The sequence below is a fragment of the Telopea speciosissima genome, chromosome 11 (assembly GCF_018873765.1).
Source record: "Telopea speciosissima isolate NSW1024214 ecotype Mountain lineage chromosome 11, Tspe_v1, whole genome shotgun sequence".
Taxonomy (NCBI): domain Eukaryota; kingdom Viridiplantae; phylum Streptophyta; class Magnoliopsida; order Proteales; family Proteaceae; genus Telopea; species Telopea speciosissima.
The window spans coordinates 48327525-48471703 of record NC_057926.1 but is presented as its reverse complement, the minus strand read 5'-3'; the positions used below and the strand labels follow the sequence as shown (position 1 = coordinate 48471703).

The 144179-nt window shown below is 38.3% G+C and overlaps 4 protein-coding genes and 2 pseudogenes across 4 annotated transcripts; all 6 read right to left on the bottom strand.

The window, feature by feature from the left end:
• Positions 1-90748: 90748 nt before the first annotated feature.
• On the bottom strand, positions 90749-93927 carry LOC122645642 (annotated as a pseudogene).
• Positions 93928-107613: 13686 nt separating this feature from the next.
• On the bottom strand, positions 107614-107988 carry LOC122645263. Its single transcript, XM_043838588.1, has one exon. The coding sequence runs from the start codon at positions 107986-107988 to the stop codon at positions 107614-107616; it is 375 nt and encodes a 124-aa protein (XP_043694523.1).
• Positions 107989-109241: 1253 nt separating this feature from the next.
• Positions 109242-112537, bottom strand: LOC122645262 (annotated as a pseudogene).
• Positions 112538-126043: 13506 nt separating this feature from the next.
• Positions 126044-126418, bottom strand: LOC122645261. The gene has a single exon (XM_043838586.1). It carries the CDS (start codon positions 126416-126418, stop codon positions 126044-126046), a length of 375 nt encoding a protein of 124 aa, XP_043694521.1.
• Positions 126419-127671: 1253 nt separating this feature from the next.
• LOC122645648 (beta-glucosidase BoGH3B-like) lies at positions 127672-130402 on the bottom strand. Its single transcript, XM_043838968.1, is given in 8 exon segments — positions 127672-127847; positions 127850-127876; positions 127879-128410; positions 128507-128794; positions 128901-129147; positions 129514-129659; positions 129996-130086; positions 130235-130402. Coding segments are annotated over 8 exon segments (1659 nt in total). The 5' UTR covers positions 130387-130402.
• A 12032-nt stretch (positions 130403-142434) lies between these two features.
• Positions 142435-143554, bottom strand: LOC122645260 (probable LRR receptor-like serine/threonine-protein kinase At3g47570). The gene is made up of 2 exons (XM_043838585.1): positions 143213-143554; positions 142435-143111 (listed from the first exon to the last, which is right to left on the bottom strand). The coding sequence occupies exons 1-2, from the start codon at positions 143552-143554 to the stop codon at positions 142503-142505; spliced, it is 951 nt and encodes a 316-aa protein (XP_043694520.1). The 3' UTR covers positions 142435-142502.
• Positions 143555-144179: the final 625 nt, after the last annotated feature.

The following is a 144179-nucleotide window of genomic DNA, read 5'->3' as shown; positions in this document are numbered from 1 at the left end:
ATTTTTGGTTTTCTAAGTTTTAGTTTACTTTTATGAGTTTAATTCCATGGCTATAATGCTTTTGATTCAAGCTTTAATTTTATGTCTTCAATTTGGTTGAAATAATTTAATTTTAGTTTAGTTTTTAAGTTTTCTAGTCTAAGCTTCTAAATTCTAGGGAGAAGATTTAGAAGACTTGAAAAAGGAAACCATGCAAGGATTATTCAAGTGTTCAAGCTTCTTCAAATACATTCATGCAAAGCTTAATTAATTCATGCACTTTTAACTTTGGTAGAAGGGAATTTGGTAGCACCATTTCAAGTGTGAGAAGCAAACAATTTCAATCTAGTCCAAGCCCCTTCCGGGTTTACATCTCTAATCTCTTAGTCTCATTCTCCCTCTCTAATCTCTTTCTTTTGTTTTTTTTATGTGGTTGTGGTATGTGGCTGTAATTTATTCCTCCAAATCTGCGTTAGTTTTGCTAGATTAGATACTTATGTGTTAGGACGCCAATTTAATTCCTTAGATGCATAATTTCATTAGATGCTTGTGAGTTAGGATGCGTTAATTTAATTACCATTAGTTTAATCCGCCACTTTAATTAATTTGGTTCACTTTGCATTACTTTAAAGTGAGTAAAATAGAGTGGCGTATATCTCCTTGAGTTCGACCCGTAGCTATGATTGATCCGTATGCTTGCGGTTGTTATTTCTTAAAAATAAGTTTTTGGCGCTATTGCCGGGGAGATTATTGTCCACTTTATTTTTTTGATTTTTAAGTAATTCGGAGTGCTTAGTTTCTTTTCTTCTAAAAAAAAAAAAAAACCAGTTTTTGAAAACCTTATCTTGTTTCTCTTTTGTTTCAAAGACTGTGCGCCCAATCTAACCCAGTCTCTTTTGGTGTCCCTCATAGGATTAAGTTACCTATGACACTGCATCTTGACTTGGTTGGGTGGATTGGCATGTGACTTATCTTTGGAGGTGACCAACTTTGATAACAGGAAAGCGACATAGTGAGTGCTAGGAAACAAAAATGTATAGTAGTCCTCCACTCTACATCAGAATCCACTTGGAATTGCCCGTAGGTGGCTATTGAAGACTATATGGGTTCCCTTGCTATCAACCTATATGGCAACCTTACAGCTTTGGAACCACTGTTTCGATTCTTGAGGGACAGATGCACTATTTACCTTGGACTCCCTCTTGTTTTTGGTGTTTTTTTTTAGTTTTTCATTTTTCTTTAATTTTTCAGAAGGAGACCTCATATCTGTTTAGGTGGCTACAGTGTAGACCCATGATTCAAGCAACCATCTTATTAGAATACCACCTTCTCCACCACCTTTGACCCCACCTTTAATCATGGGTGACCAATAACCCAAGACTCTTAAGGATAGGTTTTACCCTACTAGGGCTGCACAGCCTTCTTGCATCAGTCTGCCAATTGCTACAGGGAACAACTATGAACTCAAGACCCACTTCATTAGTATGTTACCCCACTTCCATGGGATGGCTAATGAGGATGCCTATCTTTTCCTTAGGGAGTTTGAGGAGGTCTGTGTTCTAATTAAGGTTTAAAATTTAACTGATGATGTAGTAAGGCTTCGGTTTATAACCTTTGCCCTGAAGAACCAGGCAAAGAAGTGGCTCGATGGACAACTAACTAATTCTATTACTACATGGGATGAGTTCACCATTGTCTTCTTGAGGAAATTCTTTCCTCTTCATAAGACTAATAAACTCAAGAGTGACATCCTCTAGTTCAGGTAGAAACCACATGAGTCCTTCTCTAGATTCATAGAGAGATTCAAGGACCTCCTATTAGAATGCCCTCACTATAGTATTGACTTATGGCAACTTTGCCAAATTATTTATGAGGGCATAGACTTTCAGACCAAGCAACTTTTAGAATCTATGTGTCCTACAGGCCTTACCTCTTTTACTGATGAGAATGAGGGCTGGACATTCTTGACCAACTTGGCTGATAAGACTAGAGAGTGGGAATCTACCCAAGAGACTGAAAGAACCACTAAGGATTACATCATTGATGGTGTACCAGCCAAGGAGCCAAACTGGATAGCCTCATCAAAAGGTTAGAGTCCATTATCCCTAGAGAGCCTATGCCAGCTAACCAGGTCAACCATGGGTCAATATGCGGTTGGTGTCATATCCCTGGACATCTTTTGGAGGAGTGCCCCAACACCTTTGTGGATAATTCCAACAGTGCGAATGTAAGTGCTTTCTACCAAAATGATCCATATAGCAACACTTACAATCCAGGATGAAAAAATCATCCCAATTTCTCCTAGAATCAAGGGAACCAAGCAGACCCATCCAACTTCCACAATCAAGGCCAGCTTGGTCTCCAAAGGCCCAACTTTGCACCACAAAGCCAAGGTGTGTCTCCTCACCCCTTCCCTCCTCATCCTCATTTAGGACCTCCTATGAACACTGCTATGCCACCTCTCCTTGCACCTTATCAGCAACCCCCAGGGTTTACCAATACAGGAGAGGCAACAAGAATAATTGAGTTAGAGAAACACATAGCCCTTCTCACGACAAGCCACAATAATATGGAGAAATAGCTCACCCAGCTTGTCACCATCATGCATGAGAAGGAAAAAAGAAAGTTACCTAGCCAACCTGAGCCAAATCCTAAACATTAGGCTCTAAATCAGCAAGGTACCCAAGCTCCTCCACTCAATATTGTATAAGGCCAGCAGCATCAAGGGCCCTCCAGTAAGATCAATACAATATATACTTTACGGAGTGGCCATGAGTATCAACAGGTTAGTACCCCTCAGTCTTTACCATCTCATACTCCTGTTGATTCTCCTCCTTTTGATGAAGCCGTTGAAGTGCCTACTATTCCAAGTTCGTCTGATGAACCTGAAGTAATTCCAGATGATTTGGTTGAGGAAACCAAAGATGATTCTATTGAGAAAGAGAAAAAGACCACCCCTAAAAGAGTTTATACCCCACCTGCCCCTTTCCCAAATAGGTTGATTAGCAAGAAGTCTCCTTCTATGGAGAAAATACTAGATGTTTTTAAGCAGGTTCAGGTGAATATTCCTTTACTGCATGCTATAGCCCAAGTCCCCGCTTATGCTAAAGTCTTCAAAGACTTGTGCACCCAAATGCGGACCCCCAATGTGTCCAAAATGGCATTCTTGGCTGCTAATATTAGTTCTCTCATTGTACAGCTAATAGCAGCCAAGCATAAGGACCCTGGAAGCCCTACCAGCTCTTGCGTTATAGGCAACACCACCATTGATCATGCCTTATTGGACCTTGGTGCAAGTGTGAACATGTTACCCTTTCATGTCTACCAATAACTGGGATTGGGAGAATTGAAACCCACTAGAATTACTCTTCAACTTGCAGACAGGTCAGTAAAAGTTTCTAAGGGGATGGTTGATGATGTCCTGCTAAAGGTTAGGGAATTTATCTTCCCTGTAGATTTTATTGTGTTAAACACCCAACCTACTACCAATTTTAAGGACCAAATCCCAATTATATTGAGTAGACCTTTCCTTACTACCATTAATGCTTTAATCAATTATAGGAATGGTTTCATGAAATTATCTTTTGGCAATACCTCTATGAATTTTAATGTGTTTAGGTTGGGCAGGCAGCCTGATATGGATGAAGAGGTACATGTGCTTCAGGAATTCTAGATGATGAGACTTTCTTTTTTTATTTTGATTCAGGATTTTAGGACTATACGGAGGAATTGGAAGGTGTTGATGATACCACCTTATCTGAGGTCTGAAACAACCAACCACCATTGGATCCCCTTGGACCCCTATCCACCTTCATTCCTAAACCCTCCATATTTGATTCCCCCATGATTGACCCATATGTTGATTGGTCCAAACCTCCTAGGTTTGATGATTTTATTGAGGAGGACAATGTTAGTCATGATGCTCTTCAAGCATATTATCGTGATCCTTATTTGAAAAACCAAGTTATGCAAGGGGAGGATAGTTTTATTGCTAGGACTGATTTGAGTAAACCTCCCATTTTTTATGATTATCTTGATGAGGTTACTGATATTCATGATCCTTTTGATGCTTATTGCCATCCATTCTTGGTTGGTGTTTGCGATAATGACATGCATTCTGCATTGACCATAGGAGGGAATGGGAGGATTTATCTACATGGATTATTGTTCACTGTCTTCATTTTTCACTGTCCCATGAGGATAGATTTTCCTGTTAGGTATTTATCATTTGTGCTTAACTTTCATATTATTTCTCGCTTTTCTAAAATTCATGGTCGAGTATTTTCTGGTTTTGAAGCTCTTTCTACATTTACCAGCCATGGATTGAGGTTTTTGTTGCTGCCCCTAGTATTTTTTGTAGAGTTTATGACTCTTTATGATCCTCTTTGTTGATTATATCTGGTAAGCCCCCTCATCTCATCCCGTGTCCTTATTCTTTCTTTTCTGCCTGCATTGAGGACATTGCATGAATTAAGTGTGGGGGGCTGTTGGACTGAATGGTGAAGTTTGTGAATTTTGATTGTGGCAGTAGTTTGGTTTTGTGCATAAATCTCTTTGATTTCGAAGCAAGAGAAAGAGGGAATTAGGTGCCCTAGCATGCAAAATAATAAGAAATCCCTTTTCAAGGACGGTAATTGGTTTGTATTCGGTGAGAGGGACTGAATTGGAAAATATGAGTACTATTTCATTTGATGGCTAGATTCCTCTATGTGTTTTATGGACCCTTTGATCTTTTGGCTAGTAGTTGAGACCAATTTGTTTGTGGCAAGGCAAGGCATGAAAGTGAATGAAAAAAAAGAAAAAGAAAAAGAAAAGAAAAGCAAGGAAAGTGGAATTCCTTGGGACTAGACAGGGCACTGTTGCCTCAGGAAGCAGGGTGACTTGTTCGAAATTCCTTGGAAGGAAACTCAAAAAATACTCTTGCATCAATATCTCAAAGTCTTTATAGATATATGAAAAAAGTGAAGCTACCAAGTATTTGGGTGTCTGGTGTATGCTCCACCATGTCATTTAGAGAACAGTAGTGGAGTAGAAATAGAGTTTACTGTTGTGAAAGAAAAGCTTTTGCCTTAATGCTTGAAGAGAAAGTATGAAAAAAAAATGCTCAAAGCCTAAGGCTTTGGTTCCATCGATGCTATGAGTGGTTTACTTGAAGGTGAGTAGTGTTCAGAAAATATGAGGAGATCCATTAATCTTGATGCATGCTTGTTACTTGAATTGATGTGGGGTGATAAAATTCAAGTGTGGGGGAATCTTTGGCTCCTTGATCTTTAGTTGAACAGTTTTAGAGATTGTGTGCACTACCCTACTTATGCCATGATTAAAATTTGCAGCATTCCTTTTGATTCATTGAATTTTGGGTGTACATTCACTGCAAACACCCACAAGACACAACTCGTTCACTAGGGGTAACCTAGGGGTTTAAAAGCTTATTGTACCCAACCGTGATTCCTACGAAAGTGAGTTAGGATTTTTGCATTTTAGGTTGGTTTTTGTTTTTGCTTTGCTCGAGGCCTAGCAAAGTCTAAGTGTCAGGGAATCTGATGAGTACATTAATGTGTGAAATCTTAGGATCATAAGCATGCATTTTACTCACATTTTACGAAGCTACTCGGGTATTTTTTTGTGTTTTTCAGGTTTTAGGTCTTTTTGGTCATTTTATGCTATCGAGAGCTGAATCTCCAAATTCACACGAAATGCTGCCCAATGTTTTTGCATGGCTGTGTTCAGAGCTAAAATTTAGGCTAGATGAACATAACGGAATTCAGGTACGCATTCGTTTAGGCCATCACACGAGCAATTATCATTTTCGGGCCGTAAAAGAATAATGGGCCAGAAATAAGCTGAAATGCAAGCCCGGGCCAGTCTGCATTTTTGGAGAGTTATATTTGGCATCAAGGAAGACAATTATGATCAAGGGTTGAGATCCTCTCAAGCATTTACCCTCTTTTTGCATTTGTTCACTATTGAAGGAGAGAGAAAAGCCAGATGGGACCTACGCCTGTTCACATGTGACCAAGGGTAGGATGGGAATAATTCTCACTGAAGCAACCAAGGACAAAAGTGGAATTTCATATTCAAATTAGAAGTTTAGTGGGCTGCAAGCAAGGATAGGCCAAGATGGGATTTGCGCAAGAAAGAAAGGAGAAAGAGTAGGAGAGATAGGGAAAAAAATAAAAAAAAAGAAATTCCATCCCACTCACGTTTCTCTCCACTTCTCTCCTATTTTTTTTCTCTCTCTTCCATCTCAATTCCAACTCACGGCCTCTCTCTCCCTCTTTCCTAATCTATCTCTCACAATTCCATCCCACTCGCGGCTCTCACCACCTCTCTCCTATTTTTTTCTCTCTCTTCCATCTCAATTCCCACTCTCTCATCTCACACACACCCATCTCTCTCACGTTTCTCTCTTCTTTCCTATTCCCTCCACTAAATTCTTTCCTTTTCTCTTATGCCACCTCACCTTCCCACCTCTAATCCCTAACTAACTCCCATATCCCTAACTCCCTTCTACGTGCCTAACCTCTCCCATATCTTTATTTTTTTTATTTATTTATTCTTTTCTATTTTATCTCTCCCTCATTTTCTTCCCTCTCTCCTAAAATCTCTCCCCCTCTTTAATTCTACTTCCCTCCACCGAATATCCCCCTTCTCTAATTAGATTTTCCCATTCTCTCTATCTGTTTTCTCTTATCTTTTATCTTTTTTTTTTTTTTATTTATTTCTCCCACCTAACCACCCTCCACGGTTTTAGAAGGAGAAGAGCTCCCAAAACCGTGGGCGCTCTCCTCTCCTCTTCTCCTGCTTCTCCTATATATACCCCTAGGGTTGGGGCTTGTAACTGGTGCAATTTATTAATGAAATTTCTTTTTTTCTCCTTCTAATTTTTGGTTTTTTAAGTTTTACTTTGCTTTTATGAGTTTAATTCCATGGCTATAATGCTTTTGATTCAAACTTTAATTTTATGTCTTCAATTTTGTTGTAATAATTTAATTCTAGTTTAGTTTTTAAGCTTTCTAGTCTAGGCTTCTAAATTCTAGTGAGAAGATTTAGAAGACTTGGAAGAGGAAGCCATGCAAAGATTATTCAAGTGTTCAAGCTTCTTCAGATACATTCATGCAAGGCTTAATTAATTCATGCACTTTCAACTTTGGTAGAAGGGAATTTGGTAGCTCCATTTCAAGTGTGAGAAGCAAGCAATTTCAATCCAGTTCAAGCCCCTTCGGATTTTACATCTCTAATCTCTTAGTCTCATTCTCCCTCTCTAAGCTCTTTCTTTTATTTTTTTTATGTGGTTGTGGTATGTGACTGCAATTTATTCTTCCAAATTCGCTTTAGTTTTGCTAGGTTAGATGTTTATGAGTTAGGATGCCAATTCAATTCCTTAGATGCGTAATTTCGTTAGATGCTTGTGAGTTAGGATGTGTTAATTTAATTACCATTAGTTTAATCCACCACTTTAATTAATTTGGTTCACTTTGCATTACTTTAAAATGAGTAAAATAGAGTGGCATACATCTCCTTGAGTTTGACCCGTAGCTACGATTGATCCGTACATTTGCGATTATTATTTCTTGCAAACATAGTCCAAATTATTAGCATATTGCTGGTAAGATTTACATCTCATCTGCGAAATACGAAAGAATTTTTTTTTAGAAGCCAACAGCTCTAAACGCTATCACACAAAGGCTACAATTCAGATAGACATGTATACCTCTTCATCAAATCAAAAGCATCAACTTATTGCATACTGGTCTGCCCTTAGATCCCCCAAACATTCAATGTCACCCAGGAAAATTGGGGCTAACATTTAGGTTTTTATATGATTAGTATGGACGTTTGAGACTTAGTATAGTTTCAGCCATGCTATGCCTCATACATTTTATACGGGACATTTGATGTCACAAGTGGTTAGGGCACTAAAAGTCAAAGTAATTCCAAAATAAGTGATGTAGTTCAAATTATTAGCATCTCACCGGTAAGATATATATTTCACCGGTAATATGGACATATCACCGGTGAGATACGAAAGATATTTCTTTTAGAAGGAAACATCTTCGAACGCTATCACACAAATGCTTCAATTCTGGTAGACACAAATTACTTCTTCATCAAATCAAAAGCATCAACTTATTGCACACTGGTCAGCCCCTGCAGCCCCCAAATAGCCAACGACACATAGGAAAATTGGGGCCAGCACTTAGGTTTTATATTATTAATATTGAGGTTTAAGACTTTGTATTTTTTTTGGCCATGGCATGCCTCGTACATTTTATATGTGATATTTAATGTCATAAGTCCATAGGGCATTAAAAATCAAAGTAAATTCCAAATTAATTGATGTAGTTCAAATTATTAGGATCTCACCGGTAAGATGTACATCTCACCGACGAGATACGGAAGAATTATTTTTTTAGGAAGAAAACACCTCCGAATATTGTCACACAAAGGCTTCAATTTAGTAAAATATGAACTCCTTTTCATCAAATAAAAAGCATCAACTTATTTCACACTGGTCAGCCTTTGGAGCCCCCAAACATCCAATGTCACCCGGAAAAATTAGGGCCAGCATTTAGGTTTTTACATGATTAGTATGGAGGTTTGAGACTTGGTATTTTTTGGCCATGGTATGCCTTGTATATTTTATATGGGACATTTGATGTCATAAGTCGGTAGGGCATTAAAAGTCAAAGTAAATTTCAAATTACTGGATGTAGTTCAAATTATTAGCATCTCGCCGGTAAGATGTACATATCACCAGTAATATACGAAAGATATTTTTTTTAGAAGGAAACATCTTCGAACACTATCACACAAAAGCTTCAATTCTGGTAGACACGAATACCTCTTCATCAGATCAAAAGCATCAACTTATTGCAAACTGGTCTGTCCTTGGAGCCCCCAAACAGCCAACGACACATAGGAAAATTGGGGCCAGCACTTAGATTTTTATATTATTAATATTGAGGTTTGAGACTCTGTATTCTTTTAGCCGTGGCATGCCTCATACAATTTATATGTGACATTTAGTGTCATAAGTCAGTAGGGCTTTAAAAGTCAAAGTAAATTCTAAATTAATTGATGTAGTTTAAAATATTAGCATCTCGCCGGTAAGATGTACATCTCACCGGCGAGATACGAAAGAAAATTTTTTTTAGGAAGGAAACACCTCCGGACACTGTCACACAAACGCTTCAATTCAGGAAAACATGAATACCTCTTCATCAAATAAAAAACATCAACATTTTCTATGTTATATTTAATGTCATAAGTCGGTAGGGCATTCATTAAAAGTCAACATAAATTTCAAATTAAGTGATGTAGTTCAAATGATTAGCATCTCGCTGGTAAGATGTACAACTCACCGACGAGTTACGAAAGATATTTTTTTTAGAAAGAAACACCTCTGAACACTGTCACATTAGGAATTTTTATTCTCCATTATTTTTATTTTCATTCTCATTCTCTATCTCTCTAAATTCAATCATGCTTTTAGGATTTTATTTTTTTTTATTCACTGTTATTATCATGTATTATGTTAGGATTTTAATTTAATTCCTTTTATTTTAATTTCAGATTTGGTAGCGCCATTTCAAGTGTGAGAAGCAAACAATTTCAATCCGGTTCAAGCCCCTTCGGGTTTTACATCTTTAATCTCTAAATCTCATTCTCCCTCTCTAATCTCTTTCTTTTGTTTTTTTTTTTATGTGGTTGTGGTGTGTGGCTGCAATTTATTCCTTCCAAACCACATTAGTTTTGATAGGTTAGATGCTTATGTTTTGGAAGCCAATTCAATTCCTTAGATGTGTAATTTTGTTAGATGCTTGTGAGTTAGGATGCATTAATTTAATTATCATTAGTTTAATCCACCACTTTAATTAATTTGGTTTACTTTGCATTGGTTTTAAGTGAGTAAAATAGAGTGGCGTACATCTCCTTGAATTCGACCCATAGCTACGATTGATCTGTACGCTTGCGGTTATTATTTATTGCAAACAGCAAGCCATCTCAACTTTAGGTAAAGACCATTCTTTAGTATCTTCAAGCACTTAGAATAGTTCTTCATCTAAACCCCCTTGCTGAATCACAAGGGAAATTATCAATTTTCAATCTTTACTGATGAATCCCATGTTGGATTCATTTCTTATTCATGTAGATGCCAAACCCTATGAAATACTTGATTTTCTAACTCTTTATTTTACATATGCTAAACCAGTTTCTGAAATAAAAATCTGGGTATAGTTTTCCCTATTGATTTCCATAGCCAATTAATTTAGAAACTTAAGAAATTGAGACAAATATTCCAATTATGTTCAAATTCTAAAACCCTACCCTATGTCAGCCGGTTACCAACCCCATCGATGCCTTGATAACTGAATGAAGGAAATTGATTTCCTAATTCAACCATGGAAGGCTGCTATGATGCTGTGGGAATCAATAAATTACAGCCATTACTGTACTCAACCTTACAACCCTGCTTTCCATTGTAATTGAATTGTAAGATGGGTCCACATCATGGAAATAGACGTATGAACAATATCCCCCGACCAATTTGATGAAAAATCAACATAACCCCATCAAAACCATGTTTATCTGCGATTCTGGGCTGCTGTTGCATCTCTGGTCGATGTCCTAGTCGACTGGGTCATCAACCAGAGAATGTTGTCTCAGTTTTATACCTACTGCTATCCTAGGTTGATGTCCCAGTTGACTGGACCATCAACCAGAGAATGCTATTTAAGTTTTTGTAGCCACTACCATCTCAGGTTGATGTCCCGTTTGACTGCTGCATCAACCTGAGTTACTGTTTCACTCCTAAATGCTTGCTAGACCTTACCTCACCTTACCACAAGGTAACCCTAGGAACCCACACAAGTCTTGACGCTTTCTAACATTGTGTGTGGTTAAACATTCATAGGACCTTACCTTTTGCTCGTCAAATCGTACCGGCAATCGACCCGAAGCATAACCCGACATCACCATCGCAATTATAACAAAGTACATGGGGGTAGGCTTTGATTCTTTTAAGAATGTTTATTTTATTCTTACATATATTTGTCAGGAATCATTTGCATATTTAAATTCCTGTTTTATTTATGATATTTATTGATTTCATTGTTTATGACTTATAGTTGGGAATGATATGATGTGGAATGGTTGGCAATACGAATTCTTTTGATAGATTAGATGCCGTAGTCGGCTTAGAAACGAGAGGTATGGTGTGCCGTGGTATGGGATGTGGGAGCACTATACACCTCGTACTATACCATTTAGACTGCATATGGTTAGGAATGTTATTCCTTGATGCTACAACCCTTACCAGCAGGGGTTCATGTGTTGGGTGATCATAGCTCCCTGTCACTGGGGAGTGTGATGTATGCTGGGATGGGATCCTGGCTATGATTGTCGGGGTCTACCCATGGGAAGGTATATAATACCAATGATCGATGTGGGTTCCAAGCAACAGTTGAGGTTACGTCTCGAAGAGGTTAAGAAGGAACCGAGAATGTTTCCCGAGTTGTTGGCGTAGCATAAACTTAGTGACTTAGGCATTTATTTATTAGGCAAAAATTAAGATTAAAATTGAACCCATGCATCTAGGATTCATGCTTGTGTGTGTGTGCTCTATCCTTTACTTGCTGGGCTTAGTGGAGCTCACCCCTATGGAATTTTCTCTTTTTAGTTGATCCTATAGGTGAATGCGTTTATGACAGAAAGAATTACTTGGAGGACAAGGATTGATGACGTGGTGTGGTTTTTATGTTTTCTTTTGCTAAACACCATCCATTTTGGTGGAAGAGTTTCCACTGTTTGTATTTTAGAATAGTTGTGTGTTGGCCAATGGTCGTGAACTTGGGAACGTCGAGCTATTGGAACTTCCAATGTATATAATATGTATAAAACTTATAGTACTTTACTTTCCCCGCACTCTGATCAATGTAACACGTGTTATTTTGAAATTGTGTTGTGCTTGTGATGTGTATTTACTGCATCTGGATCCTGGAGGTCTTCAAATATTTTGGGGTGTTCGGGTCAGCCATCGAATCCTCCCAGGGGGTGGGTTCGGGGTGTGACAAGATGGTATCGGAGCGTGATGCTCTATTTACACTCACAAGCGATGGAATAATAGAAATGGGATCTAGAGCCAAGGAATTAAAATTCCAAATAAAATAAATAAAATATGAGCAGAGGAACACCAATGGAGTTTAGCCAAAAACAAAAGCTGATAATATATATTATAACTTCTAAGAGCATAAACTTCTACATAGTTTTTCCTCCTGAAGACAAACAAGAACAGAAAATACAACTGATAATGGAAAGAAAGTAAAACATGAAAACATAAAAGAAATCCTTAGAAAACCCTACGCCTAAGGCTGCTCCTGCGGATCCTGTGATGGTGGTGGACATGAGTCAAACCCGAAGTGGGTATCCCAGTAGTCAAATCTCTGCTCAGAAGCGCCCACCCTGCCGCTCAAAGAAGATATATCTCCTCGAATGCTCGAAAAGCCTTGATCCATCCGAGTAGAGATGCCAATAAGCCCCATACCCAAGTTGTCAAGGCGGGCGATCACGTCCTCCAAACCATAAGCTCCAGCTGAAGGTAATGACCCCTATGACGATGAAGCCCCAGGGTGACCTCTAGTAGTACCACCATAACCAAGCTCTTCCTCATCCTTGCTCCCAGGCAGATCATACATCTACATCCTCTTCAAGGAAGCCCTATTGATTGGCTCAGTACCTTCTCCACCTGCTATCTCCCCAGTAAAGTCAACCCCAAAGTATTGGAAAACTCGAGATAAAAGTCTTCCATAGGGTAAGTTACCATCCTTTGGATTCCTCGCATGATATAGCATAGTCTTCAAAATAAGGTATGGAAGACAAATCCGTGGACCCTCTCTACCTGCCAAGTATAAGCAATAGGTCACATAGGGTCTCGCTATGGCAACCCCACTCCTATTTCCACCCTTAGGAGAGATGTTATATTGGACTATTTGGCTTAAGATTCTAGCGGAGGGCTTGAATTCCACCTCTGATTTTGGAGTTGTAGTAGTTCCTCCTGTAAGGGCCTTGAAAACCTTCTCACGTGTTGCCGAGGGTATAATGTCTGAGGAATCGAACCTGGGCTTGCAATAAAAATTGGTACCATACAAGACAATCCCCAAAATGACAGACAGCTGATGCGTTGATAAACTAATGTCAACCCCCTTTACTCGGCTCTTCAACTGGAAACCTAAACTCTCATCATCACTACAAACTGTTAGGTTACAGTAGAAGTACCTAACTAGGGTTGGATAACATGGCAGGTCCAGAGATAACATGGGCGCCCAACCCAAGGCATTAAACCTCTCATATACCCTGAACTTCTTTAGATCATCTATATTAACATCTTTCCCATTTTCTATCTTCTTGTGTTGGTAAGTTCCCCATTTCTGTGAGTTGGGGTAGCTTGAGAACCAAACATCATCAAACACCCCTTCCTCATCCTCCATTTCATTCTCCTCCTCTGATATGTCAGGGAGAACCTCATCCCAGTCCTCATCTGTTGCTGATGGAGATACCTCTGGGCGTATACGCTTGCTGGCGGTAGTTTTAACTCGAGAACTTCTAGTAATTCTTGAAGACATGGCTAAAAAAAAAAAGATACAAACACATATGTTCATTGAAAAAAAAAAACTGTATACAAAAGTAATAAATCATAAGTTAGCAACACATAAACATGTATAAATGATTATGGAAGAAAATATATACATATATGATAAATAGACACCATCGTAGAGAGGGGTTAGGAATCTTTACAATAAGCAAAATGAATAAAAATAAAAAAAAGACAGATTTGAAAGAGTATATATTCTGAAATTGAAAGTGCATACATATACATTAGTGTTAAAAAAAAATTTAAATAAACAAACAAATGGGTGTAGGAAAGATGGGGATTTTAGCAATAACATACATGATAACAAAATGAAAAGAGAAAAAAAAGAAGAAGAAGAAAACAGAAATATCTGCAAGAATAAAAGAGGCAAAACCTATGAACATGAGATGGGTTTGGGTTTTACATTAAGCAAATACGGGTTGGGACATGGTTGTATAGCTACTAAATGAGCAAAATCGCACAACACAGTGAGCAGAAAAAAAAAACAGCAGCAAAAATTGCACAAAATAGTGAAAAAAAAAAAACCAGCAGGAAAACAGAGAGAAAAAAAAAAAACCAGCAAGGAGGTTAGGGCTGTTGGTACAAAGAAGGCCCATAAAGTCATGGCAAAATGGGTAGAACTACAAGGAAAAGTCATAAGAAGAAGAAGCACATGAAGATTATACAAGCAAAGAGATCTATGGCATTTGCAAGAAAAAAAAAAAAAAAAAACAAGGAAACCCTAGTTTGGATGAAAATGTAGATTTTTGTTAAGAGAACTTACCTATTTGAGGTGTGAGATGCAACAAACTTGAAGTAAAACCTTTGAATAGAGTGAGAAATGGTCAAGCACGATCTCCGGTCAATCCTAGAGCCACCACTCCTCCCAAATCTGAAGTTAGAATGGGGAAAATGAGTCGCGGCTGGGGTTTAAAGCCTGCTCGCAATTCTCTGGTCGATGTCCCAGTCGATTGCTGAATCGACCAGAGATCAGCAGAATTGTGATAAAATGAAAATAAAGGGTTTTGGTTGTTTTGGGTCGCAGTTTAACACCCCACACATTGTTTTTGACTCATCAAACTCTGAAATAACGATAACGACACTAATTGTTTGGATACGTTCCTTAAAGTACGGGGACCTTTCTTGTTAAGCATGCATTAACGGATCGAGAACCATATAATTTAAACTCTTAGTTTGAACCCACTTTAGGTGACTAAGTTCCGAACAAAGAATTAACGTCATAAGAGGGATTGCAAAAGAATTACACCTTAAGATCAATCAATAGCATTATGTCCATAGCAACGTTGTAAGCTGAATAACAAACTCGGAAAGGTAATTAACAAATTATAGATATTTACAGACCGAATTACAACACAATTGAAGGACTTCAGCATAGCTGAAAAAGGGAAAATAAAATACCTCCAGACTCAAACAATCCGTATCGAAACCTTATTCCATCCTTGGTCAGACCAAATCCAGTTTTTAGGTAAAGACACACGAGTAAACATCCTTGCTTAACCCTACCTCATAATCCTCCTATCTAAACATTTCAACTGTAAAATTCAGATCTTAAAGCACACTTTTGTGACGCATGTATCCCTGATTGATTTCATTCTAATATTTAGAGAGTACAAATATTATCCCAATATATGAAATATATCAAATCTTCTTATTACATCCAAATAAGAATACATTTTCAAATTTTCTTTTCAGTAAGCGATCATGGTTCAAACTTGATCAGACAGAAATGTTCCTCGTGAGGAATGTCCTCCTATCATTCATCCACTTCGACATCTCGATGAACCCATTGCTCAGAACATAGAAATTTCTGCCTCCTCTACAAGAATACCTAAGGTTCCTCCTACACCATTACCCGAGGCCCCTCTAGCTCATGTACCTGTACCTTTCCCTGCTCTGACAGCTAGTGAGGTTGTTGCCATCGTAGCAAAAAACATGCAGTCCATACAACAGGAACAATGAGCCTTCATGCAAACTATGAGTGCCCAATTTTAAAAGGTAATGCAAGATAAGAAAATAATCGGGACACCTAATCCTACCATGCTTATAACCCCCATAGCTCCATCAGCGCGTATAGCTCAAGATGCTATCGCAATCATAGAAGATATAATGAGAGATTTTCAACAACAACAGGGATTGTTCATGAGCAATACAATTACTGTGATGCGACAATTGCAGCAGCAGTTCATGATTCGCATGAATGCACAAATTCAAGCTGTACAACAGGCGCAGGCCATACTAGGGATTTTTCCTGTATATGACACACCACCTGTGCTCGAGCAGCCACAACAGGATAGTAGGCCAGAAATGGGTCAAACTTTTCAGCCCCCTCGACCAACTATAATTCAAGAAAGTTCTAAGCCCATTAGGTCTATATATGATCCACGACTCTAGGGTCCGATCCGATGTTATGAATGCAATCAAATCGGACACATGTCCAGAAACTGCCCTGCCTCAAGCCAAGCTACAGTAACTACTCTGTCCCCTTAACCGACTACAAGTCAGGTTTCTTCTCAGCCTCTCTGTGCTACACCTATCCATTCGCCTGCTAGACCTAGCCACTGCTATACATGCAAACTACCGGGACACATGTCTAGAGATTGTCCCCGATGTAGGTTTGGTGCACCACGGTGAGTTCCACCTACTGCTCGACCTTACTAGCCCTAAAACAATGAAGTCCAAGAGCAAGACTGTGCCTTGACCACGGAAGGAACTGAGATAAATCCGGTTGTGATAACAGGTACTTTATCCATATCATTCTCACCTGATCGAGTATTAATTAATTCTGGTACATCACACTTTTCGTTTCCACTATTTTGTGATAAGATGAATGTGCCCTAGAAGAACTTGGGACACAAATTTGTGGTTAGCACTCCTGCTAGGTATGTTGTGACTCTAAACGAAATGTATAAGTCTTAACAGTTAGAAAATCTTCGATTCGTATCTAGATTCTAGAGGGTCGGTGAGAGACCAAGACACGTAATTAAGTCTCAATAAGGTTATATAATCACGAATCAGATAAATAGAGCTTTTCAAGCTGAATTCAAGTAAGTTTATAGTGTACCAAGTAGTGGGTGGTAAATAACAAATCTAGAAATTAAATAACGGGTGTCAAGTATAGCCAAGAATAGTCGAGAACGGAAACAGACCAAAATCGAAGGACTTTTGATGAAACCTTCCTCAACAATAGGTATGAGTAGAGTAATGGGTCACCGAACGTACCCTCCGTTATTGGGAGTGAACAGTAGGGATTCCATCAATATTTCAATTCATTCTAAAGTTGAGTTAGGTATTGGAGAACCATAAATAAAGGCCTTCATAAGAAAAGCTGTGTAAACAAGGCAGCATAGACTTTTACTATATAGTCCAAAGCTGTAAGAAACATAGATTAGTGGGTGAAATACATGAGGATAGGTTGATCAGTTGATTTCTTGAACTATATGTTTGGGAATAATTTTTCTGTTTTAGGGCCCTGTATTAAGCAGAGCTTTAGCCTTAGGTCAACCAAAATAGGGTGTGATTTAGATCACTTTTCGAGGGGCGTATACTCCGAGAATTGAACCTTGGTGGTTCAATCAAAATAAAAAGAGTCATGCCAATACACGATAAACGATACTATAATGTAATCACATCGAATCAAGGAAAGTTTGGGTGATGAAAAGTTGAAAGGAGGTCAAGATATGCCCATCTATACGGATCCCCAGACACGTCAAATTTCGAGGAAGAGATTTTTGTAAGGTGGGGAGAATGTTACGGCTTGGCATATTTTTTACCCGAACCCTAACCCGAATCCAAATGTAGATCTGGAACCCGAAGTCGTGACACCGTGTTCATTATGGAGTAATGATTTGATGTTAGAATGGGTAGAAGATAAAGAAGGAATCCCGGTGGTAACCCGCCGCTTGTTGGCAAAACGATGGATACCTCCCCCATGCGGTTGTGGGATCCACAAACAGATGTACAACTCGTGGTAAGTGATCCTAACCGCATATTAGACACTTTTAGTGTTATAAATATGTCTGGGTGGGTTTGCCTGTGAAATGCATCGACATTTGGGTGTTCCGACACGAAGGTAGCAATGACAGCAAACACAGGCCGATGCACTGGTCGATTGCTTCATCAACCAAAGATTTTTGTCACCACAGTTTTGGCTCCTAGAGGTGCGGGACCTAGTATGTTGAGTCGGGGATCTAGCCGCCGCGCCCCGAATAGTTGGTTGGGATGTTTCCCACACAATTTTTTTTGGACCCATGGGGCCCACTAATTTGAAATAGTGTTAAGTGTCAGCTTATTACATAAATAAATAAAAACCTATCACTAAGAAACGAAATTTGTAATTAGTGCTAAGGATAGTTATTTGAGATTTAAAGATTAAATAATCAAAACCAATCTAAACTCAAAACCGACTCATGTTCAAAATCTATCTAAACCCAAAAACCGACTCATGGTTAGGATTAATTAAAAAAAAAAAAAACTGAAAACTTAGCTAAGATACTATCCTATTCTATTCTAATCGACTAGAAAGCAAAGAGAAGAGAAAAGAAGGAGAAGAAGGAGAAGAGGGAATAGGATCGATTAAAAGACAGCCACTGCAAGTCATCTCTGCTTTAGGTAAAGACCATTCTTTAGTATCTTCAAGCACTTAGAATAGTTCTTCATCTAAACCCCCTTGCTGAATCACAAGGGAAATTATCAATTTTCCATCTTTACTTATAAATCCCATGTTGGATTCATCTCTTATTCATGTAGATGCCAAACCCTATGAAATACTTGATTTTCTAACTCTTTCTTTTACATATGCTAAACCAGTTTCTGAAATTAAAATCTGGGTATAGTTTTCCCTATTGATTTCCATAGCCAATTAATTTAGAAACTTCCGAAATTGAGACAAATATTCCAATTATGTTCAAATTCTAAAACCCTACCCTATGTCAGCCGGTTACCAACCCCATCGATGCCTTGATAATTGAATGAAGGCAATTGATTTCCTAATTCAACCATAGAAGGCTGCTATGATGCTGTGGCAATCAATAAATTACAGCCATGACTGTACCCAAAGCTGTCCATTGTAATTGAATTGTAAGATGGGTTCACATCATGGAAATAGATGTATGAACAATATCCCCCGACCAATTTGATGGAAAACCGGCCAAAACCCCATCAAAACCATGTTTATCTGCGATAATGGCCAGCTATTGCATCTCTTGTCGATGTCCTGGTCGACTGGGTCATCAACCAGAAAATGCTGTCTCAATTTTATACCTGTTGCTATCTCAGAGAATGTTGTTTAAGTTTTTGTCGCCACTGCCATCTCAGGTTGATGTCCCGGTTGACTACTGCATCAACCTGAGTTGCTGTTTCACTCTTAAATGCATCCCAGACCTTACCTGAGCTTACCACAAGGTAACCCTAGGACCCCACACAAATTTTGACGCTTTCTAACACTTTGTCTGATGAAACATTCATAAGACCTTACCTTTTGCTCGTCAAATCGTACCGGCAACCGACACGAAGCATAACCCGACATCACCATCGCAATTATAACAAAGTAAGTGGGGGTAGGCTTTGATTCTTTTAAGAGTGTTTATTTCATTTTTAGATATTTTGGCAAGAAATCATTTGCGCATTTAAATTCCTGTTTTAATTCTGATATTTATTGATTTCATTGTTTATGACTTATAGTTGTGAATGATATGATGTAGAATGGTTGGCAATATGAATTCTTGTGATAGATTGGATGCCGTAGTCGGCTTGGAAACGAGAAGTATGGTGTGCCGTAGTATGAGATGCGGGAGCACTGTACACCTCGTACTATGCCATTTAGACTGATATGGTTTGGAATGTCATACCTTGATGCTACAACCCTTACCAGTTGGGGTTCATGTGTTGGGTGATCATAGCTCCCTGTCACTGAGGAGTGTGATGTACGCCGGGATGGGGTCCTGGCTATAATTATCAGGGTCTACCCATGGAAAAGTATATAATACCAACGACCAATGTGGGCTCCATGCAACAATTGAGGTTACGTCTCGGGGAGGTTAAGAAGGAACCAAGAACGTTTCCTGTGTTGATGGCGTAGCACAAACTTAGTGACGTAGGCATTTGTTTGTTAGATGGAAATTAAGATTAAAATTGAACCCATGCATCTAGGATTCATGCTTGTGTGTGTGTGGTCTATCCTTTACTTGCTGGGCTCAGTGGAGCTCACCCCTGTGGAATTTCCTCTTTTTAGTTGATCCTGTAGGTGAATGTGTTTATGGCAGAAAGAATTACTTGGAGAACAAGGATTGATGACATGGTGTGGTTTTTATGTTTTCTTTTGCTAAACACCATCTATTTTGATGGAAGAGTTTCCACTGTTTGTATTTTAGAATAGTTGTGTGTTGGCCAATGGTCGTGAACTTGGGAACGTTGAGCTGTTGGAACTTCCAATGTATATAATATGTATAAAACTTATAGTACTTTACTTTCCTTGCACTCTGATCAATATAACACGTGTTATTTTGAAATTATGTTGTGCTTGTGATATGTATTTACTGCATTTGGATCCTGGAGGTCTTCGAATATTTTGGGTGTTCAGGTCAGCCATCGAATCCTCCCAGGGGGTGGGTTCGGGGTGTGACAAGATGGTATCAGAGCGTGATGCTCTATTTACACTCACAAGCGATGGAATAATAGAAATGGGGTCTAGAGCCAAGGAATTAAAAGTCCAAATAAAATAAATAAAACAAGAGCAGAGGAACACCAATGGAGTTTAGCCAGAAACAAAAGCTGATAATATATATTATAACTTCTAAGAGCATAAACTTCTACATAGTTTTTTCTCATGAAGACAAACAAGAACAAAAAATACAACTGATAACGGAAAGAAAGTAAAACATGAAAACATAAAAGAAATCCTTAGAAAAGCCTAAGCCTAAGGCTACTCCTGCGGATCCTATGATGATGGTGGACGTGAGTAAAACCCAAAGTGGGTATCCCAGTAGTCAAATCTCTGCTCCAGAGCGCCCACCCTGCCGCTCAAAGAAGATATATCTCCTCGAATGCTCGAAAAGCCTTGATCCATCCGAGTAGAGATGCCAGTAAGCCCCGTACCCAAGCTGTCAAGGCGGGCGTTCACGTCCTCTAATCCATAAGCTCCAGCAGAAGGTAATGGGCCCTATGATGATGAAGCCCCAGGGTGACCTCTAGTAGTACCACCATAACCAAGCTCTTCCTCATCCTTGCTCCCAGGTAGATCATACATCTTCATCCTCTTCAAGGAAGCCCTATTGATTGGCTCAGTACCTTCTCCACCGGCTATCTCCCCAGTAAAGTCAACCCCAAAGTATTGGAAAACTCGAGATAAAAGTCTTCCATAGGGTAAGTTACCATCCTTTGGATTCCTCACATGATACAGCATAGTCATCAAAATAAGGTATGGAAGACAAATCTGTGGACCCTCTCTACCTGCCAAGTATAAGCAATAGGTCACATAGGCTCTCGCTATGGCAACCCCACTCCTGTTTCCACCCTTAGGAGAGATGTTATACTGGACTATTCGGCTTAAGATTCTAGCGGAGGGCTTGAATTCCACCTCTAATTTTGGAGTTGTAGTAGTTCCTCCTGTAAGAGCCTTGAAAACCTTCTCATGTGTTGCCAAGGGTATAATGTCTGAGGAATCAAACCTGGGCTTGCAATAAAATATGGTACCATACAAGACAATCCCCAAAATGACAGACAGCTGATGCACTGATAAACTAATGTCAACCCCCTTTACTCGACTCTTCAACTGGAAACCTAAACTCTCATCATCACTACAAACTATCAGGTTACAGTAGAAGTGCCTAACTAGGGTTGGGTAACGTGGCAAGTCCAGAGATAACATGGGCGCCCAACCCAAGGCATTATACCTCTCATATACCCTGAACTTCTTCAGATCATCTATATTAACATCTTTCCCATTTTCTATCTTCTTGTGTTGGTAAGCTCCCCATTTCTGTGAGTTGGGGTAGCTTGAGAACCAAACATCGTCAAACACCCCTTCCTCATCCTCCATTTCATTCTCCTCCTCTGATATGTCAGGGAGAACCTCATCCCAGTCCTCATCTGTAGCTGATGGAGATACCTCTTGGCGTGTACGCTTGCTAGCGGTAGTTTTAACTCGAGAACTTCTAGTAATTCTTGAAGACATGGCTAAAAAAAAAATATACAAACACATATGTTCATTGAAAAAAAAAAACTGTGTACAAAAGTAATAAATCATAAGTTAGCAACACATAAATATGTATAAATGATTATGGAAGAAAATATATACATATATGATAAACAGACACCATCGTAGAGAGGGGTTAGGAATCTTTACAATAAGCAAAATGAAAAAAAAAAAAAAAAAAACAGATTTGAAAGAGTATATATTCTGAAATAGAAAGTGCATACATATACATTAGTGTAAAAAAAAAAATTAAATAAACAAACAAATGGGTGTAGGAAAGATGGGGATTTAAGCAATAACATACATGATAACAAAATGAAAAGAGAAAAAAAGAAGAAGAAGAAGAAAACAGAAATTTCTGCAAGAATAAAAGAGGCAAAACCTATGTACATGAGATGGGTTTGGGTTATACATTAAGCAAATACAGGTTGGGACATGGTTGTATAGCTACTAAATGAGCAAAATCGCACAACACAGTGAGCAGAAAAAAAAACAGCAGCAAAAATTGCACAAGATAGTCAAAAAAAAAACAGCAGGAAAACAGAGAAAAAAAAAACCAGCAAGGAGGTTAGGGCTGTTGGAACAAAGAAGGCCCATAAAGTCATGGCAAAATGGGTAGAACTACAAGGAAAGGTCATAAGAAGAAGAAGCACATGAAGATTATACAAGCAAAGACATCTATGGCATTTGCAAGAATAAAAAAAAAAACCAAGGAAACCCTAGTTTGGATGAAAATGTAGATTTTTTTTTAAAGAACTTACCTATTTAAGGTGTGAGATGCAACAAACTTGAAGAAAAACCTTTGAATAGAGTGAGAAATGGTCAAGCACGATCTCCGGTCAATCCTAGAGCCACCACTCCTCCCAAATCTGAAGTTAGAATGGGGAAAATGAGTCTCGGCTGGGGTTTAAAGCCTGCTTGCGATTCTCTGGTCGATGTCCTAGTCGATTGCTGCATCGACCAGAGATGGGCAAAATTGTGATAAAATGAAAATAAAGGGTTTTGGGTGTTTTGGGTCGCATTTTAACACCCCACACATTGTTTTTGACTCATCAAACTCCGAAATAATGACACTAATTGTTTGGATATGTTCCTTAAAGTACGGGGATCTTTCTTGTTAACCATGCATTAACGGATTGAGAACCATATAATTTAAACTCATAGTTTGAACCCACTGTAGGTGACTAAATTCCGAAAGAAGAATTAACGTCATAAGAGAGATTGTAAAAGAATTACACCTTAAGATCAATCAATACCATTATGTCCATAGCAACGTTGTAAGATGAATAATAAACTCGGAAAGATAATTAACAAACTATAGATATTTACGGACCTAATTGCAACACAATTGAAGGACTTCAGCGTTGCTGAAAATGGGGAAATAAAATACCTCCAGACTCAAACAACCCATACCGAAACCTTACTCCATCCTTGGTCAGACCAAATCCAGTGTTTAGGTAAAGACACACGAGTAAACATCCCTGCTTAACCCTGCCTCATAATCCTCCTATCTAAACATTTTGACTATAAAATTCAGATCTTAAAGCACACTTTTGTGATGCATGTATCCCTGATTGATTTCATTCTAATATTTAGAGAGTTCAAATATTATCCCAATATATGAAATATATCAAATCTTCTTATTACATCCAAATAAGAATACATTTCCAAATTTTCTTTTCAGTAAGCGATCATGGTTCAAACTCGATCCCACAGAAATGTTCCTCGTGAAGCATGTCTTCCTATCATTCATACACTTCGACATCTCGATCAACCCATTGCTCAGAACATAGAAATTTCTACCTCCTCTACAAGAATACCAAAGGTTCGTCCTACACCATTACCTGAGGCCCCTCCAGGTCATGTACCTGTACCTTTCCCTGCTCTGACAGCTAGTGAGGTCGCTACCATCGTAGCAAATAACATGCAGTCCATACAACAGGAACAATGAGCCTTCAAGCAAACTATGAGTGCCCAATTTCAAAAGGTAATGCGAGATAAGAAAATAATTGGGACACCTAATCCTACCATGCTTATAACCCCCACAGCTCCATCAGCGCGTATAGCTCAAGATGCTATCGCAATCATAGAAGATATAATGAAAGATTTCCAACAACAACAGGGATTGTTCATGAGCAATACAATTGCTGTGATGCAACAACTATAGTAGCAGTTCATGATTAGCATGAATGCACAATTCAAGCGGTGCAACAGGCGCAGGCCGTACTATGGATTTTTCCTGTATATGACACACCACCTGTGCTCGAGTAGCCACAACAAGATAGTAGGCCAGAGATGGGTCAAACTTTTCAGCCCCCTCGACTAACTATAATTCAAGAAAGTTCTCAGCCCATTAGGTCAACATATGATCCATGACCCTATGGTCCGATCCGATGTTATGAATGCAATCAAATAGGACACATGTCCAGAAACTGCCCTGCCTCAAGCCAAGCTACAGCAACTACTCTGTCCCCCCAACCGGCTACAAGTCAGGTTTCTTCTCAGCCTATCCATCCTACACCTATCCATTCGTTTGCTAGACCTAGCCACTACTATACGTGCAAACTACTGGGACACATGTCTTGAGATTATCCTCGAAGCAGGTTTGGTGCACCACGGCGAGTTCCACCTACTGCTCGACCTTAGTAGCCCCAAAACAACAAAGTTCAAAAGCAAGATTGTGCCTTGACCATGGAAGGAACTGAGATAAATTTGATTGTGATAACAGGTACTTTATCTATATCATTCTCACCTGATCGAGTATTAATTAATTCTGGTACATCACACTTTTTGTTTCCACTATTTTGCGATAAGATGAATGTGCCCTAGAAGAACTTGGGATACAAATTTGTGGTTAGCACACCTGCTGGGTATGTTGTGATCTAAATGAAGTGTATGAATCTTAACAGTTAGAAAATTTTCGATTCGTATCTAGATTCTAGAGGGTCGGTGAGAGACCAAGACACGTAATTAAGTCTCGATAAGGTTATATAATCGCGAATCAGATAAATAGAACATTTCAGGCTGAATTCAAGTAAGTTTAAAGTGTACCAAGTAGTGGGTGGTAAATAACAAAATCTAGAAATTAAATAATGGGTGTCAAGTATAGCCAAGAACAACCGAGAACGGAAAGAGATCAAAACCGAAGGACTTTTGATGAAACCTTCATCAACAATAGGTATGAGTAGAGTAATGGGTCACCGAACGTATCCTCCGTTATTGGGAGTGAACAGTAGGGATTCCATCAATATTTCAATTCATTCTAAAGTTGAGTTAGGTATTGGAGAACCATAAAAAAAGGCCTTCATAAGAAAAGCTGTGTAAACAAGGCAGTATAGACTTTTACTATATAGTCCAAAGCCATAAAAAACATAGATTAGTGGGTGAAATACGCGAAGATAGGTTGATCAGTTGATTTCTTGAACTATGTGTTTGGGAATAATTTTTCCCTTTTAGGCCCCTGTATTAAGCAGAGCTTTAGCCTTAGGTCAATCAAAACAGGGTGTGATTTAGATCACTTGTCGAGGGGGGTATACTCTGAGAATTGAACCTTGGTGGTTCAATCAGAACAAAAAGACTCATGCCAATACGCGATAAAAGATACTATAATGTAATCACATCGAATCAAGGAAAGTTTGGGTGACGAAAAGTTGAAAGGAGGTCAGGATATGCCCATCTATATGGATCCCCAGACATGTCAAATTTTGAGGAAGAAATTTTTGTAAGGTGGGGAGAATATTACTTCTTGGCATATTTTTTACCTGAATCCAAATGTAGATCCGGAACCCGAAGTCGTGGCACCATGTATGTTATGGAGTATTGATTTGATGTTCGAACGGGTAGAAGATAAAGAAGGAATCCTGGTGGTAACTCGCCGCTTGTCGACAAAATGACGGATACCTCTCCCGTGCGGTTGTGGGATCCACAAACGGATGTACAACTTATGGTAAGTGATCCTAACCGTATATTAGACAATTTTAGTATTATAAATATGTCTGGGTGGGTTCGCCTGCGAAATGCATCGACATTTGGGTGTTCCGACACGAAGGTAGCAATGACTGCAAACACAGGCCGATGCACTGGTCGATTGCTGCATCAACCAAAAATTTCTGTCACCACGGTTTTGGCTCCTAGAGGTGCGGGACCCAGTATGTTGAGTCAGGGATCTTGCCGCCGCACCCCGAATAGTTGGTTGGGATGTTTCCCACATTTTTTTTTTGGACCCATGGGGCCCACTAATTTGAAATAGTGTTAAGTGTCGGCTTATTACATAAATAAATAAAAACCTATCACTAACAAAAAAAATTTGTAATTAGTGCCAAGGATAGTTATTTGAGATTTAAAGATTAAATAATCAAAACCTATCTAAACTCCAAACCGACTCATGTTCAAAATCTATCTAAACCCAAAAACCGAATCATGGTTAGGATTAATTAAAAAAAAAAAAAAAACTTAAAACTTATCTAAGATACTCTCCTATTCTATTCTAATCGATTGGAAAGCAAAGCGAAGAGAAAAGGAGAAGAAGGAGAAGAGGGAATAGGATCGATTAAAAGACAGCCACTGCAAGCCATCTTTGCTTTAGGTAAAGACCATTCTTTAGTATCTTCAAGCACTTAGAATAGTTCTTCATCTAAACCCCCTTGCTGAATCACAAGGGAAATTATCAATTTTCAATCTTTACTAATGAATGCCATGTTGGATTCATTTCTTATTCATGTAGATGTCAAACCCTATAAAATACTTGATTTTCTAACTCTTTCTTTTACATATGCTAAACCAGTTTCTGAAATTAAAATCTGGGTATAGTTTTTCCTATTGAATTCCATAGCCAATTAATTTAGAAACTTCAGAAATTGAGACAAATATTCCAATTATGTTCAAATTCTAAAACCCTACCCTATGTCAGCCAGTTACCAACCCCATCGATGCCTTGATAATTGAATGAAGGCAATTGATTTCCTAATTCAACCATGGAAGGCTGCTATGATGCTGTGGTAATCAATAAATTACAGCCATGACTGTACCCAACCTTAAAACCCTGCTTTCCCTTGTAATTAAATCATAAGATGGATCCACATAATGGAAATAGACGTATGAACAATATCCCCCGACCAATTTGATGGAAAACCCGCCAAAACCCCATCAAAATCGTGTTTATCTGCGATTCTGGGCTGCTGTTGCATCTTTGGTCGATGTCCTGGTCGACTGGGTCATCAACTAGAGAATGTTGTCTCAGTTTTACACCTACTGCTATCTGAGGTTGATGTCCCAGTTGACTGGACCATCAACTAGAGAATGTTGTTTAAGTTTTTGTAGCCACTGCCATCTCAGGTTGATGTTCCGGTTGACTACTGCATCAACCTGAGTTGCTATTTCACTCTTAAATGCATCCTAGACCTTACCTGACCTTACCACAAGGAAACCCTAGGACCCCACACAAATTTTGTTGCTTTCTAACACTTTGTGTGATTAAACATTCGTAGGACCTTACCTTTTGCTCATCAAATCGTACCGGCAACCGACACGAAGCATAACCCAACATCACCATCGTAATTATAACAAAGTAAGTGGGGGTAGACTTTGATTCTTTTAAGAGTGTTTATTTCATTCTTAGATATATTTGCGAGGAATCATTTGCTCATTTAAATTCCTATTTTATTTATGATATTTATTGATTTCATTGTTTATGACTTATTGTTGTGAATAATATGATGTGGAATGGTTGACAATATGAATTCTTGTGATAGATTAGATATCGTAGTCAACTTGAAAACGAGAGGTATGGTGTGCCGTAGTATGGTATGCAGGAGCACTGTATACCTCATACTATTGGAATGTCATTCCTTAATGCTACAACCCTTACTAGCAGGGGTTCATGTGTTGGGTGATCATAGCTCCCTGTCGCTGAGGAGTGTGATGTACGCCAGGATGGGGTCCTGGCTATGATTATTGAGGTCTACCCATGGGAAGGTATATAATACCAATGACCGATGTGGGCTCCATGCAACAGTTGAGGTTACGGGTTACGTCTCAGGGAGGTTAAGAAGAAACCGAGAACGTTTCCCGAGTTGTTAGCGTAACACAAACTTAGTGACTTAGGCATTTGTTTGTTAAGTGGAAATTAAGATTAAAATTGAGCCCATGCATCTAAGATTCATGCTTGTGTGTTTATGGTCTATCCTTTACTTGTTGGGCTCAATGGAGCTCACCCTTGTGGAATTTCCTCTTTTTAGATGATCCTGCAGGTGAATGCGTTTATGGCAGAAAGAATTACTTGGAGAACAAGGATTGACGAGGTGGTGTGGTCTTTATGTTTTCTTTTGCTAAACACCATCCATTTTGGTGGAAGAGTTTCCACTGTTTGTATTTTAGAATAGTTGTGTGTTGGCCAATGGTCGTGAACTTGGGAACCTCGAGCTGTTGGAACTTCCAATGTTAATAATCTATATAAAACTTATAGTACTTTACTTTCCCTATACTCTTATCAATGTAACACGTGTTATTTTAAAATTATGTTGTACTTGTGACGTGTATTTACTGCATCTGGATCCTGGAGGTCTTCGAATACTTTGGGTGTTCGGGTCAGCCATCGAATCCTCCCAGGGGATGGGTTCGGGGTGTGACATATTAGGCTACTATGGTCACTTAATCACAAGAATTAAGTACAATACTATAGGGAATTAAGTAGCATGAGTAGAAAAATAAATAGGTCAGCTCGAGGTTGCACAAGGTGTCTCGGTACCTACGGGGTTTAGAATCCACTTGGTAGCCTATTAGACCCTATTCCTGGTTAAACTAGGTTATGGGTATGGTAGGGTCTACACTCTCTAAAACCCTAAAATCCACACATTACAACATACCTATATACCTATGTTGAAGTTTGCACAGCATCACTCAATCACGGTTCGTACATACATGAATATAGGCACATAATATTTAATATTAAAGGTACACACTATTATTATTTATACACCTATGTATATATGTATATATTCATTTAAATAAAAGGGAGAAAAATTTTAATCCCCATATATCTTACTTTGATGGTTTACCTTTAGGTAATAACCTAGTATTGCCTTGTTTAGCCAATAAAGAGTATTAATATTTAATTATTTATATTATTATATAATATATTTCTTTTATTCAAATATTTGTTTAATTGATGTTTTTATGTTCATTATGCTGTTTTTGAGTGAAAATTACAAGTCCATAAACATTTGTGTTAAAACAGCAGAAAAATCATTCTCTGGGACACTTACTATCGCATCGACTCCCGATAGACTCAACCTCCGCCGAGCGACATACCTCCTCAGGAGTTGCCTTCCAGCTCGAGTTCCTTATGTTTAGCCTGACTTGTCTTGATGTAGTTCTAACTTTCCTTCTTTCTTTTTTTAGCATGGTTTATGTAGTAGTTTTTTTTTTTGTTAGTTGATGTACTTGGAAGTAGCACTTCTGGATGAACTCATGTAGTGGCTTTGACCACAGTTAACTTTTTGTTAATGTAAATATGTTTTCTATCTTTTATTTACATTTATCACCCTGTGGCTTTTAATTATTACATGTTTTATTATTTGTAATTTATTATTCCTATTCTACTGTCTGTGAATGTAGAAAGAGTTTCACGCTCTGATACCAAGCTCTATCACACCCCAAACCACCCCTTGGGAGGATTAGGTAGGTGACCCGAATTGCATAATGGCAATCCATCAAATCTCACGGATCTAGAAGCAGTTAATCCATTCATAGACACACATCCTTAGTAATACAACTTGTAACTCAGAGTGCTGCAGAGAACTATATTTACATTGAAAGAAAAGGGAAAGCGTAGCAGTACAAGAAATGATGTTATATACATTAATAGGTTGAATCATTCCCTCTCTCACACCCACAAACAAAACAGTAAAAGCTAATATATACATCAACTGAAACAAAAGAAAAGTATACACAGGGCGAGGTAACTTGAGCCCCAAAAAGAAAGAAAGAAGAAACTACAAGTAGAGACGGGGATAAACTCCTGTCAAAGACAAAAAGGAGTCCCCAAAACAAAAAGCATTAGCTGCACCCTTCACGGGTCATCATCAGTAACCATTGAAATACTCGCATCAATGGTACGACCTCCGTCAGGGTCCATACCAATATCATCATAACCACCATGGCTCTCCTCTGGGTAATAAGCCTCACCGCCACAATGACATCTACCTGCAGAATCATCTAATTGAAAAACATATATAATAGAGTGTGAGCCTCACTAAGCCCGTTAATGAAACATATCATCATGCATGAATATACAACCATAATCATATGATCCTACATGATATGCAGGTCAAATTATTTATTAGCCACCTATCAACACAACTAAGGCAGGTCTGTGCTACTACAATCCCCAATACATGTATCCCTGGTGCGGGCTTTTAACCCCTTCCCGCGATACACCCATTGAGTTGTTGGAGAGGACTAGTGAGCTCCCGAATTCATTCACCAAGGTTAGCTCGACCAGCCCTCTGTGATTAACCTGTGAGGCAACCATCCATTTTTCTCTTTTCTTTTCTTTTCTGGCTTATAGCCCAACATATAACCCATAATCACCATTCCTGTGAAAACATATTTCTTTTCTTTTCTTTTTCATATATATATGGTCACTCCCACAGGCATCCAATACCTTAACCCTTGTTGGCAAGGGTGCATAGTACAGGTGATGAAACTCTAACCCCATGTCTATATGACATTGTATGAGTCAGGCGGTGTCAACCGTATCCCATTCTATGGGCTACCACAAGCCTCATTTCTAAGCCGGCTACGGCATCTAGTCTAACATTCACAATCAACATAGAATATTTAACCACAATTTCCAGCAGTCAACACAGTGTGTATTAAATTTTAAAGATTTATGAATTAAATATGTATCACAATATTAATATTATAAAATTGAATTCATCATGTCATTTATGTTACATCTACATATGCGATGACATTCCACTCACCTTGGTCAGGTCCTACAGGTTCAGTTGCTGTTTCGATTTCGACCGGTGTCTGGCAGTGCACCTTGAGCGCGGGATCAAATCCTAGAATATTAAATCAAAAATATGTTATTTATTATTCAAAACTGTTATTGGAGGTCCTAGTGTTGATCTAGGCTCACTGGTCTGACTCGGTGCTCAGTCTGGTATCACTTGGAATTCTCTGGGTCTTGTACTGGGCTTTGGGTCTATGTCCCGGTGCATCATCCGGAGATGTGGATCAGGGTCAAATCTGGTATTTTATCAGTGTGACATGTAGTACATGGTTCCAATAGTCTCACAATTCATTCCCTATGTCAGCAGTGTAGCTGAACCAACACTGGCAGGGTTGCCAGGTCCTATGGGGCCCACTTTGGTACCCAAGATGTAAATATTTATGGACAGATGTGAGGAGGGGTATTTTGGTCATTTACCACCTTCTTACACTGTTCATAGCCCACTGGTGGAGGTCCCCAGAGGCAGGACAGCAATCAGCCCCTTTTCTATTCTCTGGGTGATTCACTGGGTGATGTGTGCATCACCCAGAGCCTGTTTGCAACATGAACAGGCTCAAAAACCTGCATTTTTCACCATGGACAGTGCCTAGGTCGACCCATCTTGCATGTAAGGTTGTTGTGGACCCCATGAGGAGTAGTTTACAGTGGTTCACATGGATCATGACCTGGGCCCACCATTTGGCAACCAGGAGCTATCTAGACAGCACAGAGAATAGCAGCCCAGCTGTGTTCCAGCTTATGGCCATGGTTTGGGCTGCATGCAAGGGTGATTCTACAAAAATTAGGGTGGTTTAAGGTTGCTGCAGCACATGGCTAGGCCGAGAGCAGCCTGTGTGCATAGATCCAAGCCCAGACTGCCTGTTCTTGGTGCAACAAGGCAGTGCAGTCTGGCACAGGGACAGATTTCAGTCCCAAGTAAATAACAGCAGTAAAAACTCCATGAAAAAGCTCAGATCTTCCATGCAATTGGTTTGCATGTCATATCTGGAGCAGTACATGGCAGCCCCAAGGTGTTCTAGGCTGTCCATGACCAAAAACACCTCCAAAATGCAGAGGTAAGCTTTCCTCTTCTTCTCCTTCTTCCTCTCCTTCCTTTCTTCTTCTTTTCCTTCTCTTTTTCTCTCTTTTCTCTCTTCTCTCCCTCCCCACGATTTGAACTGTAGTAAGAGTTCTATTTCAGGCTGAGACCCCTCTGTTTATAGACCAGCTATAATTAGGGTCTATTTGGCAGCCTAGGCCCACTCCAAAAATGCATTTTTGTAACTAATTCTAGGCCATTCTGGCTACTCCGATGGGGTCCACAGGGGTCCAAGGATAATTTATGGTGCCCAAGATTCCCATCTACCTCTGGAGGGTATCCATGGCCAGTATGGGTGGTCCCCACATCTCTGATGTTTAAAATATTACTTTTTACCACTTTGGGCTGTTCACTGGGTGATGTGTGCATCGCCTAGTGCATCACTTAGTGCATCACCCAGAGAATACAACAAAGCTGTAACTCACTGTGCTTGCACAAGGGCCTGGCCCAGGGCTTAGGCCTTGCACCAACACCTCACACAGGGTCCAATACACATCTTTCTAGTTGTGGACCCCACATTTATGAGGAGGAGAGAGATTACCTGGAGTTTATGCAGTACATTATACTGTATGTAGTACAACTGCATGGGTCTACAATCCATCTTCTGACAGGTATGTAGGAGGATATCCTCGGGGGTTCTCCATTAAATTCAATTACTGAAGTGATACTCCACAGTGTACTCGGATGGTTGACCGGAGGTTCCTGTCCTTCAGTTCAAATATCCAGCCAGTTAGGGGTAGGTTTGACAAGAGTTATTCATGTTTACCTGAATTGAAGCCTTTGTGTGACAGTGTTTGGAGGTGTTTCTTTCTTAAAAAAAAAAAAATTCTTTCGTATCTCATCAGTGAGATGTACATCTTACAGGCGAGATACTAATAATATGAATTACATCAATTATTTTAGAATTCACTTTGAATTTTAATGCCCTAACAACTTGTAACATTAAATGTCTCGTATAAAATGTATGAGGTAAACCATGGCCAAAAAAATACCAAGTCTAAAATGTCCATACTAATCATGTAGAAACCTAAATGTTGGCCCCAATTTTCCTAGGTGACATTGAATGTTTGGGGGCTCCAGGGGTAGACCAGTGTGCAATAAGTTGATGCTTTTGATTTGATGAAGAGTTATTCATGTTTACCTGAATTGAAGTCTTTGTGTGACAGTATTCGGAGGTGTTTCCTTTTTAAAAAAAATTTCTTTCGTATCTCATCAGTGAGATGTACATCTTACCGGCGAGATGCTAATAATATGAACTACATCAATTATTTTGGAATTTACTTTGAATTTTAATGCCCTAACAACTTGTGACATCAAATGTCCCGTATAAAATGTATGAGGCATACCATGGCTGAAAAAATACCAAGTCTCAAACATCCATACTATCATGTAAAAATCTAAATGTTGGCCCCAATTTTCCTGGGTGATATTGAATGTTTGGGGGCTCCAGGGGCAGACCAGTGTGCAATAAGTTGATGCTTTTGATTTTATGAAGAGGTATTCATGTCTACCTGAATTGAAGCCTTTGTGTGACAGTGTTTAGAGCTGTTTGGCTTCTAAAAACAGTTTTTTCGTATTTCGTCAGTCTTACCGGTAAGATGCTAATAATTTGGTTTGGAATTTACTTTGACTTTTAATGCCCTAACGTACTATGATATTAAATGTAGCATATAAAATGTACGAGGCATTTATACCATGGTCGAAAAAATACCATGTCTCAAACCTTCGTACTAATCATATTAAAACCTCCGTACGAGGCATTTATACCATGGTCGAAGATGTATTCGTGTCTACCTAAATTGAAGCCTTTGTATCATAGCGTTCGGTGGTGTTTCATTTCAAAAAATATTTCTTTTGTATCTCGCCAGTGAGATGTACATCTTACCGATGAGATACTAATAATTTGAACTATATTAATTAATTTGGAATTTACTTTGACTTTTAATGCCCTATCGACTTATGGCATTAAATGCTGGCCCAAATTTTCCTGGATGGCATTAGATATTAGGAGGCTCCATGGGCTGACCAAAGTGTAATAAGTTGATGCTTTTGATTTAACAAAGAGGTATTCATGTTTACCTGAATTGAAGCCTTTCGTATCTTGCCGGTGAGATGTAAACCTTATCGACAAGATGCTAATAATTTTGACTACATCACTTAATTTGGAATTTACTTAGACTTTTAATGCCCTACTGACATGTGACATTAAATGTAACATATAAGATGTACGAGGCATATATACCATGGCCGAAAAAATACTAAGTCTCAAACCTCCATACTAATCTTATGAAAACCTAAATGTGGGTCCTAATTTTCTGAGGTGGCATTGGATATTTGGGGGCTCAGGGGCTGACCAGTATGCAATAAGCTGAAGCCTTGGATATGATGAAGAGGTATTCTTGCCTACCGGAATTGAAGCCTCTATGTGACAGTGTTCAAATGTATTTTCTTCTAAAAAAAAAGATCTTCCGTAACTCACCGGTGAGTTGTACATCTTACTGGCGAGGTGCTAATAATTTGAACTACATCACTTAATTTGAAATTTACTTTGACTTTAATGCCCTACGGACTTATGACATCAAATGTCCCATATAAAATACACGAGGCATACCATGGCCAAAAAAATACCTAGTCTCAAACCTTTGTACTAACCATATAAATACCTAAATGCTGGCCCCAATTTTCCTGGGTGCCATTGGATGTTTGGACGCTCCAAGGGCAGACCACTATGCAATAAGTTGATGCTATTTATTTGATGAAGAGGTACTCACGTTTACCTGAATTGAAGCCTTTGTGTGACAGTGTTCGGAGGTATATACTTTCTAAAAAAACTTTCTTTCGTATGTCGCCGGTGAGATGTACATCTTACCGACGAGATGCTAATAATTTGAACTACATCATTTAATTTTGAATTCACTTTGATTTTTAATGCCCTACCGACTTATGACATTAAATGTCACATATAAAATGTATGAGGCATACCACGGCCAAAAAATATAAATTCTCGAACCTCAATATTAATAATATAAAAACCTAATTGCTAGCCCCAATTTTCTTATGTGTCGTTGGCTGTTTGGGGCTCTAGGGACTGATCAGTGTGCAATAAGTTGATGCTTTTGATTTGATGAAGTGGTATTTGTGTCTATCAAAATTGAAGTCTTTGTGTGACAGTGTTCGGAGATGTTTCCATCTAAACAAAATATCTTTCGTATCTCGCTAGTGATATGTACATCATACCGGTGAGATGCTAATAATTTGAACTACATCACTTATTTTGGAATTTACTTTAACTTTTAATGCTCTTACCAATTGTGACGTCAAATGTCCCGTATAAAATGTATGAGGCATACCATGGCCAAAAATATACCAAGTCTCAAATGTCCATACGAATCGTATAAAAACCTAAATGTTAGCCCCAATTTTCCTCGGTGACATTGGATTTTTGGGTGCTCTAGGGGCAGACCAGTATGCAATGAGTTGATGCTTTTGATTTGATGAAGAGGTATTCATCATGTTTACCTGAATTGAAGCCTTTGTGTGATAGTATTCAGAGTTGTTTGGCTTTTAAAAAAAATTTCTTTCGTATTTCGTTGGTGAGATGTACATCTTATCGGCAGGATGTTAATAATTTGGACATAACTTAATTTGGAATTTACTTTGACTTTTAATGCCCTAACGTGTTGTGACATTAAATGTAGCATATAAAATATACGAGGCATTTATACCATGGCCGAAAAATACCAAGTCTTAAACCTCCATACTAATCATATAAAAACCTAAATGCTGGCCCCAATTTTCCTGGATTGCATTGGATGTTCGGGGGCTCCAGGGGCTGACCAGTGTGCAATAAGTTGACATTTAATTCCCTACCAACTTTTGACATTTAATGTCCCATGTAAAATGTACAAGACATACCATGGCCAAAAAAATACCAAGGTTCAAACTTCTGTAATAATCATATAAAAACCTAAATGGTGGACCCAATTTTCTTGTGTAGCATTGTATGTTTGGAGCCTTCAGAGGCTGACCAGTGTGCAATAAGTTGATGCTTTTTGATTTGATGAAGAGGTATTCATGTCATCCTGAATTGAAGGTTTTGTGTGAAGGCTTTCGGAGGTGTTTTCTTCTAAAAAAAATTTCTTTCGAATCTCGCCAGTGAGATGTATATTTTACCGAAGAGATGCTAATTTGAACTACGCCACTTAATTACTAATTTACTTTAACTTTTAATGCCCAACCGCTTAATGACGTTAAATGTCCCATAGAAAATGTACGAGGCATACCATGGCCTAAAAAATACCACAAGTCTTAAACCTCCATACTAATCATATAAAAATCTAAATGTTGGCCCCAATTTTCCTGGGTGACATTGGATGTTTGGGGGCTTCAGGGGCTGACCAGTATGCATTAAGTTGATGCATTTGATTTGATGAAGAGGTATTCATGTCTACCTGAATTAAAGCCTTTGTGTGATAGTGTTCAAAAGTGTTTCCTTCTAAAAAAATATCTTTCGTATCTCGTCGGTGAGTTGTACATCTTACCAGTGAGATGCTAATAATTTGAATTACATCACTTAATTTGGAATTTAATTTACTTTAAATGCCCTACCGACTTATGACATCAAATGTCGTATATAAAATATACAAGTCATACCATGGCCGAAAAATACCAAGTCTTAAACGTCCGTACTAATCATATAAAAACCTAAATATTGACCCTAATTTTCCTGGGTGACATTGAATGTTTGGAGGTTCTAAGGGCTGACTAGTATGCAATAAGCTGATGTTTTTTATTTGATGAAGAGATATTTGTGTCTACCTGAATTGAAGCCTTTGTGTGATAGTGTTCAATGATGTTTCTTTCTAAAAAAAAAAATCTTTCGTATCTCGTCGGCGAGTTGTACATCATACTGGCAAGATGCTAATAATTTGAACTACATCACTTAATTTTGAATTTACTTTGACTTTTAATGCCATACCGACTTATTACATCAAGTGTTTAGTATAAAATACATGAGGCATACCATGGCAAAAAAAAAAACAAGTCTCAAACCTCCATGCAAATCATATAAAAACCTAAATGTGTAAAACCTTTGGAGGTGTTTTCTTCAAAAAAATAATTTTTTTCGTATATTACCGGTGAGATGTACATCTTATCGGCGAGATGCTAATAATTTGAACTACATCAATTAATTTGGAATTTACTTTGACTTTTAATGCCCTACCGACTTATGACATTAAATGTCATATATAAAATATACGAGGCATACCATGGCCAAAAAAATACAAAGTCTCAAACCTTTGTCCTAATTATATAAAAATCTAAGTACTGACCCCAATTTTCCTAGGTGGCAATGGGTGTTTGGGGGCTCTAGGGCTGACCAGTGTACAATAAGTTAATGCTTTTAATTTGATGAAGAGGTATTCATGTCTACCTGAATTGAATCTTTGTGTGATAGTGTTGGAATTTGCTTTGACTTTTAATTCCCTAACAACTTGTGACATCAAATGTCACCTATAAAATGTATGAGGCATACCATGGCCAAAAAAATATCTAGTCTCAACCGTCCGTACAACGTATATAAAAACCTAAATGTTGGTCCCAATTTTCCTGGGTAACATTGGATGGTTGGCGGCTCCAACGGCTGACCAGTGTGCAATAAATTGATGCTTTTGATTTCACGAGAGGTATTCATGTCTACCTGAATTAAAGCTTTTTTGTGATAGTGTTTAGAGGTGTTCCGCTTTTAAAAAAAAATTTCTTTCATATCTCGCCGGTGAGATGTACATCTTACCGGCAAGATGCTAATAATTTGGAATTTATTTTGACTTTTAATGCCCTACCGTCTTGTGACATTAATTGTAGCATATAAAATGTATGAGACATATATACCATGGCCGAAAAAATAGCAATTCTCAAACCTCCGTACTATTCATATAAAAACCTAAAAGAAAAATATCATCCCCCTCCCCTCTAAGTTTCCTTAATATCAAACTAATCCCCAAGTTTTGAAAAATGATAATGCCCTCCCTTACTTTTTAAAGATTCTATCAACCGTACCCCTACCGTTAAAAAATGCCATTAAGTGATGACATGGGCATATCCAATTTTTCTAAAACCCCAAATTACCCCTCTTTCATATCTGACCCATATCTTTCTCTCTCTCACTGAAGTCCAACTGTGCAGCATCTACGACAATGGATATCTTCTCCGTCTCATCCACACACCACTACTGTCACTCCTCACCCCTCTCCTCTGGTATCCTTGCCAGAAAATCACAACAATTCTCCTCTTCCCTCACCTTTTCACTTCAATCCTCTCCAGAACCTAACCAATCGACTGTGAAATCCGTCACCCCAAAACCCTCAAAGCATTCCCAAGCAAGCCCAACCCACCTGGCCCTAAAAGCCTCTCCACAAACCCACTAGGGAATCTCGTAACTCCCTCCTCCACAACTCCCAAGAACCCAGAAAATCTCGCTATCAAGCTCTAGCTCTCCAACAAAATCTCTCCTCCTCTAGCGAAAGAAGAAACTGAAGATACACTGGAAGTGAAAGACAAAGAAGATGAAAAATCGAATGTTCCTAACAACGCCAATTCTGTCTGAGAAAGCACTTGAGTGGAAATATGGATGGAAGGAAGGAAAGAACCAGAGTATGATCAGGATAAAGAAGCAACTGATAAAAAATGGGAAGACTCTTTCAATGGGTTTTGGTTTTATTGAAGTTGATTCTGTAGAAATGGCTACAAATGTGTGCAGGGATTTGCAGGGAACTGTTATGGAACGGACATGCTCTTATTTTTCAACTTTGTCATGCCAAGAAGGATGGGCAAGTGGTGAAAAAGTAGAGAAGGATAGGAGTTCAACAAAATTAATTGAGAGAACTGTTGCTTTTGAGGCTACAAAGAAAGAACTAAGGCAACTAGATAGTCTATTTGGCCAAGTAGTCATAAGTTCTAACCTGTTCTTAGACCATTTAATGGATGATAAATAGATAATTTAACATGTTTACCCCTTTTTTGTTCGTTACCTTCTGGGAATGAGGTAAGCAATAACTTGAAGGTCTTAATTAGAAAGTTATTCATTGATGCAAAACTTAGTTTGAGATCATGTGTTCAATGGAGTGGAGTTTCACGAGAGGACTTTGACTGTGAAATTAGATCAGAGACTCCATTAACGAGCTCATCTTCAGATTGCTCAACTGAGTTACACGAGAGAAAGAGAGGCAGAGAGAGAGAGAGAGAGGGGTAGACTAGTAAGGATAGTTCAGGGAGGAGGTGGTGTTGGCGCCGGCAGCTTTGAACCCACAAGGCTCTCTCGGTTCTGGTCAGCTCCTGTGGCTTGGTTCAACAGTGTTGCTTATTCTGACGGGAGGGCGGCAGTGGTTATGGACATCTTGAGGGCGTGCATGGTGGATACAGCCAGGGTGGTGGCAGTGATGGTGGTTAGAGCCGTGGTGGTGACCGTGGCTATTGAAAGAACATAGAAGAAGAGGAAAGAAGAAGAAAGAAGAAAGAATTGAGGTTAGAGACGAGGGTGATATTGTCTTTTCATATCCTATTTTACAAGAGTTAGTCACTTAGGGTACGGTTGATAGAATCTTTAAAAAATAGGGGAGGGTATTATCATTTTTCAAAACTTGGGGATTAGTTTGATATTAAGGAAACTTAGAGGGCAGGGGGATAATATTTCCCCAAACCTAAATGTTGACCCCAATTTTACTGGGTGGCATTGGTTATTTGGGGGCTCCAAGGGCTGACCAGTGTGCAATAAGGTGATGCTTTTGATTTGATGAAGAGGTATTCATGTTTGCCTAAATTGAAGCTTTTATGTGACAGGGTTCGGAGATACTTGCCAACTAAAAAAAAAATTTTGAATCTCGCCAGTGAGATTTACATCTTACCGGGGATATGCTAATAATTTGAACTACATCACTTAATTTTGAATTTACTTTAACTTTTAATGCCTTACTGACTTATGATATTTAATGTCCTATATAAAATGTACGAGGCATACCATGGCCGAAAAAATACCAAGGTTCAAACTTCTATACTAATCATATAAAAACCTAAATGTTTGACCCAATTTTTCTAGATGGCATTGTATTTTTGGGGCCTTTAGAGGCTGACCAGTGTGCAATAAGTTGATGCTTTTGATTTGATGAAGAGGTATTCATGTCTACCTGCATTGAAGCTTTTGTGTAACAGTGTTCGGAGGAGTTTTCTTCTAAAAAAATTTCTTTCGTATATCACCGGTGAGATGTACATTTTACCATATAGATGCTAATAATTTGAACAACATCACTTAATTAGGAATTTACTTTGAATTTTAATGCCCTACCGACTTATGACATCAAATGTCCCATAGAAAATATACAAGACATACCATGGCCTATAAAATACCAAGTCTTAAACGTTCGTACTAATCATATAAAAACCTAAATATTGGCCCCAATTTTCTTACGTGAAATTGGATGTATGGGGGCTACAGGGGTTGACTCATCTACGATAAGCTAATACTTTTGATTTGATAAAGTCTTTGTGTGACAGTGTTCAAAAATGTTTCCTTCTAAAAAAATATCTTTCCTTCTAAAAAAATATCTTTTGTATCTCGTCGGTGAGTTGTACATCTTACCAACGAGATGTTAATAATTTGAATTACATCACTTAATTTGGAATTTATTTTGACTTTTAATGCCCTATCGACTTATGACATTAAATGTCACATATAAAATGTATGAGGCATACCATGGTCGAAAAAAATATAAAGTCTCAAACTTAGTACTAATCATATAAAAACCTAAGTACTGGCCCCAATTGTCCAAGGTGGCATTGGATGTTTGGGGGCTCCAGGGGCTTACCAGTGTGTAATAAGTTGATGCTTTTTATTTGATTAATAGGTATTCATGTCTATGTGAATTAAAGGTTTTGTGTGACAGTGTTTGTAGATGTTTCTTTCTAAAAAAAATTTCCTTTGTATCTCGTCTGTGAGATGTACATCTTACCGTCGTTATGCTAATAATTTGTACAACATCTCTTAATTTGAAATTTATTTTAACTTTCAATGTCCTAACGACATGTGACATGAAATGTCCATATAGAATGTATGAGGCATACCATGGTCAAAAAAATTCCAAGTCTCAAATGTCTGTACTATTCATACAAAAACTTAACTGTTGGACCCAATTTTCCTGGGTGACTTTATTGGATCATTAGGAGCTCAAGGGGCTAACCAGTGTGCAATAAATTGATGCTTTTGATTTGATGAAGTGGTATTCATGTTTACCTGAATTGAATCCTTTTTGCAATAGTGTTTAGAGGTGTTTGGCTTTTAAAAAAAAAAAAATCTTTCGTATCTCGCCGGTGAAATGTACATCTTACCGGCAAGATGCTAATAATTTGGATTACATCACTTAATTTAGAATTTAGTTTGACTTTTAATGCCCTATCGTCTTGTGACATTAAATGTAGCATATAAAATGTATGAGACATATATACCATGTGAAAAAAATCCAATTCTCAAACCTCCATACTATTCATATAAAAACCTAAATGTTGGCCTTGATTTTCCTGGGTGGCATTGGATGTTTGGGTGCTCCAGTGGCTGATCAGTTTGTAATAAGTTGATGCTTTTGATTTGATGAAGAGAAATTCATGTCTGCCTGAATTGAACCTTTTATGTGACAGGGTTTAGAGATGCTTGCCAACTAAAAAAAAAAAAATTTGTATCTCGCCGATGAGATGTACATCTTACTGGCGATATGTTAATAATTTGAACTACATCACTTAATTTTGAATTTACTTTGATTTTTAATGCTTATGGACTTTTGATATTTAATGACTCATATAAAATGCACAAGGCATACCATCGCCAAAAAAATACCAAGGTTTCAAACTTATATACTAATCATATAAAAACCTAAATGTTTGACCCAATTTTCCTAGGTGGCAATGTATGTTTGGGGCCTTCAGAAGTTGACTAGTGTGCAATAAGTTGATGTTTTTTATTTGATGAAGAGGTATTCAAGTCTAGCTGAATTGAAGCTTTTGTGCGATAGTGTTCGGAGGTGTTCCCTATTAAAAATTTCATTCGTATCTCGCCAGTGAGATGAACATTTTATCCGAGAGATGCTAATAATTTGAACTGCATCACTTAATTAGAAATTTACTTTGAATTTTAATGCTAAACCGGCTTATGACATCAAATGTCCCAATGAAAATGTACGAGACATACCATGGCCTAAAAAAGTACTAAGTCTTAAACCTCCGTACTAATCATATAAAAACCTAAATGTTGGCCCCAATTTTCCTGCATGACATTGGATGTCTGGGGGGTCCAGGGGTTGACCAATATACAATAAGCTGATGCTTTCGATTTGATGAAGAGGTATTCATGTCTACCTAAATTGAAGCCTTTGTGTGACAGTGTTTAGAGTTGTTTCCTTCTAAAAAAAATATATATCTTTTGTATCTCGCCGATAAATTGAACATCTTACCAGAGAGATGCTAATAATTTGACCTACATCACTTAATTTGAATTTAGTTTGACATTTAATGCCCTACCAACTTATGACATCAAATGTCCCATATAAAATATATGAGGCATACCATGGCCGAATACCAAGTCTTAAACCTCCGTACTAATCATATAAAAACCATTTTGGCCCCAATTTTCCTGGGTGACAGTGTTCGAAAGTGTTTTCTTTTAAAAAAATATCTTTAGTATCTCGCCGGTGAGATGTACATCTTATCAGCGATATGTTAATATTTTGAATTATCACTTAATTTGGAATTTACTCTGACTTTTAATGCCCTACCGACTTGTGACATCAAATGTTCTATATAAAATGTATTAGGCAGGCATACCATGGTCGAAAAAATATCAAGTCACCCTCTGTACTAATCAGATAAAAACCTAAATGCTACCTAAATTGAAGCCTTTCTATGACTGTGTTCACAGCTGTTTGGCTTTTAAAAAAATTCCTTTCGTATCTCGCCGGTGAGATGTACATCTTACTGGCGAGATGCTAATAATTTGGGCTACATCACATAATTTAAAATTTACTTTGACTTTTAATGCCCTACCGAATTGTGATATTAAATGTAGCATATGAAATGTATGAGGCATATATACCATGGTCGAAAAAATACTAATTCTCTAACCTCCGTATTAAACATATAAAAACCTGAATGGTGGCCCCAATTTTCCTGGGTGGCATTAGTTGTTTGGGGGCTAATGGAGCTAACCAATATGCACTTATCTGATGCTTTTGATTAGATAAAGAGGTATTCATGTCTACCTAAATTGAAGCCTTTGTGCCAAAGTGTTTAGAGGTGGTTTCTTCTAAAAAAAAAATCTTTCGTATCTCACTGGTGAGTTGTACATCTTACCGACGATATGCTAACAATTTGATCTACATCACTTAATTTGAAATTTACTTTGACTTTTAATGCCTTACCGACTTATGACATCAAATGTCCCATATAAAATATAAGAGGCGTACCATTGCCAAAAAAATTCCAAGTCTCAAACTTTCGTACTAATCATATAAATTCCTAAATAGTGGCCCCAATTTTTTTCGGTGGCATTAGATTTTTGGGGGCTCTAGGGGCCAACCAGTGTGCAATTAGTTGATGTTTTTTATTTGATGAAGAAGTATTCATGTCTACCTGAAATGAAGTCTTTGTGTAACAGTGATCAGAGATGTTTCCTTCCAAAAAAAATTTCTTTTGTATCTTGCCGGTGAGATGTACATCTTACCGACGAAATGCTAATAATTTGAACTACATCAATCAATTTGGAATTTACCTTGACTTTTAATGTCCTTCCGACCTATGACATTAAATGTCACATATAAAATGTATGAAGCATACCATGGCCGAAAAAATACAAAGTCTCAAACCTCCGTACTAATCATATAAAAACCCAAGTGCTGGTCCTAATTTTCTTAGGTGAAAATAGATGTTTGGGGGCTCTAGGGGCTAACCAGTGTGCAATAAGTTGATGCTTTTGATTTGATGAAGAGATATTCATGTGTACCTAAATTGAATCTTTTGTGTGATAGTGTTCGGAGATGTTTCCTTCTAAAAAAAAATTCTTTCGTATTTCACCGGTGAGATGTACGTCTTACCGGCGAGATTAATTTGAACTACATCACTTAATTTGGAATTTACTTCGACTTTTAATGCTCTAACGACTTGTGATATCAAATGTCCCGTATAAAATGTATGAGGCATACCATGGTCGAAAAAATACTAAAGTCTCAAGCGTCCGTACTAATCATATAAAAACCTAAATGTTGGCCCCAATTTTCCTGGGTGACATTGAATGGCTGGGGGGCTCCAGGGGCTGACCATTGTGCATTATGTTGATGCTTTTTATTTGATGAAAATCTATTCTTATCTACCTGAATTGAAGCCTTTTGTGATAAGGTTTAAAGGTGTTTGACTTCTGAAAAAAATTTCTTTTGCATCCCATCGGTCATATATACATCTTACCGGCAAGATGCTAATAATTTGGACAACATCACTTAATGTAGAATTTATTTTAACTTTTAATGCCCTACCGTCTTGTGACACTAAATGTAGCATACGAAATGTAGGAGGTATATATACCATGGCTGAAAAAAAGACTAGTTCTTAAACCTCCGTACTAATCATATAAAACCTAAATGTTGGCCCCACTTTTCCTGGATAGTATTGGATGTTTGGGGGCTTTAGTGGTTGACCAGTGCGCCATAAGTTGAAGCTTTGGATTTGATGAAAATGTATTCATGCTTGCCTGAATTGAAACTTTTATGTGGAAGGGTTTGAAGATACTTGCCAACTAAAAAATATAACTTTCATATCTCGCCGGTGAGATTTACATCATACTGGTGATATGCAAATAATTTGAACTATATCACTTAGTTTTGAATTTACTTTGACTTCTAATGTCCTTCTGACTCATGACATTTAATGTCTCATGTAAAATATATGAGGCATACCATGGCCGAAAAAATACCAAGGTTCAAACTTTTGTATTAATCGTATAAAAACCTAAATGTTGGACCCAATTTTCCTAGGTGGCAATGTATGTTTACGGCTTTCAGAGGCTGACCAGTGTGCAATAAGTTAGTTCTTTTGATTTGATGAAATGATATTCATGTCTACCTGAATTGAAGCTTTTGTGTGACAGTGTTCGGGGGTGTTTCCTTCTAAAAAAAAATTCTTTCGAATCTCGCCGGTGAGATGTTAATAATTTGAACTATATTGTTTAACTTTGATTTAATTTGACTTTTAATGCCCTACCGACTTTTGACATCAAATGTTCCATATAAAATGTACGAGGCATACCTTGGCCGAAATAATATCAATTCTCAAACCTCCATACTAATCATATAAAAACCTAAAGCTGACCCCAATTTTCCTGGGTGACATTGGATGTTTGGGTGCTCCAAGGGCTGATCAGTGTGCAATGAGTTGATGCTTTTGATTTCATGAAGAGATATTCATGTCTACATAAATTGAAGTCTTTATGTGACAGTGTTCAGAGGTGTTTGACTTCTAAACAAAATTTCTTTCGTATCACGCCGGTGAGATGTACATATTACCGACAAGATGCAAATAATTTGGACAACATCACTTAATTTGGAATTTACTTTGATTTTTAATGCTCTACCGACTTGTGACATTAAATGTTGCATATAAAATGTACGAGGCATATATACCATGGTTGGAAAAATACCAAATCTCAAACCTCCATACTAATCATATAAAAACTTAAATGTTGACCCCAAATTTCCTAGGTGGCATTAGATGTTTGGGGGCACTAGGGGCTGACCAATGTGCAATAATTTGATGCTTTTGATTTTATAAAGAGATATTCATGTTAGTCATATTTAAAGCTTTTGTGTGACAGTGTTCGAAGATGCTTGCCAACTAAAAAACTTTTTCTTTCGTTTCACGCCGGTGCAATTTACATCTTACCGGTGATAGGCTAATAATTTAAACTACATCACTTAATTTGGAATTTGCTTTGACTTTTAATTTTCTATCGACTTATAACATTTAATTTCTCATATAAATTGTATGAGGCATACCATGGCCGAAATAATACCAAGTCTCAAACTTCTATACTAATCATATAAAAATCAAAATGTTGGACCCAATTTTCTTCGGTGGCATTGGATGTTTGGGGCCTACCGACTTATAATGTCAAATGTTCCATACAAAATATATGAGACAAACCATAGCCAAAAATATACTAAGTCTCAAACCTCCGTACTAATCATATAAAAACCTAAATGTTGGCCCCAATTTTCTCGGGTAGCATTGGATGTTTGGGGGCTCTAAGGGCTAACCAGTGTGCAATAAGTTGATGCTTTTTATTTGATGAAGAGGCATTCATGTCTACCTGAATTGAAGCTTTTGTGTGATAGTGTTCGGAGGTGTTTCCTTCTAAAAAAAATACTTTTCGTATCTCACAGGTGAAATGTACATCTTACCGACGAGATGCTAGTAATTTGAACTACATCGCTTAATTTTGAACTACTTTGACTTTTAATGCCCTACCTACTTCTGACATCAAATATTCCATATAAAATGTACAAGGCATACCATGGCCAAAATAATACCAAGTCTCAAACCTCCATACTAACCATATAAACACCTAAAAGCAGGCCCCAATTTTTCTGTTGTGACATTGAATGTTTGGGTGCTGCAAGGGCTGACCAGTGTGCAATAAGTTGATGGTTTTGATTTGATGAAGAGGTATTCATGTCTACCTGAATTGAAGCCTTTGTGTGACAGTGTTCAGATGGTGTTTGACTTCTAAAAAAAAATTCTTTCATATCTCGCCGGTGAGATATACATCTTTCCGGCAAGATGCTAATAATTTTGACTACATCACTTAGTGTGGAACTTACTTTGACTTTTAATGCCCTATCGACTTGTGATAATAAATGTAACATATAAAATGTACGAGGCATATTTACCATGGCCGAAAAAATACTAAGTCTCAAATTTTCGTACTAATCATATAAAAACTTAAATGTTGGCCCCAATTTTCTTGGGTGGCATTAGATGTTTGGGGGCTCCAACGGTTGACCAGTATGCAATAAACTGATACTTTTGATTATTAGCATCTCGCTGGTGAGATATAAAACTAACCGGCGAGAAACACCTCTAAACACTGCCACACAAAGGCTTCATTCAAGTAGAAAAAAATATCTTTTCATGAAATAAAAAGCATCAGTTTATTGCATACTGGTCAGCCGCCGGAGACCCCAAACATCCAATGTCACCTAAAAAAATTGGGGCCAATATTTACGTTTTATATGATTAGTACGGAGGTTTAAGACTTTGTATTTTTTAGGCCATGGTATACCTCCTACATTTTATGTGGGACATTTGATGTCATAAGTCAGTAGGGCATTAAAAGTCAAAGTAAATTCAAAATTAAGTGATGTAGTTCAAATTATTAACATATCGTCGGTAAGATGTACAACTTCTCGGTGAAATACGAAAGATATATTTTTTAGAAGGAAACACCTTGAACACTATCACATAAAAGCTTCAATTCAGGTAGACATGAATACCTCTTCATCAAATTAAAGGTATCAGTTTATTGTATACTGATCAGCCCTTAGAGCCTCCAAACAACCAATGTTATCAAAAAAAATTGGGCCAACATTTTGGTTTTTATATGATCAGTACAGAGGTTTAAAGACTTGGTATTTTTTCGGCCATGGTGTGCCTCATACATTTTATATGGACATTTTATATCATAAGTTGGTAGGGCATTAAAACTCAAAGTAAATTCCAAATTAAGTGATGTAGTTCAAATTATTAGCTTCTCGCCGATAAGATGTAAAACTCACCGGCGAGATACGAAGGATATTTTTTTAGAAGGAAATATCTCTGAACACTGTCACACAAAGATTTCAATTCAGGTAGACATGAATATCTTTTCATCAAATCAAAAGCATCAGCTTGTTGCATACTGGTCAGCCCTTGGAGCCCCCAAACATCCAATGTCACATAAAAAAATTGGGGCAAACATTTAGGTTTTTATATGATTAGTACGGAGGTTTAAGACTTTGTATTTTTTAGGCCATGGTATGCCTTGTACATTTTCTATGGGACAGTTGATGTCATAAGCCGGTACGGCAATAAAAGTCAAAGTAAATTCCTAAAATTCAAATTATTAGCATCTCGCCTGTAAGATGTACATCTCACTGGCGAAATACAAAAGGATTTTTTTTTTTGGAAGAAAACGCCTTCGAACACTATCACACAAAGGCTTCATTTTAGGTAGTTATGAATACCTCTTTATCAAAATAAAAAGCATCAACTTATTGTACACAGGTCAACCCCTGGAGCCCCCAAACAATGCCACCCGGGAAAATTGGGGCAAGCATTTAGGTTTCTATATGATTAATACAGAGGTTTGGGACTTGGTATATTTTCGGCCATGGTATGCCTCGTATATTTTATATGGGACATTTGATATCGTATGTCAGTTGGACACTAAAAGTCAAAGCAAATTCAAAATTAAGTGATGTAGTTCAAATTATTTGTGTCTCACCGGTAAGATGTACAACTCACCAGTGAGATACGAAATTTTTGTAGAAGAAAACACATCTGAACACTGTCACACAAATGCTTTAATTAATCTACAAATGAATACCTCTTCATTAAATAAAAAGCATCAACTTATTACGCACAGGTCAGCCCCTAGAGCCCCCAAACATCCAATGCCACCCAGGAAAATTGGGGCCAGCATTTAAGTTTTCATATGTTTTGTACGAAGGTTTGAGAATTAATATATTTTTGTCTATGGTATGTCTCGTTTATTTTATATGGGTCATTTGATGTTATAAGTCGGTAGGGCATTAAAGTCAAAGTAAATTTCAAATTAAGTAGTGTAGTCCAAATTATTAGCATCTGGCCGGTAAGATGTACATCTTACCGTCGAGTTACAAAAGAAATATTTTTTAGAAGCCAAACACCTCTAAACACTAACACACAAAAGTTTCAATTCAGATAGATAGAAATACTTCTTCATCAAATGAAAAGCATCAATTTATTGCACACTGGTCAGCGGTTGAAACCCCCAAACATCCAATGCCACCCAGGAAAATTGGGGCCAACATTTTGGTTTTTATATGATTAGTACGGAGGTTTAAGACTTGATATTTTTTTCGGCCATGGTATCTATGTCTCATACATTTTATCTGTTACATATATTGTCACGAGTTGGTATGGCATTAAAAATTAAAGTAAATTCCAAATTAAGTGATGCAGTTTAAATTATTAGCATCTCGCTGGAAAGACATACAACTCACCGGCACGATACGAAAGATATATTTTTTAGAAGGAAACATCTCTAAACACTGTCACACAAAGGCTTCAATTCTGGTAGACATTAATACCTCTTTATCAAATCAAAAGTATCAGTTTATTGCTTACTGGTCAGCCCCTGGAACCCCCAAACATCCAACGCCACCCAGGACAATTGAGGCCAACATTTAGGTTTTTATATCAATAGTACGAAAGTTTGAGACTTGGTATTTTCGACCATGGAATATATGTCTCGTACATTTTATATGTTACATTTAATGTCAAAAGTTGGTAGGGCATTAAAAGTCAAAATAAATTCCAAATTAATTGATATAGTTCAAATTAATAGCATCTCATCTGTAAGATGAACATCTCACCAGCAAGTTATGATAGAAATTTTTTTTTTTTAAGAAACACCTCCGAACACTGTCACACAAAGGCTTCATTTCAGCTAGACATGAATACCACCTCATTAAATAACAACATCTAATTTTTGCACACTGGTTAGCCCCTTGTGCCCCCAAACATCCAATGACACCTGAGAAAATTGGGGCCAGCAATTAGGTTTTATATGATTAGTATTGAGGTTCGAGACCTGGTAATTTTTTGGTCATGGTATGCCTTATATATTTTATATGGGACATTTGATATCATAAGTCGGTAGGGCATTAAAAGTCAAAGTAAATTCTAAATTAAGTGATGTAGTACAAATTATTAGCATCTTGCCGGTAAGATGTACATCTCACCGGCTAGATACAAAAAATTATTATTTTTAGAAGCCAAACACCTCTAAACACTATCACAAAAAGGTTTCAATTCAAGTAAACATGAATACCTCTTCATCAAATCAAAAGCATCAACTTATTGGGCCAATATTTAAGTTTTTATATGATTAGTACAGACTTTTGAGACTTGGTATTTTTTCGGCCATGGTATGCCTCATACATTTTATACGGGACATTTGATGTACCAAGTCATTAGGGCATTAAAAGTCAAAGTAAATTCCAAATTCAGTGATGTAGTTCAACTTATTAGCATCTCGCCGGTAAGATATAAAACTCATCGGCGAGAAACACCTCTGAACACTGCCACACAAAGGCTTCATTTAAGTAGACAAAAATATCTTTGCATGAAATAAAAAGCATCAATTTATTGCATACTGGTCAGCCCCTGGAGACCCCAAACATCCAATGTCACCTAGAAAAATTGGAGCCAACATTTAGGTTTTATATATTTAGTAAGGAGGTTTAAGACTTTGTATTTTTTAGGCCATGGTATGCCTCCTACATTTTATGTGGGACATGTAATGTCATAAGTCAGCAGGGCATTACAAGTCAAAGTAAATACCAAATTAAGTGATGTAGTTCAAATTATTTGCATCTCGCCGGTAAGATGTACAACTCCTCGGTGAGATACGAAAGATATATTTTTTAAAAGGAAACACCTTTAAACACTATCACATAAAGGCTTCAATTCAGGTAGACATGAATACCTCTTCATCAAATCAAAGGCATCAGTTTATTGTATATTGATCAGCCCTTAGAGCGTCCAAACAACCAATGTCACCAAAAAAATTGGGGCCAACATTTAGGTTTTTATATGATCAGTACGGAGGTTTAAAGACTTGGTATTTTTTTGGCCATGGTGTGCCTCATATATTTTATATGGACATTTTATATCATAAGTTGGTAGGGCATTGAAACTCAAAGTAAATTCCAAATTAAGTGATGTAGTTCAAATTATTAGCTTCTCGCCGGTAATATGTAAAACCCACCGGCGAGATACGAAAGATATTTTTTTAAAAGGAAAAATCTCTTAACACTGTCACACAAAGGCTTCAATTTAGGTACACATGAATATCTTTTCATCAAATCAAAAGCATCAGCTTATTGCATACTGGTCAGCCCCTAGAGCCCCCAAACATCCAATGGCAAATAGAAAAATTAGGGCCAACATTTAGGTTTTTCTATGAATAGTATGGAGGTTTAAGACTTTGTATTCTTTAGGCCATGGTATGCTTCGTACATTTTCTATGGGACATTTGATGTCATAAGTCAGTAGGACAATAAAAGTCAAAGTAAATTCCTAAAGTTCAAATTATTAGCATCTCGCCGGTAAGATGTACATCTCACCAACGAAATACAAAAGAAATTTTTTTTTTTGGAAGGAAATGCCTTCGAACACTATCACTCAAAGGCTTCATTTTAGGTAGTTATAAATACATCTTTATCAAAATATAAAGTATCAACTTATTGTACACTGGTCAACCCCTGGAGCCCCTAAATAATACCACCCAGGAAAATTGGGGCAACCATTTAGGTTTTTATATGATTAATACGAAGGTTTGGGACTTCGTATATTTTTTTCCATGGTATGCCTCGTATACTTTATATGGGACATTCGATGTCGTATGTCAGTACGATAATAAAAGTCAAATCAAATTCAAAATTAAGTGATGTAGTTCAAATTATTTGCATTTCACCGGTAAGATGTACAACTCACCAGTGAGATACAAAATTTTTTCAGAAGGAAACACTTCTGAACACTGTCACACAAAGGCTTTAATTCATGTAGACATGAATACCTCTTCATTAAATAAAAAACATCAATTTATTACGCACAGATCAACCCCTAGAGCCCCCAAACATCCAATGCCACCCAGAAAAATTAGGGCCAGCATTTAGATTTTCATATGTTTGGTACGAAGGTTTGAGAATTAATATATTTTTTTCTATGGTATGTCTCGTTTATTTTATATGGGTCATTTGATGTTATAAGTCGGTAGGGCATTAAAAGTCAAAGTAAATTCCAAATTAAGTAGTGTAGTCCAAATTATTAGCATCTCGCCGGTAAGATGTACATCTTACCGGCGAGATATAATAGAAATTTTTTTTGAAGCCAAACACCTCTAAACACTAAAACACAAAAGTTTCAATTCAGATAGATATAAATACCTCTTCATCAAATGAAAAGCATTAATTTATTGCATACTGGTCAGCCCTTAAAATCCCCAAACATCCAATGCCACCTAGGAAAATTGGGGCCAATATTTTAGTTTTTATATGATTAGTACGGGGGTTTGAGACTTGGTATTTTTTTCGGCCATGGTATATATGTCTCATACATTTTATATGTTACATATATTGTCACGAGTTGGTAGGGCATTAAAAATTAAAGTAAATTCCAAATTAAGTGTTGGAGTTCAAATTATTAGCATCTCGCCGGAAAGATATACAACTCACCGGCACGATACAAAAGATATATTTTTTAGAAGGAAACATCTCTGAACACTATCACACAAAGGCTTCAATTCTGGTAGACATTAATACTTCTTTATCAAATCAAAAGTATCAGTTTATTGCTTACTGGTCAGCCCCTGGACCCCCCCAAACATCCAATGCCACCCAAGACAATTGAGGCCAACATTTAGGTTTTTACATCATTAGTACGAAAGTTTGAGACTTGGTATTTTTGGCCATGGAATATATGTCTCGTACATTTTATATGTTACATTTAATGTCAAAAGTTGGTAGGGCAATAAAAGTCAAAATAAATTCTAAATTAATTGATATAGTTCAAATTAAAAGCATCTTGCCGGTAAGATGAACATCTCACCAGCAAGTTATGATAGAAATTTTTTTTTTTTGAAGAAACACCTCCGAATACTGTCACACAAAGGCTTCAATTCAGTTAGACATGAATACCACTTCATTAAATAAAAAACATCTAATTTGTGCACACTGGTCAGCCCCTTGTGCCCCCAAACATCCAATGACACCCGAGAAAATTGGGGCCAGCAACTAGGTTTTATATGATTAGTACTGAGGTTCGAGAGCTGGAAATTTTTTAGCCATGGTATGCCTTATATATTTTATATGAGACATTTGATATCATAAGTCGATAGGACATTAAAAGTCAACGTAAATTCTAAATTAAGTGATGTAGTCCAAATTATTAGCATCTTGCCGGTAAGATGTACATCTCACCGGCGAGATACGAAAAATTATTATTTTTAGAAGCCAAACACCACTAAACACTATCACAAAAAGGTTTTAATTCAGGCAAACATGAATACCTCTTTAACAAATCAAAAGCATCAACTTATTGAACACTAATCAGCCCCTGGAGCTCTCAATCATCCAATCTCACCCAGAAAAATTAGGGCCAATATTTAAGTTTTTATATGATTAGTACAGACGTTTGAGGCTTGGTATTTTTTTGGCCATGGTATGCCTCATACATTTTATACGGGACATTTGATGTACCAAGTCATTAGGACATTAAAAGTCAAAGTAAATTCCAAATTCAATGATGTAGTTCAAATTATTAGCATCTCGCCGGTAAGATGTACATCTTACCGACGAGATACAGAAGAAATTTTTTTTTAGAAGCCAAACACCTCTAAACACTAACACACAAAAGTTTCAATTCAGGTAGATATAAATACCTCTTCATCAAAAGAAAAGCATCAATTTATTGCACACTGGTCAGCCCTTGAAACCCCCAAACATCCAATGCCACCCAGGAAAATTAGGGCCAGCATTTTGATTTTTATATGATTAGTAGGGAGGTTTGAGACTTGGTATTTTTTTCGGCCATGATATATATGTTTCATATATTTTATATGTTACATATATTGTCACGAGTTGGTAGGGCATTAAAAATTAAAATAAATTCCAAATTAAGTGATGTAGTTCAAATTATTAGCATCTCGTCGGAAAGATATACAACTTACCAGCATGATACGAAAGATTTTTTTTTTAGAAGGAAACATCTCTGAACACTGTCACACAAAGGCTTCAATTTTGATAGACATTAATACCTCTTTATCAAATCAAAAGTATCAGTTTATTGCATACTGGTCAGCCCCTGGAGCCCCCACACATCCAATGCCACCCAGGATAATTGGGGCCAACATTTAGGTTTTTATATCATTAGTATGAAAGTTTGAGACTTGGTATTTTCGGCCATGGAATATATGTCTCGTACATTTTATATGTTACATTTAATGTCAAAAGTTGGTAGGGCATTAAAAGTCAAAATAAATTCCAAATTAATTGATATAGTTCAAATTCATATCGCCGGTAAGATGAACATCTCCCCAGCAAGTTATGATAGAAATTTTTTTTTTGAAGAAACACCTCCGAACACTGTCACATAAAGGCTTCATTTCAGCAAGACATGAATACTACTTCATCAAATAAAAAACATCTAATTTTTGCACACTGGTCAACCCCTCTTGCCCCCAAACATCCAATGACACCCGAGAAAATTGGGGCCAGCAATTAGGTTTTATATGATTAGTACTGAGGTTCAAGACCTGGTAATTTTTTGACCATGGTATGCCTCATATATTTTATATGGGACATTTGATATCATAAGTCGGTAGGGCATTAAAAGTCGATGTAGTCCAATTATTAGCATCTTGCCGGTAAGATGTACATCTAACCGGCGAAATACGAAAATTTTTTATTTTTAGAAGCCAAACACCACTAAACACTATCACAAAATGGTTTCAATTCAGGTAAACATTAATACCTCTTCATCAAATCAAAAGCATCAACTTATTGAACACTGATCAGCCCCTAGAGTTCTCAATCATCCAATGTCACCCAGAAAAATTGGGGCCAATATTTAAGTTTTTATATGATTAGTACAGATGTTTGAGACTTGGTATTTTTTTGGCCATGGTATGCCTCATACATTTTATACGATACATTCGATGTACCAAGTCATTAGGGCATTAAAAGTCAAAGTAAATTTCAAATTAGGTGATGTAGTACAAATTATTAGAATCTCTGCGGTAAGATGTATGACTCACCAGCGATATACGAAAGATATTTTTTTAAAAGAAAACACATCTGAATACTGTCACACAAAGGCTTCAATTAAGGTAGACATGAACATCTTTTCATAAAATCAAAAGCATCAGCTTATTCCATACTAGTTAGCCCTTGGAGCCTCCAAACATCCAACATCACTTAGAAAAATTAGGGCCAACATTTAGGTTTTATATGATTAATACAGAGATTTAAGACTTTGTATTTTTTAGGACATGGTATGGCTCGTACATTTTCTATGGGACATTTGATTTCATAAGTTGGTAGGGCAATAAAAGTCAAAGTAAATTAATTAAGTGATGTAGTTCAAATTATTAGCATCTCGCCGGTAAGATGTACACCTCACCAGCGAAATACGAAAGAAATTTTTTCTGGAAGGAAACACCTCCGAACACTGTCACATAAAGGCTTCATTTCAGTTAGTTATGAATACTTCTTCATCAAATAAAAAGCATCAACTTATAGTACACTGGTCAGCCCTTAAAGCCCCCCAACAATACCACCCGGGAAAATTGGGGCAAGCATTTAGGTTTTTATATGATTAGTTTGGAGGTTTGGGACTTGGTATTTTTTCTGCCATGGTATGCCTCGTATATTTTATATGGGACATTTGATGTCATATGTCAATAGGGCACTAAAAGTCAAAACAAATTCAAAATTAAGTGATGTAGTTCAAATTATTAGCATCTCACCGGTAAGTTGTACAACTCACCAGTGAAATACAAAATCTTTTTAGAAGGAAACACCTTTGAACACTGTCACACAAAGGCTTTTTTTTTTTTTTTGTAAACTCACACAAAGGCTTCCATTCATGTAGACATGAATACCTCTTCATCAAATAAAAACGCATCAATTTATTACACACTGGTCAGCCCCTAGAGCTCCAAACATCCAATACCACCCAGGAAAATTGGGGTCAGCATTTAGATTTTCATATATTTAGTACGGAGGTTTGAGAAGTAGTATATTTTTGGCTATGGTTTGTCTCATTTATTTTATATGGGATATTTCATGTTATAAGTTGTTAGAGCATTAAAAGCTAAAATAAATTCCAAATTGAGTACTATAGTCCAAATTATTAGTATCTTGCCAGTAACATCTTACCGGTGAGATACAAAAGAATTTTTTTTTAAAAGCCAAACACCTCTAAATACTATCACACAAAGGTTTCAATTCAAGTAGATATAAATACCTCTTAATCAAATCAAAAGCATCAACTTATTGCACACTAGTCAGCCCTTGAAACCCCAAAACATCCAATGCAACCCAAAAAAATTGGGTCCAACATTTTGGTTTTTATATGATTAGTACGAAGGTTTGAGACTTAGTATTTTTTCAGCCATGGTATATATGTCTCATACATTTTATATGTTATATATATTGTCTCAAGTAGGTAGGACATTAAAAGTCAAAGTAAATTCTAAATTAAGTGATGTAGTTCAAATTATTAGTATCTCGGTGGAAAGATATACAACTCACCGGCACGATACGAAAGATATTTTTTGTTAGAAGGAAACATCTCTAAACACTGTCACAAAAAGGCTTCAATTTTGGTAGACATGAATACCTCTTCATAAAATCAAAAGTATCAGCTTATTGCATAATTGTTAGCCCCTGGAGCCCCCAAACATCCAATGCCACCCAGGACAATTGGGGCCAACATTTAGGTTTTTTATATGATTAATACGAAAGTTTGAGACTTGGTATTTTTTGACCATGGTTTATATGTCTCGTACATTTTATATGTTATATTTAATGTTAAAAGTTGGTAGGATATTAATGTGTCAAAATAAATTCCAAATTAATTGATATAGTTCAAATTATTAGCATTTCGCTGGTAAGTTGAACATCTCACCAGTAAGATACGAAAGAAATTAGTTTTTTTTTAAGAAACATCTCCCAACATTGTCACACAAAAGCTTCAATTCAGGTAGACATGAATACCACTTCATTAAATAAAAACCATCAAAATTTTGTACATTGTCAGCCCCTTGTGCCCTCAAACATCCAATGCCACCCGAGAAAATTGGGGTCAGCAATTAGGTTTTATATGATTAATACAGAGATTTGAGACTTGGTAATTTTTTGGCCATGGTATGCCTCATATATTTTATATGGAACATTTGATATCATAAGTCAATAGGACATTAAAAGTCAAAATAAATTCTAAATTAAGTGATGTAGTCCAAATTATCAGCATCTTGCCGGTAAGATGTACATCTCACCGGCGAGATACGAAAGAAATTTTTTTTAGAAGCCAAACACCACTAAATACTATCACAAAAAGGTTTCAATTCAGGTAAACATGAACTCCTCTTCATCAAATCAAAAGCATCCACTTATTGCATACTGATCAGCCCCTGGAGCTCTCAATCTTCCAATGTCACCCAAGAAAATTGGGATCAACATTTAGGTTTTTATATGATTAGTACGGACGTTTGAGAGTTGGTATTTTTTTGGCCATGGTATTCCTCATACATTTTATATAGGACATTTGATGTCTCATGTCATTAGGGCATTAAAAGTGAAAGTAAATTCCAAATTAAGTGATGTAGTTCAAATTAGTAGCATCTCTCCAGTATGATGTACATCTCACCGGTGAGATACAAAAGAAATTTTTTTTTAGAAGGAAATATCTCTGAACATTGTCACACAAAAGCTCAAATTCAGGTAGACATGAATACCTCTTAATCAAATCAAAAGCATCAACTTATTGTACACTGGTCAGCCCCTAGAGTCCCCAAACATACAATGCTAACTAGGAAAATTAGGGTCAGGACATAGGTTTTTATATGATTAGTATGGAGGTTTCAGACTTTGTATTTTTTCGGTCATAGTATGCCTCGTACATTTTATATGTGACATTTAATGTCATAAGTTGGTAGGACATTAAAAGTATAAGTAAATTCCAAATTAATTGATGTAGTTCAAATTATTAGCATCTCGTCGGTAAGATGTACAACTCACCAGTAAAATACGAAAGATATTTTTTGTAAAAGGAACACCTCTAAACACTGTCACACAAAGGCTTCAATTCAGGTAGACATGAATAACTCTTCATCAAATAAAAATAATCAGCTTATTGCATACTAGTCACCCCTTGGAGCCGCCAAACATCTAATGCCACCCAGGAAAATTGGGATCAACATTTTGGTTTTTATATGATTAGTACGTAGGTTTGAGACTTTGTATTTTTTCGGCCATGCTATATATGCTTCGTATATTTGATATGTTACTTTTAATTTCACTAGTCTGTAGGGCATTAAAAGTCAAAGTAAATTCCAAATTAAGTGATGTAGCCCAAATTATTAGCATCTCGCCGGTGAGATGTACATCTCACTGTACATCTCACAGGCGAGATACAAAAGAAATTTTTTTTAGTAGCCAAACTCTGAACACAGTCACGGAAAGACTTCAATTCAGGTAGACAAGAATACCACTCAATCAAATCAAACGCATCAACTTATTGCACACTGGTCAGCCCTTGAAACCCCCAAACAACCAATGTCACCATGGAAAATTGGGGCCAGCATTTAGGATTTTATAAGATTAGTATGGAGGTTAGTGAGTTGGTATTTTTTCGGCCATTGTATGCCTCGTACGTTTTAAATATGACATTTGATGTCACAAGTTGGTAAGGCATTAAAAGTCATAGTAAATTCCAAATGAAGTGATGTAGTTCAAATTATTAGCATCTCGTCGGTAAGATGTACATCTCACCTGCGAGATAAAAAAGATATTTTTTTTAGAAGAAAACACTTCCGAACACTGTTACCCAATAAAATTGAGCCCAATATTTAGGTTTTTATATGATTAGTACGGAGGTTTAATACTTGGTATTTTTTCGGTCATGGTATGCGACATACATTTTATATGGGACATTCGATGTCATAAGGTATGGCATTAAAAGTCAAAGTAAATTCCAAATTAAGTGATGTAATTCAAATTAGTAGCATCTCACCGATAAGATGTGTAACTCACTGGCAAGATACGAAAGATATTTCTTTTAGAAGAAAACACCTCTGAACACTGTCGCACAAAGTCTTCAATTCGGGTAGACATGAATATTTCTTTATCAAATCAAAAGCATCAGCTTATCGCATACTTGTAATCCCCTGGAGCCCCCAAACATCTAATGTCACTCAGGAAAATTGGAGTCAACATTTAGGTTTTTTTATGATTAGTAAGGAGGTTTAATGTCATGGTATGCCTCGTACATTTTCTATGGGACATTTGATGTCATAAGTCGGTAGCGCATTAAAAGTCAAAGTAAATTCCTAATTCAGTGATGTGGTTCAAATTATTAGCATCTCTCTGGTAAAATGTGCATTTCAACGACGAGATACGAAAGAAATTTTTTTAGAAGGAAACCCCTCTGAACACTGTCACACAAAACCTTCAATTCAGGTAGACATGAATATCTTTTCATAAAATCAAAAGCATCAGCTTATTGCATACTGGTCAGCCCCTGGAGCCCCCAAACTTTCAATGTCACCTAGAAAAATTGGGCCCAACATTTAAGTTTTTATATGATTAGTACGGAGGTTTAAGACTTTGTATTTTTTTAGGCCATGGTATGGGTCGTACATTTTCTATGGGACATTTGATGTCATAAGTTGGTAGGGCAATAAAAGTCAAAGTAAATTCCTAATTAAGCGATGTAGTTCAAATTATTAGCATCTCGCCGGCAAGATGTACATCTCAATGGCGAAATACGAAAGAAATTTTTTTTTGGAAGAAAACACCTCCGAACACTGTCACACAAAGTCTTCATTTCAGGTAGTTATAAATACCTCTTGATCAAATAAAAAGCATGAACTTATTACACATTGGTCAGCCCCTGGAGCCACCATACAATGCCACCCGGGAAAATTGGGACAAGCATTTAGGTTTTTACATGATTAGTACGGAGGCTAGGGACTTGGTATTTTTTCGGCCATGGTAAGCCCCTTATATTTTATAAGGGACATTTGGTATCATATGTCAGTAGGGCAGCAACTTCAAAATTAAGTGATGTAGTTTAAATTATTAGTATCTCACCGGTATAATGTACAACTCACCAGTGAAAAGACAAAATTTTTTAAGAAGGAAACACCTCTGAACACGGTCACACAAAGGCTTCAATTCATGTAGACATGAATACCTCTTCATCAAATGAAAAGCATCAACTTATTACACACTGGTCAGCCCCTAGAGCCCCCAAATATCCAATGTCACCCAAGAAAATTGGGGCCAGCATTTAGGTTTTCATATGTTTAGTACAAAGGTTTGAGAATTACTATATTTTTGGCAATGGCATGTCTCATTTATTTTATGTGGGACATTTGATGTTATGAGTCGGTAGGGCATTAAAAGTCAAAGTAAATTCTAATTAAGTAATGCAGTTCAAATTATCAGCATCTCGCCGGTAAGACGTACAACTCACTGGTGAGATACAAAAGATATTTTTTTTAAAAGGAAACACTTCTGAACACTGTCACACTAAAGCTGCAAATCAAGTAAACATTAATACCTCTTCATCAAATTAAAAGCATCAACTTATTGCATATTGGTCAGCCCCTTAGAACCCCAAACATTCAATGCCACTCATGAAATTTGGGGCCAATATTTAGGTTTTTATATGATTAGTATGAAGGTTTGAGACTTGGTATTTTTCGGCCATGGTATATACGCCTCCTACATTTTATATTTATATTTTATGTCACAAGTCGGTAGGGCATTAAAAGTCAAAGTAAATTCCAAATTAAGTGATGTAGTCCAAATTTTTAGGATCTTACCGATAAGATGTACATCTCATCGGCGAGATACGAAAGAATTTTTTTTAGAAGCCAAACACCTCAAAACACTATCATACAAAGGCTTCAACTCAGCTAGATATAAGTACCTCTTCATCAAATCAAAAGCATCAACTTATTGCACTTTAGTCAACCTTTGGAGCCCCCAAACATCCAATGCTACCAAGGAAAATTGGGGCCAGCATGTAGGTACCTCACCAGCAAGACACAAAAGAAATTTGTTTTAGAAGCCCAACACCTTTGAACACTGTCACACAAAAGATTCTATTTAGGTTGACATGACTACCTATTCATCAAATCAAAACCATCAACTTATTGCACATTGGTCAGCCCCTGGAGTCCCCAAACAACCAATACTACCCAAGAAAATTGGGGCCAATATTTAAGTTTTATATGATTAGTACGGAGGTTTGAGACTTGGTATTTTTTTGGCCATGGTATATCTGCCTTGTACATTTTATACGCTACATTTATTGTCACAAGTAGATAAGGCATTAAAAGTCAAAGTAAATTTCAAATTAAGTGATGTAGTCCAACTTATTTGCATCTTGCCAGTAAGATGTACAACTCACCGACGAGAAATGAAAGGAGGTTTTTTAAGATGGAAACACCTCCGAACACTATCACACAAAAGCTTCAATTTAGGTAGAGATGAATACCTCTTCATCAAATAAAAAGCATCAACTTATTGCTCCTTGGTTAGCCCCTGAAGGCCCTAAACATCTAATGTTACCTAGGAAAATTGGGTCCAACATTTAGGTTTTTATTTGTTTAGTACAGAAGTTTGAGACTTGGTATTTTTTTGTCCATAATATGCCTCATACATTTTATATGGGACATTAAATGTCATAAGTCGGTAAGGCATTAAAAACCAAAGTAAATTCAAAATTAAGTGATGTAGTTCAAATTATTAGCATCTCGCCAGTAAGTTGTACATCTCACAGACGAGAGATGAAAGAAAATTTTTTTTTTCAAAGGAACTCCTCCGAACACTGTCACACAAAGGCTTCAATTCAAGTAAACATGAACATGATGAAGCATATGGTTGTGAAACCACCCGATTGTACCCAACCGCTGCATAAGGAAGACTAACTACTAAATAAAGCATGGATTACAACTGCAACAAGGTCCACTATTGGCCAAACCAACCCGTTGAGAAACCAACGCAGCTCGCCCTACTTCAATGATGGCTTTGAGCATGGATAAGCATTCTATGTGAGGGTCATTTTATGTTTTTTTCACGTTGAATCGTAGCGTTGGAGGGGCTTTTTTTTTTGCCCTGGTTTACATTAAAGCTAACTATCACTGAGGTGGCCGGCTCTGATCTCCAAATAGTTGTCTAGTAAGACTGACCATTCATCCGATATGAGAACGGAACATCGTGCTTGTTGGTCATCAAAAAGTGGTGAGTCAAACCAATTCACTCCATGCATTTGTTTTATCTACCCCCGGGGCCAAGGGAAAGCGCTAAAGGAGAACCAAACAAAGAGGGGGATAACGGGTTAACTAGTTGGTGGTGTACTCGTTACCTTGCCTTGGTGGTTCATCAAATTAAAAGCATCAACTTATTGCACACTGGTCAGCCTCTGGAGCCCCCAAACATCCAATGCCACCAAGAAAAATTGGGGCCAGCATTTAGGCTTTTATATGATTAGAAAGTAGGTTTTTCGGCCATGGTATATATGCCTCATACATTTTACATGGGTGATTTGATGACACAAGTAGGTAGGGCATTAAAAGTCAAAGTAAATTCCAAATTAAGTGATGTAGTTCAAATTATTAGTATCTTGCCGGTGGTGATGTACATCTCACCGACAAAAGATATTTTTTTTAGAAGGAAACACCTCCGAACACTGTCACGTAAAAGCTTCAATTCAGGTAGGAATGAATACCCCTTCATCAAATCAAAAGGATCAACTTATTACACACTGGTCAGCCCCTTGTGCCCCCAAACATCCAATGCCACCTAGGAAAATTTGGGTCAACACTTCGATTTTTATATAATTAGTACGAAGGTTTGATACTTTGTATTTTTTTGGCCATGTTATGCCTCATATATTTTATATGGCATATTTAATGTCACAAGTCAGTAAGGCATTGAAAGTCAAAGTAAATTAAAAATTAAGAAATGAAGTTCAAATTGTTAGAATCTCGCCGGTAAGATGTAAATCTCACCAGTGAGATACGAAAGAAACTTTTTTTAAATGTTAAGCACCTCCGAACACTATCACACAAAAGCTTCAATTTAGGTAGACATGAATACCTTTTCATCAAATCAAAAGCATCAACTTATTGCATACTGGTCAGCCCCTGGAGCCCCTAAACATCCAATGGGACCCGGAAAGGCCAGCAATTAGGTTTTTATATGATTAGTACGGAGGTTTGAGACTTGGAATTTTTTGGCCTTGGTATGCGTCGTATATTTCATATGGGACATTTGATGTCATAAGTCGGTAGGACATTAAAAGTGAAAGTAGATTCCAAATTAAGGGATGTTATTCAAATTATTAGCATCTCGCCGGTAAGATGTACAACTCACCGGCAAGATACGAAAGAAACTTTTTATAGAAGTCAAACGCCTCTGAACATTGTCACACAAAGGCTTCAATTCAGGTATAGAGGAATATATTTTCATCAAATCAAAAACATCAACTAATTGAACACTGGTCAGCCCTAGGAGTCCCTCAAACATCCAATGTTACCCAAGAAAATTGGGGCCAACATTTAGGTTTTTATATGATTAGTACGGAGATTTAAAACTTGGTATTTTTTGGACATGGCATGCCTTGTACATTTTATATGGGACATATGATGTCACAAGTTGGTAGGGCATTAAAAGTCAAGGTAAATTCAAAATTAAGTGATGCAGATCAAATTATTAACATCTCGCCGGTAAAATGTATATCTCACCGGCGAGATACGAAAGATATTTTTTTAGAAGGAAACACCTCCGAACACAGTCACACAAAAGCTTCAATTTAGGTAGCCGTGGATACCATTTCATCAAATCAAAAGCATCAACTTATTGCAAACTGGTCAACCCCTGGACCCTCAAACATCCAATGCCTCCTAGGAAAATTGTAGCACTTAGGTTTTTATATGATTAGTACGGAGGTTTGAGACTTTGTATTTTTTAGACCATGGTATGCCTTATACATTTTATATGGGACATTTAATGTCATAAGTCGGTAGGGTATTAAAAGTCACAGTAAATTCCAAATTAAGTGATGTAGTTAAAATTATTAGCATCTCGTCGATAAGAGAGTAGGTTAGAGCTGGTAGAGTTTCAACCATAGTGATTTAAACCTATAGAGTGGGTCCCAGTCTAACACTTGGGATCTTTTGTATGGCCAAAGAAATTTCTAAGTGGGCCTCAAATGGATGAATGAAGACCTTAAGACAGAAAGATAGAGAGTATATCAAATCTAGATCTCAAGATCATTCAAAGGCTTCAATTCAGGTAGACATGAATACCTCTACATGAAATCAAAAGCATCAACTAATTGCACACTGATCAGCATTTGGAGCCCCGAAATGTCGAATGCCACCCAAGAAAATTTGGGGCCAGCATTTAGGTATCTCACCGTTGAGATACAAAAGAAATTTTTTTTTGAAGCCCAACACATCTGAAAACTGTCACACAAAATCTTCAATTCAGGTAGACATCAATACTTCTTCGTCCAATCAAAAGCATCAACTTATTGCACACTAGTCAGCCCCTGGAGCCGCCAAACAACCAATATTAAACAGAAAAATTGAGGCCAACATTTAGGTTTTTATATGATTAGTACAGAGTTTTGAGACTTGATATTTTTTTGGCCATGGTATGCCTCATACATTTTATATGGGACATTTAATGTCAAAAGTCGATAGGGCATTAAAAGTTAATGTAAATTCCAAATTAAGTGTTGTAGTTCAAATTATTAGAATCTCGCTGGTAAAATGTATATCTCACCGACTAGATACGAAAGAAATTTTTTTTTTAAGACAAACACCTCCGCACACTGTCACACAAAGGCTTCAAATCAGGTAGACATGAATACCTCTTCATCAAATCAGAAGCATTGACTTACTGCACACTGTCACCCAAGGAGCCCCCAAACAACCAATGCCACCCAAAAAAATTAGGACCAGCATTTAGATTTTTATATGATTAGTACGGTGGTTTAGGACTTAGTATTTTTTTGACCATAGTATATATGCCTCGTACATTATATATGGCACATTTGATGTCACAAGTCGGTAGAGCATTAAAAGTCAATGTAAATACCAAATTAAGTGATGTAGTTCAAATTATTAGCATCTAACCAGTAAGATGTACATCTCACTGGTGAAAGATATTTTTTTAAGAAGGAAACACCTCCGAACACTGTCACACAAAAGCTTCAATTCAGGTTGACAAGAATACCACTTCATCAAATCAAAAGCATCAGCTTATTGCACACTGCTCAGCCCCTAGAGCCCTCAAACATCCAATGCCACCTAGGAAAATTTGGGCCAACACATAGGTTTTTATATGATTAGTATGGAGTTTTGAGACTTTGTATTTTTTTGGCCATTATATGCCTCGTACATTTTATATGGTACATTTAATTTCATTAGTCAGTAAGGTATTAAAAATCAATGTAAATTCAAAATTAAGACATGTAGTTTAAATTATTAAAATCTCACCAGTAAGATGTAAATCTCATTGGCAAGCACCACCAAACACTATCACACAAAAGCTTCAATTCGGGTAGACATGAATACCTCTTCATCAAATAAAAAACATCAACTTTTTGCACACTGGTCAGCCCTTGGAGCACCCAAACATCCAATGCCACCTAGGAAAATTGGGGCCAAAACTTAGTTTTTATATGATTAGTACGGAGGTTTGAGACTTTGTATTTTTTCGGCCATGGTATGCCTCGTATATTTTACATGGGACATTTAATGTCATTAGTCGATAAGGCACTAAAAAGTGAAAGAAAATTCCAAATTTAGTGATGTAGTTCAAATTATTAGCATCTCGCCAGTAAGATATACATCTCACCGACAAGATACGAAAGAAATTTTTTTAGAAACCAAACACCTCTGAACACTGTCACACAATGGCTTCAATTCAGGTAAACATGAATATCTCTTTATCAAATAAAAAACATCAGCTTATTGCACATTGGCCAGCCCTAAGAGCCCCGAAACATATAATGTCAACCAGGAAAATTGGGGCCAGCATTTAGGTTTCTATATGATTAGTACGGAGATTTGAAACTTAGTATTTTTTTGGCCATGGTATGCCTCGCACATTTTATATGGGACACATGATGTCATAAGTCGGTAGTGCATTAAAAGTTAAAGTAAATTCTAAATTAATTGGTGTGGTTCAAATTATTATCATCTCGCTGGTAAGATGTATATCTCACCGGCGATATATAAAAAAAAAAATTTTGTTTGAAAAGAAACTCCTCCAAACATGGTCACACAAAGCCTTTAATTCAGGTAAACATGAATACCTCTTCATCAAATTAAAAGCATTAACTTATTGCATAATGATCAGTCCCCGGAGCCCCCAAAATCCAATGCCACCCAGAAAAATTGGGGTCAGCACTTAGGTTTTTATATGATTAGTACAGAGGTTTGAGACTTGGTATTTTTTCGGCAATGGTATGCCTTGTACATTTTATAAGGCATATTTGATGTCATAAGTCGGTTGGGCATTAAAAGTCAAAGTAAATTCTAAATTAAGTGATGTAGTTCAAATTATTAGCATCTCGCTGATAAGATGTACAACTCATCGGCGAGATAAAATAATTTTTGTTAGAAGCCAAACATCTCTGAACACTGCCACACAAAGGCTTCAATTCAAGTAGACATGAATACAACATCATTAATTCAAAACCATCAACTTGTTACATACTGGTCTGCTTTAGGAGCCCTCAAACATCTAATGTAACCCAGGAAAATTGGGGCCAGCATTTAGGTTTTTATATGATTAGTACGGATGTTTGAAACTTGGAATTTTTTCGGCTAAGGTATCCCTCATACATTTTATATAAGACATTTAATGTTATAAGTTGCTAGGGTATTAAAATTCAAAGTAAATTCTATATTAAGTGATGTAGTTAAAATTATTAGCATCCCATCGGTAAGAGAATTGGTTAGACCTGGAAGAGTTTCAACCTATAGAGTAGGACCCAGTCTGACAGCTGGGATCTTTTTTATGGTTGAAGAAATTTCTAAGTGTGACTCAAATGGATGAATGAAGACCTTAAGAGAGAGAGCTAAAGAGTATATCGGATCTAGATCCCTAGATCATTTAAAGGCTTCAATTCAAGTTGACATGAATACCTCTTCATCAAATCAAAAGGATTAACTTACTGCACACTGGTCAGCCCTTGGAGCCCCCATACAACGAATGCCACCTAGGAAAATTGGGTCCAACATTTAGGTTTTTATATGATTAGTACGAAGGTTTGAGACTTGGAATTTTTCCAGTCATGATATGCCTCATACATTTTGTATGGGACAGTTTATATCATAAGTCGGTAGGTTATAAAAAGTCAAAGTAAATTCCAAATTAAGTGATGTAGTTCAAATTATTAGCATCTCGTCGGTAAGATGTATATCTCACTGGCAAGATACGAAAGAAATTTTTTTTTTAAGGCAAACACCTCCGAACACTGTCACACAAAAGCAATTTAGGTAGACATGAATACCTCTTCATCAAATTAAAAACATCAGCTTATTGCACACTGGTCAATCCCTGAAGCCCCCAAACATCCAATGCCACACAGGAAAATTGACGTCAACATTTAGGTTTTTATATGAGTAGTATAGAGGTTTGAGACTTGGTATTTTTTTGGTCTTGGTATGCCTCGTACATTTTATATGGCAAATTTGATGTCATAAGTCGTTTGGGACTTAAATGTCAAAGTAAATTCCAAATTTACTGATGTAGTCCAAATTATTAGAATCTCGCCGGTAAGATGTACATCTCACCGGCAAGATACGAAAAAATAAAATTTTAAAAGCCAAACACCTCTGAACACTATCACATAGTTTTAATTTAGGTAGACATGGATACCTCTTCATCAAATCAAAAGCATCAACTTATTATGCACTGGTCAGCCCCTGGAGGCCCCAAACTTCAAACGTCACCCAGGAAAATTGGGGCCAACAATTTGGTTTTTATATGATTAATACGATGGTTAGCAACTAGGTATTTTTTTGGCCATGGTATGTCTCGTACATTTTTTATAGGACATTTAATGTCACAAGTCGGTAGGGCATCTAAAGTCAAATTAAATTCCAAATTAAGTGAAATAGTTCAAATTATTAGCATATCGCCGGTAAGATATACATCTCACCAACAAGATACGAAAGATATTTTTTCAGAAGGAAACACTTCCAAACACTGTCACGCAAAAGCTTCAATTCAGGTAGACATAAAAACCTCTTCATCAAATCAAAAGCATCAACTTAATGTACACAGGTCAGCCCTTGAAGCCCCAAACATGCAATGCCACCTAGGAAAATTGCGGCCAACAACTAGGTATTTATATGATTGGTACGGAGGTTTGAGAATTTGTATATTTTTTGCCATTGTATGCCTCATACATTTTATATGGGACATTTAATGTCATAAGTCGGTTGGGCATTAAAAGTCAAAGTAAATGTCAAACTTGCCCCTAATTGGCTGGGAATTTGAGTGAAGGATAGGAACCCCTGACAAGGCATCCAAACACATTGTGGAGTATCACTCCAGTGATTGAATTTAATGAAAAACCCCTAAGGGTGTCCTCCTACATACCTGTTAGAAGATGGATTGCAGACACATGCAGTTACACTGCCCACAGCATAATGTACTGTATAAACTCCAGGTTATCTCTCTCCTCCTCATAAATGTTGTGCCCACACTTGGAAAGATGTGTATTGGACCCTGGGTGAGGTATAGGTGTAAGGCCTAAGCCCTGGGCCAAGCCCGTGTGCAAGCACAATTAGTTTACAACTTTGTTGTATTCTCTGGGTAATTCACTGGGCGATGCACACATCACCCAGTGAATCGTTCAGAGTGGTAAAATTGAGTATTTTAAACAACAGAGGGGTGGGGACCACTCATACAGGCCATGGACACCCTCTAGAGGTAGATGGAAGTCTTGGGCATCAGAAATTACCCTTGGACCCCTGCGGACCCCACCATAGTGGCCAGAATGGCCCAGAATCAGTTCTAAAAAAATGCATTCTTAGAGTGGGACCAGGCTGCCAAATAGGCCCTAGTCATGGTTGGCCTATAAATAGAAGGGCCTCAGCCTAAAAATAAGACCTTAGTATTGTTCAAACTGTGGGAAGGAAGAGAAGAGAGAAAAGAGAGAAAAGAGAGAAAAAGAGAAGGAAAAGAAGAAGAAAGGAAGGAGAAGAAGAAAGGAAGGAGAAGAAGAAGGGAAGGAAGAGGGAAGCTTACCCTTGCCTCCGAATTCAGCTCCAGCAGCATACCAAGACCAGTTCAGGTTGGATGTATTTCTAGTCAAGGATAGCCCAGAACACCTGGGGGCTGCCTTGTACTGCTCCAGATCTGACATGTAAACCAATTGCATGAAAGGTCTGAGCATTTTCAAGTGATTTTTACTGCTGTTACTTGTTTGGGACTGAGATCTATCCCTGTGCCAGATTGCATTGCCTATTTGCGCCTTGATCAGGCAATCTGGGTTTGGATCTGTGCACACAGGCTGCTCTCGACCTAGCCCTATGTTGCAACAGCCTTTCACCACCCTATTTTACGTAGGGTCATCCTTGCATGCAGCCTAAAGCATGGTCTTGAGCTAGAACACAGCTGGACAACTGCTCTCTGTGCTGACTGGACAGCTCCTGGCTGCCAAATAGTGGGCCAAGGTCATGATCCATGTGGACCACTGAAAACTACTTCTCATGGGGTACACAATCACCCTACATGCATGGTGGGTTAACCTAGGCACTGCCTATGGTGTAAAAATCCAATTTTGGAGCCTGTTCATGTTTCAAACAGGCTATAGGCGATGTACCTATCGCCCAGAGAATGGAAATAGGCTGAATTGCTATCCTGACTTTGTGGGCCTCCACCTGTGGACCATGAACAGTGTAAGGAGGTAGTAAATGACCAAAATGCCCTTCCTCACATCTGTCCATAAATATTTACACCTTGGGAACCCAAGTGGGCCCCATAGGGCCTGGCAACCCTACCAGTGCTGGTTCAGTAACACTGCTGACCTAAGGACTAAATTGTCAGACTATTGGGACCATGTACTACGTATTACACTGATAAAATACCAGACTTCACTCTGATCCACATCTCCAGATGATGCACCGGGACATAGACCCTATGGCCCAGTGCAAGACCCAGAGAATTCCAAGTGATACCAGATTGAGCACCAAGTCAGACCAGTGAGCCTAGATCAGTACTAGGACCTCCAAAATAGTTTGACTAATTAAATAACACATTTCTGATTTAATACTTTAGGATTTGATCCCGCGCTCGAGGTGCACTGCCAGACACCGATCGGAACTAAAATAGCAACTGAACTTGTAGAACCAGACCAAGGTGAGTGGAATGTCATCGTGTATGTAGATGTAACATATCTAATATGCTGAATTGAACCTTATTCTAATAAGTACTGTGTTACACATTTAAATTCATGAATCTTAAAATCTCAATACAACATTGTCTTGATTGCTGGAATTATGCTTGAATACTCTATGCTGATTGTGAATGCTAGACTAGATGTCGTAGCCGGCTTGGAAACGAGGCTTGTGGTAGCCCGTAGAATGGGATACGATTGACACCGCCCAACTCATATGATACCATATAGACATGGGGTTAGAGTTTCATCACCCGTGCTACGCACTCTTACCAATAGGGGTTAAGGTGTTGGATGCCTGTGGGAGTGACCATATATATATGAGAAAAGAAATATGATTGCACCAGAATGGTGATTATGGGCTATATGCCGGGCTATAAGCCAGAAAAGAGAAGAAAAGAGAAAAATGGATGGATGCCTTGATGAGCACATTTATGTGTGAAATCTTAGGGCCATAGAGCATGCATTTTTATACTTGGAACAGAGCTACTCGAGGTTTTTGTTTGTGTTCTCAGGTTTTAGGTGAATTCTTGTGAAAATGGAGCAAATGATGCTAAGAAAATGTTATTAAGCTGTTTAGTGGTGTTTGGCAGTAGCCGGAAGCGCCCAAGAGTCGAGAAAATCAAGTTTGGATTGAGCACTGAAAGAATCACGCCAATCAGTCAAATTTGAGCATGAGTACAGTGGGCCCCTAAACATAATTTTGAGCTTTTAATAGTATGGATGCGTAGCCAGTCAAGTCAGCTTCGCAACGGTTCAAACGACACTTGATTTTGAGTTGAAACGAAGAAGTTACGGCCATTTTCGTAACGACACACGAAAATGGCATGCCACTGTTTTCAATTTTTATGATAGGGGTTTGTTTATAATTATCAAAAATTATCCAGGGATAAAATAAAGCAAAAGTTTTGATTTGAGGGGCCGTAGTACAATTATCAGAAGTTATCTTTTCTGTTAGCCGAAAGATTCCATTTGGAAGGCTTTGGAGCAGTCCAACTTCAACTTGAGATATCTTGGGCTCTCGAACTCCAAATTGGACAAAATTTGGGTCTATTTTGGGTGATTTTTTGCAAGAAATGCAATAGTGAGGCCTATATAAACACCCCATGCTCTACGTTTTTTGAAGGACAGAATGGGTATTTTATTTATTGTGAGTGGAATCCTAGTCATCATCATGACTCTCTCTCTCCTCCAACTTTCCAAGTGCACTTTTGGGATTTAACTATGGATAGATTTCTTTTGGAGAAGATTCTTTCATCCTTGGAAGGTTGAAAAGTCAAAGATGCCTTGATCTCATTGCTTGGAGAAGACACCTACAAAGAAAAGGACGCACAAGAATAGAATTAGAAAGTTACTTTTTGAAAAATAGAAGGTTTATGTAGCTACGATTTTTATCTCTCCCACTTTCTATTTTTCTCTTTTTTCTTGGGATTCAAGGTTTTTGTAAAGGAAGGAGAAGGGAATATTTCTCCTACCTCTTCTCTCTTCTCCCTTCTCCTCTCCTTCCCCTTATAAATACCCCTTGCCCTTTGGGTTGTAACTAGTTAATTTTTAGTTAGTTCTAGTTTAGTTTTAGTTTAATTTTTTTACAATTTCTAGTTCAATTGATTAGTGAAATTTCTTCTTCTCTTCTTTTAGTTTTTGGCTTTCTAAGTTCTAGTTTGAGTTTATGATTTCAATTCCACGGTTGTAATGCTTTTGATTCATGCTTTAATTTTGTGTTTTCAATTTGGTTGTAATAATTTAATTCTAGTTTAGTTTTTAATTTTTCTAGCCTAAGTTCCTAAGTTTGTGAGAAGACTTGGAGGATTTGGAAGAGGAAGCCATGCAAGGATTATTTAAGTGTTCAAGCTTTTTCAACTACATTCATGCAAGGCTTAATTAATTTATGCACTTTCAACTTTGATAGAAGGGAGTATTAGTTCTTATTTTTTATTTTTATTTTCTTCTTCTTCTTAACCTCTTAATTCTTCTAGTTTCTAATTTTTTTCTTCTTATGCTCTACCTCTTTCTTCTATTGGGAGTGATCCAAAATACCCTGCCCAGATCCTGGCTCGGGCGAGGGAGCGATGTGCGCTGGTTGGTGTGCAATAAGGAATTAAAGTTGCATCTTCCCTTATAAGGCGTCTTTTGGGGGATTGGCAAGCGCTTAATCCTAAAATTCGTATCAGAGCAGGTGGTCGCGAGTTTGAGTCTCCCCGGTGCCATGGGTGCTCTGTTATTGGGCGTGCATTAATGCTATGGGTGCTCTGTTATTGGGCATGCATTAGTGCCATGGGTGCTCTGTTATTGGGCGGGGGATTATTGGGAGTGACCCAAAATACTCTACCCAGATCCTGGCTCAGGCGAGGGAGCGATGCGTGCTGGCTGGTGTGCAATAAGGAATTAAAGTTGCACCTTCCCTCACAAGGCTTCTTTTGGGGGATTGGCAAGCGCTTAATCCTACATCTTCTTCTATTATTTTTATTCTATTAGTATTCTCATCTCCATTAATCCCTCCATTCTATTAGGAATTTTAATTTCCATTATTTTTTATCTTATTCTCATTCTCTACCTCCCTAGTTCAATCATGTTTTTAGGATTTTATTTTTTTTATTCACTATTATTATCATGCATTATGTTAGGATTTTAATTTAATTTTTTTTGTTTTAATTTCAGATTTGGTAGTGCCATTTTAAGTGTGAGAAGCAAGCAATTTCAATCCGGTTCAACCTCCTTCGGGTTTTACATCTCTAATCTCTTAGTCTCATTCTCCCTCTCTAATCTCTTTCTTTTGTTTATTTTTTATGTGATTGTGGTGTGTGGCTACAATTTATCCCTTCAAATCTGCGTTAGTTTTGATAGGTTATATACTTATGTGTTAGGACGCCAATTCAATTCCTTAAATGCGTAATTTCGTTAGATGCTTGTGAGTTAGGACGTGTTAATTTAATTACCATTAGTTTAATCCACCACTTTAATTAATTTAGTTCACTTTGCATTGCTTATAAGTGAGTAAAATAGAGTAGCGTACATCTCCTTGAATTTGACCCATAGCTACGATTGATCCGTACGCTCACAGGTTAATCATAGAGGGCTGGTCGGGCTGACCATGGTGAATAAATGCGGGAGCTGACTGGTCCTCTTCGACAACTCAATAGGTGTATCACGGGAAGAAGTTAAAAGCCCGCACCTGGGATACATATATTGGGGATTGTAGTAGCACTGACCTGCCTTAGTTGTGTTGATAGGTGGCTAATAAATAATTTGATCTGCATATCATGTAGGATCATATGGCTGTGATTGCATATGCATGCATGATGATATGTTTCATTCACGGGCTCAGTGGAGCTCACACTCTGTTATCTATATTTTTCTATTAGATGATCTTATAAGTGGATGTCACTATGGCGGGAGGCTTCTTACTCGAAGGAGACCCATGGTGGTTATGACGATATTAGTATGGACCCCGACAGAGGTCATACTATTGATGCGAGTATTCTCAGTGATTTCTGAAGATGACTCGTGAAGGGTGTTGTTGATGCTTTTTGTCTTGGAGACTAATTTTTGTCTTTGACAGAAGTTTATCCCCATTTCTGCTTTTAGTCTTCTACCTTCTTTTTGGGGCTTGAGTTACCTCACCTTGTGTATATTTTCCTTTTGTTTCAGTTGATGTATATATTAGCTTTTACTGTTCTATTTGTGGGAATGAGAGAGGGAATGCTCAAACCTATTTATGTATATAACATCATTTCTTGTACTACTATACTTCTCTTTTCTTTAAATGTAAATATAGTTTTTCTAAAACATCGAGAGCTGTGTTGAGAGATTGGCTTTGAAATTTGGAATGGAACCCTTAAAATCATTTTCTATTAGGGACAATATCTCTAGATGTGTATAATTGACCAAAGAATTTACAAAATATAAATCATCAGCTTCCCCTGTTCCACATTGATTTTCTTCAATATTGAACAATCGAAGGTTTTGAAGATTTGGTAAGCTGTTAGAGACGGGGCCAACAAAACTGTTTCTACTGAGATCAATCTTTTCGAGTGTTGAAATATTGGAGATGGAACTAGGAATGCTTCCTGAGAAATGGTTGTTTCCAATGCCTAGTTTAATGAGATTTGGAAGAGTGAGGCCTATGTCTTGTGGAAGGCTCCCATGCACTTGGTTAGATGGAAGAAAAATCGTTTCAAGACAAGAGAGATTATATAATGAGACAGGGATCATACCAGATAGTTTGTTTAAACCAAGTGCTAGAAAGTATAAGTTGGTTAGCTAACCAAAGGATTCTGGAATGCTCCCCTGCAGTCCATTCCAATCTAAAGAGATAACTCGAATGGAGGAAATGTTCCCAAAAGAAGTTGGTATTTCTCCTGTTAAGCCGTTATTATTAATACAAATGAACTCCAACTTTGACAAAGATGTAAATAGTTCAGCCGGAATCTTCCCCACAAGATTGTTACGGGAGAAGTGAATTTCTCTTAGACGAGTGCAGTTGGCCAAGCTGGTAGGGACTTCTCCTTCAAGAGTGTTGTTATGAAAAACAATGGAATGTAGTCGAATCAAATTACCGATCTCTTGGGGGATTTTGCCATGGAAACTATTGTTTCCAATGTTGAGAAAATGAAGAAAAGTAAGATTTCCTATGGAAGGAGATATGTTACCTCCCAAGCTCTTCCCTTGTAAACCCAAGCTGATAACCCTTTGTTGTTGATGACGATTGCCACATGTGATCCCTACCCAATTGCAGAAATGGATGGAATCATTCGAAGAAGTTAGTGCTCTGTATGGATCATCAATTTGCTTCTTCAACTCCAACAAAGCAAGTCGATCCTATGAATTCACCTAGAGGGGGGGTGAATAGGTGTAAGTTCGAAAATTAAAACAGCTATGCTGAATATAAAACAATAATAAAGATAGAGAGAAGTAGAGACAAGCAAAACAAGGAACACAAACAATTTATAGTGGTTCGGCCAATATGTGCCTACGTCCACTCCTCTCACCTTAGAGAGAATTCACTATATAGAATCTTGAGTGAGCAAGAGAACTCTTACAACAACTATTCTTGTGAAAATGAGCAAGAGGACTCAAATACAACTACTCTTGATTTGTGAGCAAGAGGACTCCTTCTCTTGATTTGGAGCAAGAGGACTCAACAACAATTTTAAGTAAAGTACTAAGTAGTTTAGGATTACCTTAAAACTTAGTGGAATACGTGCTACCTCTTAGTCAATGCAACTTGGATGCAAGTATGCAATGAGGGAGCAAGAATAAGATTGAATTTTCTTCGATCTTCTTGATCTTGAAAGAATAATCTTACTAGGGAGTGCTTGAATATTTGGAGCTCTTGATTGATATTGATTGTGTGTTTTAGAACACTGATCAAGAGGATATTTATAGGCTAGAGGCTAAGAACCAATTTAGGAATTCAATTAAGATAAGAATCTCACATTCTATAAGTAATCAGGTATGCTGGATGGAAATCCGGTATGCCGGATTACCTAACTCCTTTTCAAAAAAAATAGGAGTAACGGATATATTAAGCAGTTGTAGGTGATCCGGTATGCTGGATGGGAATCCGGTATACCGGATCAATGTACACTGCAGTACCTAAGGGATCCGGTATGCTGGATCTCATCCAGCATGCTTAGGTTCAACACTGTGGGCATTTCCTGAGATTTTACCCCTGATCCGGTATGCCGGATTGGGAACCGGTATACCGGATTGGGCAATATCATAGTATTTTAGCTTAATTTCCTTGCGGGTTGATTTGGGTATTTCAACCCCACTTGGTCACATGGTTAGGGGGTCAAATGGCCTCCTAAGGTCATTCTAGATGCATGCATGTGTGTGTGCATTACATTAAATGTGACTCAAGAAGTAAAAATATTTATACAAAATCTTCAAATATGATCTTCTTCCAACATATGTTTGACTCTGACTTCCATGCTCCAATCTTCTTAGAGATTTTTGATTACTTGTGTATGTTCCCCCTCACTTGGTCCTATGCTTTGACTCTAACACATTTAGAACAAAAGCATTAGTCCAAGACTTATTTGTTATTATCAAAACATCATCATGGAGATGACTTGGAGAGTGTGAAATGTAGGGTCATTTCCCTAACAGATCCGTCTCGTTTTGTCCTACGATCATCATCCTTCTATTGGTCACCACTAATTCTACTAGCCTCAATGAGCTCCCAGCAAAGAGGAGAAAATTGAAAATTAGAATAAGCTGATGAAGTGCCATGATCAGAATCAAATTTTGGGAAGCGAATGTAGACACCATAAAAAGAGTACTTTAAATTTGGGTTGGGGGTTGCTAATCTGTTAGTCCTATTTATATGAGGATATAGTGCTAAGATAACAACGGCAATATTCCACCAAATTAACGCTAGATAGACCTTAAAAGTAGGGATGTAAACGGATCGAATTCAGTCGGATAGTGGCATTATCATATTCGTATCCATTTATATTTGGAAGGATTCGGATAATATCCTATCGGTATTCGGATGGATTCGAATAATTTTCGGATAATGATTTTTTGAATACAGGTTCTCCTAAATGGATATGAATACAGATCGAATACGATTTTTCGACTATCCGTTGACATAGTTACCGTTTTTATGATGAAGGTTAGGGTTGAAACTTAAGAGTTCAGTTATTAGCCTTTCTTCTACTCTTCTTAGTCTTTTATTCTCTTACGTTTTTTACTCTTGATTTTTTAATAGATATGTAATTCCATGTAACACATTGCATAAAATAATATATATAAACCAATAACAAATCTAGAAAAAGAATCACATTATCTTAACTTATAAATTTATAAAAATAAGATAACAAAATCCAATAAGGTAACTTAAAAGGATAGACAAACACAAAGTTATATTTCACATATTTTATTACCGTTGGACTGCTAAACGAATCGAATAATAATCGATTGGATAGGGAGATTATCATATTCGTATCCGATTAATTTCGGACGGATTCGGATTCGGATTCTTCTAAACGAATACGAACGCGAATCGAATACAGATTTACGAATATCCATTTACAACCCTACTTAAAAGTCAAGTCTTTCCTCTTTTGTGGGTCTATGAAGAAAAGTAAGATTCTGACATGTTAGACAAAATCTCACATAAATCTCACATAAAAGTACCCATTTGCCAAGGAGGCTATGGACTTACTATGGACCACTAAGTGAGATTCTGACGTGTTAGACCTTTTTCCCATGATTTTGGTGTGTGGTTTGTGCGATTACACTTTCATCGGAAAAAAAGGGTCTTACGGCCACTTTCTATTTGTTGCATGGCATGTAGTGCAAATTAGTGGTTGATAGCAGGTTGGTGAAAAGTACCTGTCCTTTCAGTCCAATCTTTAGACTAAAATCAATTAGGCGGCAGAATGCAATATAAAACTTGTTATAGAAACCCTTAAATGCTTTTGTCATAAAACATATTGTTCTAGATCATACAGATCTACTCCTATTTTTCCTAAAAAATCGGATTTCTATACTTTTTTTTACCCTGGGCTCGGCCCATATCGATTCACCGATACGGGATCAAGTTGTAACGGTTGATGGACCGATAAATGCATTCTTAATCCAATATTCAAAAGGCACTCATAATCACAGTGCATTAGCCCCACATTACACAATCATGTTGGACCTTGGCATCCCAAATTTCTCCGCTTTTGAGTCACCGATGTCTCCGCTAAAACCCGGAGAAACCTATACTTGTCTAAATCCCAACGAAAATGGTTCTCTTTATTTTGTGTGGTGCAAGCTCACCCTATCCACCCCATGGTTTTTCCATGAAGTCATAAGCAGTAGCATTAGGATCTTAATTAATATATTTATTTTCGGTTTTTGATTGTTTCCAATTAAATGCCACATATATGGAAAATTAAAAAAAAAAAAATTATGTTACCTCAACGAGCTCCCAAAAAGGAGAATGATCAAAAATTAATAGAAACTTAAGTGCCATTATAATCAATTTTTGGGATGCATGTGTAGAAACTACGAAATTTTGAGTCTGCAGGAATCGGACCTGATTGCACAGCGGATTCAGATCGGACCTGATTGCACAACGGATTCAGATCGGATATTATGCCTTTTCGCGCATTCAATTTTTGAAAAACCATAACAAATTACAGAAAATGTTAGGGTTCCTTAGAACTGCAAAATAAGTTCCTCCTCCAGATAGTAGTTCTTCCTTGCTTTGAGCACCGATTGGAATTGAAGAATACAACTCCTTGAATCTTCAATCTGACACACTATAACGATCAAAACTATCACCAAAACTGAGGATTCAATATCCCAAAACCCTAGCACCACTCACCACTCAAAGTGAGAGAGAGAGAGAGAGAGAGAGAGAGAGAATTCGGCTAGACCCTGTCTTTTTCTTATATAGTGGAGCCCCATTAGGGGGCTCCGATGTTGTGCAACAATCAATTTACAAAACTATGTATGCCTCTTTGCATTTCACAATGTTCAGTTTCCTAAACAGTGTCTACCTTTCTGCATTTCGCGATGTTCAGTTTCCTAAATTGAACCTGCTACTTTGTAATTCGAGGGACATCAACCTTTTGGTGTACCAAAACTTGTAATACAATAGAGTAATGATAAGGATCTCTTAGGTCAAAGGGTCAATAGGTGGCGGGTACGAATCTCATCCTTATACCACAGACAGTAGTAACATATGTGAGATTTGTACCAGATTCTTTTCTATACACATACACGATGTGTAATTACATTTATTTCCTTAAACCATCATTAATAGTGACATATAATAAACATAAAAACCATTTAGACAGGATGTCCGGTCCTATCCCCAACCGAGAACAGTTTTCAGGTTTGATGGATACATATTTTCAATAGAGTCACCGTAGGATATCTAATCTATTAATATATTCTGAGAAAATAATTTAAAAGATAGTACTAAGCAACATCAGTAATATTCCACCAAAAGTTAAACTATAGAAGTCAAGTCTTTCCCCTTATTTACGTAGACGATGAGTTACAGTTAGTCCATGAGATGAGTGTTTAAAAGCCTATAATCAGGTTCCGGGTCGGTCCCAGCTTCTTCTGGTTCAGAATTGATTCAGAATCAGTATGAATTGGCCTAAAAACACCCTAACCTTTTCGTATAATATTGCCTCGAGTTGGATTGACTAGAATTGGGTTCAGCCTCATCAATTGATGAATTTAGCTCGTCGGGAGCCCAGCACGCCCAAGGTGCTGCCACCTGTTGGGCTGTGCCGCACACATCCTTAGGAGACTTGGAAAGGAACTCCTCTTATGTGGTCGGAATGCTTCTTTTAGGGAAATGATCCCTTAGATCAACTACTACCATATGTACTAATTTATGTAGAACTATATCATATCAGAAGCAATACGCATGTGCTTGTAGGTGTACTAGATGAAAACCTGATGGTGTACATATATTTTCGGGGAACAGTGAAGAGAATTATGGAAAACGGAAATCGGAACTTATATTTGTGGTCTAAGATCCATGGATGGTACTCTTCCTTCATAGAAAGAACACTAAATTAACTTCAAGACTGGATGGTTGGTCTGTCTTAGATCTCTAAGTAAGTGTTAAGGTTACAGATTGGAAAGGTATTAGGCATCCAGTAACCACCCAGACTGTGTCTTATGAGTTATTTCTTGAAAATTAAAAACATGATAACCTGATATACTTCCATCACACGTTGCTATTTACCAGTTGTGAGTGATAAGGTTGTCTCATTGAATTAGATGAATGTGCTGAAGGGGTCCGATTGACTTATATCAATCAACATCACATTCGTGTATGACAATCTGGCCACATTTCACTCCTTGACTTCTTGATCTCTGTCACAAGGATGCCTCGGCTTTTACACGATCATCTAATGAATAAATTTTTTCCATACCAAAAAAATATCAACGTCACGTCCACCTTCCATTTGTTGAATGGCGTGTACGTAGTGTCCCCTGCAAGTCTAGTCAATTTGGATGTATATATGGATTTGATTTTTGTATGCACTAAATTGCTCTTGAATTGGTGGTTGATAGCAAATCGGTGAAAATTACCTCTCTACTTCTTTTGTTTCGATTTTGTTTCAGTGTATTGCACGGGTTCTGAATGTAGCAGATGTACTAGCATGGAAAGCCCTTGACTTCAAGAAAAAGAAAAGAGGAACTTATTTTATATAATATATTTTACTATGATATAAATAATACTATAGTAAAATAAATTACAGATTTAATTTTAATATAGAACGAAACGATACTCAATGGATCAACTCATAGTAATATTTTGACTCAAGCTCAAGTCATAAAAAAAAAAAAAAAAGGCAAAAATGCACGCAACTCTTCTGTGAGTAAAACATTACTAAACTATAAACTAAATGAAGGAGCAATACCAACCCTTTTAATAAAACAAGAAATGAGTCACACACTAAGCATAGCAATTATACCAAATGGTCAATCGAATTTTTATTCAACCCTATAGAAGTCTATCATGTGTATGACAGATTGGCCGTGTTCCATTCCATGGTTTCATGACCTTTGTTTGTCTGAAGCTAAAGGCTGTTCACGTTGACTTTTTATTCAGTAAATTTTTTTCTTACAAAATAAAAGGAAAATTACCTCTCTTTCAGTCAAATCTATAGGCTAAAATCAATAAGGTGCCATGCAAACCCTTGAATGCTTTCATCATAAAACCAGCGGGAGGAAACACATTGGTAGTCAGGGATTTATGAATCGGTTTCGGATGTGGAATTGGTCTCTAAGATAATCTGTTTATATATGCAATAGTCACCCGAAGTCTCTACGATATTAAAAAAAATAGAGTAAATTACATGGGAGGTACCCATTATTTGAAAAAAGTACACTACAGATACCTCATTTTTTAAAATGGATGTTTGGGATATCTAAACAAGCTTAAAGCTAGTCTGACTTAACTAATCAAATGAATTTTATAATATTATCCTTTATCCAACACGGTGAGTGTTCCACTTCCAATCTCGTTCTAATTCCACAACGAAGAGCAAAACCCAGGGTTTGGCAAAGAATCGCCATTAGTTCATGCTTTTCGAATGATGCATATGTGTCTACATGGCTACATCCGTGATGAAAGAGTTGATAAAAGAAAAAGTTCTCTGTCCGGGAGTGTGGCCTATGCCACTATTCCCATGAGTCTATCTCTCTTTTTCCTATGTGAAAAGACATCTCTGTCCCCTTATTTTAAGGAGGAGAGAGACAGACACATTGGAGTATTAACGTAGGCCACACTCCCGTACAGAAAAATGCTGCCCATATATCAATTATCAAAGTCACATCCACCTTCAATTTGTTGCATGGCATGTACTGTCCCCTGCAGGTCAAGTCAATTTGGATTTATATATGGATTGATTTTTGTATCCATTAATTTCCTTTGAAATTGGTACGTGGTTGATAATTGATAGCAATTTGGTGAAAATTACCTCTCTTTTGAGTCAAATTTTTAGACTAAAATCACTGAGGCGCAATGCAACTCAGGAAACTTGCTATACAAACCCCAGTTTTTCTTTAAAAAAATCTGATTTGTATACTTTGTTGCCCTTGACCTGTATCGATCCACCGATACAAGATCAACATATGAATGAAATGTATCCTGCAAAGAAATTAGTGGGTTATGGTTTTGCTCTGCCCACTAAAGAAAAAACATACTGTATGGAACACCACACACACACACCCCTTTACCCCCCTGAAAAATGACCGCCTTGCCTCTATGTAAAGTGAGAAATTTCAAACGCCAAAGGTAGTTTAGTGTCTAGGCATGGTCGCAATGCAAGGCACATGATTGGGTAGGGTCCTATTCCCCATAATTTATATTTGGGATATAGAATGCTATCTGGGCGCGTGTGGTGCATTGTCCTGCCCCTGTGCCCAGACACAAGGGCACATGAAATGACCGCCGCACCCTCAGATACATTAAACAAAAATTATTGAAAACATCAAGGGTAAAATTGGAATTAAAAAAAGGAAGTAGTTCACTGTGGGGGGAGCGCATGGGCCACATGTGCGCGACAGCAAATGAGAGCGCACACACTGGCTTCTCAAGGGAAAAGATTTCCACCGTGTCTCGGCGTGGCCTGCACCAAAAAAAAATAAGATACCTTAAACAAACATTATTAAAATTTGAGGTACATCAAACATCATGGTTATGAAATGTGAGGTACCCCAAAAACTAAGATTCCAAATGTTGGATACCTTTGGTACAATTTATCAGCCATGTTGATGATATCTTTGTCCAAGTCAACAAGTCAACTTGTCAACTCAATCTGCAAAATGAGAAAGGAAGGGGGTGAGAAACCTACCAATATTTGTTGTCATGTACTGCTTCATCTAATCAATTTGGAGGTGTATACGGTTTCGTGTTGGTGGAAATTGAAAAAAAATGCAGGAATGTTCCTGGTACAAGGCTAGCAGCCAAGGAAATGGAATAATTCATTTTCCCTTTGGGTTCACAAATACCCTCCTAGGTTTTAGTATTTTCTAAAATATCTTTTTAGATCCCATTTCCTTGGCTGCCAGCCTTGTAGCTAGTGTAGCAGCAAAATTTCGTCCAGGGACCCTAGGGGTGTCAATGGGCCGGTTCGGGCCGGTTCGGTTCGGGCTTTTCGGTTTCGGTGTGATTTTTATAGAAATCGAAACCAAACCATTAAGAAATATTCGGTTTCGGTGCGGTTTGGTTTCGTGTCGGTTTCGATTTATGATAACGGGTTGATATCGGTTTGGATTCGGTTTGGTACCGGTTTTATATAACTAGTAAGGTCCGGTTAGTGCTAATTTTTCTTCTCTTTCTCTTTTAAGTACATAAAATATTTCAAATATAATGCATCTTTGTATCCTATGTCCTATGGCCTATGGATACAATTGGTTGGGTAATCACTAACAAAGGATATGAGATAAAGTGAGAAACTATCACAATACATTTAGGGGACAATGGAGCATTAGGCATTTGCTGATTTACTCATTTATCGGGTTAGGTCAGTTCGGTTTGGGTTCGGGCTACCGGTGCACCGTCGGGCTAGCCCAAACCAAACCAAACCGTTTGCCTTTCTGGATCCACAAACCGAACCGAACCATTAAGAGTTCGGTCCGGTGTGGTCCGGGCTCGTTCGGGCTGGTTTGGGCCGGTTTCATCGGTTCGGGTTGGGTATTGACACCCCTAAGGGACCCTTACCTATGATTCCATTTTGTTAGTTAAATCTTTAGACCAGATCGATAAGGCGTGCAACACATGCAATTTGCAGTTGAAGCCATTATTGTCTAAAAAGACTAATTTTTGCTTGTTTCCCCTCCCCCCTTAATTTTCAAGGTTCTTAAATGGTTTTTCCTGTTCTTCATTTTAGACCCGATGAATGATTTTTTTTTTGCCAGAACTACAACACAATTTTCTTTAACCTCTCACATGCACCTGCATTTGAAGGTACATGCAAAGGAACTGAACTCATTTATTCATGTATTTTTTAAACGAAGCATGATGCATTTGTCTTCTAGATGTGACTTTCTCTTGGAAAGATCTTGCATCTTTCCCACCTCTATAGATGCATTGTCCTTGAGTGGTTGGATTTATTATGGGCTTTGATCGATTGAGTATGGCAAACATTGCAACTTATTTGGATATTCTAACATAGAGTTCACAAGTTTCATAAAAACTAAGGTTGTCAATTTGGGACATGAAATGGATCCGGACTAAAATCAACTAATTAAAAACTAAATCCGGGTTAAAGATATGATGTAGGCCCTCACAGGCTGCCGTTAAGTAACAGTTGGTCATTCAGTTCTGTCACTTTCTAAATGCGGAAACTATAATTAAATACTATCAGAGACATTAGAATATTGCAACGGAAGTACTATAAACATTTCTAAAACGTCTATAAACCCTGGCCTCAGCCATCTCGTACCATAAACATCCATAATCTGTTACATCTTTGAAGCTATTGTGAATTACATCAAAGGACATAATTTCTATTGTATATAACTCAAAAGCGTATCTACAACAATAACTCTCTGATCAACTACTCAAAAGGTTTGACATCTTTCCCCCTAGCCTTGTGCAATTTGTACACTTGCGCTCTACATGTAAATGCTCTGTAAAAACAATCATAACTGTGGGGTGAGCTAACTAGCTCATTGAGAAAAAACACAGTTCATATCATGCTCATAAATGTAAACAATAATGTTATGCTAGCAAATCATACTATAAACATACTACTATAATGACTGTAAACTTTGAAATATGATATATGATCATATTAACTATCATGCTTGGCATTTAAAACAATGCACACTTGTCTTTTACTTTATTTATAAGTCTGCCCAACTGTCTCAATGACCTGCCACTATGTATCTTATAACTACGAAGCCTTTGTCTCACTATCAGTGGTATCATTACGTATCGGCTTCGCCCATTGGAGACATGTCTCACTCGTGTCGTTAAGTATCGCCGTCGCACACCCCCAACATACGGTTACATATCACTGTCATATGGTGGAAGGGAGACCTATCTATGTCTCATCCAATATCTAAATCCTACTGGAAAGGGTTGGCAGTCATAGGGTCTTACTGTTATGTTCTTTACTTTGTTTTTCTGTTCTTGAGTCTCTAGTGCTCCTTATTGTCTTTACTAACTTCTACTCCCAGTCTAAATATCTATCTCAATTCCTGGGTGAGCAGAACATTAATGGAACCCCTACTATCCCTCCCTACGACGGAGTAGACATTGAGGGATCCTATACCATCCCTCTCATTCCTTTTGTTGAAATAGACATTAGCATCCTTTAGTTTCAATTCTTTTCTGTGCTTTACTGTCCTTTTACTTATCATGTCTCACACATTTCATATTCATTAAACTTCTCTTTTATACTCTCGGAATAGTGGGAATAGTCGCCTACCATCCATATTTAACTAAATTTATCTCAATAGTGCTATTTGGGCATCTAGGTATCATTGGTCAGCCCATAGGTCGAAACTAGTAGTCCAAACTGGAAAAACCTAAACCAAAAAATAGGTTTTTACTACTTCTTCTTCAGAACTTTGTAGAATCTCATCTCTTTACTATATAGTTTATCTTAATACAATTACAACCATAATAGAAAGATTTCTAATGGATCAATTCACTACTAAACACCCAAAGGAATAAAAAAGAAAACCTAGGGCTTACCTTTTTTAACCAAAAACTCCTCTTTGAACTTGCTTTCAGGTCTCTGTCAACCCAAGGCGCGTTCCTCTAGACCATAGGACGATCCTCAAGCTTCAAACTTCATTTTCCTTATTCCTCCTTCTCTTCCTCTTTCTTTCCTCCCTCTTCTCTCTGTTTTCTACCTTTGAAATGAACTAAAATGAGCCATAAATGGACTTAAAGGGTTATTTCACGGTCTTCCACTCAACCGTCAGGCCACCGACTCCCTTAAGTCATTCTGATGGTTGCTTGACGGTCGACCAATGAGCAACTGTCATGATCCGGGAGACCGTCAGCTCTAACTATTTCAACCGTCAGGCTGCTGGAGGCGATGCTCTGTGTATTTCTTTCTCGACCTATTGGCATTAAAACACTCATAACTTTCCATAAAGTAGATGACTCAATTATCTAAGTTTTCATGTTTTGGGATTCCCCCAAATTCTGCCTAGATAGTCCTCTAAAATTCACATGAAGTCCTCACTTCACTTAAAACTGTATAATTTCCATTTTTTTTCTCTTTGTTGAGGAACACCGGTAGTGTCCACACTACACATAGGTTCACTCTAAGTTACTTTATGTTTGTAAATAATGGAAATTCATATTTACCTTTGCTATTACAAATCCTTTGTTGGACGAACCGCACTCCATCAAAATGAATCCATGTACTTCTGATCATCAAACAAAATCCAATATTAAATACTTTTCTGGATACAGAGTATTACACAATAGCAGGCCTATTGCTTATTATATCTTACGGATGAAAACCAGCTTTTGTAAGGATTACTTTATGCCTAGCTCTCCAATTATAATAAAATCCATGGCAGAATAGCCACGCATGCTTCAAAACATGGGTGATGCCCTCTAAGGAGAGGATCTGTGAATCCCATCCCGTGCTCATCCATTGAGCTAGATGCTTGTGTAGATTTTATGTGACCAAGTAGAGATCTCTTGCCCAATTTTATTTCCCGGTAAATTATAGTTGTGTAACTATAGAACCTCCCGCGAGCTTTCATATATGTACAAAAACACCCATGAGGTTTGAAAATTTATGACTATTTTGGATTTAGAAAGTAGGGGTGGCATGTGTAATTGTTTTTGTAGATATTTGACAATTCAAGGAAGGCACGTGTAAAAAACCCTTATTTTTTAGATAAAATTTAGATGAGTGATACTTTACGAGTAATATTTCTAACTACTACGGGTGCCAAAAGTGAGATCGAACCGGGTAAACTGGCTGAAATCGATTCAACCCGAACTGAAATCGGCCCGAACCGATCGATTAACACCACTATCAACAACAACCCACATCACCCTACGGTTATCCCCAACAAAAAAAAAGAAAGAAGGTAAATACCAATTGAGGTACCCAAAGTGCCGCCACTACCACTACCATCATCACCGACGACCAGTCCCATCCACCCACCTGCTCTGTTCTTCCCCAATCCCCCAGCCTTACCATCCCCTGCAATCAGATTACTCGAAGACCGGCAACCCCAAATTGCTCGTACAACAACCAAATTAAACTGAAAAAAAGGAGTAAAACTAACCGAATTTCTAGAACGTTAGCGGAGCCATGAGCGAAGATTACCTTCAATTATCGCAAGGGAAGATGAGTTGCAGGTTTTTTTTATCTTTTTCTTAAAGGGGTATTTTTGTAACTTTACCCCTTGATTTTAATACTGTTAGTCATGAACTGACAGTATGGATGTATTTATTAATATTTGTAAGCCTCAGGAGGGTACGTAGAATTTTTTAAATTTGAGGGGTAAAATCATACTTTTGTTAAATTTCAAGGGTGATATGTGTAAATTACTCTATCATTATTCATTACTTGGGTACCAGATTGATATTATGGATACTTAGAAGGGAGGGAGACGATATTTCCCTTTTTTTTTTTTTTTGGGGGTTGAATTTTTATAGATTTTGTTGAAGTCAGTGTCTCGTGAGACGTCATGTTTGAATATTTCTGTGTACGTCTGCACGTATGTCCCCCCCTCTCCCGCCCCCCCCATCCCTGGTCCCCCGCCCCCTTCCCTCTCCCGTTGACTGTAAAAGCTAGTTTCTGGAATCAGATATCGGTGTTAGAGAGAGGTGCCAGCGAGGCCTAAGGATTAGATACAGAGAAGGAATTTGATTGTAACAGAGTCGATTACGAAGTTATGGTGGTTAGTCAAGTAGTTAGAATCAATTGGGCTACCACATTGGCTATAAATATGTAAATAAGGGTGGGATTGAGGGTTATGTGATTTTTAGTCTTCATACCATTCTTCTGGAATGTTCTTGGAGGTTCAGTTGCCTCGAAGCCAGGTTTCTTTCTTTCAGTTTAATACGAAAGAACTTTCTTTTTTCTTCTTTTTCTTCTTGAAGGAGATTCTCATTTTTCTTCCTCTTTCAATTAAGGTATCAACACCCTCCCGCCCCTTCCCTTTGACTGTAAGAGGTAGTTTCTGGAATGAGATCTCGGTATTCCGCTGCCGCCCCCTCCCTTTGACTGTAAAACGTAGTTTTTGAAATGAGATAAACGGTGTTTGTCTCGTCTCTGTTGCTTTCTATAATCTTAGTAGCAGATTTCAACAAAGTTCTTAGTTTTGATGTGAAGGTTAGAGTATTTACATCTCGTTTCTTAGGACTGCCGTGCCTAGACCTTTTTAATTTTGTTGAAAAGTTTGGTTTATTGACCTCCAATTACATAACTAATCAAAAAAACCTTTTTTTAACTAAACCCTTTTTTGTCAATAATTAGATAGGGCGACTGTATAGATTCTGAAATCTCCTCTTTTTATAAATTATTTTTGGTTGAATTTATAGATTTTGATTAATTCGGTTTCCTGAGACGATTTAGATGTTTACATATTAGAAGATCAATCGGTCAAAATAACCATGAGCAGCTACGATATTAGAATTTCTCTTCGTAGTAGGTGATCGATGAGTTGATCCGGCACTGAATGTTTGAATATTTGTGTGCAAGTCTCTTGTAAGAAAGAAAAAAGAATAGCAGTCTTCTTCTTGGAGAGATTATGGTGATGGAGTTTTGTCTCGTTCATTGCTATCTCTTTACCTTAAGTTTCGGGTTCCGAGCCAGGTGGGTGTATCATTTATTTGCCTAGTATCTAGGTAAGGGATGTATCTTCAAGATTTTTTCTCCTCCAACCACTCCGTTGTCAGCTTGGGTCTCCTACTTCAACTATCCTTTCTTTTTTGGGGTAATTATTATTACTATCCTACATTGAATCTATATTTATTAAAATTATCTTATCTTAAATTTTTTTGTTGAAATTATCTTATTTTTAAATTTTTACATCTTTTACCCTCATGTTTTTAAATATTCAGATTGTCCTTCATATTCATCTAGTAACCTTTTAATCTATTTAACTTACCATTCTTTTTCTATATTTTACTATTTTTATCATTAAAATAGTAAAAAATGAAAGCATCTACCTGCTTCTTCTCTCTCTGTTTTATACTTCTTTCGGTTTTTTTTTATTTTGTTTTTTTTCTTCAATTTTTCTACTAAATTAATTGTTATTTAACATTTTATCCTTGTCTGTATCGTGCCATCGATACGGTATCAGTATGGTATCGGTGACTAACAAAATCAGTACATATTGCTCGATACGGGCGATACGATACTAATACTTAGAACTATGATCTATTCGAAAAAGAACGATGGAGATGAAATGTTGAATAAAAAATTAATTAAATAGAAAAATTGAAAAAAAAAAAAAAACAAATGGATTAAAAAACGAGAGAGAGAGAAGAAGAGGGTGGGTGCTTTGATTTTTTATTATTTTAATGACAAAAATAGTAAGAAATAGAAGAAAAATGATGGATTAAATAGATTAGCAGATTACTTGGTGAAAAAGAAAGGCAATCTGGGTATTTAAAAACTTGAGAATAGAAGAAAATATAAAAGTTTAAAAACAGGATAGTTTCAATAAATAAATTTAAGATAAGATAATTTTAATAAATATAGGCTAAGTGTAGGATAGTGATAAATACCCCTTCTTTTTCTATCGTTTTTTCTTCCCTTTCTCCTCTTCTTACTTTTTTATCTCCTTTTTCTGTCTTGTACTTCACGACATCCTCCTTTGTTGCCTGGTCTGTTTCTCTGCTCAACGATGCTTTTCCTGCTGGTTCCTCTTTTCTCTTGGTGGGCCAGCACTTCGTCTTTTTTTTCTTTGTTCTAGGTTTTGGCGTGTTTCTTGTGCCTTTAATTGCCCTTGCCGTTTGGCTTGGGTCATGATGTCGCAATCTCACTGCTTGGTTTGCCGTCTCTCTCCGGTTTGTGCTGTCTCCGCTGATGTGGATCGAAGGATATCTGGTTTGAGGGAGGATCGGTCTAACTCTACCCCGAGGGGTTCTTCTTCTGTGGTGTGGAGGACTAACGTGGTGTCGTCTTCTTCCCCTGCTGGGGGTGCTGCATCGAAACCCTTATTTCGCTCAAAAATTTTGTTTGGGTTTATTTTGGGGTACCCTGGCCCGTCTAAAGATACCCTTTGTTCCAAACTTGTGGAGATGTGGGAATCTCTTGGTCTGGTTTATCTCTGTTGTTATGATCGTGGTGGGTTTACTGTAGAGTTTTACTCGAGCGCTGACCGTGATAAGGTACATGCACTCGGTCCATGGTGGTGTGGAAGGTGCTTGAATAATCTGGTTCCACATGCTCTAAGGCTTTCTTTCCCAAATGTTATTAGTCAAGCAAATAAAAAAACAGAAAAAAAATGCTCAAAAAAAGTGTATGCCATTTGCTCCCCCTCATAAACTAAATAAAATTGTTACACTTATTGACATTCCCTTTGGATTAGTGGTAGTTATTTCTCCAATCGATACTCCTTGATTGCGATTTCTACATCAACCTCTATAATCCATACTGGATTGTCTAAGCTTCCATGAATGTAGCAGAAAAACTCCTATTATGTTTGCATTCTAAATCGATTTCACATGATAAAAATAATTGTTTTTATTACCTAAGAATGCAAAATCAACCTATAATGCATTCCAAAAACATATATACCAAACACGGCCTTGTTATTTCATACATTTACATTGATCAAAACAACAATTATATGAATACTACAGACCCTTCTGATCCTCATATAGCCCTTTATCTACAAATTTTTTGTTATAATCTATACCATAACAAATCAAATAGATGAAAAAGATGATGTAGAGGAAGATGAAACACCATGGCCTCTTTTGTGTGATTGGATACCGTTTGGAGCCCATACCAAATGGGTATAGCGGGTCATAATACAATCCCCAAAATTCATCGGCACTGGTCACCTGCCGGAACCATGTGATCGGAAGCTTACCCGAAATCATAATCCCCAAATATAACATCAGCAATCCGCTCCACCTTCACTCCTGGAAGCCAGCGGCCACCAATGCCTCCATCATGTCAACATAAGGCTCTATCACAACGGGTCGACCCGACACAACGATAACCAGACATTTCACCTCCTTGCACACAGTCTTGATAGTCTCCTCTCCGTCCAGTGCTAGCCTAAGCTCTTTGCTATCACCGTCAGTTTCTGCATATGGGAGCTCGCCAACAACCACGATCGCATAGGAAGAATCCTGGTTCTTGTTAACAAATTGGTTGTCGGGTTTTTCTTGGAACACTACCTGGGTCTGCTTGCTAACAGCCCTCTTAATACCTTCTAAGATGGTTGTTCCTTTTGTGATGTTGCCTGAGGTGCCCTTCCATGAGACAGTCCACCCTCCACATTGGTAGCCGATGTTGTGTGCATGAGACCCAACCACAAGGATCTTGGGGGCATTCTTACTCAAAGGAAGCATCTTCTCCTCTTCCTTCCCGTTCTCCAACAACACCAAGCCCTTCCTCACGGCTTCTCTTGCCAATTCCCTATGTTTCTGTGGGTCCAAAAGGTTGAAAAGTTAAACCAAACTTAATGACCAAAATACCCATATCAATGAAATTGATTAATTCAGTTGGGTTTTGGGACTAACCTTGTGTCCAACCATGGGATGGAGAGACCGGTCAGCCATTGGCTGTTCAAAAAGCCCAAGAATGAACTTCACCCTAAGGATTCGCCTCACGGCATCGTCAATCCTGGCGATAGGAATCTCGCCGGACGACACAAGCTCCGTCATGTATGTGAGGTATTGTTGGTATTTGTAAGGGATCATGACCATGTCGATTCCAGCGTTGATGGCTGCCTTCAGGCTTTCTTTGTAGTGTGAACCGGGTGGGTTGGTCATCCGGTCAATTGCTTCCCAATCTGATATGACCATACCCTGTCCCATGTAGCAGCCCATAAAAAGTGATGACCACTAGGGAGTCAGGACCAGGTTAAGGGTAGAAATGTAAATTCAGAGATATTGTATGATAATTTTATGCTACCTGGAAGGACATCTCTTGTTTGAGAATGTGAGTGAGGAGGAAAGAGTTGGCATGCATCTTGATCCCGTTCCAGCTAGAGTAAGAAGCCATGATAGTTGATACCCCCATGGCGATTGCATCAATATAAGGGGTCATGTGGATGTGATACAGGTCGTCATATGTGGTCACCGTGTTGTGCGCATCGACCCCTCCTTGTGTCCCACCATCGCCAGCGTAGTGTTTTGCACAAGCCAACACTTTCTTTCCCCTGTAATGGACCCATTCAATAACAATCATCAAAATTTAGAATATCTACCGTCCAATAAATAACTAGAGACCATGGTTTTATTGGTATCGGTGTTGAACTGATACTGGATCGATGATACGAATACAAATAGAAGGTAAAATAGTATAATGATATTAGGGCTGTGTTTGGTATGCATTCTTGGAATGCATTCTAGGTCGATTTTGCGTTCTCGAATAGTAAAAGTTGTTGTTTTATTGTCTGAGAATGCAAAATTGACCTAGAATACATAGCAAACATAGCATAGATCTTCAGGTGCACGTATTTGCAGAGGATCCGATCTCAATAGGGGTGAAAATGGAAATACACTTTAAACAGAAAAAGGAAGTACCCAGAAGCGACGAAGGGGTAACCAAGGGTATGATTGTGAGTAGGGTAGCCCTGTAGCCCTAGTATGATCTTGGACATGCTCTTCACAATCTGCGTATCCTCGCTGTAGCTCTCGTAGCACCGACCCCAGCGCGGATCCCTACACACCTGCATTTCCACACACCAAAATCCCCAACCATTAGTTAAAAGATGAACGGGACATTATCCAACCTTTGAAAAGAGAAAGACAAAAAATTGCCCTATCCAGGTTGGAAGAATGCTCCTGCTACCCATGCTTCCAACCATAGAAATTGGATAATTTCATTCCTTTGGCTTCATAAATACCCTCTTAGGTTTTTGTGTTTTCTAAAATTTCCTTTTAGATTCCATTTCTTTTGCTGTCAACTGGGTAGCATGAATATTCCTTCAACGATTGTATAGCTTTACTGATCTGAATGACCGACCTCGCTCTTACCGGGGGAGAGAGAGAGAGAGAGAACTTACAGCAATACAGGGAGCAAAAGCGTACGGCATTCCGGTGCCCAGAACCTCCAAAGCAGTGGCACTTCCGATCCTCACCATTAAATCCTCATCCCTTCATGAGAACAAAACAAGAAAATGAGAAAACAGGAAAATACTGGCAAAAAATCTGTTCACAATTTATCTTTAAATGATCTCAAGCTTATGTATTTCCCACAGTTACATAGATTCACACAAACAGAGAAAGAGGAAGATAGAGAAACCTTGCAGCTCCAAGGCCGATGTTATGAGGAAAAATAGTGGCACCGAGTATGTTATTATGGCCATGGACTGCGTCAGTACCATATATTATTGGAATCCCAAGCCTTGACGACAACGCAGACTTTTGGAACCCATCGATCATGTCCGCCCACATTGCAGGGGTCGCGTCTGGCGCTATAACAGGATGACCGACCGGCACTACTCCGTTCACTACACTCCCTGAAATTGATAACCAGAACAACCCTCATCGTTAGTGTTTCATCTTCTTGAGCTTCAAAGAATTAAAGAAAATTAGGCTTCAAACAAGTAGGAAAAACTTAGGCTGTGTTTGGTATGCATTCTATGTTCATTTCGCATTCTCGACTGAGTTATTTTTATTATCTAAGAATGTGAAATCAACTCAAAACGTGTTCCAAGAATGCATACCAAACACAGCCTTAAAAAACTACAGAAAACACAGGGGACGAACCGATGGAATGATTAATAAGGACGTCAGGAGAGGCGACGGAGTGATCGATTTGGGCCATTTGGCCGATCTTTTCATGAGTGGTCATCCGAGAAAGGAGTTCTGAGATTCTGTTTTCGATTGGGAGTGTTGGATCCTTGTAACGAGCTTGAGGAGAAGGGAAGATGAAGTAGATGACGATGAGAAAGAAAAAGGAACCGAGGTGAAGAGAGGAGCAATGGCGATCACCATGGCTATGGGAGGTTTTCCTTTGGATTTCTTCAGTCTTCTTCATATTTTCTTAGCCTTTCTGTAGGGATTATGATTAACGACTGTGTGTGGAATTCAGATTCTGAAATCTCCTCTTTTTATAGATTTTGATGAAGTCGGTTTCGTGAGACGACTTAGATGCTTGAATGAGGAAAATTTCTGTCGACAGCTCTTGTAACAACAGACTGTGAAGCAAGTTGCATGCTCATTTGAGAACGAATCATCTGCACGTACGTCCGCCCACCGCCGACCCTGCCCGCCGCCATTTTTGAAAGCGGAGATAGTGTCTGTGCCTTTGTGGAATTTTAGTAGGAAATTTCGACGAACTTTTTCATTTTGACGTGAAGGTTAAAGTATATATTTAAATCTCATTTCTTAGTAGGACTGGCGTGCCGGGAGCTTTTTTATTATGTTTTTGTTAATAATTGTGGTTTTGTTGATCTCCAAACCCAAATTTACATGACTAATAAAGCAGAAAAAACGTGTTTTTAAAATTAAATAAAGATAGGTTGACTGTATGTGGAATTCAGGTTCTAAAATCTTTTCTTTTTAGAAATATTATTTTAGGTTGAAATTTTATAGATTATGATGAATTCTGTTACGTGAGAATCCGACTTAGATATTTGAATATTTCAGTGTACAACTCCTATATTTCAGTGTACAACTCCTGTAAGAACAGAATGTTGCATGCTCATTTGAGAATGGATTATGTTTATTTTGTGCAGGTGAACTTACATCTTAGACCCAATCTCATGTATATTTTGTTTCCATAAACTATACGTATGTGATGTACATCTCAGAGCCAATTACATGTTTATTTTGTTTCCATAAATACTCCTCAATCCCTTGTTAATGGCAAAAATAGGACAGGTGGTTACCTCTCACATGTATGTGCACCTGTACGTATGTGCAGAGTTTCATTCATTGTGTTTGCCACACAGGAAATGGATTGGGGTCTCCTGTTGCGCGCGGCTGTGTAGACATCCTGTTTTGTCTTTTGTCCCAGAGGTTTCCCATAACGATGATGAGCACCTTCCAAGGTCTAGAGCCGGTGTATCTGTGGATGTAGTGTCAGTGTGCACCGTTTGAATCCGTTTACCGATCACCCATTCCCCTTTTTCAGATCCCAAACCTGAACTTTCAAGAACCCCTGGAAAGGTTAGCCATGACCTAGACTCCTTGGAAGGACCAGTGTGGCCCAAACAGTCCAAACCATGCCCATCGATACTAAAACCTACGTCGACACTCAATGGCCCTGAGACGACACCGAACCGACCTTCCTTCGACATCGAGCCATACCTCTTCACTGTCGAACAGTGCACTTTTACTGTCTATCTCACTTTGACATTCAGTCAATGGTAATCGACTCCCGATCCATTTCCATCGATGTCGAGTCTTGTTCATTGACAGCTACTAGATGTCGACCATACCCCACTTCGATGTCGAGTCAGGCACTTTCACTGTCGAATAACAACAAATCCGAGAAGCCCAAACCTTCCATATTTTGCTCCGGTTGGGATTCCTTTCGCGTCCCAGCCTATTTTTAGTACTTTGGATTTCAATCTTAGCTCCCTTAGGTCCCAAGGAACACCTCCTAAGACAACTAAACACTTGTCCCCCATCCATTGGTCCTTACCTTGACTTTACACCTACCGTCGATGCAAAGACTCCTCACTTGGACCATCCGGATTAACTCCACTAGCCTTACACGAATTTGGGAGTGCACACAACCCTCTACCCTTATAAATACACCCCCTCTCACGTTGAGGAGGGTTAGACATTCACTTGAGAGGAGCTTTGCTTAGCACCTAGTTCAGAGACAGTACCCCCCTACACCCATATATACTTAGCCTCCATTCAAAACCTTTGAGTCCTTAGCTTTGGCATCCCACTTAGCCTTGGTCTATTGCCTCTCTACCATTTGAACACCATAATCTCCAAACTTCCCCTACCTCAAGACTAAGAAACACCAATCTAGGAATCTCGGCTTGACTGCGAAGTGCCCGAGTACAAGAAACAAGAGAAGCCTTACAAGCGGGGAAACTTGTTCCTACGTACAAATCTCTTGAGTTACAAAAGGGAAACCTCCACATCTTTAGTCTTTTGCTCTCATTAGGTAAGAGTTCATTCTTCCTTTACATTTACTTGATTTCTCGTTTTTAATTTTTGTTTGCATCTTCTGAAGGGGTGTGATCCCATCTCTCCAGATGATGATCACACCTTCTCTCTCCTCTCTATCCTTCTTCCTAAGTTCATCCATATCACTCTTTTATTCGTCTCCATGCATGCACTTTTATATGATCCCCATCCCCCGTAATTTAAGATTCCCTCATGCATTCATTTTACGAGTCTTCTCAAATGCCTTGTACACATGTTTTCGTGTTTTATCATCGTTATCCACCTTCCACCATATGCACAGCCTAGCCATCATTTCCGTTTCTTTCTTTTTATCATCTCTTCATGCTTAGCCTTGAGTCCACCATGTTTAAGTTATTTAGGTCTTGAGTCCTTTATTTTAAATTCTAGTATACTAACCATTGTTTCACAGTTGAACCTCCGGGTATGTGCTCTTTTCACTCTCCTTGTGTTTTATTTTCTTTGTACTTGCATCTTACATTCTATCAAAGCATGTTATACCATTGCCTAGCCAAGTAATAGAGAGACTGCCAAGTTCGGGCGGACTGGGGTGCATAATATATTCCTCGGACTATAATTTGACCTGTATCCAGACCAACAAACCATTTGTCCCCAAAAGGGGGTTTATGAGAGTCATTACATTACAACTTAGGTCCTAGACCATCCTCTAGGTGGCGACTCCAAATCTTCAATTCACCTCTTTCTTCTCCCTAAAGAGGGATGAGGTGGAAGACACATGGCGATCCCCCGCCATGTCATTGTCCTCACAGACTGCCCCAATTGCCTTGCTACGCAGACATAGCAAGACGCGCAATGATTGCTTTACCCCTACCCGAGCGCCTTGCCCGAGTGAGGGTAAGATGGTCATTTCGTGCCTTGTTGTGTCTGCATGCGATGAGAGCGATTAGGGGCAGTTGAAAGAGGATCCGATCTGTAACAAATAGATATAAAAGACAGGACCAAGTTTCCCTCTACCCACAGTGAATGGGATACCATAAGGTGGAAGAGGGCGGGAAAGGATATCAAATGAGTATTTTGGAACATACTAAAACCCTAAGAGGGATTTGTGAACCCTAAGATGGTGGGTGAATCATCCTTTATTGATGGAGGACAACTTATTCCTAAAAGGTAAGGGTTAAAAAAAAAAACATAATACTAAAACAAAGGGGAAAATCAACTTTGCGAATATGAAAAACTCATGATTTGATCGTTATTTACCCCTTGTGAGTTGAATGTCCCAAGTACCCTTTTCTCCAATTAATGCCCAGATTGAAGTAGCCAAGTAGGTACCCCACAACAAAGGAAAGACAAGTATATATGTTTTTTCCTCTCTTTTTTTTTCTTGTATTCCATATGTAGCATTGCTTAGGTGATCATTTGCTTAATCTAATGATAAAGTAGGTTTAGGTCTACAACATTAAATGGAGAAACACTCTCGTATGTACATTACAAATGGGAAAGAGATCCTTGCTTGGTCGTGTAAGTCCTTGTATCAGCACAAGGGGGCAATGAGAACATATGTAGGGGCATCGACATGGATGGATATTTTGATTTCACATTGGTCAAGGTAGTAAATTTGTGTGCTCCTATGACTTGGCGATGGAACCATGCGACCAAGCAATGTTCTTTTTCCCTTACAAAATATACACTTGACATTACAAAATAAGGAGAAAGAACATTGGCAAGATGCACGCATACACTACCACCTCCCTATGTTTCCCCCCTCCCCCTCCCTTTGACTGTAAAAGCTAGTTTTTGGAATGAGATCTCAGTGTTTGAGTCGTGTCTCTGCCTTTCTATAATCTTAGTAGGAGATTTCAACAAAGTTCTTAATTTTGATGCAAAGATTAGCGTACTTAAATCTCGTTTCATAGGACAGGGCAATGGCAATTTCTGGACAGAATTGAGTTGCAGGTTTTGTGTTTTAATGGAGTGGAGGAATGGAGGGGATAGAGCGGGAGTTATGAACTGGGTTTAGGATCGAGTGTAGGGAGAAGTGTGGGGGTTGTATGGTGGAAGTTTGGTTTGAAACTGATGGACAGATCTGAAGTTAAGAGGGAGTCCTAGTTAAGGTAGGAGTTGCAGGTTTAATGGAGGTTAGGGTTTGATGGATAGAGGGGAAGGATATATGTAGGAAACTAAAATTACTTACTGGTTTGATCTCCTTCAAAGGCAGCAACAGCAACTTGAAGAAGCTTGAATGAAGAAGAAGAAGAACCTTCGGTACTGGACAGACGCAAGGAGTCATGAGTTTTTAATATTGTTACTAATTTTGGTTTTGTTGACCTCCAATCAAGTAGACCCAAGTTTACATGGTCAAATAAAAAATAAATAAAAAATAAATAAAAAAACCTTTTTGTAATTAAAGAAGTCTTAGACAGGGCAATGGCAATTTCTGATTTCTTTTCTGATTGGAGGAATGTTTTGGTATCTATTTTACCATCCTTAGGCTGTGATCATAACTCTCATTTGGTTAATCTGAACCCCAATAATGTTTCTTATAATTAGAAGCTTCTTAGTATGCCACATCATGGTGTCTTGCAAATCTGGTTTCGGTAAAGTGCCATCAATGAAAACCAACTTGTTTATTCCTTCCAATGACCATTAACATGGATCGGTGCCATGTAGGATAGTTATTGCCATCTAGCAGAGGAGTCACCAAGGTTGCTCTAGGTTGATCACTCGAATAAAGATAATCGGTAGAAGACATCGGCAAAGCAAGCATAATGGACGAAGCGGATGCATTCTCGGTACCCATAGAAGAAGAACCGGACTTGATGCTAGAGACCTAGACTGATGATACCATGATAAGAAGATATTAATGAGAGGATAAATGATGAGAAGATGCAATTGCATCGGTTGTCTTGAATTGAATCCGTAACGGATGATAATTACAAAGATAATGAGATCCTACGAGATATGATTGAATTTGAATATCAAATTTGACATGTGGCCCAATCAGGTCATTTCTCTTGTTTCCAGGGTTTGGAGCTGCCACATAATTTTAAATTCGACAAAATTTGAGGGTGCTTGTTTAGAGAACCTCTGTAAACGTGTTAAAATTGAAATTAAATTAAAGTATTAACTATTAACCTATTAGCAAGGGCAATATTGTAACTCAAAACAAGCCAAGAGAGAAAGTACTCTGTAAGATTAGGAATTTGGATACATCATACAAGCAATGCAGACGCATTTTGCGGGAAATATATATGTGGACGAATCGACTCACCATGATCATTCGTACTAAGTTTATGGTTTTAGGTATAGAGTATCGGGGGATCAATATCGAGTATCGATATCAGATCGGATATGGGGATGATATCAAACAGTATCGGATGTAATGAAAAGTTTTACCCTCAAAGATACTGATACCATAGGGTATTTTGACCATTATACCATTGTGATCGTAGTACCTTGCAATGATAGGATATCAGCCAGGTATTAGTGTTGGTGACAACCGACAAAGAAGTTGTCCGATAAAGTTATTGCACATGAAATTTTTCACTTCCTAAAAACTCATAAAGGGAACATGAATGGGTAGTCTTTAAACATGATTATCAAAAGCATATGATAGGGTGGAATCCTATTGCAGACTACTTGGCCAAGCATGCGGTGATTACGGGAGTGTCTTCGACAAACCTTCCCTTTCCTAGTCATATTGAAGAACAATTGGCTCGTGATGCTATGGGTATGCCTAGATACCGGTGTCTGTAATGGGTGGGGGGAGCTGGCTGGCCATCTCAGCCAGTGGTAACGTTCTTCGTTTCTTTCCTGTTTCTGTTTTTGGCTCTTTGTCGTTTAATATAATGATCTTCTAGCAAAAAAAAGGGTGGAATTAGATTACCCTTATAAAGTTAAATGAACAACTTAAAGTTATTGGACATGAAATTTTTCACTTTCTAAGAAATCATAAAGGGGAGGGGCATGGATGGGTAGTCGATCTTTAAATTTGATTGTCAAAAGCATATGATCGGGTGGAAAAAGATTACCTTTATGAAGTTAAATGATCAACTTACCCTTCTTCTTCTTCCTGCTGCAGCCCACAAATATGTATTATTAATCCCAAAACTCAAAACAGGTGAGTGATTTCTCTGTTTTATTGAAGAAGATTAGGAGCCAATCATCAACGCCCTTATCTTTTCCAGATTTCTCAATAGTTCACCGATCCGATCTTTGATTTTGCTACTGTTCTATGATCCTCAGAAACAGAGCTTCTTCTTGGCCGAGAGGATTCTGAGGGCAGTTGCAGTAGAGGGAAGATCACAACAATTAAGGGATTCAATAGGGCTCAAAGCTAATTGAAGCAAGGTGGTACAAGACCCAGATGGGTTGAGAAAAAATGAAACATATCAAAAGTTTGAGGAGAAAATCCCATTTCTTTCTCTTTGACCCCTGCTAGAAGCCATCGCCCCAGATGAAGGGATGCCCTTATGCTTCAAGACCCGATTCAATCTCACTCAATTGAGCTGCAAGAAAGCAAGGTGAAGTCCCAAAACAAACGTAGAGAACCGATTTGGGCTCCATGGAATCAAGCCATTAGGGACAGTCATTGTTCAAAGATGATGAGCCATTCTCGTCCCCTCTCATGACCTTCTTGGTGGTTCTATTAACTCTTTCCCCTCTTTTAATCTTAAATTCTTTTAGAGATAAACTCTCACTAAGGATGTATTTTAAATTCTGAGACAGTTTTTAGGGTTCTTGAGCACCAATTTCTATTCTGTCTCTGAATTTAAAATGAGATGGAATCGATCCCCAAGAACCCTAGAACCAGCCTTTGTATCTAGAAATATGGAATTCTTAGGGTTATTTCAAATTTTTTTTCATTTCACGGGCACAAAACAGTTGTGTTGCAAATGCAATGCAGTAGAGGGTAGGCACGGATGGGTTGGAAATCTAATTCTTTGTCCTTTGTAGGGTGTAGAGTGCTTATCAAATCTGTGCTTGGTTCTTTACCTGCTTATCTCATGAATTGCTTTTATTTCCCTACCTCTATTTGTAGGAAAATTGATTCTATTTGTCATAACTTTTGGAATGGGGGTAGTGGTAAGCATAGGAAAGCTTCTCTTGTCTCTTGGAAGAATTTGTGTCGTCCATTATCTGTTGGTGGTTAGGGGTTTAGAAGAGCTAGAACCCATAATGAGGCACTTTTATTGAAACTGGGATGGAGACTTTTGACCAATGACAATGCGTTATGGGCTAGGGTTCTAAAAGCCCATTATTCCCCAAACTCTTCTTTTTTTGACCTCAAAACCATTTCAAAGAAAGGGTCTTGGACTTGGAATAGTATAACCAAGGTTGTTGGAACTCTATGATCCTTTACATTTAGAAGGATTGGTAATGGTCAGAATACTTTTTTTTGGACTGACCCTTGGATTCCTTCTATTCCTGGTTTCTCAATCCGTTTAAATACTTCCCACCGAACTCACCCTATGAAAGTTTGTTTGTTTTATACCAAGTCCCTCTCTTGGGATACTGATCAGCTAAGACAGCTTGTCTCTGATCATGCCCAAACCATCTCTCTCATCCCCATTTCTGATTCTCCTGATACTTGGTGGTGCCCCTTGCTAAGGATGGCCGATTTAATACTAAACGAGCGGCTAACTTTCTCATTTCTGATTCCCCTAACCGTGATTTTTCTTCTTTCAATTGGTGGAATATTTTTTGGAAACTTAATTTGCATCCTAAGTTTAAAATGTTTTTTTTACGTGTATTAAATGCAGGGCTTCCAGTTAAGGATATTGTTTCGAAATGGATTCAGGTCGACCCCACTTGTGCACTATGTGGCACTTGTAATGAGACCGTCTGGCATATCTTCTTCTCTTGTGATTGGGTTAAACATATCAGGGCAGCCGGTCCTCTAGGGCTGAGAACCGAGTTTCTCACCCATCCTTCAATGGAACGATTCTTTTGTCTACTTTTCTCTCTCACAGGCTTGATAAGACCACTTTCAACTGGTTATTTTCTGTGTTTATTATAACTTGTTGTTGTATTTGGGAAGTTAGGAACAATTTATATTTTAGGTCTGTTAAACCTAATCCTCTCTTGCTTTTGAAAACGTTAAGACTTGGCTGCAGGATCTCCATATTTTCCCAACCCCAATTTCATCCCTATCTGTAAATGACTCTTGTTTGGTGGATATGTTTATTTCTTCCATGTCTGATTTAACTATTTTAGAATTTCTTGTTTTGTTATGCGCAGGTATTGACTCCAAAGACCTAATCTCTTCTAGATGGGCCTTTGGTATTTTGTTAGATGGCAAACTCATTATGGTTAGTACAGGTTTCATTAAGAAATGTCATGATATGGAACCAGAGCTGGTTGGGATAATGACCGGGTTAAATTTTGCTAACAAGAGAGGTGTGAAGCTGAAAAATGTTTGGTGTTCGACAAATCATTGCCTAGCCTTCTTCCAACTCCATCTTGATCTCCTTAGCCCTACGAGCTACTAGCTTAATTTTTGCGGGACTCGGAATTGTCCAAGGATATCTCTTACCGTAACATAAGTAATGAAAGAATTCTAACCTGGCTAAAATATAAGGCCAAACTAGCTGCTAAACAATCTCTTCCTTGTATGTATAAACAATCTTTGCCATCTTTTTAGTATTATAAATTTATCGTTTCATCAAAAAAAAAAAAACGTCTCTTGTAAGAATAGAATGTGGAGCATGTTGCATGCTCATTTGAAAATGGATCATCTGCACATATGTGCAGGTGAAAGTACATCTTAGAGCCAATCACATGTTTATTTTGTTCCTAAAAATTGCACGTATATGACGTACATCTCAATGGCAATCACATATTTATTTTTTTCCATTAATACTCTTCCTCCCTTGTAAATGGCAAAAATAGAACAGGTAGTTACTTCTCACATGTACATGCACCTGCACATACCATGCAAAGTTTCATTCATTGTGTTTGGTACGCAAGAAATGGATTGGGGTCTCTTGCGACGCACGGCTGCCCCAACTGCCCTGTAGTGCAGACATAGCAAGGCGCGTAATGACCGCTTTACCCCTGCCCGAGTGCCTTGTCCGAGTGGGGATAAGACGGTCATTTCATGCCTTGTTGTGTTTGCCCAGCAGAGCAGTTGGGGCAGCTGCGCAGTAGAGGATCCGGATCTGCAAAAAATAGATATAAAAGGTAGGACCAAGTTTTCCTCTACCCACGGTGAATGGGATACCATAAGGTGGAATAGAGCGGGAAAGGATATCAAATGGGTATTTTGGAACATACTAAAACCCTAGGAGGGATTTGTGAACCCTAGGATGGTGGGTCAACCATCCTCAATTGGTGGAGGAAAGCTTAATCCTCAAAAGTAAGGGAAAATTCAACTTTGCGAATAGGAAAACCCACGATTTGATCGTTATTACCCTTAGACCTTGATATACAAAAATTTGCAACTAAAATCCATAGTCATGTTTCATAAAAAATTTCCGTTGCTAATATCCGCCTTTTGATGCATATAAATCTACAACTGAAATCCGCAACTACAAAGTTGTAGCTATAAATTTTGGGACGCCAAATTCCACAGCTAAAATCTACAGTTATAGATTTGCAGCGAAAAAATCTGTAGTTAAAAATTCGTAGTTATAGATTTGTGGCAAAAAAATCCACAGCAAAAAATCCACAACTATAGGTTTGATGCGGAAACATCCGCAGTTATAGATTTGTTGTGGATTTTTCCACAACTACAGATTACCCTTTCCTGCGATAGGAAATCCGTAGCTATAGACTTAGCGACGACACTTGTAGTTATAGATAGAAAACTGTAGGTAATCCACAGCTATATATAGGCCATTGCTACGGATTTTTGGACCTTTTATTGCGGAAAAAATGCAGTTATATTTCCTTTTTGTTGTAGTGTTCACACATTTGAGTTTTGAGCATTTTGACTTTTTTTTATAACTTTTATTGGTTCTTAATTTGACCTATTATTTTCTCGAGTTGTCTTTTTCTCAATAAATCATGTTTGAATTAGTATACTTGTATAAGATTGGATCAACAAAAACATGAACAAATCTTCTTTTTATTTATTTCAATTGTTTGTGGTTTTTTGTAGGACGAGTTTTCCTTCAGCCACGGTGAATGGATTCAGATGTGCACCAGAAGGTATTTTGGGGAACCTACTAAAACCTTATAGGGTTTGTGAATCTTGAGATGGTGTGGGGAATCTTCACCGCGTAGTGAAGGAAATTTTTTTTCCTCTTTATGGGGAAAATTATCTTTCCATAGTCGCCTATATGACAGTTCTTTTAATGGATAAATTGTTTTCCTTAAGATGGATGGTTAATTTCGTCATTTTTTTATCCATTTCAAACACATGCATTGCTATGTTTTCAAATTTTTTTTTACCTCTTGCATTTGCAGTTGTTCAACTTTCTTTAGATACACCGAATTTTGAAAGATTAATTTCTCCATATTGCAAGATGTGTGTAGATTCAAATTGAACACATGAATAACTAGACATTTTTTTTTTGGTCATCATGAATAAATAAAAATATTATTGAAAGAAAGAAAAGAAGATCTAATCCAATAGGATGTCAGAATTTGCAGAGAGAAGCCACTTTTGCCTGTTAATGAGCTTCACCATTGGTGTACCTAGTACGTCAAGTTCTTGCCACTGCTCAGGTTTGGAGGAGGCTGTTCTTGACTTGAACACGTGACCACTAGGTCGTAATGGAGCAACTTTACCATTGTACCAGGTCGGCTCTCTTCCAAACAAAAACATATTAAGATTAAAAAAATGATTAAGAGAAAGAATGTAAGCACATACAACTCAATCTAATATTAAAAGGGTAAATTACATGGCGATCCCCTGTGTTTCCAAAATATACACCCGGCACCTTTAAGTGGACGGTGTTAAATATAAAATTTAAATGACAATTTTGCCCTTCAATTAACTATATTCTAATTTTTTATTTTTCAAACACAAAAAGTGGGACCCACCACTATTTCTTCCTCTTCTTCTTTCTTCTTATTCTTCAACCACCGCCCCACCACCGCTTCAACCTCCGACCACCCCACTATTGTGTCTACCATCCTTTCTCCAGTAACCCCATATGAATGGAAAAATCGTGGCCATTTCTCCTTGCAGAAAGCCACCCTCTTGCATGTTTAACCCCTTTATTTTTGCTTCAGTTCTATTTTAGTGAGTCTAGGGCACTCTGTTTCTTTGGGGTTCCATTGAATGGTGCAAGCTTGATTATGCTTGCACCCCGCATTGTAAAGATTATCAGAGCTTTCAGCCTCCAAATATGAATTCCAGTAAAAGTGTACAATGAAACCGATGAAATTGGGGCTGTAGGTTAGGGGTTTGATTGCTCAGGGAGGTTGTGGCTAGGGTCACCAAGAGAAGATGGAGCAGAAGAGAGTCCACCATATATGATTTTAACTGAGAAAGGAATGGGAGGTAATTTTCAGATCTCTGACAACCAAATCCACTGAAAAATCTCTCCAAATGGTGAAGAACCCCTCTCCCCAGGACCCAGAAACCATGTCTTATTGGGATGCCTTGAAGAAGATCAAGCTAGCATCTGAAACCTCAAGATCACTATTTGGGCATTCTTGGCTTTTTGTTTTACAGTCTTTTGATTTCTTCGCTGCTTTTTCTACTTTGATTACAATATTGTCGATCGATGGTAGTAGCTTATTAACAATATTTGAATCATGGGTAAAAAGTTTTCTCATGCAACTTGTGTCAGAGGAATCTCCCACACCATACCAATCACGATGTAGGAAACGTTTTCTTCATTAGGAGATCCACATGGTTAGAAAAGAAAGAGAGTATGAATGCGATACCCACATGATCACAATGTGGAAGTACGAGAAAAATCCTGGTGACATTTACACCTGTAACGAAAATGGTTACAATCTTATTAACCCAGCAAAGACTTGCTTTCCTTTTTTTTGATGAAAGTGTAATCACACAAACCACACACCAATCCCAAAAGATTTACTAACATTTACTTGAAAAATATTCTGCAGATACTGGTGGAAGGGACGTCACCAATCCTAGCTAGTAAGATCCATTCCACCTATTTTATCTTGGAAAGAAGACTAGTATCCATAGAAGAGAAAAAGAAAGCCTTCCAATTGGCTTATGCATTTGCATCAAGGACAAGGCCCAGTTTCATTGTTTCCTTGCAGCCAACCCATGTTTGCAGAAGGAAAGGGGTGTGAAGTTTGGACTGCCATATGGGCAAAATGGTAAGCTCACACCCCATTAAGGGTATCTTTGTCATTTTAAGGCATCAATAGCCAACATGTCAACAACTAACAGGAATACTCTAACGGAGTGGGGCTTAGTGTAACAAGTACCCTAAACTCAAGGGGTCGGAGTGTATATTTTGGAAACACGAGAGATCGCACTTGTATTTAATTAGGGCAAACCTCAAGGGTTGCTTGTGTAATTTACCCATATTAAAAAGACGAAGAACGGTTTAAGAAAGACACTAGTCGTTTAGAATCTGAAAATATAGTGTGTTTCAATCCTCCTCCAACAATGTGTGGAACTTTTTTTTTTTACACAAATTTGATTTGATTTGATTATGAACTCCCCTATCAACACGTCAACTACTCCTCCAGTTGATGAACAACGGTGGTTTGTATACTTTATTTTGTTTTATAGCTTTAGCTTGCTCAATTATATATTTGTCTCCTTTTACTAAGGCATTCTTTCCCTAATGTTACTACTCAAGCAAAAAAAAAAATGAAGAACAGCTAGCTCACAATGCCATGGGTTTGCCTAGATTTCGGTTTTGGTGATGTTAGGCCTGGCCCTCCTGTTGGATCCACCTGCAGTGGGTTCCTTGAGGATGGGCGCTAGTGTTTGGGTTTTGTTTTCTTTGTATCTTTTTTTCTTTTCCTTAATACAATGATCTTTTAGAAAGAAAAAAAAAAAAAAAAAAAAGCAAGAAAAAATGAAAAAAATGCTCCAAAAAAGTATATCCTATCCGCTTCCCTTCATTAACTAAATAAGATTGTTACACTCAGTGACATTCCCTTTTGATTAATGGTAGTTGTTTTCCCAATCGATATTCCTTGGTTGCGATTTCTACATCAACCTCTATAATCCATCTTGGATTGCCTCCGCTTCCATGAATGTAAGAAAAGCTCCTATTATGCTTGCATTCTAAGTCAATTTCACGAGATGATAAAAATAGTTGTTTTTATTCCCGAGAATGCAAAATCAACCTAGAATGCATTCCAAAATGCATATCAAACACAGCCTTAGTATTTCATAAATTTTCATTGATCAAAATAACAATTATATGAATGCTACAACAAGCATACCCTTCTGATCTTTATATAGCCCTTTATCTACAATTTTTTTGTTGTAATCTATACCATAACCAATCAATTAAATGAAAAAGACGATGCAGAGGAAGATGAAACACCATGGCCTCTATTGCGCGACTAGAAGCCAAGCAGCCACCGATGCCTCCATAATATCCACATAAGGCTTTGTTACCACGGGTCGACCCGACACAATGATGACCAAATATTTCACCTCCTTGCACACAATTTTGATAGTCTCCTCGCCGTCCAGTGCTATCCTGAGCTCTTTGCTATCACAGTCCATCTTTGCATATAGGAGCTCGCCAACAACCACAATTGCGTAGGAGGAATACTGGTTCTTGTTAACGAATTGCTTGTCGGGTTTTTCATGGAAAACAAACCGGGTCTGTTTACTAACAGCCTTCTTGATGCCTTCTAAGATGGTTGTTCCTTTGGTGATGTTGCCTGAGGTGCCCTGCCATAAATAGTCCACCCTCCACATTGGTAGCCAATTTTGTGTGCATGAGACCCAACCACAAGGATCTTGGGGGCATTCTTACTCAAAGGAAGCATCTGCCCCTCTCCCTTCCTGTTCTTCAACAACACCAAGCTCTTCCTAATACTTCTCTTGCCAATTCCCTGTGTTTCTGAAGGGTATCTTGGGGAATTTACTAAAACTTTATAGGGTTTGTGAATCCTGGGATGGTGTGGTGAATCTTCACCGAGTGGTGATGGAAAACTTTTTCCTTTTTATTAGGAAAATTATCTTTGTTAGTGGCCTATATGATGGTCCTTTTTATCGGTAATTTATTTTCCTTAGGTTGGACGCATTGGTGCACCCATTTATATCAGGCTCCTGCCACTGCATGGTTTGGAGGAGGTTGTTTCTTGACTTGAACCCATGGCCACTAGGTCACAATGGAGCAACCTTACCATTGTGCCGAGGTCTACTCTCTTCCAAACAAAAACACAACATGAGTAAAAAAATTATTAAGAGAAAGAATGACATTTGCTGTAAACAAGGTCAACTCAATCTAATATTCAAGAAGACGAAGAATGGTTTAAGAAAGACACTAGTGATTTAGAATCTGAAAATATAGTGTGTTTCAATTCTCCTCCAACAATGTGTGGAACTTCTTTTTGGACCTAGATTTGAGTTGATTTTGATTATGGACTCCCCTATCAACATACTCGGCAACTACTCATCAAGTAGATGAAGAATGGTGGTTCGTATACTCTATTTTATTTTAAAATTTAGCTTGCACAATTATTTGTCTACTTTTACTAAGGCTTTCTTTCCCAAATGTTACTAGTCAAGCAAATAAAAAACAGAAAAAATGCTCAAAAAAAGTGTATGCCATCCACTCCCCTTAATAAACTAAATAAAATTGTTACACTTATTGACATTCCCTTTGGAATAATGGTAGTTGTTTCTCCAATCGATACTCCTTGGTTGTGATTCTACATCAACCTCTATAATCCATATTGGGTTGTCTAAACTTCCATGAATGTAGCAGAAAAACTCCTATTATGCTTGCATTCTAAGTCGATTTCACATATGATAAAAATAATTGTTTTTATTACCCGAGAATGCAAAATCAACCTTTAATGCATTCCAAGAACGTATACCAAATACAGCCTTGGTATTTCATTTTCATTGATCAAAACAACAATTATATGAATGCTACATACCCTTCTAATCCTCATATAGCCCTTTCTCTACAAATTTTTTGTTATAATCTATACCATAACAAATCAAATAGATGAAAAAGATGATGTAGAGGAAGATGAAACACCATGGCCTCTTTTGTGTGATTGGATACCCGTTTGGAGCCCATACCCAAATGGGTACAACGGGTCATAATACAAATCCCCAAAATTCATCGGCAGCTGGTCCACCTGCCGGAACCATGTGATCGGAAGCTTACCCTGGAAATCATAATCCCCAAATATAACATCAGCAATCCCTGCTCCAGCTTCACTCCCTGGAAGCCAAGCAGCCACCAATGCCTCCATCATGTCAACATAAGGCTCTATCACAACGGGTCGACCGGACACAACGATAACCAGACATTTCACCTCCTTGCACATAGTCTTGATAGTCTCCTCTCCGTCCAGTGCTAGCCTAAGCTCTTTGCTATCACCGTCTGTTTCCGCATATGGGAGCTCGCCGACAACTACGATCGCATAGGAAGAATCCCGATTCTTGTTAACAAATTGCTTGTTGGGTTTTTCTTGGAACACGACCTGGGTCTGCTTGCTAACAACCCTCTTGATGCCTTCTAAGATGGTTGTTCCTTTGGTGATGTTGCCTGAGGTGCCCTTCCATGAAACAGTCCACCCTCCACATTGGTAGCCGATGTTGTGTGCATGAGACCCAACCACAAGGATCTTGGGGGCATTCTTACTCAAAGGAAGCATCTTCTCCTCTCCCTTCCCGTTCTTCAACAACACCAAGCTCTTCCTCACTGCTTCTCTTGCCAATTCCCTATGTTTCTGTGGGTCCAAAAGGTTGAAAAGTTAAACCAAATTTAATGACCAAAATACCCATATCAATGAAATCGATTAATTCAGTTGGGTTTTGGGACTAACCTTGTGTCCAACCATGGGATGGAGAGACCGGTCAGCCATTGGCTGTTCAAAAGCCCAAGAATGAACTTCACCCTAAGGATTCGCCTCACAATCGTCAATCCTGCGATAGGAATCTCGCCGGACGACACAAGCTCCGTCATGTATGTGAGGTATTGTTGGTATTTGTAAGGGATCATGACCATGTCGATTCCAGGCGTTGATGGCTGCCTTCAGCAGGCTTTCTTTGTAGTGTGAACCGGGTGGGTTGGTCATCCGGTCAATTGCTTCCCAACTGATATGACCATACCCTGTCCCATGTAGCAGCCCATAAAAAGTGATGACCACTAGGGAGTCGGGACCAGGTTAAGGGTAGAAATGTAAATTCAGAGATGTTGTATGATAATTTTATGCTACCTGGAAGGACATCTCTTGTTTGAGAATGTGAGTGAGGAGGAAAGAGTTGGCATGCATCTTGATCCGTTCGCCTAGAGTAAGAAGCCATGATAGTTGATACCCCCATGGCGATTGCATCAATATAAGGGGTCATGTGGATGCGATACAGGTCGTCATATGTGGTCACCGTGTTGTGCGCGTCGACCCCTCCTTGTGTCCCACCATCGCAGCGTAGTGTTTTGCACAAGCCAAGACTTTCTTTCCCCGTAATGGACCCATTCAATAACAATCATCAAAATTTAGAATATCTACCGTCCAATAAATAACTAGAGACCATGGTTTTATTGGTATCGGTGTTGAACTGATACTGGATCGATGATACGAATACAAATAGAAGGTAAAATAGTATAATGATATTAGGGCTGTGTTTGGTATGCATTCTTGGAATGCATTCTAGGTCGATTTTGCGTTCTCGAATAGTAAAAGTTGTTGTTTTATTGTCCGAGAATGCAAAATTGACCTAGAATACATAGCAAACATAGCATAGATCTTCAGTGCACGTATTTGCAGAGGATCCGATCTCAATAGGGGTGAAAATGGAAATACACTTTAAACAGAAAAGGAAGTACCCGTGAGCGCGAAGGGGTAACCAAGGGTATGATTGTGAGTAGGGTAGCCCTGTAGCCCTAGTATGATCTTGGACATGCTCTTCACAATCTGCGTATCCTCGCTGTAGCTCTCGTAGCACCGACCCCAGCGCGGATCCCTACACACCTGCATTTCCACACACCAAAATCCCCAACCATTAGTTAAAAGATGAACGGGACATTATCCAACCTTTGAAAAGAGAAAGACAAAAAATTGCCCTATCCAGGTTGGAAGAATGCTCCTGCTACCCATGCTTCCAACCATAGAAATTGGATAATTTCATTCCTTTGGCTTCATAAATACCCTCTTAGGTTTTTGTGTTTTCTAAAATTTCCTTTTAGATTCCATTTCTTTGGCTGTCAACTGGGTAGCATGAATATTCCTTTAACGATTGTATAGCTTTACTGATCTGAATGACCGACCTCGCTCTTACCGGGGGAGAGAGAGAGAGAGAGAACTTACAGCAATACAGGGAGCAAAAGCGTACGGCATTCCGGTGCCCAGAACCTCCAAAGCAGTGGCACTTCCGATCCTCACCATTAAATCCTCATCCCTTCATGAGAACAAAACAAGAAAATGAGAAAACAGGAAAATACTGGCAAAAAATCTGTTCACAATTTATCTTTAAATGATCTCAAGCTTATGTATTTCCCACAGTTACATAGATTCACACAAACAGAGAAAGAGGAAGATAGAGAAACCTTGCAGCTCCAAGGCCGATGTTATGAGGAAAAATAGTGGCACCGAGTATGTTATTATGGCCATGGACTGCGTCAGTACCATATATTATGGGAATCCCAAGCCTTGACGACAACGCAGACTTTTGGAACCCATCGATCATGTCCGCCCACATTGCAGGGGTCGCGTCTGGCGCTATAACAGGATGACCGACCGGCACTACTCCGTTCACTACACTCCCTGAAATTGATAACCAGAACAACCCTCATCGTTAGTGTTTCATCTTCTTGAGCTTCAAAGAATTAAAGAAAATTAGGCTTCAAACAAGTAGGAAAAACTTAGGCTGTGTTTGGTATGCATTCTATGTTCATTTCGCATTCTCGACTGAGTTATTTTTATTATCTAAGAATGTGAAATCAACTCAAAACGTGTTCCAATAATGCATACCAAACACAGCCTTAAAAAACTACAGAAAACACAGGGGACGAACCGATGGAATGATTAATAAGGACGTCAGGAGAGGCGACGGAGTGATCGATTTGGGCCATTTGGCCGATCTTTTCATGAGTGGTCATCCGAGAAAGGAGTTCTGAGATTCTGTTTTCGATTGGGAGTGTTGGATCCTTGTAACGAGCTTGAGGAGAAGGGATGATGAAGTAGATGACGATGAGAAAGAAAAAGGAACCGAGGTGAAGAGAGGAGCAATGGCGATCACCATGGCTATGGGAGGTTTTCCTTTGGATTTCTTCAGTCTTCTTCATATTTTCTTAGCCTTTCTGTAGGGATTATGATTAACGACTGTGTGTGGAATTCAGATTCTGAAATCTCCTCTTTTTATAGTTTTTTTTAGGTTGAATTTTTATCGATTTTGATGAAGTCGGTTTCGTGAGACGACTTAGATGCTTGAATGAGGAATATTTCTGTCGACAGCTCTTGTAACAACAGACTGTGAAGCAAGTTGCATGCTCATTTGAGAACGAATCATCTGCAGGTATGTCCGCCCACCGCCGACCATGCCCGCCGCCATTTTGGAAAGCGGAGATAGTGTCTGTGCCTTTGTGGAATTTTAGTAGGAAATTTCGACGAACTTTTTCATTTTGACGTGAAGGTTAAAGTATATATTTAAATCTCATTTCTTAGTAGGACTGGCGTGCCGGGAGCTTTTTTATTTTGTTTTTGTTAATAATTGTGGTTTTGTTGACCTCCAAACCCAAATTTACATGACTAATAAAGCAGAAAAAACGTGTTTTTAAAATTAAATAAAGATAGGTTGACTGTATGTGGAATTCAGGTTCTAAAATCTTTTCTTTTTAGAAATATTATTTTAGGTTGAAATTTTATAGATTATGATGAATTCTGTTACGTGAGAATCCGACTTAGATATTTGAATATTTCAGTGTACAACTCCTGTAAGAACAGAATGTTGCATGCTCATTTGAGAAAGGATTATGTTTATTTTGTGCAGGTGAACTTACATCTTAGACCCAATCTCATGTATATTTTGTTTCCATAAACTATACGTATGTGATGTACATCTCAGAGCCAATTACATGTTTATTTTGTTTCCATAAATACTCCTCAATCCCTTGTTAATGGCAAAAATAGGACAGGTGGTTACCTCTCACATGTATGTGCACCGTACGTATGTGCGAGTTTCATTCATTGTGTTTGCCACACGGAAATGGATTGGGGTCTCTGCTGTTGCTTGTGGCCGTAGACATCTGTTTTGTCTTTTGTCCCAGAGGTTTCCCATAACGATGATGAGCACCTTCCAAGGTCTAGAGCCGGTGTATTCGTGGATGTAGTGTCATGTGTGCACGTTTGAATCCGTTTACCGATCACCCATTCCCTTTTCGGATCCCAAACCTGAACTTTCAAGAACCCCTGGAAAGGTTAGCCATGACCTAGACTCCTTGGAAGGACCAGGTGTGGCCCAAACGTCCAAACCATGCCCATCGATACTAAAACCTACGTCGACACTCAATGGCCCTGAGACGACACCGAACCGACCTTCCTTCGACATCGAGCCATACCTCTTCACTGTCGAACAGTGCACTTTTACTGTCTATCTCACTTTGACATTCAGTCAATGGTAATCGACTCCCGATCCATTTCCATCGATGTCGAGTCTTGTTCATTGACAGCTACTAGATGTCGACCATACCCCACTTCGATGTCGAGTCAGGCACTTTCACTGTCGAATAACAACAAATCCGAGAAGCCCAAACCTTCCATATTTTGCTCCGGTTGCGATTCCTTTCGCGTCCCAGCCTATTTTTAGTACTTTGGATTTCAATCTTAGCTCCCTTAGGTCCCAAGGAACACCTCCTAAGACAACTAAACACTTGTCCCCCATCCATTGGTCCTTACCTTGACTTTACACCTACCGTCGATGCAAAGACTCCTCACTTGGACGATCCGGATTAACTCCACTAGCCCTACACGAATTTGGGAGTGCACACAACCCTCTACCCTTATAAATACACCCCCTCTCACGTTGAGGAGGGTTAGACATTCACCTGAGAGGAGCTTTGCTTAGCACCTAGTTCAGAGACAGTACCCCCCTACACCCATATATACTTAGCCTCCATTCAAAACCTTTGAGTCCTTAGCTTTGGCATCCCACTTAGCCTTGGTCTATTGCCTCTCTACCATTTGAACACCATAATCTCCAAACTTCCCCTACCTCAAGACTAAGAAACACCAATCTAGGAATCTCGGCTTGACTGCGAAGTGCCCGAGTACAAGAAACAAGAGAAGCCTTACAAGCGGGGAAACTTGTTCCTACGTACAAATCTCTTGAGTTACAAAAGGGAAACCTCCACATCTTTAGTCTTTTGCTCTCATTAGGTAAGAGTTCATTCTTCCTTTACATTTACTTGATTTCTCGTTTTTAATTTCCGTTTGCATCTTCTGAAGGGGTGTGATCCCATCTCTCCAAATGATGATCACACCTTCTCTCTCCTCTCTCTCCTTCTTCCTAAGTTCATCCATATCACTCTTTTATTCGTCTCCATGCATGCACTTTTGTATGATCCCCATCCCCCGTAATTTAAGATTCCCTCATGCATTCATTTTACGAGTCTTCTCAAATGCCATGTACACATGTTTTCGTGTTTTATTATCGTTATCCACCTTCCACCATATGCACAGGCCTAGCCATCATTTCCGTTTCTTTCTTTTTATCATCTCTTCATGCTTAGCCTTGAGTCCACCATGTTTAAGTTATTTAGGTCTTGAGTCCTTTATTTTAAATTCTAGTATACTAACCATTGTTTCACAGTCGAACCTCCGGGTATGTGCTCTTTTCACTCTCCTTGTGTTTTATTTTCTTTGTACTTGCATCTTACATTCTATCAAAGCATGTTATACCATTGCCTAGCCAAGTAATAGAAAGACTGCCAAGTTCGGGCGGACTGGGGTGCATAATATATTCCTCGGACTATAATTTGACCTGTATCCAGACCAACAAACCATTTGTCCCCAAAAGGGCGTTTATGAGAGTCATTACATTACAACTTAGGTCCTAGACCATCCTCTAGGTGGCGACTCCAAATCTTCAATTCACCTCTTTCTTCTCCCTAAAGAGGGATGAGGTGGAAGACACATGGCGATCCCCCGCCATGTCATTGTCCTCACAGACTGCCCCAATTGCCTTGCTACGCAGACATAGCAAGACGCGCAATGATTGCTTTACCCCTGCCCGAGCGCCTTGCCCGAGTGAGGGTAAGATGGTCATTTCGTGCCTTGTTGTGTCTGTGCAGTAGAGCAGTTGGGGCAGCTGCACAGTAGAGGATCCTGATCTGTAACAAATAGATATAAAAGACAGGACCAAGTTTCCCTCTACCCACAGTGAATGGGATACCATAAGGTGGAAGAGGGCGGGAAAGGATATCAAATGAGTATTTTGGAACATACTAAAACCCTAAGAGGGATTTGTGAACCCTAAGATGGTGGGTGAATCATCCTTTATTGATGGAGGACACTTATTCCTAAAAGGTAAGGGTTAAAAAAAAAAACATAATACTAAAACAAAGGGGAAAATCAACTTTGCGAATATGAAAAACTCATGATTTGATCGTTATTTACCCCTTGTGAGTTGAATGTCCCAAGTACCCTTTTCTCCAATTAATGCCCAGATTGAAGTAGCCAAGTAGGTACCCCACAACAAAGGAAAGACAAGTATATATGTTTTTTCCTCTCTCTTTTTTTCTTGTATTCCATATGTAGCACTGCTTAGGTGATCATTTGCTTAATCTAATGATAAAGTAGGTTTAGGTCTACAACATTAAATGGAGAAACACTCTCGTATGTACATTACAAATGGGAAAGAGATCCTTGCTTGGTCGTGTAAGTCCTTGTATCAGCACAAGGGGGCAATGAGAACGTATGTAAGGGCATCGACATGGATGGATATTTTGATTTCACATTGGTCAAGGTAGTAAATTTGTGTGCTCCTATGACTTGGCGATGGAACCATGCGACCAAGCAATGTTCTTTTTCCCTTACAAAATATACACTTGACATTACAAAATAAGGAGAAAGAACATTGGCAAGATGCACGCATACACTACCACCTCCCTATGTTTCCCCCTCCCCTCCCTTTGATGTAAAAGCTAGTTTTTGGAATGAGATCTCGGTGTTTGAGTCGTGTCTCTGCCTTTCTATAATCTTAGTAGGAGATTTCAACAAAGTTCTTAATTTTGATGCAAAGATTAGCGTACTTAAATCTCGTTTCATAGGACAGGGCAATGGCAATTTCTGGACAGAATTGAGTTGCAGGTTTTGTGTTTTAATGGAGTGGAGGAATGGAGGGGATAGAGCGGGAGTTATGAACTGGGTTTAGGATCGAGTGTAGGGAGAAGTGTGGGGGTTGTATGGTGGAAGTTTGGTTTGAAACTGATGGACAGATCTGAAGTTAAGAGGGAGTCCTAGTTAAGGTAGGAGTTGCAGGTTTAATGGAGGTTAGGGTTTGATGGATAGAGGGGAAGGATATATGTAGGAAACTAAAATTACTTACGGTTTGATCTCCTTCAAAGGCAGCAACAAGAACTTGAAGAAGCTTGAATGAAGAAGAAGAAGAACCTTACTCGGGATGGACGCAAGGAGTCATGAGTTTTTAATATTGTTACTAATTTTGGTTTTGTTGACCTCCAATCAAGTAGACCCAAGTTTACATGGTCAAATAAAAAATAAATAAAAAATAAATAAAAAAACCTTTTTGTAATTAAAGAAGTCTTAGACAGGGCAATGGCAATTTCTGATTTCTTTTCTGATTGGAGGAATGTTTTGGTATCTATTTTACCATCCTTAGGCTGTGATCATAACTCTCATTTGGTTAATCTGAACCCCAATAATGTTTCTTATAATTAGAAGCTTCTTAGTATGCCACATCATGGTGTCTTGCAAATCTGGTTTCGGTAAAGTGCCATCAATGAAAACCAACTTGTTTATTCCTTCCAATGACCATTAACATGGATCGGTGCCATGTAGGATAGTTATTGCCATCTAGCAGAGGAGTCACCAAGGTTGCTCTAGGTTGATCACTCGAATAAAGATAATCGGTAGAAGACATCGGCAAAGCAAGCATAATGGACGAAGCAGATGCATTCTCGGTACCCATAGAAGAAGAACCAGACTTGATGCTAGAGACCTAGACTGATGATACCATGATAAGAAGATATTAATGAGAGGATAAATGATGAGAAGATGCAATTGCATCGGTTGTCTTGAATTGAATCCGTAACGGATGATAATTACAAAGATAATGAGATCCTACGAGATATGACTGAATTTGAATATCAAATTTGACATGTGGCCCAATCAGGTCATTTCTCTTGTTTCCAGGGTTTGGAGCTGCCACATAATTTTAAATTCGACAAAATTTGAGGGTGCTTGTTTAGAGAACCTCTGTAAACGTGTTAAAATTGAAATTAAATTAAAGTATTAACTATTAACCTATTAGCAAGGGCAATATTGTAACTCAAAACAAGCCAAGAGAGAAAGTACTCTGTAAGATTAGGAATTTGGATACATCATACAAGCAATGCAGACGCATTTTGCGGGAAATATATATGTGGACGAATCGACTCACCATGATCATTCGTACCAAGTTTATGGTTTTAGGTATAGAGTATCGGGGGATCAATATCGAGTATCGGTATCAGATCGGATATGGGGATGATATCAAACAGTATCGGATGTAATGAAAAGTTTTACCCTCAAAGATACTGATACCATAGGGTATTTTGACCATTATACCATTGTGATCGTAGTACCTTGCAATGATAGGATATCAGCCAGGTATTAGTGTTGGTGACAACCGACAAAGAAGTTGTCCGATAAAGTTATTGCACATGAAATTTTTCACTTCCTAAAAACTCATAAAGGGAACATGAATGGGTAGTCTTTAAACTTGATTATCAAAAGCATATGATAGGGTGGAATCCTATTGCAGACTACTTGGCCAAGCATACGGTGATTACGGGAGTGTCTTCGACAAACCTTCCCTTTCCTAGTCATATTGAAGAACAATTGGCTCGTGATGCTATGGGTATGCCTAGATACCGGTTTCTGTAATGGGTGGGGGGAGCTGGCTGGCCGTCTCAGCCAGTGGTAACATTCTTCGTTTCTTTCCTGTTTCTGTTTTTGGCTCTTTGTCGTTTAATATAATGATCTTCTAGCAAAAAAAAGGGTGGAATGAGATTACCCTTATAAAGTTAAATGAACAACTTAAAGTTATTGGACATGAAATTTTTCACTTTCTAAGAAATCATAAAGGGGAGGGGCATGGATGGGTAGTCTTTAAATTTGATTGTCAAAAGCATATGATCGGGTGGAATAAGAATACCTTTATGAAGTTAAATGATCAACTTACCCTTCTTCTTCTTCCTGCTGCAGCCCACAAATATGTATTATTAATCCCAAAACTCAAAACAGGTGAGTGATTTCTCTGTTTTATTGAAGAAGATTAGGAGCCAATCATCAACACCCTTATCTTTTCCAGATTTCTCAATAGTTCACCGATCCGATCTTTGATTTTGCTACTGTTCTATGATCCTCAGAAACAGAGCTTCTTCTTGGCCGAGAGGATTCTGAGGCCAGTTGCAGTAGAGGGAAGATCACAACAATTAAGGGATTCAATAGGGCTCAAAGCTAATTGAAGCAAGGTGGTACAAGACCCAGATGGGTTGAGAAAAAATGAAACATATCAAAAGTTTGAGGAGAAAATCCCATTTCTTTCTCTTTGACCCCTGCTAGAAGCCATCGCCCCAGATGAAGGGATGCCCTTATGCTTCAAGACCCGATTCAATCTCACTCAATTGAGATGCAAGAAAGCAAGGTGAAGTCCCAAAACAAACGTAGAGAACCGATTTGGGCTCCATGGAATCAAGCCATCAGGGACAGTCATTGTTCAAAGATGATGAGCAATTCTCGTCCCCTCTCATGACCTTCTTGGTGGTTCTATTAACTCTTTCCCCTCTTTTAATCTTAAATTCTTTTAGAGATAAACTCTCACTAAGGATGTATTTTAAACTCGGAGACAGTTTTTAGGGTTCTTGAGCACCAATTTCTATTCTGTCTCTGAATTTAAAATGAGATGGAATCGATCCCCAAGAACCCTAGAACCAGCCTTTGTATCTAGAAATATGGAATTCTTAGGGTTATTTCAAATTTTTTTTCATTTCACGGGCACAAAACAGTTGTGTTGCAAATGCGATGCAGTAGCGGGTAGGCACGGATGGGTTGGAAATCTAATTCTTTGTCCTTTGCAGGGTGTAGAGTGCTTATCAAATTTGTGCTTGGTTCTTTACCTGCTTATCTCATGAATTGCTTTTATTTCCCTACCTCTATTTGTAGGAAAATTGATTCTATTTGTCATAACTTTTGGAATGGGGGTAGTGGTAAGCATAGGAAAGCTTCTCTTGTCTCTTGGAAGAATTTGTGTCGTCCATTATCTGTTGGTGGTTAGGGGTTTAGAAGAGCTAGAACCCATAATGAGGCACTTTTATTGAAACTGGGATGGAGACTTTTGACCAATGACAATGCCTTATGGGCTAGGGTTCTAAAAGCCCATTATTCCCCAAACTCTTCTTTTTTTGACCTCAAAACCATTTCAAAGAAAGGGTCTTGGACTTGGAATAGTATAACCAAGGTTGTTGGAACTCTATGATCCTTTACTTTTAGAAGGATTGGTAATGGTCAGAATACTTTTTTTTGGACTGACCCTTGGATTCCTTCTATTCCTGGTTTCTCAATCCGTTTAAATACTTCCCACCGAACTCACCCTATGAAAGTTTGTTTGTTTTATACCAAGTCCCTCTCTTGGGATACTGATCAGCTAAGACAGCTTGTCTCTGATCATGCCCAAACCATCTCTCTCATCCCCATTTCTGATTCTCCTGATACTTGGTGGTGCCCCTTGCTAAGGATGGCCGATTTAATACTAAACGAGCGGCTAACTTTCTCATTTCTGATTCCCCTAACCGTGATTTTTCTTCTTTCAATTGGTGGAATATTTTTTGGAAACTTAATTTGCATCCTAAGTTTAAAATGTTTTTTTTACGTGTATTAAATGCAGGGCTTCCAGTTAAGGATATTGTTTCGAAATGGATTCAGGTCGACCCCACTTGTGCACTATGTGGCACTTGTAATGAGACCGTCTGGCATATCTTCTTCTCTTGTGATTGGGTTAAACATATCAGGGCAGCCGGTCCTCTAGGGCTGAGAACCGAGTTTCTCACCCATCCTTCAATGGAACAGTTCTGTTTGTCTACTTTTCTCTCTCACAGGCTTGATAAGACCACTTTCAACTGGTTATTTTCTGTGTTTATTATAACTTGTTGTTGTATTTGGGAAGTTAGGAACAATTTATATTTTAGGTCTGTTAAACCTAATCCTCTCTTGCTTTTGAAAACGTTAAGACTTGGCTGCAGGATCTCCATATTTTCCCAACCCCAATTTCATCCCTATCTGTAAATGACTCTTGTTTGGTGGATATGTTTATTTCTTCCATGTCTGATTTAACTATGTTAGAATTTCTTGTTTTGTTATGCGCAGGGATTAACTCCAAAGACCTAATCTCTTCTAGATGGGCCTTTGGTATTTTGTTAGATGGCAAACTCATTATGGTTAGTACAGGTTTCATTAAGAAATGTCATGATATGGAACCAGAGCTGGTTGGGATAATGACCGGGTTAAATTTTGCTAACAAGAGAGGTGTGAAGCTGAAAAATGTTTGGTGTTCTGACAAATCATTGCCTAGCCTTCTTCCAACTCCATCTTGATCTCCTTAGCCCTACGAGCTACTAGCTTAATTTTTGCAGGACTCGGAATTGTCCAAGGATATCTCTTACCGTAACATAAGTAATGAAAGAATTCTAACCTGGCTAAAATATAAGGCCAAACTAGCTGCTAAACAATCTCTTCCTTGTATGTATAAACAATCTTTGCCATCTTTTTAGTATTATAAATTTATCGTTTCATCAAAAAAAAAAAAACGTCTCTTGTAAGAATAGAATGTGGAGCATGTTGCATGCTCATTTGAAAATGGATCATCTGCACATATGTGCAGGTGAAAGTACATCTTAGAGCCAATCACATGTTTATTTTGTTCCTAAAAATTGCACGTATATGACGTACATCTCAATGGCAATCACATATTTATTTTTTTCCATTAATACTCTTCCTCCCTTGTAAATGGCAAAAATAGAACAGGTAGTTACTTCTCACATGTACATGCACCTGCACATACTGTGCAAAGTTTCATTCATTGGGTTTGGTACGCAAGAAATGGATTGGGGTCTCTTGCGACGCACAGCTGCCCCAACTGCCCTGTAGTGCAGACATAGCAAGGCGCGCAATGACCGCTTTACCCCTGCCCGAGTGCCTTGTCCGAGTGGGGATAAGACGGTCATTTCATGCCTTGTTGTGTTTGCCCAGCAGAGCAGTTGGGGCAGCTGCGCAGTAGAGGATCCGGATCTGCAAAAAATAGATATAAAAGGTAGGACCAAGTTTTCCTCTACCCACGGTGAATGGGATACCATAAGGTGGAATAGAGCGGGAAAGGATATCAAATGGGTATTTTGGAACATAATAAAACCCTAGGAGGGATTTGTGAACCCTAGGATGGTGGGTCAACCATCCTCAATTGGTGGAGGAAAGCTTAATCCTCAAAAGTAAGGGAAAATTCAACTTTGCGAATAGGAAAACCCACGATTTGATCGTTATTACCCTTAGACCTTGATGTACAAAAATTTGCAACTAAAATCCATAGTCATGTTTCATAAAAAATTTCCGTAGCTAATATCCGCCTTTTGATGCATATAAATCTACAACTGAAATCCGCAACTACAAAGTTGTAGCAATAAATTTTGGGACGCCAAATTCCACAGCTAAAATCTACAGTTATAGATTTGCAGCGAAAAAATCTGTAGTTAAAAATTCGTAGTTATAGATTTGTGGCGAAAAAATCCATAGCAAAAAATCCACAACTATAGGTTTGATGCGGAAACATCCGCAATTATAGATTTGTTGTGGATTTTTCCACAACTACAGATTACCCTTTCCTGCGATAGGAAATCCGTAGCTATAGACTTAGCGACGACACTTGTAGTTATAGATAGAAAACTGTAGGTAATCCACAGCTATATATAGGCCATTGCTACGGATTTTTGGACCTTTTATTGCGGAAAAAATGCAGTTATATTTCCTTTTTGTTGTAGTGTTCACACATTTGAGTTTTGAGCATTTTGACTTTTTTTTATAACTTTTATTGGTTCTTAATTTGACCTATTATTTTCTCGAGTTGTCTTTTTCTCAATAAATCATGTTTGAATTAGTATACTTGTATAAGATTGGATCAACAAAAACATGAACAAATCTTCTTTTTATTTATTTCAATTGTTTGTGGTTTTTTGTAGGACGAGTTTTCCTTCAGCCACGGTGAATGGATTCAGATGTGCACCAGAAGGTATTTTGGGGAACCTACTAAAACCTTATAGGGTTTGTGAATCTTGAGATGGTGTGGGGAATCTTCACCGCGTAGTGAAGGAAATTTTTTTTCCTCTTTATGGGGAAAATTATCTTTCCATAGTCGCCTATATGACAGTTCTTTTAATGGATAAATTGTTTTCCTTAAGATGGATGGTTAATTTCGTCATTTTTTTATCCATTTCAAACACATGCATTGCTATGTTTTCAAATTTTTTTTTACCTCTTGCATTTGCAGTTGTTCAACTTTCTTTAGATACACCGAATTTTGAAAGATTAATTTCTCCATATTGCAAGATGTGTGTAGATTCAAATTGAACACATGAATAACTAGACATTTTTTTTTTTGGTCATCATGAATAAATAAAAATATTATTGAAAGAAAGAAAAGAAGATCTAATCCAATAGGATGTCAGAATTTGCAGAGAGAAGCCACTTTTGCCTGTTAATGAGCTTCACCATTGGTGTACCTAGTACGTCAAGTTCTTGCCACTGCTCAGGTTTGGAGGAGGCTGTTCTTGACTTGAACACGTGACCACTAGGTCGTAATGGAGCAACTTTACCATTGTACCAGGTCGGCTCTCTTCCAAACAAAAACATATTAAGATTAAAAAAATGATTAAGAGAAAGAATGTAAGCACATACAACTCAATCTAATATTAAAAGGGTAAATTACATGGCGATCCCCTGTGTTTCCAAAATATACACCCGGCACCTTTAAGTGGACGGTGTTAAATATAAAATTTAAATGACAATTTTGCCCTTCAATTAACTATATTCTAATTTTTTATTTTTCAAACACAAAAAGTGGGACCCACCACTATTTCTTCCTCTTCTTCTTTCTTCTTATTCTTCAACCACCGCCCCACCACCGCTTCAACCTCCGACCACCCCACTATTGTGTCTACCATCCTTTCTCCAGTAACCCCATATGAATGGAAAAATCGTGGCCATTTCTCCTTGCAGAAAGCCACCCTCTTGCATGTTTAACCCCTTTATTTTTGCTTCAGTTCTATTTTAGTGAGTCTAGGGCACTCTGTTTCTTTGGGGTTCCATTGAATGGTGCAAGCTTGATTATGCTTGCACCCCGCATTGTAAAGATTATCAGAGCTTTCAGCCTCCAAATATGAATTCCAGTAAAAGTGTACAATGAAACCGATGAAATTGGGGCTGTAGGTTAGGGGTTTGATTGCTCAGGGAGGTTGTGGCTAGGGTCACCAAGAGAAGATGGAGCAGAAGAGAGTCCACCATATATGATTTTAACTGAGAAAGGAATGGGAGGTAATTTTCAGATCTCTGACAACCAAATCCACTGAAAAATCTCTCCAAATGGTGAAGAACCCCTCTCCCCAGGACCCAGAAACCATGTCTTATTGGGATGCCTTGAAGAAGATCAAGCTAGCATCTGAAACCTCAAGATCACTATTTGGGCATTCTTGGCTTTTTGTTTTACAGTCTTTTGATTTCTTCGCTGCTTTTTCTACTTTGATTACAATATTGTCGATCGATGGTAGTAGCTTATTAACAATATTTGAATCATGGGTAAAAAGTTTTCTCATGCAACTTGTGTCAGAGGAATCTCCCACACCATACCAATCACGATGTAGGAAACGTTTTCTTCATTAGGAGATCCACATGGTTAGAAAAGAAAGAGAGTATGAATGTGATACCCACATGAGCACAATGTGGAAGTACGAGAAAAATCCTGGTGACATTTACACCTGTAACGAAAATGGTTACAATCTTATTAACCCAGCAAAGACTTGCTTTCCTTTTTTTTGATGAAAGTGTAATCACACAAACCACACACCAATCCCAAAAGATTTACTAACATTTACTTGAAAAATATTCTGCAGATACTGGTGGAAGGGACGTCACCAATCCTAGCTAGTAAGATCCATTCCACCTATTTTATCTTGGAAAGAAGACTAGTATCCATAGAAGAGAAAAAGAAAGCCTTCCAATTGGCTTATGCATTTGCATCAAGGACAAGGCCCAGTTTCATTGTTTCCTTGCAGCCAACCCATGTTTGCAGAAGGAAAGGGGTGTGAAGTTTGGACTGCCATATGGGCAAAATGGTAAGCTCACACCCCATTAAGGGTATCTTTGTCATTTTAAGGCATCAATAGCCAACATGTCAACAACTAACAGGAATACTCTAACGGAGTGGGGCTTAGTGTAACAAGTACCCTAAACTCAAGGGGTCGGAGTGTATATTTTGGAAACACAGGAGATCGCACTGTATTTAATTAGGGCAAACCTCAAGGGTTGCTGTGTAATTTACCCATATTAAAAAGACGAAGAACGGTTTAAGAAAGACACTAGTCGTTTAGAATCTGAAAATATAGTGTGTTTCAATCCTCCTCCAACAATGTGTGGAACTTTTTTTTTTACACAAATTTGATTTGATTTGATTATGGACTCCCCTATCAACACGTCAACTACTCCTCCAGTTGATGAACAACGGTGGTTCGTATACTTTATTTTGTTTTATAGCTTTAGCTTGCTCAATTATATATTTGTCTCCTTTTACTAAGGCATTCTTTCCCTAATGTTACTACTCAAGCAAAAAAAAAAATGAAGAACAGCTAGCTCACAATGCCATGGGTTTGCCTAGATTTCGGTTTTGGTGATGTTAGGCCTGGCCCTCCTGTTGGATCCACCTGCAGTGGGTTCCTTGAGGATGGGCGCTAGTGTTTGGGTTTTGTTTTCTTTGTATCTTTTTTTCTTTTCCTTAATACAATGATCTTTTAGAAAGAAAAAAAAAAAAAAAAAAAAGCAAGAAAAAATGAAAAAAATGCTCCAAAAAAGTATATCCTATCCGCTTCCCTTCATTAACTAAATAAGATTGTTACACTCAGTGACATTCCCTTTTGATTAATGGTAGTTGTTTTCCCAATCGATATTCCTTGGTTGCGATTTCTACATCAACCTCTATAATCCATCTTGGATTGCCTCCGCTTCCATGAATGTAACAGAAAAGCTCCTATTATGCTTGCATTCTAAGTCAATTTCACAGATGATAAAAATAGTTGTTTTTATTCCCGAGAATGCAAAATCAACCTAGAATGCATTCCAAAAATGCATATCAAACACAGCCTTAGTATTTCATAAATTTTCATTGATCAAAATAACAATTATATGAATGCTACAACAAGCATACCCTTCTGATCTTTATATAGCCCTTTATCTACAATTTTTTTGTTGTAATCTATACCATAACCAATCAATTAAATGAAAAAGACGATGCAGAGGAAGATGAAACACCATGGCCTCTATTGCGCGACTAGAAGCCAAGCAGCCACCAATGCCTCCATAATATCCACATAAGGCTTTGTTACCACGGGTCGACCCGACACAATGATGACCAAATATTTCACCTCCTTGCACACAATTTTGATAGTCTCCTCGCCGTCCAGTGCTATCCTGAGCTCTTTGCTATCACAGTCCATCTTTGCATATCGGAGCTCGCCAACAACCACAATTGCGTATGAGGAATACTGGTTCTTGTTAACGAATTGCTTGTCGGGTTTTTCATGGAAAACAAACCGGGTCTGTTTACTAACAGCCTTCTTGATGCCTTCTAAGATGGTTGTTCCTTTGGTGATGTTGCCTGAGGTGCCCTGCCATAAATAGTCCACCCTCCACATTGGTAGCCAATTTTGTGTGCATGAGACCCAACCACAAGGATCTTGGGGGCATTCTTACTCAAAGGAAGCATCTGCCCCTCTCCCTTCCTGTTCTTCAACAACACCAAGCTCTTCCTAATACTTCTCTTGCCAATTCCCTGTGTTTCTGAAGGGTATCTTGGGGAATTTACTAAAACTTTATAGGGTTTGTGAATCCTGGGATGGTGTGGTGAATCTTCACCGAGTGGTGATGGAAAACTTTTTCCTTTTTATTAGGAAAATTATCTTTGTTAGTGGCCTATATGATGGTCCTTTTTATCGGTAAATTATTTTCCTTAGGTTGGACGCATTGGTGTACCCATTTATATCAGGCTCCTGCCACTGCATGGTTTGGAGGAGGTTGTTTCTTGACTTGAACCCATGGCCACTAGGTCACAATGGAGCAACCTTACCATTGTGCCGAGGTCTACTCTCTTCCAAACAAAAACACAACATGAGTAAAAAAATTATTAAGAGAAAGAATGACATTTGCTGTAAACAAGGTCAACTCAATCTAATATTCAAGAAGACGAAGAATGGTTTAAGAAAGACACTAGTGATTTAGAATCTGAAAATATAGTGTGTTTCAATTCTCCTCCAACAATGTGTGGAACTTCTTTTTGGACCTAGATTTGAGTTGATTTTGATTATGGACTCCCCTATCAACATACTCGGCAACTACTCATCAAGTAGATGAAGAATGGTGGTTCGTATACTCTATTTTATTTTAAAATTTAGCTTGCACAATTATTTGTCTACTTTTACTAAGGCTTTCTTTCCCAAATGTTACTAGTCAAGCAAATAAAAAACAGAAAAAATGCTCAAAAAAAGTGTATGCCATCCACTCCCCTTAATAAACTAAATAAAATTGTTACACTTATTGACATTCCCTTTGGAATAATGGTAGTTGTTTCTCCAATCGATACTCCTTGGTTGTGATTCTACATCAACCTCTATAATCCATATTGGGTTGTCTAAACTTCCATGAATGTAGCAGAAAAACTCCTATTATGCTTGCATTCTAAGTCGATTTCACATATGATAAAAATAATTGTTTTTATTACCCGAGAATGCAAAATCAACCTTTAATGCATTCCAAGAACGTATACCAAATACAGCCTTGGTATTTCATTTTCATTGATCAAAACAACAATTATATGAATGCTACATACCCTTCTAATCCTCATATAGCCCTTTCTCTACAAATTTTTTGTTATAATCTATACCATAACAAATCAAATAGATGAAAAAGATGATGTAGAGGAAGATGAAACACCATGGCCTCTTTTGTGTGATTGGATACCCGTTTGGAGCCCATACCCAAATGGGTACAACGGGTCATAATACAAATCCCCAAAATTCATCGGCAGCTGGTCCACCTGCCGGAACCATGTGATCGGAAGCTTACCCGGAAATCATAATCCCCAAATATAACATCAACAATCCGCTCTCGACTTCACTCCCTGGAAGCCAAGCAGCCACCAATGCCTCCATCATGTCAACATAAGGCTCTATCACAACGGGTCGACCGGACACAACGATAACCAGACATTTCACCTCCTTGCACATAGTCTTGATAGTCTCCTCTCCGTCCAGTGCTAGCCTAAGCTCTTTGCTATCACCGTCTGTTTCCGCATATGGGAGCTCGCCGACAACCACGATCGCATAGGAAGAATCCCGATTCTTGTTAACAAATTGCTTGTTGGGTTTTTCTTGGAACACGACCTGGGTCTGCTTGCTAACAACCCTCTTGATGCCTTCTAAGATGGTTGTTCCTTTGGTGATGTTGCCTGAGGTGCCCTTCCATGAAACAGTCCACCCTCCACATTGGTAGCCGATGTTGTGTGCATGAGACCCAACCACAAGGATCTTGGGGGCATTCTTACTCAAAGGAAGCATCTTCTCCTCTCCCTTCCCGTTCTTCAACAACACCAAGCTCTTCCTCACGGCTTCTCTTGCCAATTCCCTATGTTTCTGTGGGTCCAAAAGGTTGAAAAGTTAAACCAAATTTAATGACCAAAATACCCATATCAATGAAATCGATTAATTCAGTTGGGTTTTGGGACTAACCTTGTGTCCAACCATGGGATGGAGAGACCGGTCAGCCATTGGCTGTTCAAAAAGCCCAAGAATGAACTTCACCCTAAGGATTCGCCTCACAGCGTCGTCAATCCTGCTGATAGGAATCTCGCCGGACGACACAAGCTCCGTCATGTATGTGAGGTATTGTTGGTATTTGTAAGGGATCATGACCATGTCGATTCCAGCGTTGATGGCTGCCTTCAGGCTTTCTTTGTAGTGTGAACCGGGTGGGTTGGTCATCCGGTCAATTGCTTCCCAATCTGATATGACCATACCCTGTCCCATGTAGCAGCCCATAAAAAGTGATGACCACTAGGGAGTCAGGACCAGGTTAAGGGTAGAAATGTAAATTCAGAGATGTTGTATGATAATTTTATGCTACCTGGAAGGACATCTCTTGTTTGAGAATGTGAGTGAGGAGGAAAGAGTTGGCATGCATCTTGATCCCGTTCCAGCTAGAGTAAGAAGCCATGATAGTTGATACCCCCATGGCGATTGCATCAATATAAGGGGTCATGTGGATGCGATACAGGTCGTCATATGTGGTCACCGTGTTGTGCGCGTCGACCCCTCCTTGTGTCCCACCATCGCCAGCGTAGTGTTTTGCACAAGCCAGCACTTTCTTTCCCCTGTAATGGACCCATTCAATAACAATCATCAAAATTTAGAATATCTACCGTCCAATAAATAACTAGAGACCATGGTTTTATTGGTATCGGTGTTGAACGATCTTGGATCGATGATACGAATACAAATAGAAGGTAAAATAGTATAATGATATTAGGGCTGTGTTTGGTATGCATTCTTGGAATGCATTCTAGGTCGATTTTGCGTTCTCGAATAGTAAAAGTTGTTGTTTTATTGTCTGAGAATGCAAAATTGACCAAGAATACATAGCAAACATAGCATAGATCTTCAGGTGCACGTATTTGCAGAGGATCCGATCTCAATAGGGGTGAAAATGGAAATACACTTTAAACAGAAAAAGGAAGTACCCAGAAGCGACGAAGGGGTAACCAAGGGTATGATTGTGAGTAGGGTAGCCCTGTAGTCCTAGTATGATCTTGGACATGCTCTTCACAATCTGCGTATCCTCGCTGTAGCTCTCGTAGCACCGACCCCAGCGCGGATCCCTACACACCTGCATTTCCACACACCAAAATCCCCAACCATTAGTTAAAAGATGAACGGGACATTATCCAACCTTTGAAAAGAGAAAGACAAAAAATTGCTCTATCCGGGTTGGAAGAATGCTCCTGCTACCCATGCTTCCAACCATAGAAATTGGATAATTTCATTCCTTTGGCTTCATAAATACCCTCTTAGGTTTTTGTATTTTCTAAAATTTCCTTTTAGATTCCATTTCTTTGGCTGTGAACTGGGTAGCATGAACATTCCTTCAACGATTGTATAGCTTTACTGATCTGAATGACCGACCTCGCTCTTACCGGGGGAGAGAGAGAGAGAGAGAACTTACAGCAATACAGGGAGCAAAAGCGTACGGCATTCCGGTGCCCAGAACCTCCAAAGCAGTGGCACTTCCGATCCTCACCATTAAATCCTCATCCCTTCATGAGAACAAAACAAGAAAATGAGAAAACAGGAAAATACTGGCAAAAAATCTGTTCACAATTTATCTTTAAATGATCTCAAGCTTATGTATTTCCCACAGTTATATGGATTCACACAAACAGAGAAAGAGGAAGACAGAGAAACCTTGCAGCTCCAAGGCCGATGTTATGAGGAAAAATAGTGGCACCGAGTATGTTATTATGGCCATGGACTGCGTCAGTACCATATATTATGGGAATCCCAAGCCTTGACGACAACGCAGACTTTTGGAACCCATCGATCATGTCCGCCCACATTGCAGGGGTCGCGTCTGGCGCTATAACAGGATGACCGACCGGCACTACTCCGTTCACTACACTCCCTGAAATTGATAACCAGAACAACCTTCATCGTTAGTGTTTCATCTTCTTGAGCTTCAAAGAATTCAAGAAAATTAGGCTTCAAACAAGTAGGAAAAACTTAGGCTGTGTTTGGTATGCATTCTATGTTCATTTCGCATTCTCGACTGAGTTATTTTTATTATCTAAGAATGTGAAATCAACTCAAAAACGTGTTCCAAGAATGCATACCAAACACAGGCTTAGAAAACCATAGAAAACACAGGGGACGAACCGATGGAATGATTAATAAGGACGTCAGGAGAGGCGACGGAGTGATCGATTTGGCCATTTGGCCGATCTTTTCATGAGTGGTCATCCGAGAAAGGAGTTCTGAGATTCGGTTTTCGATTGGGAGTGTTGGATCCTTGTAACGAGCTTGAGGAGAAGGGAAGATGAAGTAGATGACGATGAGAAAGAAAAAGGAACCGAGGTGAAGAGAGGAGCAATGGCGATCACCATGGCTATGGGAGGTTTTCCTTTGGATTTCTTCAGTCTTCTTCATATTTTCTTAGCCTTTCTGTTGGATTTATGATTAACGACTATGTGTGGAATTTAGATTCCGAAATCTCCTCTTTTATAGACGACATAGATGCTTGATTGAATCATCTGCACGTACGTCCGCCATTTTAGTAGGAAATTTCGACGAACTTTTTAATTTTGATGTGAAGGTTACAGTATATATTTAAATCTCATTTCTTACTAGGACTGACGTGTCCGGAGCTTTTTAATTTTGTTAATAATTGTGGTTTTGTTGACCTCTGTCTAGTAGACCCCAGTTTACATGACTAATAAAGATAAAAAAAACGTTTTCTTAATTGAATAAAGATAGGACCCAAGCTTACAATCAAGAAGAAAAAAAACGTTTTTTCAATTGAATAAAGATAGGACCCAACTTTACATGACTAATAAAGAAAAAAAAAAACGTTTTTTTGATTGAATAAGTATAGGGCGACTGTATGTGGACCCAGTCACATGTATATTTTGTTTCCATAAATTGCACGAATGTGACGTACATCTCAGAGCCAATTACAGGTCCGAAATTGATAGCAGACCAAGTGGAAACCCAACTCAGTCAACGGTTTAAGTTAAATTCAGTTCGGAACTTAAATGCAATCTGGAACCAACCTAGCTGGTTCAGTTACAGCTCTACTAGACTTAAAGGGTTCCACATTAAGTAGTAGAGTGTGGGCTAGACACTCTTCATCAATTACTTCATTAATTAAAAAAGATACTATGCATGGGAGTGTGAAGAGGCTAAACCATGTGGATGTGGATCTTCTCAATTGCAATTCCTATTTTATTGGTGCTTTCTATTTTATTGGAGTTAAATTAACAAATTTAATTCCTACTTATTAGGATTTATTCCTCTCTTTAGTTTGCGTAGGATTTATTTCTATGAATGTAAGTTTTCTTTTGTAATTAGATTTAATCTCAACCATAGGATCTTGGAGTTGAAATTGGGTTAAGGAACTTTCTTCTTGTAATGACTATGATAAATAGGCCACGTTAAGGATGAATAAAACAGTTTTTGGAGTTGAATAAAAAAAGAGAGATTATCTCCCACTCAGAACCTTGAAGAGTTCTATACTCAAAAAACCTGGAAGAGTTTTTTTTTGGATCTAGCCTTGAAGAGTTAGATTTTTTTTAGGTATTGAAGATTGCCTTGAAGAGTGATCAGTCAATCCCTACGCTATTCAATCCTGCCGCAATATAGGCTGCATCACAATCACATGCATATTTTGTTTCCATAAACTGCACGTATGTGACGTACATCTCAGAGCCAATTAGATGTTTATTTTGTTTCCATAAATACTCCTCCATCCCTTGTAAATGGCGAAAATAGGACAGGTGGTTCCTCTCACATGTACGTGCATCTGCACATATGTGCAGAGTTTCATTCATTGTGTTTGACACGCAAGAAATGGATTGGGGTCTCCTGCTACGCGCGGCTGTGTAGACACCTCATTTTGTCTTTTACCCCAGAGGTTTCCCGTAACGATGATGAGCACCCTCCAAGGTCTAGAGCCGGTGTATCTGAGGATGTAGCATCAGTGTGCACCACTTGAATCCGTTTACCGATCACCTATTCTCCTTTGCTAGAGCCCAAACCTGAACTTCCAAGAAACCCTAGAAAGGCTAGCCATGACCCAGACTCCTTAGAACTAGCCTGGTCCAAACAGACCAAACCATGCCCATCGACACTAAAACCTACATTGACACTCAAAGGCCCCAAGTCGACACCGAACCCACCTTCCTTCGACATCGAGCCATTCCTCATCACTGTCGAACAATGCACTTTTACTATCTATCTCACTTCGACATTCAGTCAATGGTAATCGACACCGGATCCATTTCCCTCAATGTCGAGTCTTGTTCATCGACAGCCACTCGATGTCTACCATACCCCACTTCGATGTCGAATCGGGCACTTTCACTGTCGAATAACAACAAATCCGAGAAGCCCAAACCTTCCATATTTCACTCCGACTGCGATTCCTTTCGTGTCCCAGCCTATTTTGAGCACTTTGGATCTCAATCTCGGCTTCCTTAGACCCCAAGGAACACTTCTTAAGACAACTAAACACTTGCCCCCCACCATTGGTCCTTACCTTTACTTTACACCCACCGTTGATGCAAAGACCCCCCGACCACCTGGACGACTCCACCAACCCTACACGAATTTGAGAGTGCACACACCCCTCTACACCTATATATAAATACACCCCATCTCACGTTGAGGAGGGTTAGACATTCACTTGAGAGGAGCTTTGCTTAGTCCCCAGTTCAGAGATAGTGCCCCCCTACACCCATACTTAGCCTTCATTCAAAACCTTTGAGCCCTTAACTTTGACATCCCACTAAGCCCTGGTCTATTGCCTCTCTACCACTTGAACACCACAATCCTCCAAACTTCCCCTACCTCAAGACTTGAAAACACCAATCTAGGAATCTCGGCTTGACTGCGAAGTGCCTAAGTACAAGAGACAAGAGAAGCCTTACAAGTGGCGAAACTTGTTCATACGTACAAATCTCCTTAGTTACAAAAGGGAAACCTCCACATCTTTTGTCTTTTGCTGTCAATAGGTAAGAGTCTATTCTTCCTTTACATTTTACTTGATTTCTCATTTTTAATTTCCATTCTGTATCTCCTGAAAGGGTGATCCCATCTCTCTAGATGGTGATCACACCTTCTCTCTCCTCTCTCTGCTTTTTCCTAAGTTCATGCATATCACTCTTTTATTCGTCTCCATGCATGCACTTTTGTATGATCCCCATCCCCCGTAATTTAAGATTCCCTCATGCATTCAGTTTACGAGTCTTCTCACATGCCATGTACACATATTTTCGTGTGTTATTATCGTTATCCATATTCCACCTCATGCACAGGCCTAACCATCATTTCTGTCTCTTTCATTTTATCATCTCTTCATGCTTAGCCTCGAGTCCACCATGCTTAAGTTATTTAGGTCTTGAGTCCTTTATTTTACATTCCAGTATACTAACTATTGTTTCACAGTCGAACCTCCGGGTATATGCTCTTTTCACTCTCCTTGTGTTTTATTTTCTTTGTACTTGCATCTTACGTTCTATCAAAGCATGTTATACCATTGCCTAGCCAAGTAATAGAAAGACTGACAAATCCGGGCAGACTAGGGTGCATAATACCTTCCCCAGACTGTAACTTGACCCGTACCCAGACCAACAAACCATTTGTCCCCCAAAGGGCGTTTATGAGAGTTATTATATTACAATCTTGGGTCCTAGACCCTCCTCTAAGTGGCGACTTCAAACATTCAATTCACCTCTCTCTTCTACCCAAAGAGGGATGAGGTGGAAGACACGTGACGATCCCCTACCGGGTCATTATCCTCATAGGCTGCTCCAGCTACCCTAATTTGTAGACATAGCAAAGTGCACAATGACCGCTTTACCTCTGCCCGAGCACCTTGCCCGAGTGGGGGTAAGATGGTCATTTTATGCCTTGTTGTGTCTGCACAGTAGAACAATTGGGGCAGCTGCGCAGCAGAGGATCCTGATCTGTAAGAAATAGATATAAAAGATAGGACCGAGTTTCCCTGTACCCACGGTGAATGGGATACCATAAGGTGGAAGAGGGCAGGAAAGGATATCAAATGAGTATTTTTGGAACATACTAAAACCCTAGAGAGAAAGTACTCTGTAAGATTAAGAATTTGGATACATCATACATAGCAATGCAGAAGCATTTTGCGGGAAATAATTGTAAATATATATGTAGACGAATCGACTCACCATGATCATTCGTACCAAGTTTATGGTTTTAGGTATTGAGTATTAGGGGATCAATATCGAGTGTCGGTATCAGATCGGATATGGGGATGATATCAAACAGTATCGGATCTAATGAAAAGTTTTACCCTCAAAGATACCGATACCATAGGGTATTTTGACCATTATACCATTGTGATCATAGTACCGTGGAATGATAGGATATCAGCCAGGTATTAGTGTTGGTGTCAACCGACAAAGATGTTGTCCGATAAAGTTATTGCACATGAAATTTTTCACTTCCTAAAAAATCATAAAGGGGACATGAATGGGTGGTCTTTAAACTTGATTGTCAAAAGCATATGATAGGGTGGAATGAGATTACCCTTATAAAGTTAAATGACCAATTTAAAGTTATTAGACATGAAATTTTTCACTTTCTAAAAAATCAAAAAGGGGACATGGATGGGTAGTCTTCAAATTTGAATGTCAAAAGCATGTGATAGGGTGGAATGAGATTACCCTTATGAAGTTAAATGACCAACTTACCCTTCTTCTTCTCCGTTTTATTGAAGAAGATTAGGAGCCAATCATCAATGCCCTTATCTTTTCCAGATTTCTCAATAGTTCACCGATCCCATCTTTGATTTTGCTACTGTTCTATGATCCTAAGAAATAGAGCTTCTTCTTGGTCGAGAGGATTCTGAGGGCAGTTGCAGTAGAGGAAAGATCGCAACAATTAAGGGATTCAATAGGGCTCAAAGGTAATTGAAGCAAGGTGGTTCAAGACCTAGATGGGTTGAGAAAAAATGAAACATATCAAAAGTTTGAGGAGAAAACCCCATTTCTTTCTCTCTTTCCATTCTTTCTCTTTGACCCCTGCTGGAAGCCATCGCCCCAGATGAAGGGATGCCCTTATGCTTCAAGACCCGACTCAATCTCACTCAATTGAGCTGCAGGAAAGCAAGGTGAAGTCCCAAAACAAACGTAGAGAACTGATTTGGGCTCCATGGAATCAAAGCCACCTGGGACAGTCATCGTTCAAAGATGATGAGCCATTCCCGTCCCCTCTCATGACCTTCTTGGTGGTTCTATTAACTCTTTCCCCTCTTTTAATCTTAAATTCTTTTAGAAATAAACTCTCACTATGGATGTATTTTAAATTCGGAGACAGATTTTAGGGTTCTTGAGCACCAATTTCTATTCTGTCTCTAAAAATCAAATGAGATGGAATCGATCCCCAAGAACCCTAGAACCAGCCTTTGTATCTAGAAATGTGGAATTCTTAGGGTTATTTCAATTTTTTTTCCATTCCACGGGCATAGAATAGTCGTATTGCAAATGCGATGCAATAGGGAGTAGGGGCAGATGGATTGCAGGAAGAAGGAGAAGAAGAAAGGTCACTTCACTACCTTTAAAGGGTAGTTGGGTATTTTGGATTTTTCTAACTCTTGACGTCATCACTAAATGGTAACTAACGGACAGGACCTATTTGAAAGAAATCATAAAATACAGGAGGTGTTCAAGTAAGGTTTTGAAAAATAAGGAATATTAAGAAAGTAGGCAATATTCTAAGCGGTGTACAAGTAATTTTTCCAATAAAAAATGAAAATATACATCCAGATTCTGTGGTTCATGTTAGATCCGATGGGTTCATTCATTCCCTATTGACATGGGTTTGTATACTTTCAATGGACCTTGTGTTCTATTACTTTATTTACTGATAATCTTATTATGGAATACCATAACGTTATCCGAAAGTGTTAATTCTATAAAGAGTAAGAATGGACTTATCTCGATAGTGATGACTCATGAGTGAGTCATCTTATCTTGTGTCATGGATGAATCATGACTGATCCGTTAAGAAAAATAGAACGAGATAATAGATCTCCTCACGTTTAATAATCTTTCACACATTTGAGTTTTGAGTATTTTGTCTTTTTTTTTTTAAGGGTAAAGTACACGTATCCTTGTAATGCACCCAATATTCCTCGTACCTCCTAAGCAGTTCAATATTCCACGTACCACCTTTCAATATTTCACATACCATCCCTATTTTACACCCCAAATGTCAGATATGTCCAATCCGTTAAATACCACCGTTAGATGCCAAAATTTTGATCATTTTACCATTTGCTCCATTTTCTTAAATCTAAAAAAACTTAATTACCCTCACTTATTTGTTACCCTAAACTAATTGAAAATAACCATTTTACCTTTTGTTTTATTTTTATAAATGAAAAGATCTAATTGCCCTCATTTATATATTACCCTAACCTAATTTAAAAAAACTATTTTACCCCTAAATACTTGTTCCTAAAAACCCCAAAATGCCCTCATCTTCCCCAAATCATCATCTTCTTTTACATACCCACCACCACCACCACCACCACCACTGCCATCCAACTCGACAATCGATAATTGCCGCTACCGCCGTGAACTGAAGGGAACCCTTTTTTGAATAAAATCTGGAACCCTGCAAGCTTGCTTCTCCTCGATCCGACACTTGCAACAATCGATCACTGAGACGAAAAACACCTTTGCTGAGAAGATGAATGGAGACCCACGTTTGATTGCAGAAATTTCAAGTAACAGCGACTGAGGATTATTACAGACATATTAATACTTAAAATAAAAAAAGGGTGAAGAATATGAGAGAAGGGAGAAGATGGGACGGTGGAGTTCTGGTTATGGGATTGGGGTAATCAAAGAGAAAATAAAAAAGGTTTCCGGTGTTGGATTTGGGTTTGGTTGAGTGGAAAGAGAAAAAAGATGGGTGGGGTTTGATATGGAATAAAAACTAGAAAATAGGAATTGAAGATAAAGAAGTGGGTTCGGTGGAGATTAGAAGAGGGATTTCATCTCTCGGAGATGGGTTTTTAAATGGAGAAGGGAGAATAGGGTATTGGAGATTGGGGTTTAAAGATGGGAAAACAAAAAACAAATGGATTTGGTAGGTCTCAGAAATGCGATGGAGATGGTAAGAAAAGAAATCAAAATAAAAGAAGGAGAAGTGGAGAAGAAGAAGACGATGTCGGACAAGAGTCTTCTACCCCGGCTCAGGGAAGCTTCGAGCTTTCTCGTCTCAGTGCTCCTTTTTTCTTTTACTCCCTCACTCTGCTGCTCTCTGTTTCTCTCATTTGTCTTAGAACCCAAAGCCAATGGTGGGTGGCAGTGGTGGTGGTGGCGGTGGCGGTGGTGGTGGTGGGTATGTAAAAGAAGATGATGATTTGGGGAAGATGAGGGCATTTTGGGGTTTTTAGGAACAAGTATATAGGGATAAAATAGTCTTTTCAAATTAGGTTAGGATAATACATAAATGAGGGCAATTAGGTCTTTTCATTTATAAAAATAAAACAAAGGGTAAAATGATCATTTTCAATTAGTTTAGGGCAACAAATAAGTGAGGGTAATTAAGTCTTTTCAGATTTAAGAAAATGGAGCAAAGAGTAAAATTGTCAAAATTTTGGCATCTAACGGTGGTATTTAACGGATTGGACCTATCTGGCATTTAGGGTGTAAAGCAGAAGTGGTACGTGGAATATTGAAGGGTGGTACGTGGAACATTGAGCCTCTTAGGGGGTACGAGGAATATTGAGTGCATTATAGGGGGTACGTGTACTTTACCTTTTTTTTTTAATAACTTTTCTTAGTTCCTAGTTTGACCTATTATTTTCTCGGGTTGTCTTTTTCTCAATAAATCATGTTTGAAATTTGAGTTACAATATTTGTATGAGATTTAAGATTGGATCAAATAAAACCATGAATTAATCTTTATTTTTTTTTTTAATTGCTTACGATTTTCTTTTTAGGACGATTTTTCCTTCAGCCACGGTGAATGGATTCAGATGTGCACCGGAGGATATTTTGGAGGAACTTATTAAAACCTCATAGGGTATTTGTGGTGAATCTTCGTCGAGTAATGAAAGAAAACATTTTTCCTTTTTATTGGGAAATTATCTTTCCATAGTTGCCTATATGATGGTACCTTTTATCAGTAAATCCACCAAATCGTAGACGCCATCGTTTCCTCCATTCGATCAAAGATGATAACCCTGGATGCTCCTTTCATACAAATCTTCACTGAATCCTTCTGTCGCCACACCACTGCTTCCCTGTCCTCCCCAGTTTCCCCTACCTTCGGCGAACCTGCGACAGCCCCTCCCCTCCTCTCCAGTTTTCACTCTTCTGTTCCCTCTCCTCCCCTGTTCTCTTTTTCCATTCACTTCCGATAAAACACCAAGGGTAAAATTGGAATTAAAAGAAAAATAAGGTTTCTTAAACAAACATTATTGAAAAGTGAGGTACCTCAAAAAATAAGATTTCAAATGCTGGATATCTTGCAATTTATCTAAACAGTAAGTGTCATTTACCCGGTTGACCAAAACAAAAAACAAAAGGATTAGACGTGTGAAAAAAATCTCATTTTGGTTTTCATTTGATTTCAACTCCCTTCCCTTTTATTTTTCCCTCGTAATACCAAAGAGTCTTTCACAATATCAACCAAATTCTAGGCATGGTTTGAGGAATTGGTATCGTATTGCCGGTATTTTGCAAGTGATAGATTCCAATATCGTATCGATATCTTATTAGTGATATAATACAGATAAGGGGTAAAATGGTCAAAAACTCATTTTTAATGAAGAATCGGGGGAAAATTTATCCGATACAATCGATCCATACTGTTACCAAATAATGATGACTATCTTGTGTGGGCAGCGTAAAGGGAATGGAGTATTTTTTTTTCCATAAATAAAAAACTAGGTTTATTTTGGAATCAAATGATTAATTCCTCCCTCTCAATCACATCCAGAAAATCACCAATGCTTAATTTTCTAAGGGTTGATTTACTATGGTAGAAGACCAGTGCCCGGAAAGGTCCAGTTACAGAACAAAAAGAGGTGCCACTCTCAGTACACCCACACCTGCCACCAGTTTCAGAGTAATTAACCTATTTATTATGTAAAGGGGTTTGGGTTTCGGTAGAAGCCTTTGTTTGCAAATTTGCTCTGGATCATATTGAGGAACCTGATGATAGGTGAAGTATATCAATTTGGATCCTCTACTGTCGAACTGAGGTAGGACCGTGCTATCGAGACACAGCAAAGCAAGAAATGACCGCTTTACCCCTATTCGGGCAAGGCCGGGCAGCTCGACAGTACAGGATCAGGATCCTATCATTGACTCATTGTAAGGTTCCTTTTTTATTTTAATTTTTTTAGGAGGGGGGGGGGGGGAAGGTAACAGCCAGGAGACTTAAACTTGAGACCTCCTAGTGAGCATGGGCATGAAGCGCACCACAGCTCACAAACTATGTTAGGCAGCTGTTGTTCAGTATGGAAATTGTTACTGCCACTCTGTATGCATGTGTTTACCATCGACAAAAATGGTCTTTTAAGTCCTCAATCGCATTATGAATTTTTCAAGGACGCAGAAGAAGATTTTCATAGATAGAAAATGAAAAGATAATAATAGGCTCTTTGATACATATACGTTACAAGGTTGAAGTATAGGTATGGTCAATCTCTGGAATTGTCTTCCATCAAACAAATTGGTCAATATCTCCTTTGTACAAAGTACTCTACCAACTGCTCTATCATTTTCTTGCTTTTGGCTAGCTGAAATCCTTATCGAAGAGCCCTAATTTGCATTCTTACAGCTGATCTTGAACTTGCACATTAAATTCCAGATATTGCACTGATACAAAACAACTCAAGTGAATTCTTGTGATCCAACTTATGATGCCTTACGGCCTAGGCTGTGCTTGGTATGTATTTAACGAAATAGATCATGGGTCTAAAACACATTCTAAAGCAAGAAAAATACTCTCAGAATGTGCTATAAACCCAAAATGTATTGTGAAAAATGCATATCAAACACAGCCTTAGTTTGTCAAAAGGTTTAAACAGCCCAATTGAAGTTCAGCTTAAATCAACTTGTTCAGTTTTGAAATCAAAGAAAGATTTAGAGCACACAATTTTAACCTATCATATTCAAATATTCAATCATGCAATATGATATAAGTGTAAGCGATGCTAGGATCATAGTTAGCCATTATCATCAAATTCTTGAAAGCCTGTTAAGATACAAGATAATATAATTTCTAACAGATTCCTATCAAAACATCTGAAAGTTAGGGGGGATATGGAACTTTAGATAAGAGATAAGACCACGTCTTCACTTGAAGCAGATCCTTTACAGTGACCAAGAGACATTAGAAGGAAATTTGGCCTTAGAGGATTGAAATTAGAAAGTGTGTTTTTTGTAGATCCTTTGAATCTAAAGAAAGTGCCCCTCCTTGTGGAGTCTCCGCTCTAATTTCAGGCCATGTCTCCATTTTGAATTTTTATCCAGAACTAATATAGTTACTTGACCAGAATTGACACAATCTTTATATAGATTGGACTTAAGTATAGTTGAAATTGAGTCTTAAACTCTTCCAATTGCCAACTTAAACTATTATATGTGAGTCATGGTTTTACAAAATTGTATTGGATCGGGTTTATCCAGATATCGATACCTGATCGATCTTGTATTGATGGAATGGTTCGAAGAGGGTGTAGATTTGCCAGTAAATGCTTTGTTAATCAAAATTTATGGCAGAACCGTCCGATCCCTCCCAATATAGCCGATCCATACAAGTATCGGTCGTGCCCCATATTGACACCGATACTTATCCGATTCTGTATCAGTACAACTGCTCCATCTGGAGGTAAATCTGCCTAGAAAATGATAAATCAAAATTGGGGGCAAAACCATCTGATTTGGCCCAATACGACCAATCCATATTGGTATCAGTATCGATATCGATACCATTTTTTAAAACCATGATTTGAGTAACTCTAGATCATCTTACCATTGTTGTATGATCTAGAACTTTCTTTTCCCTATTTTTTCATGAGCATTAAGCTATTGAGACAACAAAATATATACAAAGATAATAAATTCATAATCACCTTCCAATCGGGCGTAGTTGCTCTGTATTGATAAATGCTTGCTTCAAGAAAATTTCCCTCTGATTAAATGTAATCTCCTCACAACATCATTCATGCTCATACGTTCTCTTGGTGATTCCATGGAGCACTAGATTGCAATTTCAATTATTGACATTACGCAATCTTGCAATTTATCCATCTTATGACTAGGGCCTTTAGTTCTATTGATAGCATCCTCTTTAATTTCTCCACTTTGTTCTCCATTGGGTATGAGTGTCGGATCTAAAATTTGCATCACGTACACAGGTAAAGCTGACTTTGCAAAGTTATGGAGATTTAAGTCATCAGTAAACATCTGATCTGTTGGCATTTTTCCTGTGAACATCTCTAATAAAAGGATCCCAAAACTAAATATGTCCCCCTATATGGTTGCCCTTCCACCAATGCTATATTCTGAAATTTAGAAACTTCTCACTGTCAATATAATAATAACAGATTTGCATTTTTTTTTTTTTCATATAATACAAGATTTACAGCCTGGAATATGAAAATTGTGAATATATTATTCAAAAGTAGCGAATAACATGGTCATTTCATCAATTTGGGAACTATGATTCTTTTGAATATGTTAAAAAGAATCAATGTAAATTTAGTCCAATTAGATACCAGGGTCCAACGCATTCATAGTATAATTCATTCAAGAATTAATATACGCATTCGGATCATCTTAAACACCCTACAACGGATTCTGATTAGAATAGACAACAATAACCACAACAACTTAGTAAAGGACAATTAGATCTACAACATCAAAATATTGATTGTTAACTCAAAATAAAATTGTATAGTTTATTTGTTACCTGGAGCAGTATAGCCAATAGAACCTTTTATCCCAATGGTACTAGTTTGAGCCGAGGATGAATTGTTGTCAGGTTCTAAAAGTAGCCTCGCCAAACCAAAATCACTAACATGTGCAGTCATATCACTGTCAAGTAGAATATTACTTGGCTTCAAATCACAATGAACAATTTCGGCATAGCAGTGGTAATGAAGGTAATCCAATGCAGAAGCCACATCAATTGCGATGTTTAATCTTTGAAGAAGGCCTAAACTCCTTGGATTATTATTTTCCTCCATCGGCAGATGCAACCAATCATCTAGACTCCCATTGGGCATGAACTCATAAACAAGGGCTTTGAAATCTTTACCTTTTGAATCAAGACTAGAACACGAAGTTAAAATCTTGACAAGATTTCGATGCCGAATGTTTCTTAATGCTTCGCATTCAGCTGTAAAGCTCTTGTAAGCTCTTGGATTTTGAAGGTTGAGTACCTTGATTGCAACAATGGTTGTATCTTGGTTGATAATACCTTTGTATACAGAGCCAAAACCACCGGAACCTATGAAATTTGCTGAAGAAAATCCTCCAGTAGCTTGGAAGAGCTCGTTGTAAGATGGCTTTAAGAATTGGTCACCGATTAATGGTGTGGATGGAGGTTTACTTTTTGATCTTTTCTCCAATAGAGAGTAAGAAAGGAAAATATCAAAATAAAACTAACAACCACATCGACTATCGCCAAAACTATTCTAAAAGCATTGGACTTTCCTTGTTTCATAAATCCATGGTTTGTGCATGTAGGCAGATGTAACTCCGTAATTCCCCCACAAAGCTTATCATTTCCATTCACCAAAACTGCACTTGCATTTCCAAAGATTCTTTTTGTTGGTACTTCCCCCTCAAGATTATTGAAGGATAAATTCAAACTTCGCAATGCTAAAAGATTCTGTAGATCTTTCGGGATATTCCCTGATAAGTTGTTGTGTGAGAGATCTAAATCTTGAAGCCCCTTCAAAAGAATCAAAGATTGAGGAATGGTCCCTTCAAAGAAATTATCCCCCATATAAAGATGTACCAAACTATTACAATCACCAGCGGAGGAGGGGATTTCTCCAGACAATATATTTTTGGAGATATCTATTGCGGAAAGACTCTTCAAGTTACCGATTTCAATTGGTAGGAAACCGACCAGAGAATTAGAAGATAAGTCAAGAGATATTGATAAGGAGAAAATAAGGAAGAGTTGTTTAGGTATTGGACCTTGGAGGCTATTATTAGAAAGGTTTATGTCCTGTAAATGTTGACAATTTCCAATGCTGGAAGGAATGCTTTCGCTCAAATTGTTGGCATTTAAATTGAGTTCATACAAAATAGTGAGATTGCCTATAGAAGAAGGAATCTGTTCTGAAAGTCTATTTCCAGGCAGGTTTAATCTTTGAAGCATTGGAAGTTTCCCTATACTAGATGGAATATTACCTTCGAGAAAGTTAAACTCCAAGGCCAAGTAGGTTAAATTGACGAGATTCTCAATCCCACTAGGAATGGTTCCAGATATTTGATTCCCTCCCAGAAAAAGAAACGAGAGTTGTGTTGTGGGATTGGCTTTGAAGTTGGGAATGGGACCCTTAAAACCATTTTGGTGTAGGTCCAAAATCTTGAGATGTGTACAATTGATCAAAGAATTAACA

What these genes read in the sequence shown, in the direction of transcription:
- LOC122645263 (XM_043838588.1), bottom strand. Translation starts at nt 107,988, where the DNA reads ATGTGGAGGGTGGACTATTTATGGCAGGGCACCTCAGGCAACATCACC.
- LOC122645261 (XM_043838586.1), bottom strand. Translation starts at nt 126,418, where the DNA reads ATGTGGAGGGTGGACTATTTATGGCAGGGCACCTCAGGCAACATCACC.
- LOC122645260 (XM_043838585.1), bottom strand. Translation starts at nt 143,554, where the DNA reads ATGGGGGATAATTTCTTTGAAGGGACCATTCCTCAATCTTTGATTCTT. An exon ending in TGGCGATAGTCGATGTGGTT is followed by an intron (nt 143,112 to 143,212) that starts GTTAGTTTTATT and finishes CAATTCTTAAAG; the next exon opens with CCATCTTACAACGAGCTCTT.